Consider the following 144179-nt stretch of genomic DNA (forward strand, 5'->3'; position numbering starts at 1 on the left):
GCTGCTTTGAGTTCACAGGACGGACACAAAAATACAAATAACAACTTGTTATAACATATATGTTATAACAAGTTGTTATTTGTATTTTAGGTATGCAGCAGATGACTCTTATTGTTTCACAGTAAGATCCACCATTGCTTGTCGTTGATAACTGTGAACAAACTCATCTGGAGCTATCACACATGACATGAAAGATGGCTATCGTGTTGCCATCTACTCATTTCTGAAGTCCCATTTTGAAACTTTGAGATGAGCCTTTCCAGCATCACAATCTCAGTATTAAAAAAAGAAGAGGTGATGGGAAATGGAATGGTTCTTATATAGCAAAATAATAAAATAATAAATTGCTATTACACAAAAGCACAAGGCAGCCCTTGTTCAACTTCCAATTTTTTATTCTTTATTTTTTTAGAATAGAAAATTATATTGAAAAAATTAACAGAGAAATTTACAGTGATTACCTTTAAGAAACTCTAATGTTTCAGAACTTGCCTGAGAAAGATTTTGTCAAGTTTTTTTTATTTTTTTATTTCTCTTTTGTATGTAGCTCCCAGGAAGAACAAGTTTACTCACCACCACTTCTGCGCTGGTGAGTAAACTTGTATGCCAGCCACACAGCCTAACCATATCCTGTGACCTCCCGACAGTCTGCATGTTCAAGATGGCCGCTTAAGTGGAGAATTTACACCTCTCCAGTAAAACTAATCCAGCAGCTAGTTGGCCGAACGACTTTTACCGTGGAATTACCCTAAGATACCAGCAACGTTTTCTTATGCGTTACATCTGAAGAGATAATAATTGTTGAGGTTCGACACATGGAGTAAAACATACTGGTAAGAAATTCGTTAACCCCCCCCCCCCCTCTCCATAGTTTGGTAGCCACATTAGCCAGCTAGCCTGTTCAGTAACAACTAACAGGCTAATTTTTAGCAACACCTGGCGTAATCGTGCTAATTTCAGTAGACGTACAACAGGCAATCCAAAGGTGGCTCACCTTTAAACAGTTAGCCAGAGTTAGCTGTAAAAATAGGACTCTAGCTAACTGCTAAGTGGGGTTGTTAATGTGAAATGTAAGTGCTAATGTTACCTGCTAACGTTTCATATATGATGGGTTTGCTAGTTTTGTTTACCTTACTCGCTCTTATACTGCCTTTTTGGTTTGTGAAACTGTTTTAAATGAGAGCAAGAAAAATGTATGTAGTATGTGTTGTTTACGCCACAACCGATATTTGTAACTTCAGCTCTAAACAGCCATAGTGAATGTGTTTGTACTTCTCGTTTCATATTATTTGTCATTGCATTTTGCCAGTCTCATAAGCAATGAGCAGCAGAACGACATGAATTTTAAATGACAGAATACTTATCAAACCTCAGTTCAGAGGGTTGTTGAGACTTAATCCTTCCCTTAAATATTAAACCTTGTGGGAAAGAAAAGATAGTTACTGAATGACAGCAGCAAAAAGAGGCTCTCTAAGTAAGACCGGAAAAAGAAGTTCTTCCCACTTTGTGGGAAGCTTAGTGAAGTGAAATAAATTTTTTCTTTTTTTCTAGCGTTCCAAACGTCAGCTTGTTACTGTAATTACTAGAAAAACATTTACTGAGAAAAAGCTGGTGGAATTCCTTAATTAAACCACGTGTTCAGAAAGCTCCAACGTGAAGAAAAGTGAAATTAGTATCTGCTCCTATCCACCACTGTTTAGTGAAACATCTTCAGCAAAACTACAGAAGATAAAATAAGATATGGAGACATTAGCTTAGTCTGACAATGTTTAAAGCAAGCCATCCCTAGGGCTGGTTGGTTTGGACACTGAATTATTATAAACATTAATTATTTTTGTACTATCATCATGTCTGTTTTCTGCGACAGGAAAGGTTGCATAAAAGCACAGGGCTAAGCATAGTTCTGAGAATGTTGATATGTTTGATTTTCTTCATTGCAGCCACCACATACTCATTTAAAAAGCTTACAGAAACACTCACTGATTTACTAGCATAGTTAAACGTACAGAGGCACATACACAAGAACACACACCTAATCTACCTCACAGAAGATACAGTACTTACAGACCTATTTTCAAACATATAATATAGGGTATATAAATACAGTGAACACGTTTAACTCTTTGGCAGATGTTGTATGAAGTTAAACTATTAAAAGCATTGCTATTTCTTAAAGGGAAACCAATGAGTAGTTCATTTTGAAAGACCAGTATTTTTTCTCTTTTAAGTATTTGTTATTATTTCTTGTCCAATTACTTGGTTAATCAATGGCATAGTCAATTAGTGAAACAATCAATAGCTGCATCCCTATTTATTTCCTTTTCTTTGTTCATGGACCTTTACTTTGAGAACTATGTAGTGATAAGCTTTATGAGTTAAGTTGAGACATTGAAGTTGTGGGAACTGCATTCTAGTACCAGTCTGTACCTTAGCACTACTGTGAATCATTCATACACGTATCCTTCTTGTGGTGTTCCTGTTAAGTTACCCGAGGATTGTATATCACCTAGTTCTCCTTTCATTTATCGCTTCCGTCTGGTAAAACTACAGCTGAACTACTACTACTTCTACTACTACTCTTCAGCTATAGACTATTGCGCTACACAAACGAGACATAGTTGTCATTAAGTAGTGTAAAAACCCACAAATCACAATGAGTAATAGTTGAGTGACATCAGAACTCACATGGTTCATATCATGTGATGGCTGTGAAACTGGTTTGTGTGAGGGTGACAATTCATAGTTGATACGGGTTTGTATACACTCTCAGCTTTTTGAATTCATGTTGGACTAAATTCTAAGTAAGATGGAGGCTTGCTCTGAAAACAATGACTTGTGTACTAAGGCTTGGCGATTGGATGAATATATCAGCTATCGATGATAGGCTTTTTGCTGATTGTTTTTACAAGAGCGATTTATTTATTTGACCATGAATAAGTTTGCTAATAATGTTGGTTGAAGCTAAGAGTCAACAGAAAAAATAATAACACTGTTTTAACAGCACCCTCTTCCAGCTTCCAGCAAATGCACCCTCCTCAGAGTGCGCACAAATGCAGCGATTCATTTACTCCAACTTATAACAGAAAGAAAGAAAGGCAGTAGCCTATGTTCAGAAAAGGAACCCCCACATTTTATTTAAATTAAAAACTCCACAATGCTGGGGAGGGAAACAAAGAGAAATTGGCTTCTTTTTTCCACCAATGGTTACAGGCTGTTCCAGTGTTTATCTGTCTTACACACTTCACCAAACAAAAAATACAAAATTAAACAAAAAGTTAAAAATCTCCGATAAAATGGTAAGTCTTTTGCCAATTTGGTGCATCTCAAGAAAATAAATAAATACATTAATTAATTCATAATCTAAAAAGTAGCTATATTAATACTGAAACAAACAAGAAAAGAAAGTAAAATATTCCCTCCAAAATAACCTTTCTAAATGGGCAAATAAGTTCATGGATGATTGCTCTGCCCATCAAAAAGTCTGTGCCTGCGTGAATATATTGCCTAACGTCGGTTGGAAAATTTTTACATATCTCCCAACCTTATTTTGTTCATAATACAAGATAATTTGGTACAAGATTCAATGATGTACTAATTGATATTAAGATTAATGTCTTTGTCACCAGTGCTGTCTTTACTTCCTCCAGCTGACACTCAGCTCTACACAGTAATGCCCCATAGGGCTGAGCCATATTATACCGTTCACGGTAATACCGGTATAATGTTAGGCAACAATAGGAAAATGAAATATCGCGATAGAATATGAGTAAAACGCGCATGCGCAGTGCCTTTGTTTTCATACGCACATGGCCGATTGTTGAGTGAAACAGATGAACCAGAATTGGTTTGTAAAAATGGTGCAACTTCAGTGATGTGGAACTGGTTTGGTGTTTGTCCGTCAGATACACGACAAAGCACATTTTTTTGCAGAACATGCAAGCGGCCATCGTTATTGTCGTATTTGTCGGACTAAGATGCTCTTAAATCTGGGAGTAATCTGGGTCCTAAACTCCTTATTCTTCAGTTCAAACGAACACTGCAGCATCACTGAGCGTTAAAAACTGTCTAAATTCTTTCATCTTTAATAAAACGATCAGCATTGCTGCTTTACCAGGTGTAACTATGAAGTTTAACTTCCAGGCATCCATTAAAACAAAATTTATTACATTTAACAGAGTTAGAAGTTAGCGGGAAGCTAGCGGAAGTTAGCTCGCTAGTTACCTAAGCATGATATTGCATGTTCTGACTGAGAGATTTCTGAAAAAAATCAAACGTACAGCTCTGCTATCACTTCCAACATAAATGAAGACAGGAAACTAAACAGCAGTGACGTTTGTAGGGTTACTGAAGTTGGGCTAGCTGGTATATAATGATGTGCTACGTAATCGCTAGCGACACAGCTATGTTAGCATAACATAAACAGGGAAGCTGGAGGACGAACACTAACACTTTTCCACTTATAAAAGTTAACGTTAAGGTTCCTCATGGTTAGAGACAAATGCAATCGCATGGCAGGGTGCTGTAAACAGACCAAACTTCAGTCAGGAGAACAACTGAGATAATCCATCCACAATACGAGGTTAGTCATTAATATACTGCAACAACATGGGAATAGAGCAGCTGCCAGAGAATTCAACATTAATGAATCAATGGTACAGAAGTGGAGGAAGCAAGAAGAATGAGTTTAATAAAGTTTGATTTATCTGACTGCTTTGTTTCGCTTGATGTGCGTTATAATCCCGTGCACCTTATGGTCCGAAAAATACGTATTGCACACTGCAGTTTAATTTTGCAAAGCACCTCTTTTTAACTTCAGTGGATATTATATATGGTTATGCTCAGGATATGTCAGCCCATTTCTACTGGAAATGCCTTTTGGTTAAACTTTCAGCAAGGAATTTGTATTTGCACTGTTACATTTTTATAAAGCTTTAATGTACATAAAAACCAGCTTCTTATTTAAGTGAAAATAAATGGAAGGTTTTCTTTTTGCGCTAGTAATGTTGTGGAGTTGTATTTTGTCTCGCATCAATTATATCGTCAGTTATATCGTTATCGCAAATTTTCAAATATATATCGTGATAAATATTTTTGGCCATATCGCCCTGCTCTAATGCCCCATCTCCTCAGTAGTTTGCATTAGGGCTGGGCCATATCATACCGTTCACGGTAATATAATATAATGTTGAGCAATGATAAGAAAATGAAATATCACTAGGGCTGCTCAATTAATCGAATTTTAATCACGATTACGATCTGGGCTTTCAACGATCATTAAAAATGACTGAGCCAATTATTAGCCCCTCCCTCATTTATCCGCGACACCTTAAAGGCTGGTCCGTGAAAATATTGTCGGGCATAAACCGGTCCATGACGCAAAGAAGGTTGGAGACCGCTGATTAAGAGGACCCGAGGGAAGCTCGGAAAGCTAAGCAGAAGTTATTTGGAGAGGAGAGTGACTGCCGTTGGTTGAAAAGAGAGGTAAAAAAAACTTCAGTGGTGTTGCACACTATTTTATATTATTTTTTTTAAAGTCATTGTTAACCCTTTAAAGCCGGTCAGAGCAGCATGCTCCGTTTTGCGTAACTATTTTTAAATCCCTGTAGAACCTGAACCGTGTAAGCTAGCGCAATAATTTGTTTTGCATATGAAACCAGAGGAGTTGTACTTACATCTTATGCCATCAGCTTGTCCTCGGTCACGGTTTCCTTCCACATAAAGCTTTGCAAAAATTGCATAAAAAGCGCTTGCAGGAACAAAAACATAATATTCCAGAAACACGCTTTGCCGATCCGATCAGCTGTTCGTAACACTTCCCACAGTGAAACAGACGTCAGCGCGAACTATCGCATGTCCACCATTTCCTGGCCGAAACCGGAAGTGATGTCATTTTCGCTGAAAATGTACTTTTTTTACTTGTAGGCCTTAAAAGCCTATACTGGTCATGTTTGACTTTTCTGAATAGTTTCTGGGATGCTTAGAACTCAAATTGCACTGCTGGAAATAGTTTATTTTGATGCACCTGCTGTTTTCTTTGCAAATTTGCATCATAGGATTGTTTTTTCGTTTTTCCTGTTGCTGTATCTCCAAAATAAAACTATGAAGACACTCAAACTAAATTTCCTGTTGTTGTAAACTATTTTTTGCAACTTTTTTGTATTTAAAGTTTTGAGGGATAAACCTCTTAAATTTCTCCAAGTAGAAATATATGTAAAAAAAACAAAAACGATTTTCAATTTTTTTGTAGTTTATTGCACTTGTTTGCAATTAATGCAGTTACTATGGACTTAATGCATACATATTATTAAAATATGGGCTATAACAGTTGATGTATAGCAACTTGAAATGCTCTCACAAATGGCACTACAACATGTAAAAAAAAATAATATAAGCTCTGGGGGACTTGGTTCTATGGTAGGTCTTAAAGGGTTAAATAAATAAATATCGTCAAATAATAGTGATCTCAATTTCAGTGAAAATAATCGTGATTATCATTTTTGCCATAATCGAGCAGCCCTACACAAAACTCTACGTCCAGATGAACAGAATCAACTTTTGGAGATTAATTGTTATGGTTTTCCATTGACTGTTTTGTGTTAATCTCTGGGTTGTAAAGCATTGTTCTTTTTCTGTTAGCCACTTCGATTCTTTTTCCTTATTTATACTTGCTTTTCTTTTTTTTATTTGTTACCAGAGGGGATCTCCTAAAGAGGAATATCTAAATTTTCACTGCAACATAATTATGGAATTTTAGTGTTATATGAAACTGTGCTTATTTAACACTAATGGAACACAGTTATTGCTGTGTCTTAAGCTGATAAAGATTATAATGTCAGAGATTTCTGCTTCTTCACCTCCAAACAACAGCATTATCAGCTCATTTTAGCCACTTCACACTATCGTCATGTCACTTTGTGCAGAGTACTGACAATCTGCCACTAAATGGGATGATCCCTGCTAAAGATGTTCATTTGCAGCTCAGCGTCATGTGCATTTGCACTTTTGTTGTCTTTACCGAGGTCCTTGACTGGTGTAGTAAATGTTTACTAAGCTGTGGTTGGCATGTTAAGTGGATTTTTACTCCACCACCCAAACACCAAAGAACCTGAAAAACAATCCAACATTTGAAGTAATCCTTTCTTCACCCAACAGACCTGTTTTTGTTTTTCTTTTCAGAAACTGTAGGGCATAAAAAGCCTCTTTCCTTTAGTGCAGCATGGACAGCTTCTTCAAGGCAGCTGTATGTGATCTGGACAAGCTGCTAGATGACTTTGAACTCAATAGTGGTAAGACCAGTCACACATCACATGGACAGTAACATCTGATAAGGGATAGACATGATTCATTGTTAATGGATTTATTCATTTTATAGTTTATCTCAGTAAAGATATAACAACTGATAACACAAGTAACAAAGAATGTGTATGGAATTATTATATTATACTATTATAAGTCACGTGCGAGAAAAAACATAATCTGAGCAAATAATTTCATTTCACAGGTGCAATTAACTTCCCTGTGTTTAAATTCAATAACTCGCATGCGTAGAACTTAGCAGCCATGCACAGAAAGAAGCCATCGCGAACACAAGAGTGTCTGCTTTGAGGCTGCTGCAGTTTCACACTCTCGTGGGTAGTCCTCGGCAGGATTGGACTGACTTTTGACTGTTTGGAGGCGGAGCCCAAAGGAAGTGCGTGTCCTATTGGTAATTTTGATGCTCAGTTCCGGTTTCGGCATTAAACTGAGTTACACTGTAGCAGCAACAGAAGCATTGTTTAAAACTGTACTTCTTTGCAATATGGAAAATAAACTTTGCCAAATTAATTATCAACAGTTGTTGATTGCTGGGTAGCAATAAAAATACTGACAACTAGGGCTGGGCGATATGACCCAAAATTCATATCTCGATATTTTTTAGCTGGATGGCGATATAAGATATATATCTCGATATATTTTTTTTAAAGCCATAAAGTAAGAACAAAAAGAGAGTTCTTAGTCAAAGCTGTGTCCCAGATGAAAATAAATTATGAGCATTTATTAAATAATTAAATAATAATGCTCCATAAATAAAAGAAAACAATGTTGTTTTTGTGCATAACAAAAAGCTCACAATTGTGCAGTCAAAATGTAAACTAAAAGACGCCGAGCACAATAACAAAGACAGATTTCACAGCTGCTCTGTTCCCAACTTGACTGACAGCCTGGAGTTTGTAATCCGCTTCGCAACCACGTCTCTTAACAGGTGCCATTTATGGTCCTTATACACAGTAGGGTAATACTACGTTGAAGCACAGTACGTATCACTCCGCGAGGCTCAGCCGTAATGCTCCGACAATCCATCAAGCGGTGCTGCTCCGTAGCTTACCAAAGTCGTACTAAAACATTTTTTGACAGATTGCTGAGATTGTTCCACATGAAATCTGTTCGCGGCCATCAAGCACAACCAGAATTCATACATAAGGCGCGCTGTCAACTTTTGAGAAAATGCAAGGATTTTAGTCCGTGCAGCACCTCTGGGCTGCATGGCGTTAGCGTGGTTAGCTCGTTAGCCTGGTTAGCTAGCTAACACGTTGATGCCGTCCAGCCCCACGCACGGGGCGATGCGCAGTAACTCGTTAACGGAGATTTGCCGTGTCCATCTTGTCGCTTCCTGCAGGTGAAGCGATGGGGGAGGAGGGGGAGTTGTGTTCAGTGAAGGAGAGGCGAGGCCGAGTAACGTTGCGTAAAGACGAAAGTGGACGAAAGAGAGGCAAATTTGCGGTTCCACAAGTATAATTATAACGTAACATAGACTATATCGATATAAAGGATATTGTCACATCTTGTATAAAAATATATCGATATTTTTTAAAAACTCGATATATCGCCCAGCTCTACTGACAACTGTCACTGAATTACTTTGATGCTAAAGAAAATCCTTTAAACCAGAGGATTAAGGAACTTTTGAAGCTATGGCAGTGCTGTTGTCCCAATGTGTTGTACAGTACTCCATAGCTTTTATGATTTAAAAAAACAACAGCAAAAAAACCCTAACTCGTAACGAGAACCAGGAAAGGGAGTGAGAAATTAGAACTTTCGCTAAAATACGTACATTTAAAAAAGTTGCTCAATCTGCAGCCAACACATGTAACTGTACATACCATAAGTTGGAGTGTTTCATAATGTGCCCTAGATTTCTGCGGTTTTAGCATTTTTTTTCTCCCCAGTGTTAAAGTGAAGCCAGTGATTTAAAAAGTCAACAAATCCTCAATACAGATGTGTATCAAAGATCAATTCTTTCATACTGATTTTTGATTTATTTAACAACTGATAACACAAGGAACTGATGTTTTTGTTTATCATACAGCAGATTAATGGGACAGCAGTGCAGAGACTTGCATTAGAATCTTCTGCTTTTAAACATTTCTTCAGCATTAAAGTAATTCAGTGACAGTTGTCAGTATTTTCACTGCTAAGAGCAACCAACTAACTTTTGTTTTTGTGAGCACTGCTCAGAAGTGGCAAAACAGTAAATCAGACAATCTTTACATCTTGGGAAACAAGATATTTAAAAGAGATGATGTTAAAAAAACACCACATTTTGTGTAACTTCTTGGTCTGTGTTACAAAACTAGCAACCTTTGTCACACCAAGTTAACATGCATACGTTATACACACACACATCTATATTTACTCACAGACACGCGCATAGATGTACATGCATACGTACACATTTATCAGTGTACCTACAGACAAATATTTTCTCTTATCAGCAACATGTTGATATTTTCATTCTATACAATAGTGCCCAGTGACTTCTTTTTTTGGCCAGGCAGTGCATATAGCAGAATATATATAGCAGAATCTCTGTCAGGTCTGGAAGCCAGGAAGGAAGACTCTCACTCAGGCAAAGCCGTGTCCCATCTGGAGACACCGGATTTTATACTCAAACCTGTGATTCAATGATACTTTGTCAAACATCCAAGGTTTAGCCAAAAATGGTGTTTCTTCTAGAACTAACAACAACTGCAGTGTGTTTGTACTCTTAGCACATTTAAATAAGTTATACACATTTGTCTTTATGAAGACAAATGGCTGTCTTCATTTGTCATGTTACTGGCATGCAGTACCGTATTTTCACGACCATAAGACGCACTGTACTAAAAGGCGCAGTCTCAGTTATGTGTGCCATTACTGTATTTAACACACACATAAGGCGCACTGGATTATAGGGCGCATACAAGTACCGTATGCGTATTTAAAAATAAAGCGGGAGCAAACCTGAGTTCGGTACCTTACTCACATTTCTATTACCGGTAATCGTCATCATCAACAACACACAAGCATACAAGTGTGCGTATTTAAAAATAAAGCAGGAGCAAAACGAAGTTTGGTACTCACATTTTTATCATCAATCAAACCCATTGAAGTCCTCATCCTCTGTGTCTGAATTGAACAGCTGCGCTAAATCTCCATCAAACATGCCAAGTTCACTTTCTTCACTGTCAGAGTCACTTTCCGTGCCGTGCGGCTCCTGGGAAATGATGCCGGCTTTTGCGAAAGCTCGAACAACAGTGCCAGCAGACATGTTAGCCCAAGCATCTACAATCCATTGGCAAATTGTGGCGTAACTCGCCCGGCGCTGCCTTCCACTCTTGGTGAAACTGTGGTCTCCATCGGTCATCCATCGCTCCCAGGCCGCTCGCAGCCTTACTTTGAACGGGCAGTTCACACCGATGTCCAGCGGTTGGAGTTCCTTTGTCAGGCCTCCCGGAATGACAGCAAGCTCACAGTTCATTTGTTTCACTAGTTTTTTCACATTGGCTGTGAGATGGGCACGCATAGAGTCACAGATTAAGAGCGATGGTGATGCGTGGAAAAAACCACCTGGTCTCCTTACATACACCTCCCTCAGCCACTCTTTCATCATTTCCTCATCCATCCAGCCCTTTTCATTTGCCTTAATGATGATTCCTGCTGGAAACTTCTCTTTAGGCAAAGTCTTTCGCTTAAAAATCACCATAGGCGGCAGTTTCTGTCCATTAGCATGGCAGCCAAGCACAACAGCAAAAGAAGACTTTTCATACCCCGTTGTGCGTATCGCTACCGTGCTGGTCCCCTTCTTCTCCACAGTGTGACTCACCGGGATGTCAAAAGTGAGCGGGACCTCGTCCATGTTTGTGATGTGGCTGGGCTGGATGTTTTTGTCGCTGATGTGTTTGCTGCAGTAGGAGCGGAAGATGGCCAGCTTTTCCTTATAATCCGCTGGAAGTTGCTGCGCTACCGTAGTCCTGGTCCGGATGGAAAAATGGCACCGTTTCATAAAACGAAAGCACCAAGACGGACCTCCTTGGAAATGTTCAATGTTCATCTCTTCAGCTAGTGAAACTGCTTTTAGCCGAATGGTGACCGTCGAAACGCTTCTCCCGCTCGTTCTTTGCTCGATGATCCACCGCTCGAGTCTTTCCTCCAACTCGGGCCACCTCGCCTTATGTCCGCGGAAACTCAGCTGCGTTTTCTTGACCTGCCGGAGCTTGTTTTCTAGCTTCCTCCATTTGCGAACCATCGATTCGTTAATCTTAAATTCTCTCGCCGCTGCTCGATTTCCATGTTCCTCCGCATAGCTGATGGCCTTCAGTTTAAACTGTGCTTCATAAGCGTGTCTCTTTGCCATTTTCAGGGTTGTTAAAACAACGATGTTCCACATAATGCACATACCTGTCCTTTTAGACAGGTATGTGCGATTGTCCGGTATATACGATCAACGCCCACACTTCACCCTTTAGCGTTCTCATGGTGTTCTCTACTACGTCATCCTTACAACACACAGGGCGCACTGCGCTATAGGGCGCGCCGTACTTTTTGAAGAAAATCTAAGACTTTTAAGTGCGCCTTATGGTCGTGAAAATACGGTAGTCTGTTTACTGGAGGGTCACAGGATGCCTAAGTAACCAAATTACTTTATTAGAACTTAGCATTTTTTGCAGTTAGTAAATATAACCGTGTATTTGTATTTTAGCACTCATGGTTCGGATAGCAGCACAACTTTGACCCCAGAACCATATTACCAGATTGGGGGGGGGAAAGCACCAAAAAAAATCTAGCAAAACAGAATTGACGGTGCCAGTGTATCAAAAGTACAGCTCAAGTGTAATTGAATTAACTGTTTTCCTTTTTTTGGATTGCAGAGGAACACGAAGGCAGGCCTGTTTCCCTGAAGCCCTCTGTGTACCCCTTCTCCTCACTTGGCCCTCAGTGTTCACCTATAGAGCTGTCCCCAAATCCACCAAGCCTCCCGGACCTTAATTCTCTTCATTATGGATTGACACCCGGCTGTCCTGATGGTTCTGCCAGTCATAACCATAACCGCAGCACTGATAGAGAGGTCAAAGGTCAGCCTCTCACTGGTGTGGACCTTCTGTTGTCTGTGGATCGCAGGTCAGCCAAAAGCTCTACCCCTCCCTGTCCAGACAGAGCTTTGAAACCTGTCTGCGACCTTGTGAATGACACAAGCTCAGCCATTCTGGTCAGGTCCAGTAGCCACGATGCCTTCAGTAAGCTGGACATTGTGGAAAAGCAAATGGAGGAAGAGGAAGCACTGCTTGTGGATTTTAACAGCCCCGAAGTAGGACAAGAGCAAGAGGGTGCATGCCATAGTCGAGACACTCAAAAAGAGCAAACCCTTGTAGGGAAGGGAGAGGTACTGTTGAGTCTAGATTTACATCAGCAGAGTGGTGGATACTCTGCCTCACTCAGTCTGCTTGATGTCATTCTCCCCGCAGCAGTGGAAAGGAGCTGTGATCCCGCAGATCATTCACTATCTTCAATAGATACTGACTTAGCTAATAAAGAGGAGGGGGACAGTGACGGGGGGGATATCTCTGACCAAGTAGTTGAGAACTCTGTGGAACAGAGTGATCTGGATCCTGTTGATGGTGTTAGGAAAACTAGAACAATCAAAGTTAGTAAAGAGAATGAGTCTCATGAAGCCTTGGATGAATGTGAAGCAGAGGGTCTTCCAGGTCAGGAATCCAAAGCCTCACACAGCAAGCCGGTAGCCCTGTCATGTTTACCCATAGCTGTGTCCATGTGCGGCGCTCTTGTGAACCCAAAGACCACAGAAGATGATTCAGGGGAAGCTGAGCTATGCATTGATGCAGATGTGTCTGAGAGCACAGAGGCAGAATCCCTGTCAGGCCTGGAAGCCAAGGAGGAAGAGTCCCACCCGGAGGCACCCGCTTCCCACCCGGAGGCACCCGCTTCCCACCCGGAGGCACCCGCTTCCCACCCGGAGGCACCCACTTCCCACCCGGAGGCACCCGCTTTACCTGCTTTTGTGGTCCAGGAGGTTGCAGAGGGCAGACAGTCTCCAGAGGGGCAACAACAGATTTTTCTTGAAGCTTCTACAGATCTTACCTCCACCAATTGTTCAGAAACCAGCCTAGTAGATCCTCCAGAGTTTGGTTTCCAGTACCTGCCTGAGAGCGACCAGGCTGAGCTGCTGGTTACAGATGAGGAGTTGGATGCTTTCCTGCAAGCACATGCTGAAGCAGAACAGGGTGTTTCTTATCCTGAATCTCTCCCAGAATCAAACAGGGCTCCAGAGGAAGGGCTTGTAAAACAGGACTTAGGTCTACCTTTTCCAGAAAGTGATCAAGCAATATGTGTATCTGCAGAGGGGAGCATTAACCCTGGTGCTCTATCAGTATCAGAGGACTCTTGCAGACCTTGGCAAGACTATTCTTCTGGGGTAAGCTCTCTGACCAGCAACACTTTCCAGTCCCAGCACAGCAGTAGCCCTGATCTACAACCCTCCTATGGAGGTGCAAGACCTAAACAGCTGCACTGCCAAACTGCAAGATCTCCAGCAACAGGAGAAGAGGAAGAGGGGGAGCTGGCTCAGATGTTAAGTGCTTCTACAACAGTGCCAAGTACTGCACAGGATGGAAAACGTTCACCAATAAACCCCAGTATTACAGATGAGCATTCCATCAACTTTAGGGATTCTAACCCTTCATATGCAACTCAGGAGGATCAGGATTACAGTGTGGTGTATGATGAACTGTCAGAACCCCCACCTTACCCTGGGGAGTTTACCATAGACAGTGCCAAGGCAGTGAGCTGCAAAAGGGAGGGAGTGGAGGAGCTAGGGAACAGACAGCCTGCTTGGGTGCCAGACTCTGAAGCTCCCAACTGTATGAAGTGCAATCAGAAGTTCACTTTTACCAAAAGGCGGCATCACTGTCGTGCCTGTGGGAAGGTATGTTAGTCACTGAATAGAATGTATTTTACACTTGAATATTAGATTGTGTCAGCATTATTGTCAGCTGTAAATACAGTGTGGCTGCAATTAATGGTTGTTATGACATGTTGTCAAATGGCTTTTTTCTCTGGCTTCCCGTTAAAAAAAATCCAGTGGCTTTCAGTGAGAAAGAGTCAGATTCATTAATTTAGAGCCACATAAATTTTGTGGGGTGTGTTTTTTTTTTTTTTTTTTTTTTTTGTGGGGTTTTTTTGGCCAACACAAGTCATTCCTTTTTTCCCCGTTAAGGCCCTTGGCCTAATCTGATTTCAGGGTCAACTTTATCCTGTATTATGACACCAGAGTTTTGTTTTAATTATACCAATAACCACAGTCAGCCTTGAGGAGTCCATATTGGTTGATCCCTAATGTATAACCAACTGTTACTTTCCACAATAACAGTGGCTCCATAGTGTTAACGAATAGTTATGTCTATAACTTCAATTCCCTTTCAGTTGATTCACTCGGTACAACACATACAGTTGTGGTCAAAAGTTTACATACACTTGTAAAGAATATAATATAATGGCTCTACCGAGCATCCCGTTATTTCTAAAACTCTGATTTTTCTCTGATAGAGTGATTGGAACAAATACTTCTTTGTCACAAAAAACATTCATGAAGTTTGGTTCTTTAATGACTTTATTATGGGTTAACAGAAAAAGGTGATCACATTTTCTGGGTCAAAAATAATCATACGGCAACATGAATTAGCAATTTTGGTGACTTAGAAAGTTGTCAGTGAACTGAGCTTCATAGCATGGCCTCTTAACTGCTTGTGAGTGATTATGAGTGATGACAGCTGGTGACTTCTCTTAGGCCAGTTAAATAGGGCTCATTGGATACAAACGCTACAATAGGAAAGTCAAAGGAGCTCAGCATGGATCTGAAAAAGCGAATTATTGACTTGAACAAGTCAGGAAAGTCACTTGGGGCCATTTCAAAGCAGCTGCATGTCCCAAGAGCAACAGTGCAAACAATTGTTTGTAAGTATAAAGTACATGGCACTGTTTCGTCACTGCCAAGATCAGGAAGAAAACGCAAGCTATCACCTGCTGCTGAGAGAAAATTGGTCAGGAGGGTGAAGAGTCAACCAAGAATCACCAAAAAGCAGATCTGCCAAGAATTTGAAGCTGCTGGAACACAGGTGTCATTGTCCACAGTCAAACGTGCTTTGCATCTCCATGGACTGAGAGGCTGCCGTGCAAGAAGGAAGCCCTTGCTCTAAAAGCGGCACCTTAAGGCTCGACTGAAGTTTGCTGCTGATCACATGGACGAAGATAAGACTTTCTGGAGGAAAGTTCTGTGGTCAGATGAAACAAAAATCGAGCTTTTTGGCCACAATGCCCAGCAATATGTTTGGAGGAGAAAAGGTGAGGCCTTTAACCCCAAGAACACCATGCCTACAATCAAGCATGGTGGTGGGAGTATTATGCTGTGGGGCTGTTTTGCTGCCAATGGAAATGGTGCTTTACAGAGAGTAAATGGGATAATGAAGAAGGAGGATTATCTTCACATTCTTCAACATAACCTAAAATCATCAGCACACAGGTTGGGTCTTGGGCGCAGTTGGGTGTTCCAACAGGACAATGACCCCAAACACACATCAAAAGTGGTAAAGGAATGGCTAAGTCAGGCTAGAATAAAGGTTTTAGAATGGTCTTCCCAAAGTCCTGACTTAAACCCCATTGAAAACATGTGGACAATGCTGAAGAAACAAGTCCATGTCAGAAAGCCATCAAATTTAACTGAACTGCACCAATTCTGTCAAGAGGAGTGGTCAAAGATTCAACCAGAAGCTTGCCAGAAGCTTGTGGATGGCTACCAAAAGCGCCTAATTGAAGTGAAAATGGCTAAGGGACATGTAACCAAATATTAGCACTGCTGTATGTATATTTCTGACCCAGCAGATGTGATCACTTTTTTCTGTTAACCCATAATAAAGTCATTAAAGAACCAAACTTCATGAATGTTTTTTGTGACAAAGAAGTATTTGTTCCAATCACCCTCAGAGAAAAATCAGTTTTAGAAATAACGGGACGCTCGGTAGAGCCATTATATTATATTCTTTACAAGTGTATGTAAACTTTTGACCACAACTGTAAGTATGGGACATATATATACGCCCCGCAGAGCAGCCACCGAACCGGAATCGGACCACCACCACCTTAGTGAGCGATAGATCCAGCAGAAAGGACAGTATGAGCCACCGAAGGGGCTATAACGTCCAACCGATAAAACCGTACAAAAGTTTTTAAAAACTTTTAAAAGTTTGGCATGAGCCCGCTGGCGGGCTCATGCCAAGCTGAAGCCCGCCAGCGCTCCTGCATGGTTTTGGCTCGTCATCGGCTAACCTGTCAACATGTTCCATGTGGTCAGCCCAGCTAATTGCCCGGACATCGACCGGATAATTCTCGTCTTCGGACTCGGACGAAGCCAGGGCTCCAGACTCGGAAAGGAGAGGTTCATGCCGTGCAACAGCAGAGCGTCCCAGCACTATTTCCACAAACGCCACCGCGTGTTTCCAGGATCGAGCGCCGGAGCTAGCGACAAAACGCACAGGCTTCAGGCTCCGTCAATGCTCTCCTAGCGTGGATGATCCCCAGGCAGACAGGGCAGGCATTGTGCTGGTCGCTGTTGTGCAAAGAGAAACCGCATCCCTGAAGACGGGGGCGAACAGAAGATTTCTGCTTTGCTCGCATCAGTTTGGAGTCCATTCCAAAACGCAAACCCAAACGCTGCACTCCGCGGGCAGCCTACGGACCAACTGCGTGGTGGAGGTTGACACCAACAGGGGCAGTTAAGCTAAGTTCAAGTCCGCAGACAGTGGAGCTAACTAGTAGCAGCTAGCTAGCCCAACTCAGCAGAGGTGTTCTCAGCGAGGTGAAGAGCATAAGAACTGAAGCATGACTGTGATGACAGCGGCTATATGTGCAGGCGGGTCCGTGCGCGTGTCATCACATGTCATCCGCCTTAAAGGCGTGAATAAAGGTTTCTTCAGCCAAGACACGCAAGGGCGTGATATCCCATACTTAGGTGTTGTACCGAGTGAATCAATTGAAAGGGAACACCAGTGCCTAGCATGCGAAGGTATCACTTTATTTATCCAGGTAAATATCTCATTGAGATTAAAAATGAAATTCCTGGATGGGTTGCGTCAGGAAGGGCATTTGGCCTAAAATTTATACAAGTTCAGACATGCAGATCTATTCACTGTGGCAACCCCTTGCAAATAGCAGCTGAAAGAAGTCAACTTCTGCAGTAATAGCAAAGCAAAGTGTAATTAGTCAGCCACTAGCCGCACAGCATTTACCTGACTTCAGTAGCTTTGTTAAATGCAAGTGTTCAGGTAGACAAAGAGTGCTACATAATAAAGCAATACAGCTGTTGTTTCACATAATTATTATTCCTTTATTTATCCAGGTAAATATCTCATTGAGATTAAAAATGTCATTTGTAAGAGAAACTTAAACAGTTTAATGCCGTTAAGCTGGGCATACACTGTGCGTTTTTTTTTCAGTCACGTTATTCAGCTCCTGCTCAAACTGTACAATTAAATCGCAGGGGTTAGAGGTTCGTCGGTCATGATGCAGGGTCTCACACTATATGGCCCGATGCACTGATGTGACCTGAGTGCTCACACTGTGCGTCCATAACATGAAGCTTATAACACTAAATCTGTCTCTTGCTCTCCCTCTCTGTCTTTACTCACACAGACACACACACCACCACCATCAACTTTGCTAAATTGCTTATGAAAAACATTGACCAGGCAGCTGCAGTTGAGCAGCAATGTCCATACAACTCTTTTCATAGTTGGTGCAGTCATGATAAAGTTCTACAAGTTATGCCTCTATCGCTTGTGTCCAGATCACACGCTGCACTTCTGTTTGCGCATGCGCAGTGTGAGAGGCTGCGTTGACAACCTCACAAGGGCCAACAGGATTTCAAATAGGTTTGATTTCCTTGCGAGCATACGATTGATGATCGGGAGCTATTCGTGAGGTGTTAATCGCTTCTCGTTACCCCATGTATACTCCACGATGCACGACACACAATTAAGGTGAAACTTGGGCCGATCCCCAAAACGGTCGCACAACTGAAAAATATGCTCAAAATGGGCCAAAGATCACACAGAGTATGCCCAGCTTTACAATTAAACAGTTAATTGACTCAGAAATGCAGAGTTCACTGTTGAATAATCAGATTTTTCCTGATTACTTTATACAAAAAAAATCTGAAAACTGTGAAAAGCATCCATCATAAAAATCTAGATCCCAAAAGTGATTCTGATAAATAAATCACCATAGAAGTGATTACCTAATGAGCTTCTTATAAATGCCTGTTTTGCATTGCCTGTTTTTTCTTCTTGTGTAATTCAAGGTATTTCTGGAAGTTTTTAGCATGTAAGGGTAAAATTTCTGATGAAGTGAGGACCAAATATAGCACAGTGAATTGATGTAAGCAGAGAGCATGAGTCAGCAGTTCTCTTTTCAGCTTTTCTATAGGTCTGTGCTGAGTCAAGTCCCTCAAAGGCCTCTTATTAAATCAGACATGATTAGGTTCTACTATTGTTTATAGCACAATCTTATGCTCTTTGAAGGACCAGATAGACAAACACGTTTCAACATCCTGTTAATTGTTGTCTTCTTCCAGACGTGAATTTACTGTCCATGCAGATTGCTGTGTAGCGTATCTATGCCGTCAATGTCATCCTCTCTCCTCTGTGGCAGGTTTACTGTGCTGTGTGCTGCAACAGGAAGTGTAAACTGAAGTACCTGGAGAAAGAGGCTCGTGTATGTGTCCTCTGCTTTGACACCATTCACAGAGGTAAGGTTCTTGTTTGGTTTATTTGTATGCCTTTATTAAGATCCCCATGTGTTGTACCATTATAAAATACATGATAATATAGCGAGTCAAACAGGTGGTGGGCGGTGTGTAAGGGGTCACCTGTGATGGCCCTGGTGAGAAATTGAGACAGAAAGAGTTGGCAATAGCCTCCAGGGGTGGCAGAGGGCAGTAAATGATTTAACTGCTCATCCAAACATGAGTGAGTAATGAAATTAAACTGTATTATGAAAATAAAGTAAATAAAATACAATAAATAAAGACAATAAAAATATTATTTGTCCTTTTGTGAGGACCAGTTTCAGCTCATGAGAAAGTTAGAGCATTTGAGCTGGCCTTTATATTTTCCTCACATTTCTTTAAATGCCTGTTTTGGAGTCAAAGCTTTTAGAGTTAAAGTTGAAATCAAGTTTGGACGTACTTAAATCTAACATTGTTTGCATTGTAACAATGGGTTGTGTTTCTTACATTAGTAGAAGGGAAAATGAGTTCTGATGGTTTTGTAGATTTGGTGTGTGTGTTTTTGTGCATGTATGTCTGTGTGTTCAACTATGCTAATGAATGAGTGAGTTTGTCTGTAAACGTTTAAAGGAAGATGTGGTGGCTGCATTGAAGAAAAACAAAGTTTTCCTCTGACAAGAAAGCCTAATTTCTGCTGTTCAGTACTGGAGGAATTTAAACTTTTACAAATTATTGCTTAGCTGTGTCTTTAATAAAACCTCTGTAACTTTGCTCTGCTTTACTTAAGCAGCATCATGTAATGTTCTTATGTTGATTCATGATTATCGATCTACTGCAGTATATTTTTAAGGTGGTTATCTGCTATAAAAATATAGGCCAGGAAAATCTCCTTCATGCTTTGTTTTGTCCTCAGTTACACAAAGGCATCTGTCGTGATCCTTACACCTCTGATGAAGTCTCACAAGTGTCAGCTTTGTTTTTATACATAGATATAAAAATATGGATATATACTGATAAATGATCAGAATTATATTTCTGACTGAGTCAAAATTGAATCGAATCGACCTTGCAAGGGACCTTGTGAATTGGAATTGAATCGATTATAGAAATCAAAATCAATACCCAGCCCCATTTCTATCCTAATGAAAACACATACAAGCTTTCCTTTAGTATTTAGGTAGGAACACAAAGCTGACAGCACAAAGCAAAGATAAGAACCCTAAATTTTGGGCGATGTAAATCAATTTACACATTAACATATTTCTGAAGTTTCTTCGTTACAGTGATTCTACTGTATAAACATGAACAGGTAGAAACAAAGGCTGCAGCCTGACTGCTCATCCATTTGCTACCTGAAGTTTAGGGTCTGGCTGCTAGGCTGGCGTGTGCATTCAACATCATTCTGGGTTCTTGGCTAGCTTAGTGTTATCATGCTGTATAGGCAGGTTCTTGCAATGAGCTGAATAATATGATGAAAGCCTTGAAATAAATATGGTCTAGTACACCTTATGCCCCTCTTTAGATTTACTCCTGCTTGCTCCAAGTATCAGTGCAATAGAGAGTGGTATAGCTGCCACAGTCAGCCTTCAACAGGCTACCTAATTTAAACATCAGACTAAGTTAACAGTTCATTTTTCGCTGTGTAAAACAAACAACGGTGGATTGGAACAGTTACAAAGTTAGCTTTTCCTCATGCCGGAGCTTGGTGATCAGGTAGTTTCGTTTACTTTTTCCAGTAAAAGTTTAATGCTGATTACAGGATTAAGTGATGCTGTTTTGGAGACTGGGAAAAACATTTTCTTTAACTCTCCCTGAGGTCACCATCTTGGTAACAATAAAAGACGTGGAAATAGGCACCTTTTTTTTAGCTGGACTGCAGCAGTGATATGGAGAGAGATGGGAGTTGATTGCAGAGGAAAGTGATAACAGGACACTATTACTTGTCCTTGAGCTTGTGAGTCTATGTAGTACAGGACCACCGAGTGCAGTGGACATGTGATGCTCACATGCTGTCTAAATTAAGGAGGAGATGGTCCACTTTAGTGGCTTTTGGATGCTCGGGCAGTGTGTTGCAATCCTTCTCTTCTCTCCCTCACACAGCTCCTCCTCTCCTCCCCTCTCTTGCTTTCCTCTCCCTCACTGACATCAGTATACGAGGCTTACTGCATACACCTCAGCCTACAGCTAATAGCCTGTTATTATTTACGAGAGGAGCCACTTCAGAAAAGCTGTGAGGACTGGTCTGATGTCAGTTGGCGAGAGAGATTTGTCATAACGTGGATTAATTGTGTTTTAGTTGAGGAGGAGATGATGAGGTAAGATGCTTCTTACTTGTAATGAATAAAATGTTGGAAACTTTGTACTGCTGCTGTGCTGGATTGTTTGAGTTTAGAATGTGTGCATATATTGCAAATCAGTGTTTTGTCTCCATTTTAAGTAATATATTTGGTTATGTTACCGTTGCACTGAAAATGGGGTCAGTAAATAGCCTTAAGCCTTGGTTGACTTTTTTTCTGCCATGTCATCCTTTCGTTGCACAGCAAGGCGAATAACTGTTCTTGCATTGATACTAATTGAATTATTGATACTAATTGAATTACTTAAAAGAAATTATAGAAACAAGGATCTAAATAACAATAATATCTTTGTAATGTTTCAATCTGCTGTGGTTGCATTCCTGTGTTTTTGAAAGCGACATTGTTGTTGCTGTCATTACATACTGGATAAGTAAAGCTATGTGATACATAATCAATATAATACGACATAATTGCTACATAATTGATACATAATTGATCAGCAGCGCTGAGAAAAGCTGCTCTGAAAGCCTCTCCACTATAGCCAGTTTTCCTGAAAGTAATAACTCATCTTATAGCAATGTTGGGGACTAAACCAATATCCAACTGGCACAGCTTTAGAAAAGCTGTTATGCTGATGTACGCTACAGTCCTACACCCCAACACTGAACTTTATGAATACAGAAACTTGAGAACAAGGCAAGAAGGAGTTTCAAATTTATACGTGTGTGTATATATAAGTGTACGTCCTAAAACTTGACCTCATGATCAAGGATAGCGGTTACATTTTGTGAACATCTTGTGAATGTGATAGTTTGAGAACGTAGGATTTTGGAACTGATACCATCGGTGTATCGGCTTAAGGGTACCACTGGCTGCCACCAATTTTATTCTTTTAGTCAGTGAGCTAGAGGAAACATGTAGCGGCACTCTTCTGTATCATTCACCTGCTGCATTAAGAGGGACTCCAACTCCACCATCTTGGACTGCAGCTGGTAATGATAGCTAGAGAGCCACACTTAAGGGAATGTGGAGCAGGTAGAAAGTGGTTCACGTTCCATAACAACACAATCACCGAGGCAGCAATACAGATGGAGGGCTACCAGCTGCAGGCCAGGACAATGGAGTCGATGTCCATCTGTAAGAGAACTAATTTGAGAGGCGTTTTGTTATTTGTCAGGATTTTCTTAATTAAAATTCCTGCAGTGGAAGTCTGTGTGAATATTATATACTTGACAAATTCAATATTTAAACTGCATTTAGACGCATTTAGATATATATCTGTGTTAGTCCATTATTGGTCAGATACTGCTAATATACTGTCCAGCTTTTTTTCAACAGGCTTCTCTGAAGAAACTTACTGATAGAGATGCTTTTTCCTTCTCCAGTGTCCTCACTTATTTTCCAAATCTGTAACAGAACCGCAGAAAGTGGAAGTTCTTTTTAATTAAACCAATGAAATATAGCTATAATAATATGTTGCAGTGCTTTCCTTTGTTCTCCACCATTTGCACTTTCTAAACACAACTTATTAATTACAGGAAAATTATTCACAATCTTGTAGCCATTGCAGTAGACATGCCCCCCCTTTTATCTTCTGTATGCTTTTTTTAAATCTTGTTTTAATTTTTGTAACAACCATTAATTAATTGTAGATTAATTGTAGATTATTTTTTTTTAAAGCAAAAAGAAATATCCTGGTTCTTCGTAGCAGGGGACAAATTTAGGCTGAGTGGGCCTTATAGGCCTCAGTCACACAGACCTGTAAACTGGGCCACTTGGGAAAAATGTATGGATTGCATTCAAAATAAAAGTTGTGCCTTACTACTAAAACCAGCATGTTTCTTCAAAAGGCACAGCCTTTAATTACTTCTCCAGAAATACAATAAACTTTAATAACGAAAAATCATTTGACCACTGAAGTTTAGTTTACTCTAAAGAGGACTTGAAAATCTAAATAAAACCTCAGATTAGATTGCCACCATTTCACAGACATTCAGACATTCATATTCAAGAAACTAGTCTCTACATCTAAATGAGTCGGATAACTAGCTTTTTAGACTCGAGTTAACACCTTTAAAAAAAAATAAAAAAAATGAACATGCTTCTAACAGCATCCTTCTGTTGTAGCCCAGGCTCTGGAACGGATGATGAGTCCTACAGGTCCTAGCCCAAACCCAAATGTCCCATCTGAATACTGCAGCACAATCCCCCCTTTACAGCAGGCCCGTGCTGCTGGTACTCTAAACTCCCCACCACCTACTGTCATGGTGCCTGTGTCTGTTCTTAAACACCCAAGCAATGACGGTAAGGTTATTCTTACACAGTCTGCTTTACCTTTCACTTGTTTTCCTTAACTGTACCCCTGAAGACACTTCCTTTTTCTGTGTTATTAGGTTGTCCTCGTGAGCAAAAGCGCGTGTGGTTTGCTGATGGTATCTTACCCAATGGAGAGGTGGCAGACACCGCCAAGCTGTCTGTGATGAGCCGCAGGAGCTCCCAAGAGTTCAGTGGTGCCACCCCAGATGAGACAACAGTAATGCAATCATCCTCATAGCTCATCTATCAGGATTCCACCTTTTTAGAACTTTATAACCAGGGGTGACCATACAGTAAGTGGTCCGCAGGTGCGCATTCACTGTCAAAATAAAAGATGCGCACCAGACAAGAAGTTGCAACGTGCGTTTGCGTACATATAAAAGGCACTGTTTTTGTCCGCTAGAGTGGGATTTTCATTGCATATTCTGAACCACATCTCTGTGCGTCCATCATTTGTTTGAAGCCAGCTCACCACCTGCAACCACTTTTCCGAGAATACGTGCTTCTTTTGCGGTTTGGACTCCTTTGGACATTTCTTTGGAGATGGAGGAGCACCAATGTAATTGCTTAAAGGAGCTTGCTTCTTCAACATCTTTAAGAGTTCTGAACAAATGTCTGTCCTCCTCCAGAAAATCCTATGTACCCAAACACACGTTGCAACTTCTTATCTGGTGCGCGTCTTTTATTTTGACTGTGAACCCGCACCTGCAGACCACTTACGTACACCCCGGTTTATAACTCAACAAATGGCTCAAATTACTGATCCCTTGTTTTGGTATAAATACATTGTAAATACCTACACTCATTTAATAGCCAGTATTAAAGTCAACATGCCCATCTGTCTTGAAAGTTCAGTCACTACTGACCAACTAGTCCCGGCTAACTTGGGTTTCTCATTCTGTGGTCCCACAGACTCCACTCCTATGGTGTTATTTTTGTGCCACTATTCTGAGTGCACGTAAAAAAAATTTGAGCACAAGTAAAAAAAAGTTTGCAGGTGCAAGTGTTGTATTTTGAGGAGAAATTTATTTTGAGCGAAGAAAAGCTGAATTTGAGCGAACAAAATTCATTGCTGTGTGCAAAAAATGTATTTCAGTGTTTGCTATTATCCATACACACACACACACACACACAATAGCAGCCCCTCTCGCTCAGTTTTTGTATTTGCGCTCGCTCGCAATTTTTTTTTTCTGCTCTTACTCTTGACGAAGGCGGTCGCACTTTTCTCCTCTCCTCCTCTCCCTTAGCTTCCCTGCTTAGCCTCTTATGTCCTAGTCTAGTCTCGTGGTTTTTTGTATTACTTTTCCCTGGAACACTCTCTCACGGTCTGTTCTCTAAAACCTAAAAGAGGAATTATGGATTTGATCAACTGGTCCCTGAATGCAATTGACACCCCTTTCTCAACGAGAAGTTTGGGCTTGGGTGAGCCTGAGTGCTGAAGATATTTACCTATACGGAACCATGGTAACAGGGTTCTTGCTGATCGGAGCTGGCTTGGTCCTGACTTATTGAAGAATTAAGAAAGCGGAACCGGCTGTTCAAACCCCCACAAGGCTGCCCGCTGGGATTGAAACAATGGGAGAGGCGTGAGTTTCTCAAAATGGACTCATTGAGTGCAGCACGGATAAGATCTTGGAAAGGCTTACGGCTGCCGTGAATACTCAGAATAAGATCTCTGAGTGCAGACTGGATTACATCTTAGAACGGCTCGCTCGGAATAACATCTCTGAGCACAAATTGGATGACATCTTGGGGAGGCTCACTGTGGTCGTTAGTTCTCAGAATCGGCTCTTTGAGAACAAGAATGACAACATCACAGAGCGCAAGTTTGATAACATCATGGCAAAGCTCACGGTTCTCCAACAGGAGATTGAGAGACCAGTGTCGGACTGTTAGAACTGCTTTGAAATTCATATGAGCTGTTCGCACTAAAGTAAAAAGCACCATCACTTCATGCGGATACCCTTTCGTCACCAGCTGCGGTCGCAAGGCTGGAGCCGAACAAGAACACCCTGATAACGACTGTGTTTAGTCTGTTCCTTCCCATTCCATGCAAGGCCACCTGGGTTGGCTGGAAGACTGTTTACTTAGCCTAGCAGGGCGAAGGACACTGTCTCAGCTGAACTCTGGACACGCACACACATACATACATATACACCGATATGCACACACTCATCCCCCCTCCCTTTCCAAACGCCTTCGATGTTGTGCTGTGGACATTTATGTGCTTTTTTGTTCTCATGCTGTCCTCCCAGGAGCCCAGCATGAATAGAGGTCTCTTTTTTTCCTCTTGTACTTTCCCATTGTAGTGTATATTTCAGTGTTTTTTTTTTCTGTAACGCTACCGATCTCCGACCTGTATCCCCATGTGATGTCTGTGTTGTGTGTGTAAGGGGGGGGTCCTATTTCACTGCAGGGCAACCTGCACGTGGCGAATAAAGCCTTGATTGATTTGATTGTTGCTCACGCTCTCAACATTTCTGCCCGTGCGCGTTCAACTCTTTGTGTACGCCGTTATATTTGTGCCACAAAACCAGCCAATCACAGACTTGGATGCAAAAATATCTGATTGGCTGTTCTGGTCTCCAATCAGCTCGAAATGATGAAATGCAATATCCCAGAATCCATTTCGTCCAAAACTCAAACGAGGCAGTGGCGGAAGAACACAGAGTGGCGGAGTTTGAAATCATCAAGACATCACATATTTCAATAATGCTCTAACGTTTTTGGAGATGCCTGTTACCCACCAGCTGACCGTGTAGCTGGACTGGCCATTGGGCATACCGGGCATTTGCCCGGTGGGCTGATGGTGTTTTTTCATTTTTATGTTTGTTTATTTTTGTAACGGTATAAACAATGAAAGGTGGTGGATTAGCCAATTGGTCATGATCAACTCTGGGCTGGCCCAATTACAATACATCCGTATTGAGAGGAAAAGGAATGCAATTAGTACCGTACTTCTATGGGCTCAAAATATGGTCATAAATATTTTGTACTTGTAAATCGGTTTTGTACTTGTAAATCAGGATTTGTGTGTGTGTGTGTGTGTGTGTGTGTGTGTGTGTGTGTGTGTGTAAAAAAAAGATTTGTGCGTGCGTAAAAACGATTTGTGCGTGCGCATAAAAGATTTGTGCGTGCGTAAAAAAGATTTGTGCGTGCATAAAAAAGATTTGTGCGTGCGTAAAAAAGATTTGTGCGTGCGTAAAAAAGATTTGCGCGTGCGTAAAAAAGATTTGCGTGTGTGTAAAAAAGATTTGTGTGTGGACTTAGCCAAAAAAAAAACCCTGCAAGTTACAACTACGAATTTTGACCCTATTTTTCTTCCTTTCACATTGGTGAATGTCATGTCAATCACAAATGTAACAATCCAATCAGAGAACAGATGGGTTTGGCTGTCGGAGGGGCGCTTTTTTTTTAACTGCAGGTCTTTGAAGGGAATAAATGCCCTTTTACATGCCAACCCAGCGTTTTCCTTCATCACCACGAAGGACAACAGTCTGTGGTCGTCCGAGTTTGGTGATTTTTGTGTCACAGGACTACGTGTTTAATAGAGGGACTTCCACAGCCTTTTCAACAGCGCTGCGGACGCGGGGGGGGCGGCAGTGTTTTGGAAATGACAGTCTTCATTACAAAGCTTTCTTCGTTATGAATTAGCATACATGTTTTTATTGAACATTTGAAGAACTAGCAAAAAAAAAGCCACAAACTCTTGTAGTTCACATAAAGTCAGAGATAAAAACGACAAGGAACAGGTGCATCTAGTACAGGTAGAGCTGCTGCAAAAACCCACAGAGCCCAGCAGCCAGCGTAACAAATTCTGGATCCTTTGCTTTTAGTTAGCAATTAGCATTAACTAATCCTAAAGTAATAATGGTATTTCTAACCACTGACATACCACAACTTTATCCTTTCAACTGCTGCTGAAAGTAAGGGGACCTAACTGCTATCGGATATTTATATAGAGATTACTCTTCAAGGACCTGCAGTTCAAAAAAATGCCCCTCCGACGGCCAAACCCATCTGTTCTCTGATTGGATTGTTTAATTTGTGATTGACATGACATTGACCAATCAGCTTAAAGGAAGAAAAATAGGGTCAAAATTCGTACTTGTAACTTGCAGGGGTTTTTTTTTTTTGGGCTAAGTCCACACACAAATCTTTTTTACACACGCACAAATCTTTTTTACGCACGCACAAATCTTTTTTACGCACGCACAAATCTTTTTTACAAGTACAAAACCGATTTACAAGTACAAAATATTTATGACCACATTTTGAACCCATAAACTTCAGCTAGAATGAAAAAAGACAAAGCTGGAGTTATTCTGTCTTTACGTTGCACAGCTGCCTCTTCTCCCATCATTCTCTCTCCCTCCCTCTCCTGTGGCTACTTCAATCATAAAACCGATCAATGATCAGCTGTCTCTCTTGTTTGTTTATCTCCCACTTTGCGCCAGAAACAGGAAACCAGCGGATGTTGTGCTAAACAACAACAGCACGTTCAAGCTTGATAAGCTGTTGTTAGAATTTATTTAAAATTAATTTCTAGTATCAGCTGATGTTTGCTGGAGCCACAGCTGTAAAACTGCTGGTCATGGTATCGGTTTGGAAACATGAAGGTGATACAAATCATACATATATACCAACAAGACGGTGTACATCACTGTCACAACAGCGTTTGTTTTAGTTCAAAGGCTTTATGGTTTTTCCTATAATACCTGGTGGTGTAGTCGGCCGATTTTTTTGTCAGTTGAGCTTTACATATTATGTTTAACCCGAGTGACCACCCGGTCAGCTGGTGGGTAACAGGCATCTCCGAAAACGCTAGAGCATTATGGAAATATGTGATGTCTTGATGAATCGAGCAGGTATTTGAAGTTTACACAGCACCATTATCGCATGAAAATATCTTAAAAGTTTATTTCGTGACCCATAAAGAGAAATATTTCAAACTCCGCCACTCTGTGTTCCTCTGCCACTGCCTCGTTTGAGTTTTGGACTAAATGGATTCTGGGATATTGCATTTCGTCATTTCGAGCTGATTGGAGACCAAAACAGTCAATCAGATATTTTTGCATCCAAGTCTATGATTGGCTGGTTTTGTGGCACAAATATAACGGCGTACACAAAGAGTTGAATGCTCACGGGCAGAAATGTTGAGAGCGCGAGCAACACGTTGAGAGCAGTGGATTTCAGTGTTCAGCAAACACTGAAATACATTTTTTGCACGCAGCAATGAATTTTGTTCGCTCAAATTCAGCTTTTCTTCGCTCAAAATAAATTTCTTCTCAAAATGCAACACTTGCACCTGCAAACTTTTTTTCACTTGCGCTCAAATTTTTTTTACATGCGCTCAGAATAGTGGCACAAAAATAACGGCATACACTCCCAGTGTATTGAACTGCAGCTAAGGTCGCTGGCCCTTCTACTCCATATATCCATGTCAATTATCAGGGCCAGAGGTCCTAGAAACTCTTTCATAAATTGAAAACAAGTGCTGCCAGCTGCTGTCCAACATGGACAAGTTGACGTTCATACACATGATGAGAAACTCTTGAGAAGCAGCTGATTTATGTGCTTCTTGGCAACCTGGCATTTTCTAGTACTGCTACACTAAAATAGACAATTAGATAGACAATAAATAGAAATAAAAAAAAAAAATGGACAATAAAAATTAGTCCATTGACGATGGTATTACATGAAATGACATTCTTATTTCAGCCTGGCTTACCTGGGGCAGAGACCGGAGTTAACAGTGCATCTTCCCCTGAGGCTGCTGTGGCAGCAGAGGTAGCTTGCCGCCCAGTGTCTGGACCCTGGGATTTCGCGTTGCTTTGTGGAATTGGTTCTTCAGTGAACAGGTTTCCCAGTCTGCTGCCAGACAATGAAGACGAGCTGCCTCCACTGCTCATTGCCACTGGAGAGGACGAAGGAGGAGGTGTGTTTTAGACATGAATCTCTTGGTTTATTTTTGCACATCTGGACATCTTATGTCTTTCTGTTGTGCTTGGATCAGAGTGAAATGTAAGTCTCACACTGGCTTTTATGCGAAATGCTTTAATAATCGCTCTGCTGTGTTTTCTGTTTAGATGTTTTAGTTGAGGAGAATCCTGCTCCATGTCAGATTCTGCACTTACTAGAAGAAGGCGGACCCCGTCCTCTGACATTCATTCTTAATGCCAACCTGCTAGTCAATGTCAAACTGGTGACATGTAAGTGAAATATGAATGAACAAATATGGAATTATGTAGTACACTAAAAAGTGTGAAATAACTCAAAACATGTTTTATGTTTTAGATTATTCAAAATAGTCATCCTTTGCTTTGATTACTGTTTTGCACAGTCATGGCATTCTCTCCATGAGCTTCATGAGGTAGTCACCTGAAATGGTTTTATGCAGTCTTGGAGTTCCCAGAGATGCTCAGCACTTGCTGGCCCTTTTTTCCCTTCACTCTGTGGTCCATCTCATCCCAAACCATCTCCATTGGGTTCAGATCAGGTGACTGTGGAGGCCAAATGAACCTGACAAGGCACACCTTTGAAGTGAAAACCATTTCAGGTGACTACATCATGAAGCTCATTGAGAGAAGACCAAGGATTGGCAGCGCTATCAACAAAGCAAAGTGTGGCTATTCTCAGGAATGTAAAATATAAAACATATTTAGAGTTATTTATCTTTTTTAAATTATTTTTTTTGCTACATAATTCCAGATATCTTCCGTCATATATTTGATGTCTTTAGTATGTATCTACAATGTAGCAAACAGTAGAAATAAAGAAAAAAACATTAAACAAGAATGTGTGTCCAAACTTTTGACTGGTAGTGTATCTCATATTTCCTCTTTCAAATTTTGTGAATCCTCACATGCCTTCCAATGTATTAACTCTTGTGTGTTTTATCTTCCAGACTCTGGCAGGGAATGCTGGTGTTTTGGCTCTAATGGGCTGCAGGCTCTGGGACAGAAAGAGTTAGTATTTCTGTTGGAGTGTTTGCCTCAAGAAAAAACTCTTCCCAAAGACCTCTTTACCATATATCTCAGCATTTTCCAGGATGCCCAAAAAGGTAATACCTGCCTTCAGCCTGCCTTTGCAACTTTTAATAACTACACCTTTAGCTTATAAAGGATAACATAATCATTATCTTGTGTTACAGGGAGGTTTGTGGAGGAGCTGGATAATGTGACTTTTACAAGTAGTTTCTTGGGCAGTAAGGATCATGCTGGGATGGTATTCTTCTCTCCCACCTGCCAGTCTCTAGACGGCCTCACTCTCCCTTCACAGCCATTCTTGTTTGGCCTGCTCATTCAGAAACTGGAGGTGCCCTGGGCCAAAGTCTTTCCACTGAGACTGCTTTTGCGTCTTGGAGCTGAATACAACTGTATGTAAATCTTTGTTGCTCATGACAACACTGAGTGTTATTTCATATTAAAACATAGTAATCTTAAACTTTGATTTGTTGAAAATGAAAAAAAAAAACCCTGCTCTTCTGAAACCTTATGGTTATTAGTTTATTATTATTATTGTTAAAATGATTAGTTTCAGCAGTTTGCTGAGTAAATAAAAATACCCCAGTTCCACCTTCTCATTTGTAAAGAGCTTATTTTACCAAAAGCAGTCACACTAACACATTTTATATCGTAAGGTAAACCCCTCTACAAGTTAAATTACTAAACCATTGTAAATTACTGTCTGTAAGCATATAGGCTGTTCTAGGAGAAAGACACAGGGACAAGTGATACATATTGTGCTTTTATGGTTTATTTACATATGTTTTTGTTTTTCAGCGTATCCCACCACACTGATAAGTATCCGTTTTCGGCAGTCAGTGTATCGAGAGACAGGACACACCATTATGAATTTATTGGCTGTAAGTAGTGCAAAATAAGATTTTGCAATAAAGAAAATAAGATTTATTTATAATTGAGAAGCTTGGCAAAATTTTGTTAGAGCTAAAACTACACATAATTCTTAACTCCACTCAAGCCACATTTTAAGTAATGCAGATTTCATGGGTGTCTGGCAGAGTAGTTTTTGATTTTGATGATTGACAGTTTAAAATTAATTTGTTTTATACTGGGCTTTTGGTGAAAGGTTTTTGAACATAAATGTTATTAGGACAACAGTCATAGACACTTTTTTGATGCTGATTATTGGCAGACTTGAAAAAAATTGATTAGAACACTTTGATGAGTTCAGATTCTATAAACTGTTCTCATCCAGGATCTAAGGAACTACCAGTATAGCCTGTCAGTGGTGGAGGGCCTGAGGATCCACATGGAGATGGGCCACAGCTACATTGATATTCCCAAAAGTAGCTTCAGTGAGGTAAGAGTTCCTTTAATTTTGTAAAATAAACTTGTTCAGATTCTGGTTAGGATTTAGATAAACATTGATAATGCTTGAATATGTCATTTGTCACAGTTGCAACTAAAAAAAGAATAACTTCTCAGGTGTTTTAGTGCCCAAGCTTCATGTACTTGGTTTCAGTAGATGTTGACTTCTTTATTTACAAGTGCTTTGGGTTAATTTTTTGGTAATCAAACTACAAACAACCCCCAAAATTTCTGTAACTTCTAGAAACATATTGGTTTAGAAATTAGGTTTTTGTGGTCGTCCTCTAACTCCCTTCAAAGGATAACTGAAAAGGGTACAAAGTAGATTAAATCAGTTGAATGATCAGTACAATATGTTTTTCTTTACTTTCTTTCGTAAATTGTCCTGCCACATGTTGAGAAATTGTCTTGTACAAACAAGTCAAAGCTACTTAGTTTCATATAGTTGTATCGTGGTGTTTTAGGGCCATCATTGGCAAATAAAAATACGTTTTGGAGGCTGAATATAGAGGTAGCATTTAGAGAAAAAAAACCCTAATAAACCCTTGATAAATTATCTATTAAAGAATGTGTAGTAAGATCTGTCTTGAATGAACAACCAGAAAATGATTCCCTTGTCGTTTTAAAATTCTCTTTACAACATAAAACCGAAGTCCTCTTATGCGCCCCAGATAGACATATACCCAGTATAATAAATGCTCTTGGTCCTCTTTCAACGTTTGTAAAACCATCTGTCAGGAACTTGGGGATTATCCTTGATCCTGCTCTTACGTTAGATAGTCATGTTAAATCTCTTGTTTGGTCTTGCTTTTATCATTTAAGAAATATTTCTAAATTGAGCTCTATAATATCCTATACCGAACTGGAGATTGTTATTCATGCTTTTATCTCTTCACGACTGGACTATTGCAATTCCCTGTTTACTTGTCTAAACAAAGGTTCTTTGGAGCGTCTGCAGATCGTTCAGAATGCTGCAGCAAGACTTTTGACGAAAGCTTCTAAATATTCACATATAACACCGTTGCTTATGCAGTTACATTGGCTTCCTGTCGAATTTAGAGTCCATTTTAAGATTTTGGTTTTAACTTTTAAGGCTCTTCAACATCAAGCACCACCATATATTATTGAACTTTTACAGCCCTATGCCCTTAGTAGGTCTCTGAGGTCGAGTAGTCAGGGCCTACTTGTCATTCAGTATACGAGATTGAAAACTAGGGGTGATAGAGCTTTTGCTACTGTGGCCGCCAGACTGTGGAATTCCCTTCCTCAGGACTTACGATCCGCTGATTCATTGATTACTTTTAAAAAACAGCTAAAAACACATCTTTTTAAAATTGCTTTTTGCTAACTTTGTTTGTATTTTGTCCTTTTAATCTGTTATATCTTGTAAAGCACTTTGTGATCTCTATCTAGAAATGTGCTATATAAATAAAATTTTACTTACTTACTTACTTACTTAGGCCAAAATCAAACAATGTATGTATGTAAAAATAATAAGTAAATAAAGCAAAAGTTGGCACACAGCAGTGTTGTACAGAAATGTATATTTTTCTGTATTTTTCAGGTGCAGAAGGTGATAAATGCATCCAATGAACATGTCATCAGCATTGGAGCAAGATTCAGCTCGGAGGCCGACTCTCACCTGGTCTGTTACCAGAATGAGGAGGGAAATTACCAAACCCAGGCCAACAGCATGCCTGGGAAGTCTCGGACAGGTGAGTGTCTTTAGAAATGTTCCATACTCCTCTATTTTTGAAAAATAAAACATTAGAGGCAAGCATTTTGTTGTACCATGCATATATGAACTTCTGGGGGTTTGTGTTTTGTTACAGTCACTGGGGCCAGTTTTGTGGTGTTCAATGGAGCACTTAAAGCCTCCTCAGGTTTCATTGCGAAGTCCAGCATTGTAGAAGGTACTGTGACTGGTTGTTGGCTCTGAAATACTTATGTCCATTCTGTTATTGCTGGGCCAGACTAGTCAATTGTTTTGTTTTTACCAGATGGGTTGATGGTGCAAATCCCTCCAGAGACCATGGAATCTCTTCGCTCTGCCCTCAGGGAGCAGACAAACTTCCACATACCCTGTGGCAAGATTAATGATGAGCAGGTCAGAGAGAATGTGACTGTCCGCTGGGTGGAGTGGAATCCACCTGTCAACACAGGGTAACTGCACGCAATGATTTACTCCATGTGTGTATGTGTTTGCCAATGCCAGTATTTGATCATATTTTAACTAAAACACGATGCAGTTTAAATCTCTGGGAAAACAGTACTTTCTACTGTGACCCTGTGAATTTGTATTCCTGCAGCAAAACTAGTGGAGTTGATGGAAGATCCCTAGATGGAGTGTGTAGTGTGAGGATGCAACAAGACACTGAGTTTGAATCAGACAATCGGCTGATTACATGCACTGAGGTAAATTTTCCTTTTTTCACATCAAATTGTTTGCTCCTATCTGACACCTTCTGTGAACTGAATGAGGTTTCCATTCTGAGTTCTAAAGCCATCTAAAAATTGTGATGTGTGCATGACCTGAACTGTATTTCTGTTCAGGTATTCTACCAGCTGAAGTCTCCAGACTGCAACCTGGCATCTGTCTTATCGTCCTGCAGTGTTTTTCAGAAGGAAATAGCGTTGGCAACCTGCAGTGCTCTCACTCCTCACCTCGCCGTTCTCACTTCCAGCGGAATCAACTCACTCTCACTGTGTGTCTCGACACAGGCTGACATGGTAAACAAGCAGTGATTCAGGTTAATATTGTAAAACCTTTTTAAGACGCAGAGTGGTCTTACAAGGTATTTGAAAATGCAGATGCAACAATAGTGATGTATTAATGATGACTGACTGTATTTAAAAATCACACACTAGTATCACCACTCTAATGGTCATTTTTGAATTCTCTTGGTCAGTTATGGTTACAGACTTTCTCACCACCTTCATATGCTTGTGTTTTGAGTTTAACCATATGTGTGTGTGTGTGTGTGTGTGTATATGTATTAGGGGTGCAACGATATTCGTATCGATATTGAACCGCTCGATACAGTGCTTTCGGTTCGGTACGCATATGTATTGAACAATACAAAATTTGTAATTTATTTTATCAACTTTCCTTCTGACAATGGTGTCTGTGTTGAGTGCTCAGTGAATCTGCGTTCGACTACTCCGCCTAGGCTGCACTGTCGAGCGCAGATCCACTGAGCGCTCAACGCAGAGAGCATCTTCAGAAGGAAGAGCGCAGGGCAAGCTAGCGAGAAATGGTAAATGGCCTGTATTTATATAGCGCTTTACTAGTCCCTAAGGACCCCAAAGCGCTTTACATATCCAGTCATCCACCCATTCACGCACACATTCACACACTGGTGATGGCAAGCTACATTGTAACCACAGCCACCCTGGGGCGCACTGACAGAGGCGAGGCTGCCGGACACTGGCGCCACCGGGCCCTCTGACCACCACCAGAGAAAGAAGTTAAGCTCTGGTTGCAAGCTCTGGTTCTCTCCTCCTGCTACCCCCCCAAAAACCCATCTCCATAGAGACTGTGTCAGCTCCCAAACAGACAAAAAACTAACTAAAAACCAGCAACAAACAACTTAAACATAAACAATTACAAAGAAAGAACAATAAAGTATCCACATCTGAACCAAAGAGTAAAACAGTGAAATGTGGATTATTAAATATTAGGTCTCTCTCCTCCAAGTCTCTGTTAGTACATGACTTAATAATTGATCAACAAATTGATTTACTCTGCCTTACAGAAACCTGGTTGCAGCAGGATGATTATGTTAGTTTAAATGAATCAACACCCCCGAGTCATTCTAACTACCAGAAACCTCGAAGCACAGGCTGAGGGGGCGGTGTGGCAGCAATTTTTCACACCAGCCTGTTAATCAACGAAAGACCAAGACAGACTTTTAATTCATTTGAAAGCCTGATGCTTAACATTCTCCACCCCAGCTGTGAAACTCAGAAACCAGTCTTACTTGTTATCATCTATCGTCCACCTGGGCCTTACACAGAGTTTCTGTCTGATTTCTCAGACTTTATATCTAATTTAGTTCTGAGCTCAGATAAAATAATTATTGTGGGTGATGTTAACATCCATGTAGATGCTAAAAATGACAGCCTCAACATGGCATTTAATCTGTTATTAGACTCAATTGGCTTCTCTCAAAATGTAAAAGAACCCACCCACCACTTTAATCACACTCTAGATCTTGTTTTAACATATGGCATAGAAACTGAACATTTAACAGTGTTTCCTAAAAACCCTCTCCTGTCTGATCATTTCCTGATAACATTTACATTTACAATAATTGATTACACAGCGGTGGAGAGTAGACTTTATCAAAGTAGATGTCTTTCTGAAAGCGCTGTAACTAAGTTTAAGAATATAATCCACCCACTGTTATCATCTTCAATGCCCTGTACCAACACAGAGCAGAGCAGCTATCTGAACGCTACCCCAACAGAGGTCGATTATCTTGTTAATAATTTCACCTCCTCACTACGTACGACTCTGGATACTGTAGCTCCTGTGAAAACTAAGGTCTCTAATCAGAAGTACCTGACTCCGTGGTATAATTCTCAAACACGTAGCCTAAAGCAGATGACTCGTAATCTGGAGAGGAAATGGCGTGTCACAAATTTAGAGGATCATCATTTAGCCTGGAGAAAAAGTTTGCTGCTTTATAAGAAAGCCCTCCGCAAAGCCAGAACATCTTACTATTCATCACTGATTGAAGAAAATAAGAACAACCCCAGGTTTCTCTTCAGCACTGTAGCCAGGCTGACAAAAAGTCAGAGCTCTTTTGAGCCAACCATCCCTTTAACGTTAACTAGTAATGACTTCATGAACTTCTTCACAAATAAAATTTTTATCATTAGAGAAAAAATTACCAGTAATCATCCCACAGATGTAATATTATCTACAGCTACTCTTAGTACCATTGATGTTAAGTTAGACTCTTTTTCTCCAATTGATCTTTCTGAGTTAACTTCAATAATTACTTCCTCCAAACCTTCAACGTGTCTTTTAGACCCCATTCCTACAAAACTGCTCAAAGAAGTCCTGCCATTAATTAATTCTTCGATCTTAAATATGATCAACCTATCTCTAATAATCGGCTATGTACCACAGGCCTTCAAGCTGGCTGTAGTTAAACCTTTACTCAAAAAGCCATCTCTAGACCCAGCAGTCTTAGCTAATTATAGGCCAATCTCCAACCTTCCTTTCATATCAAAAATCCTTGAAAGAGTAGTTGTCAAACAGCTAACAGATCATCTGCAGAGGAATGGTTTATTTGAAGAGTTTCAGTCAGGTTTCAGAGCTCATCACAGCACAGAAACAGCTTTAGTGAAGGTTACAAATGATCTTCTTATGGCCTCTGACAGTGGACTCATCTCTGTGCTTGTCCCGCTAGACCTCAGTGCAGCGTTCGATACTGTCGACCATAATATCCTATTAGAGCGATTAGAACATGCTGTAGGTATTACAGGTACTGCACTGCAGTGGTTTGTATCATATCTATCTAATAGACTCCAATTTGTGCATGTAAATGGGGAGTCCTCTTCACACACTGAGGTTAATTATGGAGTTCCACAGGGTTCAGTGCTAGGACCAATTCTGTTTACATTATACATGCTTCCCTTAGGCAGCATCATTAGAAGACATAGCATACATTTTCACTGTTATGCCGATGACACCCAGCTCTATCTGTCCATGAAGCCAGATAGCACACACCAATTAGTTAGACTGCAGGAATGTCTTAAAGACATAAAGACCTGGATGGCCGCTAACTTTCTGCTTCTTAATTCAGATAAAACTGAGGTTATTGTACTCGGCCCTGAAAATCTTAGAAATATGGTATCTAACCAGATTCTTACTCTGGATGGCATTACCTTGGCCTCCAGTAACACTGTGAGGAACCTTGGAGTCATTTTTGACCAGGACATGTCCTTCAACGCACATATTAAACAAATATGTAAGACTGCTTTCTTCCATTTGCGCAACATCTCTAAAATTAGAAATATCCTGTCTCAGAGTGACGCTGAAAAACTAGTTCATGCATTTATTACTTCCAGGCTGGACTACTGTAACTCATTATTATCAGGATGTCCAAAAAACTCGCTGAAAAGCCTTCAACTAATCCAAAATGCTGCAGCAAGAGTACTGACAGGGACTAGAAAGAGAGAGCATATTTCTCCTGTTTTGGCTTCCCTTCATTGGCTTCCTGTTAAATCCAGAATTGAATTCAAAATCCTGCTCCTCACATACAAGGTCTTAAATAATCAGGCCCCATCTTATCTTAATGACCTTGTAGTACCATATCACCCTATTAGAGCACTTCGCTCTCGCTCTGCAGGCCTACTTGTTGTTCCTAGAGTATTTAAAAGTAGAATGGGAGGGAGAGCCTTCAGTTTTCAGGCCCCTCTTCTGTGGAACCAGCTTCCAGTTTGGATTTGGGAGACAGACACTATCTCTACTTTCAAGATTAGGCTTAAAACTTTCCTTTTTGGTAAAGCATATAGTTAGGGCTGGACCAGGTGATCCTGAATCCTCCCTTAGTTATGCTGCAATAGACTTAGGCTGCCGGGGATTCCCATGATGCATTGAGTTTTTCCTTTCCAGTCACCTTTCTCACTCACTATGTATTAATAGACCTCTCTGCATTGAATCATATCTGTTATTAACCTCTGTCTCTCTTCCACAGCATGTCTTTTATCCTGTCTTCCTTCTCTCACCCCAACCGGTCGCAGCAGATGGCCGCCCCTCCCTGAGCCTGGTTCTGCCGGAGGTTTCTTCCTGTTAAAAGGGAGTTTTTCCTTCCCACTGTCGCCAAAGTGCTTGCTCATAGGGGGTCATATGATTGTTGGGTTTTTCTCTGTATCTATGAAGCGCCTTGAGGCGACTTTTGTTGTGATTTGGCGCTATATAAATAAAATTGAATTGAATTGAATTCAACATGGCAAATTGAACCTCCCCCACCCTCATTCAGATCTGGCGTTTGGAATTATTTTGGTTTTCATGTGACATATGACCCTGAAGGTAAGCGCGTCATGGACTAAAGTAAAACAGTATGTTGGATGTGCCACGCAATGCTCAATTACATTGGTGGAACTAGTGTGTTAGCGCAGTTAGCTCGTTAACGTGTTGGCCGTCTAGCCCCATGCACGGGGCGATCAGGGGTAGCTCGTTAACGGAGATTTGCCGTGTTGCGGCGTTAAGGTCATTTCAACGAGATTAACCTGAAAGCACTAGTGGGAACACAACGAATATGACTGCACATTTACTCCGACAGCATCCTAGTGCAAAGACAAGTGGAAGCAGACAAAAACTGCAAGCATGCATGCTACAAACTTTACCCGAGTCATTTAGACAGTCGTTAGCACATGATTCTCCTTATGAGGACCTGATATGTTTAATATGCTGCTGAGAATATAGCCCAGAAGAAGCGTATAGTATAGCTTTCATTTTGGAAAGAGCCATTTCTCTGTAATAAACTCTTTTCCAAAGATGAGTGATTTCTCGATCAGATAGATTAATTTTTTTATTATTATTTCGTTGTTTCAGCAGCATTAAATTTAAAAACTGTACTTTTGAGATAAAATAGATATTTATAATTTTAATAAATGACAAATTAAAAAAGCATGAACATTTTTTTGTTTCGAAAAAAGTATCGAACCGAACCGTGCATTTTGTGTATCGTTGCACCCCTAATAGGTTTTGGGAAGTTTTTTGACCACAGTAATTGTGAAGTGAACATCTGGTATTGTGACAGCCCTATTTTATTGTGTTTAGCACTTAAAGCCTTTTGAATATTTCTTTACTGTTTTTTCTCAGGTGGAGTACCAGGCTGGCTCCAAAGGCAGTCTTCTCCCACAGCGCTACATGAATGAGATGGACAGCGCTCTAATCCCTGTCATCCATGGGGAGAGTGCAAGTGTGCCACAGACTGCCATGGACATGGAGTTCATGTTCTATATCACACATGCCATTGAATGTGCATGTAGACCATGACACACTCAAAGTTTTGGAGGCAAAAAAACAAAAACATAGCTGCAGCTTCAGGCAGGATGCTTGTTCCCAGCTGGAGCAGCAGCCACCCACACAGGAAGAAAAACATTTCCACCCTGAGGTTTGTGATTTAGAGGGATCAATGATTGGATGATGGTCTTCTGTTAAGAAGCCATTGTACTTTTGAGTGTTTCATGTTCACCAAAGCTGCTTTAATACAAGAAGCCAAACACTAAACAAGAAATATGACAACATGACCAAAAGCAACCAAACTATTCAAAGCGCTTTCCTCTGCTCTGCCTTCCAGACTCCCTGCTGGCCTCCGTCAGTGTGGAGTACCTCAGTGAATGTTTCCTACAGACACTATGGAAATGGCTCTCATTATTTTTACATTAAAAGTAGGGACATTAATGAGCGTAGACATGTGATCAGGTGCTACTATAGAGCTACTTGACATACATAGTTGACTTGTTCTAAATGCAGACATCACAGGGCTCACTTTCTCTCAAGGTACTATGCTCTCATTTAACATGATGGTTGTGATGATACTGCACAAGAAAACAATGGGCCTTCTGCAGGAAACCTTTTTGTAACTATGTCCTGGGGCTGGGCTGATGAATGATATTTGATTGAAATTCCAAGTTTGCCTTTTAATGATAATTTATAAAAACTAAACCAAACTTCATTACAGTGCACTGCTCTAAAGGACACCTATCCACGTGCCCAGAGTTTCTCCCGGTTTAACTCAACTCAAGCTAAGAAAAGTAGAGTGTTTGATCAACAAGGTCTATCTACAGGGAGGATTAACAATCGCCAATTGCTCAGGGTCTGTTTTTTTTTTTTTCTTTTTTTTTTTTTCCCTCAATTGAGTCTGCTTTCTGCAACAAGTAACAGTTGGATAGCAGAGGCTTCAGCTCTCTTCCACTCACAATGTAACTGCTATGCAGGTCTCTTGGTGCACACACATCCACTGCTGCTCCCTGCCCCGTTTGCAGCAACAATCTCCCAACCAGCATGGCATGGACCAGTGATGCTAATTTTAGCTTTATGTTAAAAACAACTCCCAATTATTTCCCAGCTGCCTACTAAAACACTCTGGTACTCTCACGACTCTCCCCTTTTTTCATTTATTTATTTGTTTTTCATTTAAATTATATTTGACATATAATTTATATGTTAAATTATATGGCAAATATAATTGACATATAATTGTTAACTGTTAACAATTATTGAGTTTTTACATAATGCTTAAGTGTGTTCATTTTGTGTGACAGAATCACTGGTTTAATTGACATCTAGACCTGTCATGCTTTGTTACTTGTTCTGCTTTATTTATTGTCAGTTAAGTGTTACACAACAACTAATCGTTGATGCACAACAACCTAACAAGCTGACAGTGAATAACGTGTACAAGTTACCAATCTTATATTCGCCAATAAAATGTCAGACTTTAAAGAAAAACGACAGCCATTATGACAAAAAATCCAATGAAGATGTATCCAAGTCAAAGAAACACATTCCAATGTGGATAAAAGCAGAGACTGTGCACTACATTAAACGACAGGTCTAGAATATACATGAATTTCATACGACAAAAGTGCAGGATGCAACTCATTCAGGGGAGGCAGTCTCACCAGTGTAAACGGTTAGCTCAACTGAGCTGCCCAGATGTTTGGCTAGCTCAGTGTCTAGATGACACTTCGTAATACTCTCAGCTGAAAGCATCTGAAAAACATTTCTCTGAGCCCTGATTGTACAACAGCAGCAATAATCAAGGATTTATTTATTCTGTCAATTATAATTCGTAATTATAAGGCCACACTTTCCTTACAGGCAATGAGAGTGATGGAAACAAACCTGTGGGAGTGAGTCTTTCCTGCATGAGGCCCAGTGTGTGTGTCAGTAACATGGCTGAAGTTTGCGTCTGGAACTTTACAAATGTTTTTTTTTATTCCTAAAAAGTGAACATATGACAGGTATATTTTGGCAGGATTAAGAGTGTTGACCTACTGACCTTGATGAAACTACAGAACTATTTGGATAATAGTATTACAACTGGTGGAGGTGAGGGGTTAAAATATTCTCTTGTAGTTGAATATGTCTTTCTTGGTGAGTAGCTGACGTTAAAGCTGCTCATTACTGAGCTTGCAGGTGTAGCTCTTCTCAGAGCTTTAGTTTCTGTTTCCATCATCCTGCTGGCACAAAATTGATCCAATAGTATGTTTGTCTTAAAATCTTTCCGTTATTATTTGATCATCCATCTTCACACTGAGGTTTCATTTCACACTGAGATCTTACAAAAGAAAAGATGATGTCAATCCCGACAGTTTTTATTTCTCAGAAGGAGGTGTAAATTTAACAAAGAGGATGCTATATTAATTGTACACACTCTGCTTCTGGATGAAAATGTCCAGTCAGGGGAGTTAAAACAAAAAAATCCCTCCTGTTTTTCACAGAGATGCTCTTTCAGTGTTGATGACTTCTTGCCAGATCAAACACAAAATACTAATGATTATTTTCTCCTTTAAGATGTTTTACGTTATCTGCTTCAGTCTCAGTTAAATGTTGTTTTTGCACAGCTAATGAGAACTCTTTCATTCAGTTCATCTCACAACTTTTACTAGTTATTTAAAAAAATGAAGATGATTCTTTCAGATGAGAAGATTGATTACACTATTATCAAGTCACGAACACAGATTGTATATAAGCAATGGAATTGGCCATAGTAATGTCACCAGTTATGTGGGACTGAAGGTGCCTGTTTTCATTGTGAGCATTGTAGTGTTTTTGAATTGGATGTGAAGCGTGATGGATGGATCAGACTGAAACTATTGCTATTCAGTCTGGTCGCCTCCTGTTGGCCATTTATAGAAATTCAGAGTTAAAGCTCTTCCACATTGGCTCCACTTTACAAGCCCAGAGGCTACCTCTATCTTTTATATAGTCTATGTTCACGAATTAGCTTAGCTTAGTTCAGTGTGATTGGTAGAAACGGGTGAAACTGTGTAGCCTGGCCTCATTCAGCCTTCAAGAACCATCAAAGCTTACAAATTATTCTGTATATTTTGTTTGATGTTTAGAAAGAAGGATGAAAACCACTGGAGTTAATTGAGTTAATTGGTGGTTGGTTTTTAGGCTGTTTACATGGATAGAGCAGCTAATTGTCTTTACCAGCTAACATCAGACTTAAGGGCTGCCATTGACTGACACATTCAGTGACAGGTAACAATAGCAGTGACACACTCAAAAGTATTGTCACCTTAATTCTGTGCTGACTATAAGATGCTGAAACAACTGGTTATTTTGTTCTAATGAAGACTTTGGTTTCTGTTGCAGAAAAGGCAGAACAATAACATTTTAATTATCAGCCAAATTATTATTTTTAAGTGTTGTTATTGGCCCAACTTTTCAGAGCTAATTCTCTATTGACCATTTCTTTTAAGATAAATAATTCCTATGCTTGGTCTCAATTTCGTTCATAATATTAGTTCACTTCATGTAGTACTAAAACTACTACTACATGCTGACTTGTCTAGTGTGTAAGTTTGGACTGATTAATTCTCAAATGGACATGTCACGTTCTGCTCTTAAATGAAATGACATTCTGAATGTTGGACTCAGGTTGTCCCGCGATTTACTGCATGTTCTAAACTTGTTCTGCCTTTTACCACCCATATGGACAATTTGCTGTCTGCTGCTGTTAGCTAGTAAGCTAGCAAAGCCACTATCATCAGTGCTGATGATTACAGCCTCCTGCTGGCTGAACCTTGTTTGGTGGTCCTTTTCTATCATTCAAGTAGCGAAGAACTGAGACACGACGGTGGTTTCCAGTCTAAATTCAAGTCTCATCTAGCAGCTTTGTGGCTTTAGTTTAAAATTAACACACAAATATAAGAGTGGTATCAATCTTCTCATCCAGGTTTTGTGCAGAAGGACAAAAAAAGCTAATTTCCTCAGTTTATTGATTGGAGTAGGAGCTGTTTTATACTGGGTTCATATTTTAGCATTATTTAATGTCTCTATAACAGCTTTAGGCACTTTATAAATATCAGTGTGCTGATGTGTTAGAAAAAAAAGGTTTGGTTTGACAGATGCCCGAAGGCAATCTGTCAAACCAAACCTTTTTTTTTTTTTTTTGGTAATGATATTTCTGGATCCAAACTGGCAGTTATCTCTTATGAGTCGGAATAATAAATGCTCCTGAAACTCAGAGTACACAGAGGTTATGTCCCTGTAAAATGCATTCACTTTTGTGTCCACTGTTTGTAGCAGTGTTTTGCAGCCTCCATTTGTCTAAAGCTAGGTCTGAGTTTGTTTGTTTTGTTTTGTTTTTTAGGGCAAAGTGCATTGTGTCGCATCTCATCTCACTTTTCAGTTAGGACTTTTTTTCCAAATGTATAGATGATATCCTGTATACATAGAGATTGTATCAAACCTTGTGCATTTTTTAAATATTAAAAGTTATTTTTGAAATGTTGGTATATAAGAAAAAAAAGTTAATATTTTTGATAGAAGGTTGGCTACATTAATTCTGCAGTTTGTGTAGCAAGCTGTTTGAGAGGAGAAACAAATCAAGAAATGAATTAATTGTTAGAAGGTGGAAATATCTAATCTCAAAATACATGAAGCGCTTTCGTTTGACATGAATGTTTTTGGTAAAAATCTGAATACTGAGCTTAGTTATGAACTCTTCTGCAAGTCGTGCTCTAATTCTTAGCAACAACTGCGTTATTATGAATACTCGTGTAAAGACTTGTAAACCTCCAGGTTGATTGCAGTCTTCTAGATGTATGAAGGTTTATACAGTTTTTTTTAATCACTGAAATCTGTGAGTTGTTGATTAACTTCTCCATGTGAGATATGTTTATTAAACACTAGAAAGGTCAACTGCCGTAACTGACTGTGTTGATATTTAGCCATGCATGCAATGACTGAATGTTAAATTGGGAGGCTTTCTAGCTTCAGTAGAAATCTCTCACCCTTTGGAGAGGCCGTGATCTATTGCCTGAAAACTGCATTTATGTACACCTAATCTGCAGATGATATTTTCTGCTAACATAAAAGGTTGTCCAAAGATTTAAATTGGCTATAAATCTGACCTGTAAAAAACCTATGCAAACGAAATGTGTTCAGTGGACTGAATAAGCTGAGTCTGAATCTGTATTTATATTGAATCTGTATTTAAGGTCCTTTACTAAACACCAACCACACTTTAATCAGGAGCTCACAAAGACTTACTATTTTCCACCTAAAGCCGCTTTTGTTCTTTATGGTGGATTATCTAAAGTTGTTATTATTACCATTACCACCATTATCATCATTATTATTATTGTTGTTGTTATTGAGTAGTTTGAAAAAGGAAAAATGTGAGTTTTGATTCTGATGTAGAAAGCGGGTATGAGGGGAAATTGTGCCGTTTATACTGCCGTGCAAACATCTCTGAAACGTACGGCAGTGGTTTATGTAAAACTTATTGAATTTTACAAAGTCCACCTTTTTTCCCCTCCATTACAAAATGGACATGTTCTCCTTCCACAGTCCAAAGCCTAATAGCTTTGGATTTTGGGACGAGAACATGTCCATTTTGAGAAATATTTTGGGAGGGATATTATTCAAATTTCTTTCTCTCTCGTTAAAACAACCTTCCACTGTGTGAAAATGAGAAGTATTGATTGATTTTATGTAAGTTTTTGTAAATCATCCATTTATTCATAAGACCAGCTTTACTTTTTGAGGACCCTGCGGTCTGCATCCTAACCAGTTTCTGAATAGCCTGTGTATTTAAAGAATAAAAGAATTTTATGAAAAAACAAAACTCAACCTGCCTGTTATCTTTCTGAAAGTTAAAAAAAAAATAATAATAAAATATTTAACTGGAGTTTCCACTTGCTTCACAGAGTCAGGCCCACAGACTCGCCACTGTTGTATGCTGCACAGCCAGGCCCTGATCATATGCTGGGGATGTATATATGTAAAAGTTTTCCAATGTACACTGCTGCATGTCTATACAAAGCTCTAAAATTCAAAGCCCCAATATTAAAGTGAACTCCAAAGTTAATGGGGATTTGGTGTAACTTAATTAGCAATGGTGTGATAAGTGAGCACTTGGAAGAGTTGCACTTATGGGCCTTACTGAACTGGCCCAAAAGCAAGGTGAAAGTGAATTAGTTTATCGGGTATTCACCCGACTCTCCCTATTAGTCATTCCATCCCTGCCCACAAATCTGTCAGGGGGAAAAACAATGACTTCTGTTTTAACTTCATTCAGTTGAGAACAAACAAGCAAGTATCAGCTGAAGAGATTCAGATATAACAGAGACCTTTAAGGCCTCAAAACAGAACCTTGAGGTACACCATAGGGAGAAGTGGAAGAGGAGCTTTACTTGGAAGCAGCCACAGAAAAGGGTCATTTAGATAAATAAAACCACCGCAAAAGCCAAACCCCTGTACACACAGTATCTCAGTCGATTGAGCACAATGTGATGGTCAACAAAATCTAAAGCATTTTAGCAAAACTCCCAAATTACACTTATAGATCACATAAAACTACACAGTATAAATGAGACAATACTGTCCGATGACATAACACATGCCAAATAACAACAATAAAAAAGGCAGACTTGGTTAATAGAATAGAAGCGCATTCAGTCTGCACTAGCCTTAAACTGGTGGGGTTTTTTGCACTTTTTCTTGAAGGTAGCTATAGAATAAAAGCATTTTATCTCTGTTACTTTTATTGCATTATAACATATTACATAATTATTACATAATTATACAAACTTAATTATTTAATTAAGTTTGTATAATTTTTAATGATTATCATTAAAAACATGGCGTATTATCAAATTTTATTGATCCCTGGGGGAAATGTACAAGCTACCCAGCAGTGTATGAAGCAAATCAAAGTAGCAACATTAAAAGGATTACACTGGTAAATGGGCATGCCCTGTATAATTAAGTGACAGGATTATTTGGGGGTTGCTCATTGTGCAGTAATGTGAGCCTTTTTGAATGCCTCCCCTGTAATCGGGTTTCACAAGGTGACAAAATATAAACAGATCTTTAAGCTAAAAGATGAAAGTCCACCTATTTGTGTGAGTGTTTGGTGTGTGGGCAGATCTCTGTGTAGGGATGGGTCGGTGTGTGTGTGAGGGGGTGTGGCTTTTTTACTATTCTATCTCAATTTCCCCCAAGTGCTGTTCATTCACATAGGCTGCTTCCATTAAACACACAAGGTCACAGAGATGAGTGGACGAATAGGAGACCTGAGCCCAAAGCAGGCTGAGATTTTAGCCGAGGTAAGACATTTACAATTAACGTTATGCAGATATATATGTTCAGTTGAATGGTTTAATTGTTCTTATCTATCAAATTGTTGTATCTGTGGGCTTGAGGTAGTGTCATATGCAGTAACTCATTGACACTGGTCTTTGGTCTCATCAAAATTGGTTGATATTATGCTGTGAGTTTACTGGGGTGTATCTTTTTTTTTTCCACACAACGAAACACACCACTTTATGTTAATGTCTTGTCTTGTAACATAAATTTAGGGTGGTGGGTTAAGCCTAGAGGAAAGTTTAACTATTCTCTTTTTGAATAAATTGAAACTACAAATAAATTTAAAAAATCATTTTGTAGCTTGAACTGATGAGGCCAAGTTAGTACTTTTTGGGCCATTAACAGTCTTTATTATAAGTTGGGTATCTCCTGGTTGTAGTTTCATATATTTGTATGACCAACATATATTTGATTGCCTGTGATTGCACACTGTTATGTACAGACATGAGAGTGGTATCAAACCTCTCTTACTTTGCAATAAAGCGACCAAGTCTAATTTTGCAAATGTAAAACTGTTCCTTAAATAATAAAATAACTTTGTCTTCTCTCTGGTTCTCTCACTTCCAGTTTCGGGAGAGGATTCAGGACATCCTTCCAAGCTTGCCTGCGCAGCATGATCACTACCTCCTGCGCTGGCTCAGAGGTGAGACTTGCATTTATGTACAATACACACTGAAACCACCTGTTTATAGCAACAATCACCCAAGTCTAGAGTGACTAAAGACGAATGTAAAAAAAACAGAACCAGCTGGAAAAGATGAGTGACAATTAACAACAAAAAATCACGTGGAAAGGAGAGATCTTCGATTCAGTACACTAAATGTATGCCAGTCTCTCTTTTAAAGAGGCTGCCATATGTTTAATAAATCGGTTTTACTTTGACACATATTTCATATATGTTAGTGTTCTGTGTATTTACAAAATATTTCAATGAAAGTGCTTAAATATTGCCACTTACTGTTAATTTATTCTTCTGCCCTACTACAAGAATGACTTTGTCAATCCAATTACTTATCAGACTCCAACCCTGATACGAAGTGTGCATTCTCACTGTTCAGGTGTGTTGAGAAGCTGTAACTATCTTAAGATAAGAAAGATAAGATACTTAACGTTGAGTGAAACACAACAAACATATAACAAAATAAGTGGAAAGGTATGAGGGTCAATAAAAGTTAACAACGAAACGTAAACCAAAGTAAATTGACTCAAATAAAATAAGGATGAAGTCGGATGCAAATATGAAATTATTTATTAAATAACAAAGTAAAATGTTTCAAAAATCAACAAAGGAAAAATCTGATTTCAAACGGCTTAATGAATATAAACAGCACATATCAGATGGCCCAGCGTAACAGAGGCCAGAGCATTGTGTTTGCATCTGTTCTCTGCTGTAACAGTGAGCGAAAAGATGATTCTCTGCTACCCAGACATGTTGTATTGTAAGGACTATTGGGTGACATATTAAAGATTTCCTGTATCAGTACTTGTGGCAGCTAACAGGCATAAAAGCTGTTAAAGACCCTCATATAGAGGCTAAACAACTAATAATGCTATAAATTAGAAGATTTCAGTAACAGGGGATATTTTTGCACAGAATGAAAGCTTGTGGTATACCACGAACTTTTCATGGCTGCCATTATACTCTACAAGTATACTGGCAGCCTTATAATGCCTGAGGCTACCTTCAGTCTCTGGTAAACTCTGATATTTAAAGCAGTTGAGTAGGAATAAACAAACAAACCTGTTCCGAACATGAAACTAAATCCAGTTTCAGTGCAAGAGTGTAGCCATACCAGAGATGGAGGGTTCAGTATCGGCAGAATACTTCTTTCAAGGGACTGATCTCATAAATATAACCTATGCGTTCATGTTGATTATCTATTATTGCCTACAAATTTGAGTTTTTCTTTTCTTTTTTGGGGGGGAGGGAATACTGCATTATATTAAATTTCATGCCTCTAACACAAGAGGGGCAAAACCTTTTACGTAGTAAGTTTATTGTGTCATTTTACTAAACGATCTGAATCTGAAGTGCGTGGTATAAGGACTCCAGACTTTTAATAAGGTGGTTTTAAATCAGTCTTCTTGTTAATTTCCACTGCCAGTGAAATAAAAGTCATTGAGTAATGCATTAAACATGTGAGCTTAGAATGAGGGAGAAGGCCTCCCTTTCTCTGAATAGCATTGGAATTGCTTCTATCTGATGCTGTGTTTAAGGGTCCAGTGAGACCTAAAAAGAAATCAAACCTGACTGGAGATAAAGAAACATAGTATTTTCACATGGGCTTATACTTGGAAGGAAGTTTACCATCCATCCATCCATCCATCTTCATCCGCTTTGTCCGGGGCCGGGTCGCGGGGGCAGCAGCCTAAGCAAAGAGGCCCAGACCTCCCTCTCCCCAGCCACCTCCTCCAGCTTATCTGGGGGAATACCAAGGCGTTCCCAGGCCAGCCGAGAGATATAATCTCTCCAGCGTGTCCTGGGTCTGCCCCGGGGCCTCCTCCCGGTGGGACATGCCTGGAACACCTCACCCAGGAGGCGCCCAGGGGGCATCCTTGTCAGATGCCCGAACCACCTCAGCTGGCTCCTTTCGATGTGGAGCAGCAGCTGCTCTACTCTGAGCCCCTCCCGAATGGCCGAACTTCTCACCCTATCTCTAAGGGAGAGGCCAGCCACCCTTTGGAGGAAGCTCATTTCTGCCGCTTGTATCCGCGATCTCGTTCTTTCGGTCACTACCCATAGCTCGTGGCCATAGGTGAGGGTAGGGACGTAGATTGACCGGTAAATTGAGAGCTTCGCTTTTACACTCAGCTCCCTCTTCACCACGACGGACCGGTGCAGCGTCCGCATTACTGCAGCTGCAGCCCCAATCCGTCTGTCGATCTCCGGCTCCCTTCTCCCATCACTCGCGAACAAGACCCCGAGATACTTGAACTCCTCCACTTGGGGCAGGAACTCATCCCCGACCCGGAGTGGGCACTCCACCCTTTTCCGGCTGAGAACCATGGCCTCAGATTTGGAGGTGCTGATCCTCATTCCCGCTGCTTCACACTCGGCTGCGAACCGTTCCAGTGCGAGCTGGAGGCCCTCACCCGATGAAGCCAACAGAACCACATCATCTGCAAAAATCAGAGATGAGATTCTGAGGCCACCAAAGCGAAAGCCCTCCGCCACTTGGCTGCGCCTAGAAATCCTGTCCATAAAAATTATGAACAGAACCGGAGACAAAGGGCAGCCCTGGGGCAGCCCATCACCCACCGGGAACGAGTCCAACTTATTGCCGGCAATGCGAACCAAGCTCTTGCAACGGTTGTATAGGGATCGAATGGCCCGTAGCAATGGGCCAGACACCCCATATTCCCGCAACACCTCCCACAGGACACCCCGAGGGACACGGTCGAATGCCTTCTCCAAGTCCACAAAACACATGTAGACTGGTTGGGCAAACTCCCATGCACCCTCAAGTATCCTGGAGAGGATAAAGAGCTGGTCCAGTGTTCCGCGACCAGGACGAAAACCGCATTGTTCCTCCTGTATCCGAGGTTCGACTAACGGACGAACTCTCCTTTCCAGCACCCTGGCATAGACTTTCCCAGGGAGGCTGAGGAGTGTGATCCCCCTGTAGTTGGAACACACCCTCCGGTCCCCTTTCTTAAAGATGGGGACCACCACCCCGGTCTGCCACTCCACAGGTACTGCCCCTGATCTCCACGCAACATTGCAGAGGCGTGGCCAAGCGGAATGCGGCACTGTCCGAGCCGCATTCCGCTTGGCATGTCGATACCTGTCGGCTGCCTCCGGAGTCCCACAGGCTAACCAAGCCCGATAGGACTCCTTCTTCAGCCTAGTGGCTCCCTTCACCTCTGGTGTCCACCATTTGGTTCGGGGATTACCACCACAGCAGGCACCAACCACCTTGCGGCCGCAGCTCAATGCAGCAGCTTCGGCAATGGAGACGCTGAACATGGTCCATTCGGACTCAATGTCCCCAGCCTCCCTCGGAATGCTGTTGAAGCTCTGCCGGAGGTGTGCGTTGAAGATCTTGCGGACTGGGGCCTCTGCTAGACGTTCCCAGCACACCCTCACTACGCGTTTAGGTGCACCAGGTCTGTCCAGCGTCTTCCCCCGCCACCTGATCCAACTCACCACCAGGTGGTGATCAGTTGACAGCTCAGCCCCTCTCTTTACCCGAGTGTCCAGAACATATGGTCGCAGATCTGCTGATACGATTACAAAATCGATCATCGACCTACGGCCTAGAGCGTCCTGGTGCCACGTGCACTTATGGACATTCCTATGTTCGAACAGGGTGTTCGTTATGGCCAAACTGTGATTAGCACAGAAGTCCAATAACAGAGCACCGCTCGGGTTCAGATCAGGGAGGCCGTTCCTCCCAATCACGCCCCTCCAGGTCTTGCTGTCGTTACCCACGTGAGCATTGAAGTCTCCCAGCAGGACAACAGAGTCTCCAGGTGGAGCACCCTCCAGCACCCCCCCCCCCCCCCCCCCCCCAGGGACTCTAAGAAGGCTGGGTACTCTGAACTGCCACTCGGCGCATAAGCGCAGATGACAGTCAGGACCCGTTCCCCGACCCTAAGGCGCAGGGAACAAACCCTCTCATCCACCGGGAAAAACCCCAACGTACTGGCAGCAAGCCGAGGGGATATTAGGATACCCACCCCAGCCCGCCGCCTCTCACCAGGGGCAACTCCAGACAGAGACAGAGTCCAGCCCCTCTCCAGGAGACTGGTTCCAGAGCCCAAGCCATGTGTAGAGGTGAGCCCGACTATATCTAGCCGGTACCTCTCAACCTCACGCACTAACTCAGGCTCCTTCCCCACCAGAGAGGTGACATTCCATGTCCCTATTGCCAGTCTTGGCAGCCGGGGGTCAGTCCGCCAGGGCCTCCGCTCCTGGCCGCCACCCAGCACACAATGCACCCGACCCCTATGGCGCCTCCTGCGGGTGGTGGGCCTGCGGGAGGATGGGCCCATGTCTCCTCTTCGGGCTGTGCCCGGCCGGGCCCCATGGACTAAGGCCCGGCCACCAGACGCTCGCCCTCGGGCACCCTCCCCGGGCCTGGCTCCAGGGCGAGGCCCCGGTGACCCTATCCCGGGCAGGGTAAACTGTTCCCTCGGTGTCCTTTTCATAAGGGTCTTATGAATCGCTCTTTGTCTGGTCCCTCACCCAGGGCCAATTTGCCATGGGAGACCCTACCAGGGGGCAAAAGCCCCCAGACAACATAGCCCCTGGGATCCCTAGGGGCTTTACTAACATACAAAAAATAATTAAAGATTTTATATAAAGGAAGTGGAGTAAATGAAGTAAACATAATTTAAATGTGGAAATATACCTACCTCATACAGTACTCGAGTAAATTCAATTATCGCAACTGATTATGTAAAGTGTAATAAATCAGAAATTAGAAGTAACTTCAGTTTTATTATGCTAACTTGTGTTTCCAGTTATTAAGGTTTAATGAATGGTGATGATTTTTATCCCCATCTATTCTTTCCATACAAGCAGAGCAGCTGCAGGAAGAGCTGATATACATCAGAAAACATTGTTGTTGTTGTTGTTTTTAAAAAAAACAAAAAACAACCTTTTCTGGCTGCATTAACTGACTTTCCATTCTTTGGAAAGCCAGTTTATCGAATAACCTGTCAAATTAATATTACTGAATCATGGTTAGTGTTGGCTCAAACAAAAGAGGACCCTTCTATCATAGAAATGTATCAGGATAAATTCTGAATGTATTTATTTGCATGAATAGTCAATGAAAATGTGCCATATGTGCAGTTTTCACATATGGCACATATAATCATTTTAGATTTTTTTGTACATTGCAGTTGATTGGGTCATATTTATTTCAGTCAAACTGTTAATTTTCACATTTTCTGTTTCTACATTTTGAATCTAAATTTCAGATTGATGTAAAAATCAACCTGAAATTTGACCTCATTCACTCTGCATTCACTCTGAAAACTTCTAATCTGACATATTATTCTGTGGTTTGCATGTGACATTAGTTTCTGTTGATGAGTAACTTGTTCCATGTGTTAAACAGCCTGTAGCTCCTGGTACCCAAACACCAAGAAGCACTGCAGAATGAATGTAAACGTTTGTATACTTATAAATACTAAATTAATTAATTATTAAGCATTTACTTCAGTGATAAAGCACAGAGAGGGGGGGTTTACAGAGGGAATTCATTTGTTGTTGAACAAGTGCTCAGATGTTTCATTTTTGGGGAATAAAAAAGAAAGCTTACATGTTCTTTTGCCTACTAATGTTTAGATTAAACAGCTGATAGATGTAGCATATTGTCTGATTTGTAGTTAAATCGGGATTAACTGCATGGCACGTGTAATAAAAGATATTTAAACCTGCTCACATACTCCCAATGGGTATAAACTACCCAAAAAATCAAAATAAGACAGACAAAAAACAAAAAACCTTTTTAACCTACATATTTGAAGCATGGGTTCAGTTTGTATCAAAGACTGAAATGTTTTTTATTTCCTGTAATCTGATGGAAAACATGTATTAAAATGAAGTGCATTTACATGCTGTAGCTACAAATGTCACTCTTTTGTTTACCCTCCATTCCATGCAGCTCAAGAGGGAAAAACTGCCCAGAAAAACAGACATGAAACATGTTGTCCCGAAGACACTTGTGTTTTTAACAGAACTGCATTTTAAATTTCTTGTACTGATAAAAGCTGGAAAAGACTCACTGCTCACTGTTGCACTCTTTAACTGAAACATGATGCTCAAACTTGAAAAGACTTTCCGATAGAACATGTCTCCTCCAGCTTCTTAGCACAGACAGGCTACATGATGTATATAAAATATGGGCATGGATAAACCTGGACTCTTTCTAATGGCCAGCAGTGAGCCATTACTGAGTCAGACTCAAAAAAGTCTAAGCTATTGACTCATCAACTCTTGTGATCTGTGACCTCAGTAAACAGTTTGTGGTTTCAGTGGCTTACTGAACACATCATGATGTTTACTTTTAGTTCAAAGGGAGGATAAAGCACAGTGAAACTGACCATTGGGCTTGCAGTGTCCCTCTGTTTCTCAGTAAGATCCACTCAACTTTAATCATGACTGAGTTTAAACACCAAGATGCTGACAGTGAAAAATCTCAGCCTGAGTTCTCTGCTGCTCAGTTTTCTCCTGTGCTTTTCTCCTGTGCTTTAGTTGGTATTTGATGATGTAAAGACAAGAAATCAGTAATTAACTGTCCTGCTTTTGACTACTTGCATCTGTTCTGTGTCTGCTTCAAAAAGTTAACCATATATTTTATACTTGAACCAGAGCAGGATGATGCATTATGATGCATTCAGGGAAACAGCCCCCCCCCCCCCCCCCCCCCTTGAAAAAAAAACCCTGTGAACTCAGTCATGCCATCTGTTGCCTCTCTTTCCGCTAGGCTAATGACCTACTGGCTGCCATCTTTACATGTGACCTGTTGTCTTATGTAATGTTTTAGCATTTAGTTAGATAAGCTTACCTTCCAAAAAAGTTGTGATATACTATTTTTATGTGAGATATAAAGTGGCATATATGGCATAACACTCTCTACTAAATTGCGGTGTAGTAACAACAATACCCTTTGTTTGTTTGTTTTTAATCAGGTTATTTATGAAAGCCTTAGTCGTCTTTCAGTTAATAATTGATTTCTTACCTATCAGTTTTGTCTGACAGTTTAAAGAGAATGAACATGGAGTCAATGCCATTCTCAGTGTAAATGTTTGTTTTCCACCACCACCACTCACAGAGGCTGAGCAGTTGGCTTCCACATTTGTGATAATGTTGGCAGCATCACATATGATCTTCACAGTGCAGAGAACACAAATTAGCATCCATTACTATAATGAAATAATTTGTTAGTTTGAAATGCTACAGGGAACTATGTACCTGTACATTAATGCTGTGGAAAGACTTCCTGTTCACATAGTCTCCTTCATTTACTGAAGGAGCAATGATTGGAATGTGAGTGCCATCTATACAGCCAATCACGCCTGGGAACCGTGAGAATAAATGTAAAATTTAAGTAGTAGTTCAAGTATCACCACATCATGAATTAAGTTTCGTTCATCCTGATACCTGCAATTTTGTGGAATCCCTCTTTGATAAATCTTGTGGGTCTATGACCGGGGAACACCACAAATGAGTACAGGAGACGTTTCAGTGCAACTGTAACATTCCTGACTGCCCGACAGACGGTAGCCTTGGAAACGTGCTCAGCGTCACCAATATTATACAGAAAGCTCCCGTTTGCAAAAAACCGAAGTGCAATACAAATAATATGTACAGAACTGAGAGAATGTCCGCGATGTGTCACATGAGCAATATTAGGCCTGAGGATGTTATTCAAATGAATTGTAGATTGTGCTGAAAAACGGTAACGTTCACACAGAAAATCATCAGGAAATGATAAAATGTCCAAACGCGCTCTAATCACTCTCTCCCGGCGGAGAGCTCTGCGGAGAATTTGGGCTTCAACATCTACTGGCTCTTCAAGGAAGGAGCACGCCATGTCTGACACTTCCTACTGTCAGGTTTCCGACAAAGAGGCGGAGAAAGTCAGGGTTAGTTGAAGTAAACCTGCTAGGGGGCAGGTTAGCTTCACAGAGTGTGTCGTCATAGTGAATCACTCAGAATTAATCTAAACTCGCTTTGTGAAACCGAAAACCCAGTTTTCGTTAACTCAGGGTATACTTACTCAGAGTTTGCACTAAACCGGCTTCCTGAAATAGGGCCCAGTTCTACAACAACCGCAGTCTGACACTGCATATTACCATCAAGGTCTAAATTCCCTCACTCCACACCACGCATGAATTGATTCCCTGAATCCAGGAGAACATCTGGATCTGAAAGCCTGTGATATGTTCTTGACAACCTCAAGAAAATGTCTCACAATTTTGCTTATTTCAATTTGATATGTATTTCAAAAATGGTAAATAAATCTTTGGTGAATTTGTTGATTAGGATTGCGTCCAAAAGTCACATTGTTACCTTTTTTTATTATAATTTTTAAAATAATCTGACAAAGAAACTAACTAAAAGACACACAACACCAATTAATTTCCCTGTTGAAGCTAATAATACGGTAAAATGTTTGAAAGAAGACACTTTTCTAGCAAAAGTTAGCTCTGACTATTTCAGATCTTTCTGAACAGAGAGCACAAATGCTCAGAAACAGTGTTTTCTTGGTTGGAGATACTGTTACGGCATTTTGAATCAGTGACTTAGGTGATTTATGCTCTGATCAATAATGCAGGGCCCTGTCTGTTCACTCAGCTGTTTAAAGGTCCATAGTTCAGAGGGACTCAGATAAACGGGGTCTCTGTGTCTGCAGTTCAATATTTGTGTTAACCTTGGCCAGTCTCTTTGCTTGAGTAAAAAAAAAAAAAAGTATCATAAGGTTTCTGTTTTATGATCATCAGATATTGTTGATGGTCTTTTAAGTTTACTTTCCTCTTCTGTATGCAATCATGATCAATCTACTTAAAGGGCTAATTATTTGTATTAAAATGTTTAATATTGCTTGGATAGTATCATGGCTAACTTTTTAAGGATTCTTTTTGAAAACATTTTTTTCTTTATCTTTTGGTGGTGATTTGTTGAGATGTTTGAGAAAAAAGGGGAGGGTGAAGAAAGATTTCTTTTCAGGTGTCCTATAGTTTTCCATTTAAAAAGTAATAAACTGGCAACCACAAACCAAATTAAAAAAAAAAAAAAACTATAAAGGAAGAAATGTATTTTCTTTGTTCTTAGTTAAAATAGGTATTTTATTTTCCCAGAAGATGGTGTCTTCTCATAGTGTCTCACAGTAACCTGGCATTTCAGTGTTACAGAAGTGGCGTTGTCAGTTTGATTGTATGTGTCTAATGTGGGATTTTTTTCTTTTCTTTTTTCCAGCCCGTAGCTTCAATGTTCACAAAGCTGAAAGCATGATCAGGAAGGTAAGCTCTGTGTTGTTCAGACGGTGAGAGCCTGTTTGCTCTTCAAGTACCCAACTAACACCCAACACGTATTTCTACCTGGTGCTGCTTTTCAAATCTCTGTACTAAATGTATTAAATCCATTAAAACTGTATTTACCTTTTAGATATTACATAAAATGACGAGTTTATATAACACAGTGCAATGTTAAAGATTAATCCAGTGTTTGATTTGTGGCCCTCTTTCTAGGGAATTTAGTTAGTGACTCTTTTCATGTTCAAGGACAAAGTAATATAGGACAATGTATAGAAAAGTAAATTCATGGAATTAATGGATCAGACTTTATGCCTATAGTTTTAGGGAACCTAGTGCACATATTTCCAGCTGTATATCTTTTCAGAATTCACAGTTTAAAATAATCCTCATTGTGATTGGCTGAGTGATAAAGTGATAAAGGCACAGGTGAGTTGGGCTTATGAAATACACCACCAGAACTGTGTAGTTGAGATGATCATATTAGTGATATCTGCTCTCACTGACATCAAACAAATCCAAGAGTGGAAAAACTTAGTGAAAGCAGAATGTTTAGAACAGTCTGAGGGCAGAGCATTGGGCTCACAGAGGTTACTTAATGGACTCTTTGTCTGAAATTCTAGACATATTTAATATAAGCAGCCAACCATTGTAACAGTATATACTGTGTATATGAAACAGAAAATAAAGTAAAGCATGAAAAAAGCTTCTTCCATTTCAAAACATGAAATCATTTCTAGAATAATAGCTATAGAGTGTCTTTGACAGCTGGAGCATTTGTGGGGAAACACATTACTCTGTGTTTGCCTGTTTTTTGTAAGCTTTAGTCTTTAACTTACCCAGCCTTGTTGTCTTCGACCTCTGCAGCATGTGGTGTTTAGGGAACAGATGAAAGTAGACACCATCCTATCTGACTGGAAACCTCCAGAGGTAACCTACTGCATTTTCTTTTTAGCTAATATTTGTGAAAAAGTAGTCTGAACTGAGGATGAAGGGGACTGTTGTTAAATGAGCAGTCTTTCAGACTCTTTAGTTTTTGAAGGTCACATTTTTTTCTTTATGAATCCATCTCTCAGGTGATTGAGAAGTATGTATCTGGAGGGATGTGTGGCTATGACCGTGAGGGAAGTCCAGTCTGGTACGATGTGATTGGCCCTCTAGATCCTAAAGGTCTGCTGATGTCAGCCACCAAACAGGACTTCCTGAAGACTAAGATCCAAAACACAGAGATGCTACGGCAGGAATGTCAAAAACAGTCTGAAAAGGTCAGCCAGGAGTTCTCTGTTCTTCCCTTTCCACTCCTCTCTGCTCGTCTCTTCTAATGTTACTGTGTCTCTCTCTCAGTTGGGGAAGTACATTGAATCCATCACTCTAATCTATGACTGTGAAGGACTTGGATTGAAGCACATTTGGAAACCTGCTATTGAGACCTATGGAGAGGTTTGTTATCAGCTTTTGTAACAATCACCCACTCATACACACGAAACATCTATGTGTCATTACTGCTTTCGGCCATGTAGATCCTCGCCATGTTTGAAGACAACTATCCTGAAGGCTTGAAGAGGGTGTTTCTCATCAAAGGTACATAAGACCATTTGTCTGCATATTTGATTTCCACGTTCTGTTTCAGAATTTTGGTTGATAATTTGTATCTTTTGCTGCAGCGCCCAAAATGTTTCCTGTGGCCTACAACCTGATCAAACACTTTCTGTGTGAGGAAACACGGCGCAAGATCATTGTTTTAGGAAGTAAGACAACTTTTCTTTATCCCAGTGTTTTCTGAGTCTTTACTTGATCTTGATGCTAACATTAGCATGCTGAAGTAACAAAGTACTTGCAAAAAGCAGAAACGGGATTCTGAGACCACCCATGTGAAAGCCTTCCATTACTTGGCTACGTCTAGAAATTCTGTCCATAAAAATTACAAACAGAATGGATGACAAAGGGCAGCCCTGGCGGAGATCATCATGAACTTATCGCTGGCTATGCGGACCAAGCTCTTGCAATGTTTCTATAAGGACTGAATGACCACAGGTCTGGTGATACAATTATGAAATCGATCATCGACCTACTGCCTAGAGCTTCCTGGTGCCATGTGGACCACCATGTTTTAACTTATGCTAAAACATGGTTTTTGTTTTGGAGAAACTGTGGTTTGCACAGAAATCCAACAATAAAACACAGCTTGGGTTCAGATCCAGGAGGCCATTCCTCCCAATTATGCCTCTCACCCAGGGCAACTCTAGACTAACACAGAGTCCATCCCGGCTCCAGGAGACTGGTTCTAGAGCCCAAGCCGTGCGTTGAGGTGAGCCCAACTATATCTCATGAGGATGAGCTGGGACGAATCTCTGGTGGGCTCCTTCCCCGCCAGAGAGTTGACATCCCATGTCCCAATTTTGGTAGCTGGGGATCGATCCACCAGGGCTTCTGTGCTACCTGGCACACATTGCACCTGACCCCTATGGTCAATATGCAGTCTTTCTTATATTTACTATTTAGAGTTTATAATTTTACTCTTTTCATCTACACGAATGTCAACCTATAAAGGAACTAAGGTCATGAAACAAAGCAGTCTTATTAAACTAAAAAGTTTTAAATTACAATATTGTGTTTACAGGTAACTGGCAAGAAGTGCTACGTGAACATATTGACCCAGATCAGCTTCCAGTGGTGTATGGAGGAACTCTGACTGACCCAGATGGAGACCCCCACTGCAGAACCATGGTGAGAACAGAGGGAAAGACTGATTAAATACAATGCTGTTCCTCTAAAATTGGAGACTAAAGTGATGCGTGTTTTTGTGTATTGTGGTTGCAGATCAATTTTGGTGGTACAGTTCCCAAGTCCTACTATGTGCAGGATTCAGTGAAGGTTCAGTATAACAAAAGTGTGACCATCAGCCGTGGCTCTGTCATCCAGCTGGAGTTTGATGTTCCTGCAGCCAGCAGCCTCCTGAGGTACAGCAGGTTTATTCTGTGTTCTGAGAACAATGAATCACTGACTTGTAGTGTGTGTTTGTGGTGATTTAGTGATATAGACTTTAAAATTAAATTAAATTAAAAAAAAATACTAAAGCTGCCACTCATGATGAATTCATTATTGCTTGTCAGGTGGCAGTTTGCCAGTGATGGAGCAGATATTGGGTTTGGAGTGTACAAGAGGACTAAAGAGGGCAGCCAACAGAAGATAGCTGACATGCAGCAAGTTCTACCCAGCGAGCGCTACAATGCACACTTGGTCCCTGAAGATAGCTGCCTCACCTGTCCTGAGCCCGGAGTCTGTAAGTAACTCACAGCTGTGTGTACAGGTACTTTTGCAGTAATGTCTGCAAAATTAGTCTGTAACAATGAAAATTGCTCATTTCATTTTGCTTCCAATGCGCCAGACTTTCTTGTTATTTTTTCTTTAAGTGGACTTGAGCAACAGTCCTCCAGCTTTCTAAAGATCTTTCAAACTCTATTCAAAGACCGTTTATATAGGAATCCTTTTTGTTTGTTTGTTGAGGCACTTTAACAATTGACATGTGAATCATTTAAGCATATTCAAGGCTCCTAACTCAATGGACATAACGGATAACTTAAATTCAATTTTAAATTGTAACTTTACGTACCTCGTTACTAGCAGCCTGTTGTAAAAACACAAAGCACATAATTTATTCCCTTTTCCTTAGCTAAATGTCAGACTGCCTTTCAAACCACCAAAGATAACAGTTTAATAGGCATACAATAGTACTTTTGCACTAACAAGGTGATTCCCAAAGAGCTATTGGCCAAAAACTTGGCATATCTCAACATTGTATGCAGTGGGTCCTTAGAAAATGTGAGGAAACTGTCAAGTGGAGGACAAAAGAAAATGTGGCAGACCTAAAAAAATTACCTACAGCAGATGAGAAGTTGAGGTATACCAAATTACATAAAAACTGGACTGAAAATCAAGTGCCAATAAATGTTATGTAGTGATGACTCCAGATGTGAAATTTTGGTTTAAATTGTCATTGATATCAGGACAGAGGTACAACAGTGAGTGTCTTACAGTCATAATACAGTGAAGGCTCTCGCTAATCCAGTATGACCTTTATGTGAAAGCAGTGAGGGATCATCTGGACAGAGAATGTAGCAAAAGGCTAGCTCTTCTTTGGATGCTATAGGGTGTTCACATATTCAGAATCAACAAAATTCTTATTAAAACACAACCTGTCACATTTATAGAGTGATTTAGAAGTGTAGCTGTAACGCGGTGATTTCCCTTGTGGGATCAATAAAGTATTTTATGCGTTTACAGGATGATAGCTTTTCTTAGCTGTTAGTGACTGTATCCTTTGCTTTGTGCAGATGTGCTGTGTTTTGATAACAGCTACAGCATCCTTCAGTCCAAGAAAGTGAGATACAAGGTTGAAGTTATTCCACCGGCAGATGTTCTGATGCAATATCCACGCAGCAGTGGTGATGGAAGGCTACAGTGAGGACACCCACAGCTGAGAGGACACAGTTCTGATCTTTGTTACTAGTTAGCTATGTCATCCCATCGGGGCTAAATTACCTCCACTTCTTCCACTGCGTTCAGTATGTATGAATTCATGATACACACATGCATACATTTGTTGTAATTTTATTACGAAGTGACTTAAAACCAGGCTGAATTTGGGAGTCACAGCTGAATCTGCAGCTTTCTTTATCTTTATAGAACTTTTCACTGATTAAAACTTGAAGTTTACCTGACTAATTGCTAAACAACCCATGATAGCTGATTCTACTGGTCACTTTGAATCAGCAAAAAAGATGTTTTTGTATACATCTGATTCATTTTGAGCTCTATTTTTGGCATCTACCCCCTCTCAAGGGAATTATCGCTGGGGGGGGGGGGGGGGGGTTCAGCCCTGTAGTCTGTGAGTTAAGCTTGTGAGGGAAGTTAAACAAAATATCTAAATCATCAATCAATATATATTTCTCAATCAAACGCTAAATCATGAGATCATTTCTGAACATGTATTTACACATACATTTAGGACACTGTACACATTATAATTAAACACTGTTAGGTGTGTTTGGCTTGTAGTTAATGTAACAGATGAGTTACTTTAATTGGAGAGCTTTCCACAGACTTCTGAAGGTTTACTTCAGCATCTTTTAGTGGTAGCTTTAGCTAGTATTGAGTGGTACATACAGTATTATTAAGGGAAATATTAAACAAATTGAGAGAAATAACAGGGTTGGTTTGCCCACGGTGTAATGTAGCCATTGTTTTCCACTGCAAAGAAGAACCATTCAGAACAACAGTAACAAAAAGAAATGTTTACTTTATACAGCATTTCAAACCAGAACCACAATTAACTGTACAAGCTCATCATTTAATACTGAAGGACCACATTTGTAAAGATTTACTGTGTTCTAGTAATTTTTGTAATTAATATGGTAATATATTAGTAAGATGTTCATATATACGTGCTTTGTGAAATATAGTATAATATAAGTGCTTTGTATAAGTGCGTCAGTTTGGGATGGATACAAGAAAAAAAAGCCCTTAAGTTTTAAAAGGCCCACAACATCATGTTTTTGTTGCCATATTTGTCTCTTTATAGTCATCCTGTCTGTGTAGATGTGTTCAGCTCCTTGTGGTAGTTTTGCATCTTGTACATAGTTTCTCTGTCTTAATATTGACATGTTTTGTTTTTGTAATCTGGGCCTGTTCTATGAAGAGAGTTGAACATATCCAGGGTGTCTTTTTGTAATCTGGATTCATCCACTAACCTGGTTATTAGCTGGTTATCAGCTTGTACATTTCATTATTTTTTAAAAGAGAGTTTTAGGTTTTATTCTGCTGCCTGGATTGTTATTAGCTGTTTGAGAGCATGTAAAGAATAAATATAAAAATTGAATTCAAATGAATGCTTAGAGCTGGAATTTGGAACATATCCTGCTCAACAACAGTACAATTTACCATGGCAATATACCCTCATAAGAAGCTAACTACCTTCATGATACAAAACACGCCAGGATTAACCAGTGGAAATATGGTTTAAGAGGTTAAGTAATACAAACTTCCGTGTTAGAGAAAACACACTGTAAAGTAATACAGTATTACAAGTGTGCATTTTAGGCACTTTGGTGGGTAAGATTGGAACAGAGCTACTACATTTAAAAAAAAGTTTAGCCTATTTGAAAGAAAGGTGTCATAAATGTAGACTGTGTAAATTAACCAACTTAGCAATATCACAATTCTATCTTTTAGACATGTGAGAATAATGGATTGTAACTGACTATTTCTTTAAATTTATATTTAAAAGATAGTGTTAATTTTTCACCTATAGACTCAGTTGTGTTTAACAGCCTAAGAGTAAAAAAAGAAAAGAAAAATAACACCAGAACGTAATGGGTAGGCTTAGTTTATGTGCCAATTGCATATAAAGTCCACAAGTACAAATAGTTTTTCTGGTACAAACATGCACAGAGGCAAAACAGTCAAATTACTTTCTGGGGCTATTTATCAAATCAAATTCTGAAGTTTTGTTTGATAAGTGTACCTCCACTCTGCTCAAACTGGATAATAATGGCCTTTAAAATTACTGATTGCTGCACTATAATCTCTTGAAATTAAAGATGTACATAATTATAATTGATCCACAATCTAAAGAAGCATGACGTCATGATGTAAAATGATGCTGGTTTATTTCTTAATCATTGGAAACTCTGTCATTGTGGAATTTTAATAAATAAATTTTTATTCATAAATACAAACCTTTTGTACTGTTTTTTATTACAGTATCCCTTATGTTCAAGCACATGCAAGTGTGGTATTACAGAAACACATAATAATCAGTATGTGACTGCAAACTTTCAGCTTTAATTCTGTTTGTTTAACAAATACTTTAGATTAGACACTGTTGGGGAATTACATACATTTTTTTACATAGTCTCTCATTTTCTGAAGCGTCAGTGACTGCCTGAAGTCTAGAAGCCATAGACATCACCATGAAATCAAACCATGTGAAAGGAACAAACGTTCATTTCGTTTTAAAATTCGCATGCTGTGACTAAAGAAAAATGTCTGTGTCTGTGCACATCGCTTTAAAAGAGGAAATCGGTCAGAATGCTTCGTAATGTGTTCAGTTAGGGTTGTTCCCTGGACCCAGGCATCGGCAATACAAAATAACAACAAATAAACACAAAAAGACTCACATAAAGAGACAAAATAGACAAAATGGCACGGAGACAAGACGATATGATAACCATTGTATTTGTATTAATTTTGGCACGCTCGGCCCCTCAGAAATAATTTTACCTCAGACCTAAGTACAGTTTTGATAAGTGGTGTGGCCACTGGGTGACGCTACAGGAAAGGACTTTTAACGTTATTGGCTTATTACATAACAGCTAATTAGCGAATATTAGGATCTAATAATAAATAAAGATGGCTAATAAACACTGCACTGGGAAAAAAATCCGTGACAATGCAGTGATGCAGTAATGTAATAGTCAACCTCGGAAATTATTAGGCTTTTCCACATCTTAACTGAACTGATACAGACAGCTTATGTAATTATTATCATTATACAAACGGGCTATATCCTGGCTCCACAGAGTTTGTCTCTCAGGAAATAAATAAACGTCCCCTGCATCTAGCATCCCTGGCCGGGCATCGTGCCAGCGGGATGCAGGCTGGTGCAGGATGAGGATGGAGGGCGGGGGGATGTACACAGATGCCATGTGCCTTTACATAACCGCAACTGGCTTTGGATACAATTGGATGAGAAATCGGTGGCCAGGGACAGCAGCAGCAGCGTCCGTCCTGCTGTGTGCCGCAGTGCCCCGAGCCCAGCGGGGAGTAACGTGGCCGGGCACTGAGGCGGGGGGAGTGTGAGTGTTGCTGCAGAAAAATGATAGCGAAGCGTCACCAGGAGCGTGTGTGACCTGCAAGGAGCGTGAGTGTGTTTGTTTATCAGCTCTACATGTCGCTGTCCGGCAGTCGGTGTTAATGTGTGTATGTGTCCGTGTATGAGTGAGCGTATGTGAGAGATAGCGGGAATGGGGGGAGAGGGAGGAGCTGCTTGGACATGAGTAAATGACGTCAGCTCCCAGGTCGCCGAGCACAGAAACAAACATGGCGACAGAATGGAGTGGACAGCAGGGTTACATTCTCACCGTGGTTATCTGTCTGTGGAGCGGTCGGACAGAGTTGGTGGCAGCCGCTGGGCCCGGTGTCAGCGGTGGAAGGGGAGGCGGCGGCGGAGGCGGTGGGAGTCAGGTGCTCGGCATGAGGCTGGAGAGGAGCAACAAGCCGGCCAGCACCACTGACGAGGGTGTCATCCAGGTGACCGAGGAGAGCTCCGTGCAGCTCCGGTTTTACGGGGTCCAGCTTCACTCGGGCGCCTGGTCTGAGATCCAGTTCACAGAGGTCAAGAAGGAGGAGGAGGAGGAGGAGGAGGAGAAGGGGACGGTGGTGGCGGCGGCCCGGGGCGGCAGCGGCATGATGGACGCGCTCGATAAAACTTGTGCGGATTTCACGCAGGACATCACCGTCGGGAACTTCATAAACGTGAGCAGCCGGGGCACGTCGGGACTGCTCAACGTGCACATTAAGCCGCTGCGCAAACGCGACCAGAAGAAAGAATACGCTCTGTGCACGTTGAGCACGGACGGCAGGTGGGTGCAGCTGGGGGACAGCGATGGCCGGATGCTGGTGGTGGAGGAGAAGAAGTCGCTGCTACCCATGTGGCTGCAGGTCATCATGATCTCGTGCCTGCTGGTCCTCTCGGGCATGTTCAGCGGGTTGAACCTGGGGCTCATGGCGCTGGACCCCATGGAGCTGCGGATCGTTCAGAGCTGCGGCACCGACAAGGAGAAGAAATATGCGAGGAAAATCGAACCGATCCGCAGCAAAGGCAACTATCTCCTATGCTCGCTTCTCCTGGGTAACGTTTTGGTGAACACCACCCTCACCATCCTCCTCGATGACCTCATCGGGTCAGGTCTGGGCGCCGTGGTCGCCTCTACAATTGGCATTGTCATATTTGGGGAGATCGTCCCCCAGGCGCTGTGCTCGCGTCACGGGTTGGCTGTGGGAGCAAACACGATCCTGGTCACAAAGTTCTTCATGTTCCTTACCTTTCCTCTGTCCTTTCCCGTCAGCAAGCTGTTGGATTTCCTGCTGGGACAGGAGATCGGCACTGTGTACAACAGAGAGAAGTTGGTGGAGATGCTTAAAGTGACAGAGCCTTATAATGACCTGGTCAAAGAGGAGCTTAACATGATCCAGGGAGCCCTGGAGCTCAGGACCAAAACTGTGGAGGATGTGATGACTCCCATAGCCAACTGCTTTATGATCCAGGCAGATGCTGTGCTGGACTTCAACACTATGTCAGAGATCATGGAGAGCGGATACACGCGCATACCCGTGTATGATGAGGAGCGGTCCAACATCGTGGACATCCTGTATGTGAAGGACTTGGCCTTCGTGGACCCGGACGACTGCACAAACCTAAAGACCATCACCAAGTTCTATAACCACCCTGTGCACTTTGTGTTTCATGACACAAAGCTGGATGCCATGCTGGAGGAGTTCAAGAAAGGTGGGTGTGCATTGACATAATCTAACACCTGATGATGTTTTGTTCTGAAAATCTGCAACCTTCATATCACCAGGGACCTAAACCTGTGTGAGCTCGACAGCCCCCCCTCTCTCTGTTCACCAGCACTATTGATTAGTGGAACACCACAGCCTACACACACACACAAAGCACATTTCATCATCGGGGCACATGTTGTACTACTCTTATAAGGGGTCAGGGTTGAGCTTTTAACCTGCACACACCTGATAAGGCTGTCATGAGGGCAGTGTATGTTTATGCATTCACTTATTAAAGATTGGAGAGCTTTAATTGTCCCATGCACAACAATACAACTAGCATAGCTGCAGTATAAAATTGAAACCCAATATGAAAAGGAATAAAAAGAAACTAGACAAACACTTATTTGGATAAACTGTCATATAAATGACAGTTTATTAAAAAAAATCCATAATATGTTTCTAACATGTGAAATAAGAAGTGCATCTAAGTTAATGTTATCATTGTGTCTGCTGAATATTTCTTTCATTAATCAAGTGATTAAGTCAAACATAAGGCCTAGATTAGTGGCTACGTGGCTGTTGGCCGTTTGGTGCCACTGGCTGATTTTGCAGGGTACAAAAATTAGCAGTAAGGTACATACATACATTTTTCACTGTATGTGGAAAAAAAGTAGTATCAAGAGATAACGAGATTAGCTGTGGTCCACCCACCCAATTTCTGAAATGCTTTTCTAATTCGGTGCACATCTGAATATTTGATAGTTTTCCCTTCATCCTAGTGACCAAAATACTACCCAGAGCTTAAACCACAATAAGATGGTTACAGTCAATGTGCGCTGCTGGTGGTCTGTTTGATATCCTAGCATTTTTTTTGTAATGATGTTAGCCTGGCTCAGTGTGGAAAAAGTTATTGACCACATAAAGCTAATCTGAGAATCTAATTGAGCTTTATGTGGTGAGGGTGACACCCCCAAAGTGTTGGGTCATAAAATTGCTTAGCAATATCTTGAACCCGCAGTTCACACTGATGTAAAGAAATGCAGCAACTTGCAGTTCAGACCTAAGAAAAAGTTATCTTTTCTATTATTTTTGTTTGAAAAACATTAACAATTAATTTCTAGAAAAACTGCTGATCTTGTCCTTTTCAGTGTCAGATAAGAAGTAGGGCAGCATTTACTTTTCTTATCAGTAAATACGCATATTTAGATCATTAATGGCAATTCATTTTTGCCTTCGAATAATTCAGTATACACTCTTCAGCCACTTGGAACACTAGAAATCTAATACACAGCTTATACTTTGTTTTCCAACATTTTAGTTCTTATGTCATATTCAGATATATATCAATACATTTTAATATAAGAAACAACAGTAAAAGGTCATGTTTCTGCTGTTATATTTTTATAACCGATAAATCTGTTCATTCTATATTTTTGCAGAGAACTGACACATCTCTATGCTATAAGAGTGCAGTTTCCTTGATTTCAATTATATCCACCCCTCATTTGTTCCAAGACACCATGATTGTTATGACAAAAATCTTCATTTAAGCCTTCGCAGTGGAACTTAATGACTCCCATGGGTGATGTCATGGTGGCTATCTCCATCTTTTCTGTTCATGAAGAATATGCCAAACTTTAGATGTTCTTAACATTTTATCCATTTTCAGTCATTTTTGGTTATTCTGGTAACATTCTGGCTGTCTGTCAGGGTTATATTGTTGATTGTCATTTATGCTTAGAAATATTTAACCATATATGCTTAGAGGTGTATAATCGATTGTGTAGTGATAGGATGTGTGATCCTTAGTAGTCTGCAAAGACTTTGTGTGCATTCCAGAGTGTTCTGGCATACACACTCACACCCTAGGGTCATGAGAGATCTCGTATCTTCTCTTACTGATATTCTGACCCCACAGTTGGCCATATTATTTTGCAAATTATTACATTAAAATGCTCCAGAAGGGATAGACAGTGCAAAGATAGTGTAGAGGACCAGTTCATTGACTCCAATCAGGTATAACTGATCCCGATCAGTTATACCTGATACCCAAATTAGCCACACCACTCCAGCATCCAAATGGATATATTGGTTTTTTTTTCTTTTTTAATGTCACCCACAGTACATTTGTTATGAAGGAGGAAAGGGTTCATAAAGGACAAAACCATTTTTATGCTAAATAGTAAAAATGCTTTTGATAATGTAAAGTTGGGTATCAACCTCAAGTTACTTCTAGAGGAACTGCAGTTTTTGTCACTTCACATTTACTTCATTTTTCACCCCAAAGTGAACATACTTGAGCTGTGCAAGTTTGCATATAAGCACAGCTCAGTGATAAAGATAAAGCAGAATCCGCACCATTTAAAACAATGTCAGCAAAAGTTAAAAATGAATTTGTGGCAGGGCTGTGATGTTAGATTGCATTGAATCTGCCTAGTAAAGTGGCTTTAAGTGAATGTAAAAGTAATTTTTAAAAAATGGGGAAAAATCAAGAATACAAATGTCACCATCAGAAGCATTTCAGCTTACCAGAAACGACAAACTAAAATATTTATAATTGTGTGCTGCAATGACTTAAACCTAAGTGGCCACAAGTTACTCCTTTAATTAAATCTGGCTGTGGATACCACTGATCATCTCTAGTCAGAGATCATCTCTAGCCTAATCACTCAAATCATCTGATTTGTGCTGTTTGATGGGACGAAAATCGGCACGTTCAGCCGTACAGGAGTAGTGCCAGAAATCCACTGATATACACACCTTGAAAGCTGAGCTTAATATCATAACAGCCTTGGCGCTGCAGCTGATTGTGATGGTCTTGCAACATATCAATGTGGTTTTTTTCCCCAGAGACATTAAAAACATTGCATTTCATTCTTTGACATTACATTTATAAGACTGTAGATATGAAAAGAACTACATTATGAAGCTCAGTCATTGTGGAACTGGCTGCATGCCTCATTTCCACCTGCTGCGAGATCGATCAACTTTAGACCAGACAACAAACTACGGAGGCTCCGGAAAAGTGCAATCAAACGATGAGTTTTATTATCACAGGAGAACAACCAACCATCAGCATACGGAATGGGTTGCTCTGACAAGAATACATTGGGTTCTGGTTTTATAGGATAAAATATCACACCTACGTCAATACAGTTCAAAAATACATGGTGACAGACGGGCAAAAGTTCAACCCGTGCAGACAAGGGTACATCACGTACACTTCTAATAACCATACACTGACATATTACTTCTCTTTTCTACATTACTTGCCTTTTAGGGTAATAACTTCAGGTCTCAGCATCTCTGAGAGCTAATAATGGACCCTCGTCCTTAATCACTAAGTAGAGTCCTTTGCAGCCAGTCTCAAACTGAAGCAGAAGACGCTTAGGCCTTCGCTCAGACCTGCTACTAGATTAATATGTGTATCGTAAGCGTGCATGCAATTAACCTGCTATGTTCTCATCTCCCCTCAGCATGTATCATCTGGACACTCTCACCAGTGAAGCTTAAAACCTTCTAGAATGGAACATCAACTCTAACCAAGCACATTTATGCATTGTGTATAAAATGAACTCAACCTGTAAAAATAGAAAGGTCAATGTGATGACAGACATATTCAATGCAATATAAACCCTGTAGGAAATATTACTGATAAATGATACTGTGAAACATGTTATTAATACATTCTTCATAAGGCAAATTATATGGTAGCAATAAAAGAATCTCTGAATCCCAACACACCCCAAATTGCAAAAGAATTAGTGTAATTTCAGCTGTCATTGCAAATAAGCATCACCTTCAGCTGTGGCTTTTTATAGCATCAAAGCCCAAGTCCTGCATGCATGATGCATAAGCCTAAATAAAGTGCCATTTGTCAAATTACCATGATAATAGCAAAACAGGAAATCAAGGTCTCCATAGTATTTTAGGCAATCTGATGTCAACAATTCAGTTTAAAAAATTGGATTTTTATATTTCAGCCCATTAATCTTCAACAACATGAGCACATTTTTGATGAGAGACACTTTTTGTTTAAGGTTAGAAACTGAACTTGTCTGCTAAAAATGTGCTGCAAGGAGATGGCGTTCAAACCTTCTGTGGGGGGTGGGACTGATGGTGGTAGTAGTGCTGTCTGATGTATGAGTCATGTTTTTGGCTGCTGGCTACCACATTGCTAGGACTGCACACTACAGTGCTAGCAGTCGTGGCTTTGTTTGGTCATGGTAGGCTGTCTTTATGATGGGTCATAAGAGACTAATTCTCACTTTAATAGTTTCATAGTTCCAGGTGAAATATTTTGAGTGGGAGGGAATAATTTATGGGAGCTTGAAGCAAATTAGTGAAGCATCTGTGGTTTTGTGAGTTACCCAGTGGTCTATTTTCCTACCTTTACAAGTGGGTACAAGTGGCAGGAATGAACTTGCTTTGAAGGGTGCCTAGGCTCAGCATTAGAGATCATCAGGAAGGGCTCAGAGTAGAGCTGCTGGTCCTCCACAGTGAAGGGAGTCAGTTGATGTTGTTCAGGCATCTGTCTAGGAAGCCTCCTAGGTAAGGTGTTCCAGGCATGTCCAAGTAGCAGAAGACCCTGTGACAGACCCAGGACATGCTGGATGCGAAAACCTCTGTCTCCCCAGGCGTGGAGGAGGGAAGTGGGCATCTCTGCTTAAACATGTCAGAAGAAAATTGAGGGATAATTTTTTTTTTTTTAATTTTAGAATCATTTCTTAACACAGAACATTTTTTAAAATGTTTTTAAAGCACATGTAGGAAGAAGAAAGCTGTTTGATAGAAATCTTGATGTCAAAGTCATTTTTTTTGCCTCATGGGGCAAATGTTTGAATCTGTTGGCTGAAGCTGCTCACTATTCGAACTACTGATGATATATTGATGCACTGAAAGCACTAAGCCTCAAACAGTGGCTGTTTGAGTACATGAAGAACTATAAATTATATAATATATTTATATGTATGCCGTGAATCATTCAGTCATATTCAGGCTCTTAACACCAGGGATAAACCAGTGTCATGTCTACACGTAATGGACAGCTTGGCAATTAATCAATTTTAAATTAAATTATTAGGCACCTTGTTGCTTGGGGCCTTTTGCAAAAGCACATACGGTAAGTTGTTTCCTTGTATTTACTGAAACTATAAAACTTGTGAAAGATAACAGTTTCACAGGCATGCAATAGTATTTTTGTACCATTAAGATCTCAAAAAGCTATTAGCCCAAAATCTGGCATATCTCAGCATGGCATGCAGAGTGTCCTGACAGAGGACCTGAGAGATACATCAGCCTATGGTGTCAAGGTTGCTGGTGAAAGAGTGGCTTTCAAGAAGCTATACTTAAGGATGGGAAATGGAGAGAAAAAGCTGAGGTATGCCATTACACTAGAAATGGATTGAAATTCAGTGGTAACAGGTTTATGGAGTGATGAATCCAAATTTGAAACTTTTGGTTCAAGTCACACAGAGGAAGTTAGAAAAGAAGTACCACAGTGAGTGTCCACAGACATCTAGAAAACATGATGGAGGTTCTTTCATGGGTTGGGGTTGCATTTCAACAAGTGGTATTGGGAATATGGTCAAAAGTACAGTCCCAATTAAAATAAATTAAAAATTTTGCATGGTGGTAGAGCTTCAACATGCAACAAAAAGAAATGGGAGTGAGACAAAAAAAATTTTGAGCATTTTACAGCTGATCAAAAGTTTAAGATCACATGCCTTTAAAAGGCCAAATCTGTGCAAAAATGTGGATTAATTGTCATTTTCTGTCAGGTAGTCACACTGACATTCTCATTGCAAAGGCAAAAAAAAATTTCCCTTTTTGAATGTGTTCGGTTGTTGAACTGCATAAGCAGTTTCTCTCACAGTGTGCCATCACTGCTGAGGTGGGACGCATTAAGACAGTCATTTGGAATTCCTTAAATGATCCGGAGGATTATGGAACAAGAAAGTCAAGTGGAAGACCCCCAAAAATTTCAGTGCTGGTGTCTTGACAGACAGCCACTGGACGATTCTCGACCCAAATTAAAGCCGTTACTGGTGCAGGCTGCAGCCCAATAACCATCAGATGGCATCTGAGACTGAAGGGCTTCAAAAACAAAAAACGTCTTCAAAGGCCTCGTCTCCTTGAACTCCCACAGAACCGACAGTTTGGACTTTGCAAGAGAGCAACAAACATGGGATATTGGAGGTTGAAGAAAGTTTTATTCTCTGACGATAAAATTTTTTACCTTGATGTTCCTGAATGTTACCCACCCCAGCCCGCCACCTCTCACCATGGGGAAATTCCAGACTGAGACAGAGTCCAGCCCCTCTCCAGGAGGCTGGTTCCAGAGCCCAGGCCATGCGTTAAGGTGAGCCCGACTATATCTACCTCTCAACCTTACACACTAGCTCAGGCTCCTTCCCCACCAGAGAGGTGACATTCCATGTCCCAATAGGTACCGACATGCAAAGCGGAATGCGGCGCGGGTGGTGGCTGAAGCAAAAACTCGGGTCTAGGAGGAGTCCGGAGAGGCCATGGAAAAAGACTTTCAGGCTGCCTCGAAGAGATTCTGGCAAACTGTCAGGCGACTCACTAGGGGAAAGGGGTGTTCTACCTGCACTGTGTATAGTGCGGGTAGAGTGCTGTTGACTTTGACTGAGAAAGTTGTTGGGCGGTGGAAGAAATACTTCGAGAACCTCCGCAATCCCACTGGCTCGTCTTCCGTTGCAGAAGCAGAGTCTGGGGATGAAGGGGATGACCCGCCAATCTCTGGGGGCGAGGTCACTGAGGCAGTTAAACAACTCCTTGGTGGCAGAGCCCCTGGGGTGGACGAGGTCTGCCCAGAGTTCCTGAAGGCTCTGGATGTTGTAGGGCTGTCTTGGTTGACACGTCTCTACAATGTTACGTGGAGATCAGGGGCAGTACCCCTGGACTGGCAGACCAGGGGTAGTGGTCCCCATCTTAAAGAAAGGGGACCGGAGGGTGTGTTCCAACTACAGGGGAATCACACTCCTCAGCCTCCCTGGGAAAGTCTAAGCCAGGGTGCTGGAGAGGAGAGTCCGTCCGTTAGTCGAACCTCGGAAACAGGAGGAACAGTGCGGTTTTCGTCCTGTTCGTGGAACACTGGATCAGCTCTTTATCCTCTTGAGGATGCTTGAGGGTGCATGGGAGTTTGCCCAACCAGTCTACATGTGTTTTGCGGACTTGGAAAAGGCATTTGACCGTGTCCCTCGGGGGTCCTGTGGGGGGTGCTCCAGGAGTATGAGGTGTCTGGCCCATTGCTACGGGCCATTCAGTCCTTATACAACAGTTGCAAGAGCTTGGTCCGCATAGACGGCAATAAGTTGACTCGTTCCTGGTGAGTGATGGGCTCTGCCAGGGCTGCCCTTTGTCACCCATTCTGTTCATAATTTTTATGAAATTATAATTTTTATGAACGGAATGTCTAAGTGTAGCCAAGTGGGAGAAGGCTTTCACTTGGGTGGTCTCAGGATTTCATCTCTGCTTTTTGCAGATGATGTGGCTCTGTTGGCTTCATCAGGTGATGGACAGCTTGCCTTGGAACGGTTCGCAGCTGAGTGTGAAGCAGTGGGAATGAGAAACAGCACCTCCAAATTTGAGGCCTTTGTCCTCAGCCGGAAAAGGGTGGAGTGCCCATTCCGGGTCAGGGACGAGTTCCTGCCCCAAGTGAGGGAGTTTAAGTATCTCGGGGTCTTGTTCACGAGTGATGGGAGAAGAGAGAGGGAGATCAACAGACCAATTGGTGCAGCGGCTGCAGTGATGCGCACACTGTACCTGTCCCATGTGGTGAAAAGAGAGCTGAGTGTAAAAGCGAAGCTCTCAATTTACCAGTCGATCTACGCCCCTACCCTCATCTATGGTCACGAGCTGTGGATAGTGACCGAAAGAACGAGATGGCGAATACAAGTAGCGGGAATAGGGTGGCTGGCGAGAAGTTCGTCCATTCGGGAGGGGCTCAGAGTAGAGCTGCTGCTCCTCCATTTCGAAAGGAGCCAGTTGAGGTGGTTTGGGCATCTAACAAGGATGCCTCCTGGGCGCCTCCTGGGTGAGGTTTTCCGGGCATGTCCCACCGGGAGGAGGCCCCAGGGCAGACCCAGGACACGCTGGAGAGATTATATCTCTTGGCTGGCCTGGGAACGCCTTGGTGTTCCCCCGGACAAGCTGGAGGAGGTGGCTGGGGAGAGGGAGGTCTGGGCTTCTCTGCTTGGGCTGCTGCCAACGCGACCCTGCCGCGGATAAGTGGAAGAAAATGGATGGATGGATGAATGGATGGTCCCGAATGTTTCCAACGTTATTGGCATGACTGGAGGTGTGGAGGTGTGGACCAAAACTTTTAATCAGCTGTATAGCAGCCTGCTTCAGTGTAAGAGTTGTTTTCAACAAATTGCATGCTCAAAAAATGTTTTTTCTCTCTCCCATTTCTCCTTGCTGCATATTGAGGCTCTACTTGGAACCTTGTTAAGATCCAAGCATGCATAATATGCTTTTTTCTTTTTGTTGTTGTCATTTTTCGTGTGGTCTTAATCTTTTGATTTGGGCTGTATCATCAGATTTTAATCTACCATGCAATACGAACTGGAAAGTGTATGATGGGCAACTGCTTTGGTTTTCAGTATGAAAATTATCCAAAAGATATTGTCAATGCAGTAAATGCATAACCTGGACATAAAAACACACAACACTTCAGTAAGTCACTGTGCCTGTTTCCTTGCAAAATATAAAGAAGTAATGGGTTGCTCAAGACCTTTTCAAAGCAGATCAGGTGAAAAAGGCTGGGAATGAAACACTGTTTAAAGGTTCACCACTGGAGTTGATGAAACCTATTGAAACAAAATAAATGTTTTCTTGCTGAAAATGGACGTTTCTGTTTCTTTTACTTCATACAAATCAGTGAGCACCATGGAGGCCAAAAGTAGATAGTGCTTCTGCTTCTGCTGGTGTTTGATGACCATGAACTGTGACAGGTTTCCATCCTGCTGACCTGATAATGTTTTTACTTAACTCTTACTGGCAGCCATTGCTCATCATGTTGTATCAGGTTTAGTTGTTTGCACACAGTGCTGCATGCAGTCGGTGCATGTGGGGAGTGTTGTGAGAACAATGCAGAGTCATGAGTGCAATAATGCTTTGTGTCCTCTTGTTATATACCTCTTTCTACTTAGCTTCGTTCTCCTCCTGCCTCTCTCTCTGTCTCACTTCTCTTTATCTCATTCTGGCAGTCCTTCCAACTCTTTTCTCTTCAAAGCTCTTAGCCTAGTCTGGGCTATATTAAGGCATGAGTCTGCCCTCTCATCAGTCAGGATAAATCCACTGACAGATCGAATAGCAGTGTGACTTTTGTAAAACAAAAAAGGATGTTTTCTTGTAGCAGGAGCTAAATCTGTCTAAAGGCTAGATGCTGAAGTTAAAGACGCAGCAGCTGCACTGAAACTCGCTAACTTCTTCTCCTCTGTCGTGTTTGATGCTGCCCCACTTTCATGTTAAATGATTTCTGGAAACATAGGGAATTTAAAATGATGAGAAAAATGATATGCATGTTCTACAGTGCTCTTGTTTCTCATAACCTTTAGGTGATCTGTGTCCTCACCAGGTAAATCTCATTTGGCCATCGTCCAGAAGGTGAACAATGAGGGGGAGGGAGATCCTTTCTATGAGGTGCTGGGATTAGTCACCTTAGAGGATGTTATCGAGGAGATCATCAAGTCAGAGATCCTGGATGAATCTGACCTCTACAGTGAGTCAGCTCTTGCTAATTGCTGACTGCAGCACTCACATAAATGTTATAACACATAAACACTCACTCACCGACAAAAGCACTGGTACAGTGATACAGCAGCACATGTACACAGGACCTGTACTTAGAGATGATTGCTGTGTTGTCCTACTCATAATATATATAATTGTATATAATTTAAATGTTAAATAAAATCCCCACAGCCTCCCATGTTAAAGTGTCCAACTTTATGATATTTATATTGTTAATGATCACATTAACATGACTAAGGTCTGAAAAGCTCAACCTTTAATAACTCACATGATGGAGTGTTTTTATGTCCCTAATAATTTGACTTGCTGTAAGTTGCAGACCACAAAAGTTGTTCCTTTAGTTTTAATGAGTATATTTTTAATATTTTATTATTCATTTGCCTGACACGTATTGCTTTGCGTTACACCTGTATAGCTTATGAATTCACCTTGGTAAACAAGCTGACTAGCATTACCTTATAACTTCTCAAAGTCAAAGTAAACTTTATTGTCATCTCTGCTATATACAGTACAGTACAGACGAGGCTCCAGTTCCATTCAGTGCAAAAGACAACAATAAATATAAGAAGAGAAATAAATATACGCTTAGGTACGTAAGGTAAAAGGATCAATAACAATTTAAAATTTACAATTTACAGGTTTAATGATTTAAAGTGACCAGTGTAGCAGCTTGTAAACATGAGATTCTTGAGGGTAGAATTGTCCATAGAGCAGCATCTGCATTACAAAGGCAGTGGTATGTGGAGTGCAATAGAGTCAGTTAGTTAACGGTTTGTGTGGGACACCGTAAAAAAACACTGAAATTGCCGGAGTGCTATCAGCTGGTGCCTGCTCGTGCTGCCTCCTCCTCTTTGACTTTCACCTTTCTAAGTTTAAACTTTTTTGAAATTTTAACAGAGCAAAACATGACTTTTCATTTAATTTCATTCATTTTTACTATTATTTAAACTCCTATTTCTTTTCTTTCTTGCCACAGCTGACAACAGGAACAGGAAGAAGGTGGATCCCAACAAAAGCAAACGCGACTTCTCAGCGTTCAAGCAAGAAGGGGACAGTAAGGTGAAGATCTCTCCTCAGCTCCTACTGGCAGCTCATCGTTTCCTGGCCACAGGTGATATTCACTAGGCAATAATCTTACATTTAGCCAGCACACATTTGTTTCAGTGCCACTGACTATTATCCTCTGCTGAATCACAGCCACTGTCTGTACATGCTATCTTTTAGTATGCAAATTAACAGAGCTTAAACTAATCAGCTGATTTTTATTTATTGACTGTAAAATGCTATAAAGTTATCTACTAAAAACCTCTCAGTCAATAATTAGTCCAAGGCCTGTATTTTCTGCTGTTTTAATTTGATCGTTTACAATGCCTTTTTTTCTCTCCCATTAGAGGTGAGCCTGTTCAGCCCATTCCAGATCACAGAGAAAGTCCTACTGAGGATCCTCAAACATCCGGATGTCATCCAGGAACTAAAGTTTAATGAAAATGATAAACGATCGCCACAGCACTTCCTCTATCAGAGAGGCAAACCTGTCGACTACTTTGTTCTCATTCTGCAGGTAAAAACACATTCATATAGTCTGTAGAAATGGTGACATCACCTATATGATTTGGTGGTAATCAGGAGTATGTCTGGGACTTTTGAAATACTGTTTCACTACCAGTTGGTGAGTAATTGGTGAGTGTTTGCAGACAAATTGTCATGTTCCATACAACCTATTGACAATCTCCTGAACACCAAACACCGTTTTTGATGCAGCACCATAAAATTCTTTATGACCAAGTACACTTTGGTCAAGTTCTCACAACTGGCTGTGGAATAGTCATTTTTTCCCCTAGGGCATAGGTGTCAAACTCTGGCCCGCGGGCCAAATTTGGCCCGCAGCCTAATTACATTTGGCCCGCGAAGCCATACCAAATTACTATTAGAGCTGGCCTACTGGTATTATACAGCTAGTATATATATTGTTTAGTATTAAGCTTTGCTTGTTCCATATTCAGTTTTTCAGCAAAACGTGTTTTAGTCCATAAGAAAAGATTCATTCTTATATCTGGAGGAATAAATATATTTCAATAAATATTAACATTAGCCCGCGACTTTGTTCCAGTTTTGAATTTTGGCCCACTGTGTATTTGAGTTTGACACCCCTGCCCTAGGGACTGGTGGTTCCCAGCTAGTCTCTATGAGATTTCTGCCCAAGTATGCTAATAAGTTAAAAACACTAAAGTTGCACACCACTCCAAACCTAGCTGACTAACCAAAGATAAAGTGACTGTCATTGCTAACAGAGTCTGATGGCTTTGAAGCTAGAGATAAAGCCTTGAGTTGCGCATTGGTGAAAATATTGCAAAAATATCATACACTTAGACTGATAAAGATCATTTAAGGGGTGACTACAATAACAGTATGTTTTGTGGTTTTACCACTGCTCATTCATCTTAACATCAGTCAGATAATAGGCAAAAATCTGACTCCATGTGACACTTTCACTCATTGCCTGCTTCATTTATATATCAAAAAATAAATGCACAAAGAAATGTAGAAATAAAAAATCAGAAACAATGCATGTGGAGAATGATACAGGCAGAGAAGTACAAAATCAAATGAATGAATACATAGTGTAAGTGTTCACTTCAATTCAATTGTATTCATTTAGCATCAAATCATAGTTATCTTAACGTGCTCATAGTCTCCTCAAACCACTGAAAATGTGAAAGTTTATACATTTGTAAACCAAATGTCAATTAAATTGACACTAAATAAAAAGTACTCTACATTGTATTTTTGGGATTCATGATTTATTCTTTTTTGAGTCTCTTATTGATTTATCGATTCATTTATCTATTTTCATTTTGGCATAGATTTCAAGGGTCATAATGTAGTCAGACTGGATGACGTAGATTGACCTGCTTAATCTGGTGACCAACAGGTTTATCTCTGGTTGTTAGAGTGGTTGGTGGGTGTGTGTGTGTGTAGGGGTGATTTGCACACATGCAGGCTCTAAACACCTTTCGAGTCTGTACCTGACTTAAGGTACTTACAGTGTACAACAAAAGTGTGCATGCCCTTAGGAGGGTATTTGGAGAATTGAGTACGAATTCTCTATTTAGTGTTTCAAAGCAAGATGCAGATGAATACACATACGATGGCTGTGTCTGCTGTGCTGAGGCGAAACTGTTGTTAGTTTCTGTAGGCTTTGTTGTCAACACCTGAGGTGTGGATAGAGGGACTCTACATGCTCAGTGTGCAACCTGAGCAGAACTGCTCCCATTCCATCACTTGGCTGTGTGTGTGTGTGTGTGTGTGTGTGTGTGTGTGTGTGTGTGTGTGTGTGTGTGTGTGTGTGTGCGCACACGTGTCTGTCTTGGTGAGGACCAGTTTGATCCTTATACCTTGGAAAATGTAGATTTTAGCTTGTCTTTATTGACAGACCTCGTGGCGCTGCATTGAGTTTTAGGTTGGAATCAGATCAGTGCAGCATTTATGTTAAAGGTTAAATTAAGGCAGTGTATTATCGGGAGTCCTGAGAGCAAGGAAAGCACAAACGTCTATGTGTTGATTTGTTTGAGGTAAAGAGACACTGAACCCTACACTGGAGTGCCTGCGGCAGGATGTAATATTTATAGGAGGCTAAGGTGTTTCTCTTACATGCCATAAGACCCGACTCGTGGATTTTTCACTGCAGAGGCTCCAGGTCACACATGTATCACATAGACAGTCTGGTTCCTGCAGGTCCTGGAAAGCCTGAAAACCTTTTGAGGTTTTGATTTACTGCCCTGGAGGACAATCCTGGAAATAAGGGAAATAGTAGAATGTCCTGCAAAACAGGGTGTGAGGAAAGATGTTCAGCAACATGATTAAGGTAATATAGCTGGCTGAGAGTATTACTGGAAATGTGATACATTCAAAAGTGCAAAAACATTTGGGCTTTTGCATTACTAATCATGCCAGTTTGGTAAAGGCAACATGGATCATTAAACAACAACCCAAAACAACAACTAATGAAATGCTATGGAAGTAACTCTATTTTACGCCCTTTTAAATTCAGTAAAAGGACTAGATGTTGTACTCCCTGATAATGCATAGCTTTAAATGGCGAGAATCTTGAGGGATGACTGTTATGAGGAAAGGCAGCCCAGAAACGTTACCAGCAGCACACATCGTTGTGTGCCTCAACTTTTGGTCTTTTACCAAGCTAATCTGCCATTGTTTGGGGGGGGGGGGGATTAGAGATCTGATCTAGGTTATCATATTAAGATTTGGGACACATCATCAGTAATGGACAATCCAAGGAGGTCCTGCCAGGGTTGGTCAGGCCCTGCAGTGTGTCACTGGTTTATGTTAAGTTGTTATTTCTCCTATTCTTTCTTCTGTTTATTTTTGTACAGTTTATTTTCTCCTATCTATTCACTGCAACTGAGAAATAATACTTACCTCTTTAGCATTTATGGAGCTTCACTTCTTCAAAGGGATAGAAAAGGTACAAGATAGGAGAGAGCAGAGAGGAGAGCCGGAAGGGGGGCATCCGATCTGGCTTCCCACAGCTGCCCGCTGGATTGGGCTGTACGCTCTACCTCCCCACCGCCTCCCAGAAAAGGGAAGAAGAGCAGAGGGGAGAAGAGCATAATATTTTCTTTTCTCTCGCGGTTAGCTGACTGCTGTAGCTGCCCAAGTGATGTCAGCCCTTTTTAACCATATCCAGTGACTGGTCCTCTCAGCAGTGTTAGCTAGTTCTCTTATAGCCTGCCGTTGCGCCTGTCCTCTGATCCCAATCTCTCTAAGCAGTTTTGCTGTTGTACTGGCAACAAAGTCCGTGCACTCCACTTCCACCGGGCGCACCTTGATCTTCCAGCCTCTGTCCTCTGCCTCAGCTGCCAAGTTGGCATACCACAGCTTCTTATGCTGAAATGCTTCCTCTAAAAAAACATTTTGGATCTTTCAGACTTTATATATTCATAAAAACAAATTGACCATTTCTCATAAACAGTAGACCAAGCCTAGCGTTGCTGACATATTGAGTCAGGATGTAGTGGTTTTAGATCTTAATGTGGTCTGCATGGTAGAAGTGGAGGCTGTGTGGTTACAGAAGCCAGTAAACAGGCTGATGCTAAAGTTGTGCACAAAATTTTCTGCAGGAGTCAGATGTGGTTTTCAAGGAGATGTCTCTGTTATTGTCTGATGGAAAATCTCTTTTGGTCATTAAATGATAGACATATAGAAGACCTTTCCACAAAGATAGTTTTAGCTTAGCAGCCTGGTCCCCATCTAAGCCTTGTGTTACTGAAAATGTTTGGAACGGTCACTTCTTCATCAAAGATTTCCCTAGTTTGTGTTTGTCTCTGTGTTTGTGTATTTACGTTTGCATTCGTATTTGTATTACAGGGACGGGTGGAGGTTGAAGCCGGAAATGAGAACATGAAGTTTGAAACTGGCCCGTTCTCCTACTATGGAGTCATGGCTCTAAGCACACCAACAATGGGTGAGACACACGTATACCAACACATGTGCATTTACATTTGTACCATTTACTGACCCAAATACAAAATTGAAGCTGTGTTCTTCCTATCCCAGACAAACTTGTCAGTTCAGATAAAACTGAAGTCTCCGTGATAGTCACTGGGTTAGAGTGTTATAAGCTGTTTCTGCCCCTGTTCTTTGTGCCAACTTGGAGGTCTTGATATTCGTGTGTTTCAAATATGAGCATAAATGGCTTTGAACTTGTGCAGCACTTCAGTTTCATGGTCTGTAATGGAACAACCTAAGAATAAATTGGGAATTGATAAGAATTTAGCTATTCTGATTCCATCATCCATATCACTTATGTGTTGGCAGTATAATGCAAGTGTTTCTGTTCTTTACACTTTACCATTGCACTCTTGTAAAAATAAAAGTAATCTCCATATCCACACAGTAGACTGGGCCATTAATTTCCTTCTCCAGCACACAAACTGAAACCAACTGACAGACTAAATATTCCAAGGAATTGAATTTCTGGGTTCTCAATTTCCATCATGGAAGGACCGGCCCCTGCATGTTATGCATCACCGGCAGATGGAAGAAGTGGCTGACATCCAGAAATCCTACCAGGGGCTGGACTGAAAGACAGCACAGGAACAAGCTCTAAGTATAAAATCCATAGAGGCTGGAGTCTACCACACCAGGCAAGACCCCAGTTGCAGGCTGTGTAAAGATGCCCCTGAGACACTCCAGCACATCACAGCAGGATGCAAGGATGTTGGCAGGCAGGGCATACGTGGAACGCCATAAACAAGGCGCCGGCATAGTGTACAGGAACATCTGTGTTGAGTATGGCCAGGAAGTCCTGAGGTCAAAAGGGTGGTCGACAATGAGCCATGCTAAGATCCTTTGGGGCTTCCAGATACAGATGGAAAAAATGGGGGTGGCTAATCAACCAGACATAATAGTGGTGGACAAGCAGAGGAAAACGGCTGTAGTGATACCGAATGACAGCTACATCAAGAAGAAGGAACACGAGAAGTTTGAGAAATACCAAGGCTCAGAGAAGAGCTCGAGAAGATGTGGAGGATGAAGGTAACAGTGGTCCCAGTGTTAATCGGAGCGTGTTATATAGCGCTCACTCCGATGGATGAGCAATTTGGGGTTAGTATCTTGCCCAAGGATATTTGGCATGTAGACTAGGGGAAGCCAGGAATCAAACCACCAACCTTCCGATCAGTGGATGACCTGCTCTACCACCTGAGCTACAGCCACCCCTATATATACCAACTCTTCATGTGAATCAAAAGGAATGCACATTGCAAGAACTAAACACATTTTCTTGGCTCAAAGTTTCTGGGTGATAACTATGCACATAAGAATAATTAGTCACATGTAATTATGTCTGGTACCTTATTTGATAGAGATCTTTATGTTTTCCTGGAGGCTTATGGAAGCTGAAAGTTTAGAATCCCAATTCCCCGATTCCAAAAGAACTTCGATGCTGCTTGAAATATTAAAAAAATAATATTTCCGAAACTCATAAATCTATATTTATGTGTTCGCAAAGATTATGACATGTGGGGAAAAAAGGCAAATGTAAACATGATCCAGATCCTGATTCAAAGCTCATTTAGAATGGATTTAAGCAAAACCAAAAACTGTTTTGCGGTCAATGAATCAAAATGAGAAATTCTTTTGGAAAACATAGATGCAGCATTATTTTGAATTTTGTGCTTCATATGCAGGTAAAACTTTGATTAAATTTGAGTAAAGTTACGCAAGGCTATGTAAAAAATTTCTGAGTTCATGTAAAACTTATTGTCAGATAATGTAAAAGTATAGCAATTAAGGCAAATCTTATTTGGAACTGGCACACAAATCTTTTGAGGAAGTTACGTTACCTTGTTGAAAGGTAATGTTTGCAAGGTAACTCTAAAATGTTGTAGAGTTATGTTAAATTTACCATGAAGTTGTGCAAATACATTCCCATGTACAGATCTCTCACTTGGTTTTGGCTCTCACTTCACTATCTCATTACCTTCTTTTATAACTCATAGTAATGTTTTGTGTAGCTTCATCTGTGTAGATTAATTAATTTCAAACTTTCATATAGTGACTTATTTCATATAGTAACCTATATGGGATTTATCAGAGATGTTCCTATCACATTTATCAGCTGTACATTCTTACTGTTCACCTGTTGTGTCACAGGTAATATGGCCTGCAGTTCTCCAGCTGTAGACTCATCTGTGTGCTTCCATAGTGTTGTCTGTTTGCTACAAAGATTTAAATGCATGATGATATTGCTTGGGTTTGAAGCATATCTATCTGACAGATTCCAGTTTGTGTATGTAAATGGGGAGTCTTCTTCAGCAGGGTTTTGTGCTGGGACCAATACTTTTTACATTATACATGCATTCCTTAGACAATACTATTAGGAAACACTGCATAGGTTTTCATTGTTATGCAAATGATACCCAGCTTTATTTATCCATGAAGCCATATGATACAAATCAGCCTGTAAAACTACAGTCACGTCTTAAAGATATAAAAGCCTGGATTGATCTGTTTTTTTGTTTTTTTTTAACTTTTACATTTCAATAAAACGGAGGTTATTGTACTCAGTCCTAGGAATCTTAGAAACACAATGTCTCACTAAATACTTGAGATGACATTACCGTGGCCCATCACTGTGTCAGAAATATGCTGAAAAGCTAGCTTACATTTATTACATCTAGGCTGGACTGTTGTAATTCAGTATTTTCAGGTTGCTTGAAAAACTCCCTTAAAAGCCCCTCAGTTGATCCAGAATGCTGCAGCGAGGGTACTGACAGGGACTACAAAGAGAGAGAATATTTCTCCTACATTAGTGCTCTTCACTGACTCCTTGTTAAAATCAGAATTGAATTTAAAATAATCTTTAGATTCAAAATCTTGAATAATCAGGCCCTGTCATATCTTAAGGACCTCATAATACTTCAGATATATCATATCATATATCATCCTATGAAAGCACTTTGCTCTCAGACCGCTGGCTACTTGTGGTTCCTAGAGCTTTTAAAAGTAGGTAGAGCTTTTAGCTGTAAGGACCCATTTCCACGGAACCATTTCACAATTTGGATTCAGAAGACAGATACCATTAATATTAAACTTAAAACTTTAATTTTAGATAAAGCATATAGTTAGGGTGGGTCATATGACAACAGGCTGAGGCTGCAGTGGGTGCCCATAATACATTTTTATCACTTTTTACTATCTGTGTTTTTATACACCGCTTCTGTATTTATTAATTAGCAGTTAATTGAATTAAACTCTTGCGCTCTCTCTCTCTCTCTCTCTCTCTCTCACTGTACTTTGCCCTCACCCACAACCTGTTCCGATGAATTGCTGCTCCTTTTCCTTCCAAGTGCTTGCTCATAGGGGGGCTGTGTGATTGTAAGCCTTACTTTGAGGCAACAGTTGTTGTGAATTGGGGCTATTTGAATGGAATTGAATTGAATCTCATGTTCCATCCATCCTATAAATTGCGTCTCCTATTGTATCTGGAACCTACGTAGCTTGAATTGGATCTGTAGGAAATTGTCATTTCTGTCATGAGTGTGTCTGTACCCCTGTTAACAAAGGGTTGACAGGAGACCAACATGTTAGACAAGCTGCCCCTGACTCTGCTTGGAGATCAGTTACAATCTGCATGTTATTATTCAAATACAAAAATATGGAAACAGAAGTAGCATTTGCAAGTAAATTAATCAGTTACTCAGTGACTTGTAATCTTAACACATGAGTTTTCTCACACCAAACATATTGGTTAACTTGTGATGTAGAGGAGTTAGAATGTAGTCTATAGAAGCTTTTAATAACTCTTTCAGCATAATATCTGTTTCTTTCTGTAAAACTCACTGCACTCCATCCTGTGCTAAAGTTGCAAGTTGACGCAAAAGAATTATGTAGTAATACAAGTGTTATTGTAGTAGTTATGCATGTATTGCATGATAATGTCAACGTAGTCCTCAAAAGAATTCTAGAAAACTGTTCTAGCTTTACATTTTTTCAGAACTTGTTGAAAATGTCTAAGAAATGAGAAATGGCCAAAATGAAGGCTCTAAAAAAACCAAAAGAAAAACCAGTAGTCTGGTGGTATTTTCTGTGGCCAGTTTACAGATTAGCTGATTGTTTCTCCTGAGTTGAACCTCCCAGGCTGTTGAGAGGATTTCTGTTATAGAAGGTTAAAAGGTTAATCCAGCAGTTTAGCACTGCACTTGCCCTGCAGTGACATATTCTGTCCATAAGTGTGTGTCCCTATCCACACCTGCTCTTTTATATGCTTTTTGTTGTAAAGTCATGTTACTGCAGCCTAATTAGAGAAAAAAGCACCTTAAGGTTCGCCTTTTTGAGAAGTTTACCTGAACTTGTGTGGATGAAAGAGAGTCCTTAACACTGAAGCCTGTTTTTCATTGTATAAAGGAAGCATCAAATACATTAACACTTAGACCCGAGCTTTAGTCCAATTAAATGGCGTCCCTTCAGTGCTGTATTACAAGTTTTATGAACTAGGTCATGGGTTCACCATCATTGCTATAAAAACAAGGTATTTTTGATCAGTGTATCACAGGGACAACTAACAAATCATTTAATCTCACTTTTATACCTATGGCCAATTTAATATTCCCGCTTAAGATAATCTATGCATGTCTTTGGATGGTAAATGAAGGTTGGAGTGCCTGGAGAGAGCACACTGAAATAATTTCCCCTGTATTTTTGTAGGGTCTCTACCTTGGAATAAGCATCTTGAGGCTACTACTGTTGTAATTCGGTGGTGTATAAATACAGTTGAATTGAAACAATTCAACAATTGAAAGCACGGAGAGAACATGCAAACTTGACGAGTTGACGAGTGAATTTGAACACAGAACCTTCTTGCTCTGAGGCAATAGTGCTAATGACTGTGGTTAGCACTGAAAACAGGTTGACTCAATGACTGCAAGATGCTCAGGTCCTATGGTTGCAAAACAAGTCCAAATCATCACTCCTCCACCATACTTGACAGTTGGTATGAGGTATTCGTGCTGGCATGGTGTGTTTGGTTTTGTCCAAACAGTTCACTGTGCACTATGATCAAACATTCCTACTTTGGTCTCATCTGTCTCAAGAATATTGTTCCACGAGTTTTGTGGTTTCTTTAAGTGCAGCTTTGAAAACTGAAGCCATGTTCTTACTCTACTTACCCTCTTAATTCCTGTGGAAGCAAGTAAGGATGTACTTGGTTTTTCACAGGGCTCCACAGAGTCATGTGAACCAAATAGACCAAGTAGATCATAAGAACAAAGTACTTTTTCACATGACTGTAGGTGACAAAAATAAGGAAGCAAGGGATGTTGCCCTATGGAAAGACACCTACAGACTCAAGCTAAGTTTGCAAGCTGACATTAACATGTATTTCAAAGTTTGCAGTGGTACATAAGCTTTTATTAAACTTTGAAAAAAATCTGCATAAGGAAAATGAGAATGAAAGATTTGTATTTGGAAAAAAAGATTCAACTTGTCCTCCTTTCTGTAGTTTTCCATGCACACTTGAAATATGCCAGCAGAAAATATATCTCATATATCTTACACTTATTATAGTTAATATAATCTATAGAACTGCAGAAGCTACAGACACTGAAGACTGGATCAGTGCCAGCACCTTTTTTTTAGATCAGCAAGTCACAACAGTTTCCTATATAATGGCTATTAAATGTGACAGCTACTGTTTGTCCGACAGAGATGGAAACGGGGAGATGTATTAGCACACTTGAGTTGAAACAAAAGATCCATTTACAGTATGAGTCAGTGCCACCTTACATCCTGATAATATGTCCTGGAAATTTGCCTTGGGGCTCCCACAGAGAGAACAGCTTACCTCCTCATTGTACCACTGTGTGATATTCCAGTGGCATGGGAGGGTGTCATAGGTTTCCCTTAAAAGGAAAGTAAGTCTGGATTGTGGCATCCTCCAGATGTTAATAGCGGCATCCCATCTTGTCCAGGGTCCTTGGTGCCATGGAGGCAATGAGAACCCAATGACATCAAATCGATAAGTGAATCGGAATCACTAAAGTCTTATCAATTCCCATCGTTTGATCTTGTCCCACAGCTCCTTCAAGTGGCTTTCTCATCTGGTGCAGCTTTCCCCCAGTTCTGACAGAGCTGCCGGGTGTCTTTGATAACGTTTTTCTCTCTCTCTCTCTCTCTCTCCCCCTCTGTCCTTGGGGCTGTGGGCTCCATTCAACTAACCTCACCAAACCTCTCTCTGCATACCTTGAAGATGAACTTCCCAACCCTGTCATAATCTGTAATAAATTAGAAACATAGACGTGAAGGTCTTAAAGTGGATATCCTGCAAAGTACTGTTAAAAGTTTGTTGTCAGTGAGAACATATATCCCTAATATGGTCATCTGTAGCTGTGAGCACAGAACCTGCTTTTCAAAGCTTAAGTTTTGTAAGGGGCAGCCAATCAAAAGAAAGTTGGCTGAAAGCTTGAAAAGCTTGTGTCAAATAAAGGATGAACTGATGGGCTCCATCAAGGCCCAGTATGAATACAAATTTATCTTAGACTTATTTTGAGTTGTGAATCATGCAAAGCTACTCTTGTGCAATCCAAGAAAAATAATGTTTTAAAAAATGTTGGTCAGTGCAGTCATGTTTTTTGAAAGACTTTTTTTTTAATTTAATGAATTTCTGTTCAGACAGTCCTTGACTGTCTATAGCAGGTTACACTGTGAACATTTCATCTTTGTGCCACTAGTCACAAAATTCCAGACATTTACATTAAAGATTGAATCAGGTCACAAATATCTAACACTGTCAGTGACTTGTGTCATGGTAATAAGATGTCAAACACTTAAAGGGAGCTGTGATATAGCTACTGTCCCTTCTTCTCTTGTTTCTCTTCCCTGTTGGCCTGTTTCTGTTGCTCTGTCACCACTTGATAAACCGCTGCTTTATGTGCACGTTATCCACCTCAGTGTGTGGGATGTAAATGTCAAACACTTGACCATTTCTAATCCTGAAAACAGAGTAACTTTTATTCCAGTGATGCATTCAGATATCATGTAATCTAGACAGAGAGAGAATTATAAACTTGAACATTCCATTTATGTAGAAATTGTGGTGGGGTTGTTTTTCTGTAGGACATTATCTAATGCTTTGTCTGTTGTTTGTTGAATTTTACAATTCTCCCTTTTTAAGGGCTTTGAGTGTGTGAGAACTCGGATGTTGTGGTGTGTTGCTGAATAAGTTGGAAGTTGAAAAATTCTGAGTCTGAATTTTTTTGTGGAACGCCCCCTCAACTCTGAGGGGGCGTTCCACAAACCCAAAATTAGTAATCCAAGAGGGCAGCACTGAACATAAACAGTAGTCAAATTGTAAACTATTAACTGTCCATTTTCCCCATTTGGGCACAAACCAACAAAATGAGCATCATGTTACATTTAATAGGACTTTAAACTAGCAATTGAGAGAATAAAGCCATTTAGAAAGTGTTGAATTATAGGTCAAGGGAGTAGGAAGAAGAATGAAGAAGACATTCAGAGAATCTCCTACGTTATCCTCAGAGTTCAATGGAACAAACTTCCAAGCTCTATGGTAATAAAAAATGAGTACGTAGAGTGATCCAGTCTAACTAAATCAGGAGAAAAATCATAAATAAATAAATAAACCCGCTCATGTCTCTCTCTGCCCCCTTTCTTTCTCTCTCAGCTGTCACCCCTCCTCTTTCCCCGTCAGTGGCCTCCCCCCCTCCACGACGCCTCTCTCTTAAGAGATTTTCTCTGTTCTCTCGTTTCCCAGGTAAATACTTGCATGGACCTGTGGAGGCAGAGCCCCGGGGGCCTGTATTTAATCAGATTTTCTCACCATCACCCCGCCCCCTTTCTTTTCTTGCATCATGTTCAGAGTCCTGATCCAACAAGTCAATGTTTTAGAACACATGTTTTGTAGGAAGTAAAGGTGTTTTGCTTTTTTTTTTTTTTCATGCTGTCCCTTTTTTCTGGGTTTTTACTATTTCTACCAACAATGATTATATTTCTAAAAGGGTTATAAGGTGTAAGGTTTTTACACTGCTCAACCAAACTCATGCTTTCAAATATTTCAAACTTCTCCAAAGTTTGTGTCTTAAAGCAAGAGCTGGAAGTAAGAAAATCCCAAAAAGGAGTTGGTTAGAAAATTTTAAATCATAAATGAACCTTGGAAAGATTCAAAGGTTACAAAAAGCATGGTAAATTAAACATTTTTGACCTCTGATTTTTTTATTTAGCAGAAGAAGTTAAATGAAAACTGTTTGCTTTCAGCTTTGAAAACTCACAATAGGTATTTGTGATCATTTTCAGACATCTTATAAAGTAAGCTGATAATATAATGTCCTAAAATGTTGACAAACAGCAGCTTATCATGTCTTCTAATTGCTTGTGTTGTCTGATATACAGAGCGAGGATATTTAAAAAAAAAAACATTTAATGGTCTCACAGGAACACTGCAAAATGCGACTGAAAGCTATGATCAGCTTGTAAATGGACCTTTAGTTAATATTTGGTTTTATTGTCCATATTCATTGATAGATAATTGATTATTCTGTAGTAAAATCAGTAGCTGGGTGCTGCTGTATATTTTGAACATGCTGAAGCGCTCACTGCTGATGCTGCATGTGGTCTGTTTGTGTCTTCTTCTGAAGGCAGGTGTGACAGTTAAATGAGCAACTTGTTGGATGGGATTCTTGATGCTGTGACCTCTAATTTCTAACCCTGTCAAAACTAACACCTCCTGCTAACCACTGATCTACGTTCAGATGGTTTTCCATCACTCTTGTGATATTTACCAACAGCTACACTAATCTGACTGCAGAACTCTGGTTAACAAAATAGTTTTGACACTTTGAAGAATGTGCTTATTTGTCTTTCAGAGGGCTGAATGAAATGTGCAAATCTCCTGTGATTTTGCCCATTTCCTCTACAACAGAAATGGGAATAGTATGTATTGTAATGGGAAAGCTTAAGAGCTTTGAACTGGATATCATTAATTTAATGGAAAAGCTCACCTCTCATCCCAGAGACTTTAGCTCTTCTTAATCGAAGAAGCTTCTCAAGCTAATCACACATGCAGTTTTTGCTAAATCCCACTGCAGGTGGTATCTGCCATCTTATGAAAGTGGGAGTTAATTTCTAAGTCTGAATTTCAGTGCCTCTTAGCTGTAATGTTCACATTGCATGAAAGCTTTTGTTCATAATCATCTGTATTTGTGGGTGGAACTTTGTAGAGTCTTTTTTAAGTGGCAGATTCTGTGATTTTTCTACAGAGGTAGGCTAGCTGTTCAACCCTGTTCCTAGTCTTAATTATAAACTAAGCTAAGCTAATTTTTATTACCTAACTCTAAAAGAAAGAAAATCAGCATTTTTTTTTTTTACAGTATCTCCTCACTTACTAAACTTGCTCATCCAATTATGATAGGCCGTCCTCTACCCTAAATCATCTGTAAAACCAATGACAGAAATCTGTTCTCAGAGCTCAGCTGTAAAATGCTCAAATGATGCTCTTTGCATCATCACACAGCATGTTTGGCGCATTCTTTGCGTGACAAACAGTCTCCCCACATTCATGCAGTCATAGCACAAGTATGACATTTATATGTTTTGTGTGTGTTTGTGTGATCTGTTGCACTGTGTACTCATTACACCAGCCCTCACCACCTCATTCACCCAGCTGCCTTCACTTTTTCCTTGCTCATAATTATTTTTGTTTCCATTTTTCATTCATGTCAGCTTTGTTAATTACTTTTCTTTTAGAGACCCCTTGTCGTTTTTTGCTCACTGTTTTCTCTGTTAATCCTTAGAGTTCCGTTCTCCGTCACATGGGGGCAACCTCAACCGCTCGGCATCTCTGAGCTGCACCGAACGGGCTCCAGAGAGTGGCTCCGTCTGTGGAAGCAACACTCAGATCCCAGGCACACCCTTCCAGTACATACCAGATTTCTGTGTTCGAGCGCTTTCAGATCTTCAGTTTGTCAAGGTAACTCCCTGTTTGACTGACAAACATTTTTATATAAGCTGATTTTTAACTTACTATACTTCTGTATAACACAGACACCCATAGGAAATGAATTATTTATAATGGTTCTATTTCAAGTATAAGAAAAAAATATTTAAAAATTGCTTCCCACAATGCAAAATCTAAACATTTCTTCTAAAAGCTACATATTGAACAGTATTTAAATAACACTGAGCAGATGGAAGAAATAAGATTTTGTGGCATTTAAATCAGGCAAGTACAAATAAATGCTTGAAGTAGATGAAATCTTTCAAAATATCAAATTGTGAACCACACAATTTGTCGACACTCTCTCTCTGACATAACTATGTCCTTTTTGTGGATCAGTGAGTCAATGTCTCACTTACTGGCGAATGGTTTGACATCGCTAGTGTTCACTCCACTCCTGAATCTATATATTCGTATCCACTTTTCATGAAGAGGTGAATTAGGGGGTTACATTCACACAAAATGGCATAAGACTGGAATAAAATTTATTCATTAACTGGAAGACTCTATTAAAGAGACCGTGAGTTTACGCACCAACACACAGCAAAGAACCCAACAACCTCTAAAAGCAACTGGCTCCATTTTATACTCTACCTGATTCCGGTGAGCATCTAGAATAGCCCAAGTCTAGAGTTAGCAAACCAAATGAAAACATAAACATCCACATGAGCCATCATCAAACCACAATACAACACATGAAAGACACATTTATATTTTTACCAAGTCCTATAAATAATTAAATAACATATAGACTTCAACCACTTCTTTATAAATTAAACACCTTAACCACACTCCCCTAACTTGGGATATTGGTTTGCTCCAGGAGCTCATAAGCAGGTGATTGAGCTGCTTCTACTCTTTTGCTCCACATCCTGCAAAAGAAACAACCAGGAAAGGTGAGTACTGTTAACACACTTATCTTAATACTTATATAAAGAATTTAGGTTACAGACAAATGATAATGATAAAATGTGAACAGCTCTAACTAAGGTTCTTTTTCCTGACACAGGTCAGATGGCCAGTCCCCCTGTTTCTTCACCTTCCACAAGCGATTCACTTAAATACTAGAAAATGAACCTAATAAAGAATCACTAACCACAAATGTGTTTTCTTTCTTTTATGTAGTTTTTAAATATGTAGTTTTTAAATACAAATCACTAAAATTAATAAAAATACAGGTAAGGGCTTCCAGCACTGTCACTGCCCACAGTGAATTTCATTAGCTTTTGTGTATTTCTGTGTAGGTTCTCAGTTATCCAACTCATACTAGTTTAAGGAGATTAGTAAGAATGTGACTAGATGTCTTTAAGTTTTGTGAAACTTGCAAAAGTCCTGCTACTTTTTTCCTAAGCTCCTTAGAAAAGCTTACTTGTAGTCAGTCCAGGCAGTGCTGAGATTGATATGTCTTGGGGTCCTGATCTACTGCTCTGTCAACCAGGAGCTGGTGCTTTGGTGTTATCTGCCATGCCCTTTTAACTGTGCTGTGTGTTGACTTTTGCCTAGTCAGCTTGGTTGCTATGATAGGAGCTTCCATGTTGTGGCGAGGTAGGTAATTCGCATGTGTCATACCTTTGTGGAAAACCTTAATGATCAGGATAATTCTTCTTGTTCTAGGAAGTTGTTGTTCTCTTAGGTTATTCAGCTACTTTCTCTTAATTATTCTTACAGGATTGGTCAGTGTCACCTCTGGGTGAATCAGTATTGGTCCCTTTCAGCTGAGAGTACACTTTGGATGGCTCTTTGGAGAACATGCTAGTTATTTTCTTGGCTCTTGATTTTCTGGGTATCTCTTCAACATAGACACTATGGACACTTGTTTGGCCTCTGTTATGAACACATTATGGTGTCTGGTATTCATCCTGTTGTTCTGTAGCCTGTCTGTCATGATGGCGTTTTGCACCCTCTGTTAGCTGACTAACGTTCTTCTGGGCTAACAAGTTGAAATGAAAGCAGGTAGAATATCACCCTTAGGATGTTACATGAATAGGAAATTGTATATTTGGTAGTATTTGTGATATAGCACAATATTTTAATAAGGAAAAAAAATCTCAGTTATGTATGTAGCTACATTACGTTGAGCTATAAATTAGGTAGATCTCTAATGGAAACAGTTACATATCTGTTCTATGGGAAGCAGGGAAAGCTGTGATGAGAGGTAAAATAATTTCTTTCTCATCACATAAAAAGAAAGAAGAAAACAAAAATATTCAGGAATTAGAAAAAAACATTAAATCACTAGAAGAAACCTACGCGTCCCACCAAGATCAGGAAACATTGAACAAAATACGCAAAACAAAACTAGAATTAAATGAGATAATTGATAAAAAAAAAACAAAATTCTTAGTACAAAGACTACACTTACAAATTATGAACATGGTAATAAATCCGGTCAATTTCTAGCAAACCAGCTAAAAATAAATAAAGAAAAAACAACTATATGTGCTGTTCAAGATTCATCTGGGAACACAGTATATGACCCGAAACAAATAAACAACATTTTCAGGGATTTCCATAAAAGATTGTATCCACCACAAATAAACCTGTCTAAAAAGGAAATTGATCAGTTTTTAGACAACATAACTCTTCCAAAATTATTAGACACTCAAGCAATGGCACTGGATTCGCCACTGACATCAGGTGAACTCCAGGAAGCCCTGATAAGTATGCCCAATAATAAGGCTCCAGGTCCAGACGGCTTTCCTGCAGAATTCTACAAAGAAAAACGCACAAACCAATATCTCTGGGGTGATTTAATTGATAAACTCTTTTGCAAGAATATCAGATTACTCAATTAACTGGTCAAAATCTACAGTCCTTCCGATTAATTGCTCCTTCCATAATTTTTCTTCTACACCACTGCAATCGGGAAATATAAAATATTTAGGTATTAATGTTTCTCCCACGCTTGCAGTTCTAACTAAATTAAACCATACCCCACTTTTAAAGAAGGTAGAAGGCGATCTGGCTAGATGGAAATGTTTACCCATATCACTCATGGGAAGGGTTGCCGCTATAAAAATGATGGTCTTGCCAAAAATAAATTATTTATTCTCAATGATCCCAACTAAACCTCCACAAGATTGGTTCAGATCTCTAGATTCATACATGTCCAAATTCCTTTGGAAAGATAAACCCCCACGTATAAGCTTAAAAACACTACAAAAGACCAAGGATAAAGGAGGATTAGAACTACCTAACTTTCAGCACTACTTCTTAGTCAACAGGCTTCAGTTTATCTCAGGATGGCTAAAACATACCTTCTTAGATGAACCTTGGCTAGATGTAGAACAAGCACTTTGCAATAATCTAGAGATTTCAGATCTACCATTTATCAGCTCAAACATCCAACGACATGAATGCTTCAAAAGCGTCAACATCAGTTCTTCTCTGACAGCATGGTGGGAGTTTCTAAAATTGACAGTCTTCATTAATCCCATGCAAACATACACCTATCTGGAACAACCCTGACATATTACATAACAATAATATGATAAACTTTTCAGATTGGAGTGGTAAAGGAATCAAATATTTAGAACATATATTAGAAGGAACAGAATTTATTTCATTTGACAGACTAGTTACACAATATGGGATCAACAAGAATTTTCTTTTTAGAATATCAACAAATTAAATCCATAGTAAAAAAAAGAAATTTAAACTGAGTCAAGTTGAACGACAAACACCACCAAGTGTGGTTCAATTTCTTACTCTTAAAACCCCCAAATTACTTTCCAAAATATACAGAATGTTCTCGTTTGGCTCTCAGCGAAGGCGGTCACACTTTTTCTCCTCTCCTCCTTACCCTTATCTTCCCTGCTTAGCCTCTTGTGTCCTTGTCTTGTCTCGTGTGTATTACTTTCCCTCGAACAGTCTCTCACTGTCGTTCTCTAAAACCTAAAAGAGAATTATGGATTTGATCAACTGGTCTCTGAATGCTATTGACACCGTTTTCTCAACGAGAAGTCTGGGCTCGGGAGAGCCCGAGTGCCCTGGAGGGACTTTCCCTGCCGGATACACGATGGACGGGTGGCAGAACTGGAGGGTCATGTGCCTGGCGGGACTGTCGATCGAGGACGCTGAAGATATCTACCTATTCGGAACCATGATAACAGGGTTCTTGCTGATCGGAGCTGGCTTGGCCCTGACTTATCGGAGAAATAAGAGAGTGGAACCAGCTGTTCAAAACCCCCCCCCCCCCCCAAGGCTGACCGCTGGAATTGAAGCGATGGGATGAGGCGCGACCTCTCACAACGAACGCAGCATGGTTAACACCTTGGAGACGCTTACGGCTGCCGTGAAGACTCAACGGTGCCAGCTGCTCAGGCCCAAGGCTGGAGCCAAACAAAAAATCCCTGATAACGACTGTGTGATGACTATTCTTCCCATTCCATGCAAGGCCAACTGGATTGGCTAGCAGACTGTTTACTTAGCCTGATAGGGCGAAGGACACTGTCTCAGCTGAACTATGGACACGCACACACATACACTTACACTGATAAGCACTCACACATCCCCCATCCCCTTCCAACGCCTTCAATGCTTGTTGCCTCCTGGGAACATGAGGCGGGTCTGAGCCCGCGCTGGAGAGTCGGCGCAGTGGCAGGATGGCTGCTGTGTTGCCTGGGAGAACTCCTTATCCCCTACCCAACCCTGTTGCTGGTCACGTGCTCTACAATGTTGTACTGTGGACATTTATGTGCTTTTCTGTGCAGAGGAGTTTTTTTTTGTTTCCTGTTCTCATGCTGTCCTCCTGTAGCCCAGCATGAGTAGAGGTCTCTTTTTTTACTCTTGTACCTTTCCCACTGTAGTGTACATTTCAGTGTTTTTTCTGTAATGCAACCGTTCTCCGACTTGTATACCCATGTGATGTCTGTGTTGTATGTGTAAGGTCGGGGGGCGGGTTCATTCCACTGCAGGGCAACCTGCCACTGCATGTGGCGAATAAACTTTGAACTTGAACTTGAACTTGAGAATGCTTTCTAAAACAGATGAATCAATATCACTTCCTATTGCAAAATGGGAAGCGGATTTATCAGTTAACTTAGACTAAAACTTCTGGTCTCAGATTTGCTTAAAAACCTTTCATCTAATTAGAAATCCCAGTTTTCAATTAATTCAATACAAAATATGCACTATAAAGGTCATCGGATGTTCAAGATGGGCTTTACGTCTACCAACAACTGCTCACACTGCCAAACGAATTCACCGGACAATTATATCCACGCTCTTTGGTTCTGTCCACCAGTTCAGAAGTTTTGGCGCGAGATATGTGAAGACTTATCAAAGTGTCTGAAATGTAACATTCCAACTTCCCCTTTAGTGTTTTTGTTGGGCAGCTTAGATAATGTCACTACAGAAAAGAATATAGCCCATATGGTTTTCACTGCCCTATGCATAGCCAAGAAAACAGTCCTCATGAACTGGAAAAATAAAAATAATCTTAATTCTAACCAATATAGAAATTATCTATTAGATTACATTAGTCTTGATACAGCCTCTGCCACCACATCAGATCAATTGCTCTGGGCTCCTTTGATCAGCTCCATCACTTAGTGGGGGTGGGGGGTCATAGTTTAGTCCCACCTTTGCTGTTGTGATTGGTGTGGGGGTAGGGACAGGCTTAGGGCATCGGGGGGTTCCCCAGGAGCATCTTCTTTGGAGGGCTCAACCCGGGGTAGCGGTCATGGCCTATTAAGGGCTCTGTTGGCTCTTAGGTGACGGTTTCCTCGTGGCTGCGTGCAGCAGGGCTAGGGGAGGGTCTGTGCTGACGGACGTGGGTTACTGACCTGGTAGCCTGGCTGGCTGCCCCTGGGTGGGTCCAGGACGGGCGTGAGGTTCTGGGGGCGCTCCGTCTCTGGGCTGGGGCCCTGGCTGGGCCTCGGGGGCTTGGGTCCTGGTTGGTGTGTTGCCGGGGTTGTGGGCGGGTGGGTGTATGGGGGCCCAGTCCTGGCGCAGGGTGCCGCCAGTGCATCGAGCCACCTGGGAGGCTCTTCTACTGGTGGGGGATGTTGTTACATCTTGCAGGAGCTCTCCTCTCTTCAGGAACTCACTATGCAGGAGGGGGAGATACAGGAGAGGTGGAGGAAGATCTCAGCCTGGGTGTCTATTGTCTTGTGTAGTGTGGAAGATGAGTGGATGACGGGGTGGGTGCAATTTTCTCTGAGGTGGGGTCGGGTGGGCTGTCCCGGGCTCTGTGGGGCCGGGCGGCGCTGCTGTACTGGGCCCCGGTCCAGATGGGCCTGGGCCCCCTTTCCCTGGCGGGTTGCAGAGTATGGGGTGCCTACTGGGGTCAGTGAGGGAGCTGGCCCCAGGGAGGGGTCACTTGCCCCTCCCTTCCTTCCCTCCCCATCTCCAGCTGCCTCCCTCTTTCCGCTCCACCACAATCACCCACATATGCAGGGCCTTGGGGTAAAGATGTGTCACAAGGGTGCAGGGGAGGCATCCGCCCCTCTGTCCCCTTCTGGCTGCCTGTGCCTCAATTTTATCTCACAACTTAAACATTCATATTACTCACACTCTCATAACACATACATGTAGGATCTTGGGGGTGGGCACGCTACACGGACTCCAAAAGACCATCAGGGTGTACAACCTCACCCCTGGCGTCGTTGCCCACCTCTCAATTTTAAATACACGTAGACATTGAGGGCTAGCAGGAGGGGCTATGCGGTTACCTGCTGCTCTCTGGCAGGTAGCTCCATGCCCTCCTGGGTTTTAAAGGCACCTTAGAACACACATGCATCAACACTACATATGAGCGGGCGGAGGGAGGTTTGGAGTCTTCTCTCACCCCCATTCTCTGCGGCCTGCTGGAGCGGGGGGGCTAGGAGGAGAAGTTGGCCGTCCGACTGGGGTCTGGAATGTGGGGCCTCCCTGCTGCTGCGGAGTCGGGGCGGTCTGCTTCTCCCCACCCCAGTGAAAAGGGTAACACCACCTGGGTCTGGGTGCAGTTCCCCCCTCCAGGGGCAAGGTTACCTAGACCCGGGGCTTAGAGTACACTTGGGGAGTGTGATTGTGTGTACAGTGTCTCTCTATGTCTGTCTCCACGTTGGGTGAGTGTTGAGTAATTGCATATGAGAGCATGAGGGTGGGAATGGATGTTTGTATCTGTGTGTGCCTGTTTGTCTGTGTCCATATGTCAGGTCGGGTATCAGACGCCACCTCTCTGGGGACATCCCAGGTCCTCCAAGGTATGGAGGCCTATCTCCCCCACCACTTCCCCTACCAGTGGCAGACACCCTCAGACATCGGTGCGTTGGTGGTTCTTTGTGTCCGGGGATGGGCGTCCAGGTACACACCGGCTCACTCCTTGGTGGCCCGCTTATCAGGGCCTGGAGCCTGGGGCTCGCTCGGGCCACTTCGGGGGTGGGGTGCCCTCGGGCTCTCGGTCTGGGGCTCGGTCACTCTGGCACAGCTGGCTGCCGGCGGAGCTCACGGGCACATCACTGCAACCCCCCCTGGCTTCTGCTCCGCGGCTGCTGAGTGACCCCTCATTTGGGACTCTCGTCAGCTCTTTCTGGGATAGTGGCGCGGCTGCCCCTCTGTTGGTCTTCCTTGGTCTCTTGTGTTCTGAGGGCCTCTGGATGTCTGGAGTTTTGATCTCCTCCATACCTGCTTGATGCCCTGGTGGACGGGGCTGTGGCTCCCCACACCCTCTAGCAGATCATTACATGAAGGAACCTTTTAAAACAAGCACGTTCATGCTCACAGGTGTACACACACACAAACGACACCCTTTTTGGCTCCTACCTCAAAGCACACTGTGCGCTGTCGATCTTACGTGCTGCACAATAATGTTTAATATTTAGTATTTACAGTTATATTCCCATATATGTGATGGTGTTGTTTTTATTATGTTGCTCTTTGTTGATCGTGGTGATCCAGGTGTTTTGTTTGTTTTTCTTTTTTTTCTTCCCCCTTTCTCACCATCTCATCTCCCCTCTATTTTTCTTTCTCTCCCTCTCATTCTTTCATTCTTTCTCCCTGTCCTATCCCCCAGTCATGTCTGTCCCGTCTCTAAAAAACGAAAATAAAATAAATACATAATTATAATAAAGGTCAATCAAATGGACCAATATGGCAAGGCCATGAGGATCCACTTGGTAAAGTAAATCCAATTGGCATCTTTCTTGGCTTTCAGACAGCAATTCTGATGGCTAAAGATCCAAACGGGACAGGCAAAAAAAAAAAAAAAAATCTATTCACCTTTGTTTTGTCTTGCATAGATCACTCGTCCTCAGTACCAGAATGGTCTGCTGGCATCGAGGCTGGACAGCACACCACAGTCTCCAGAGGGCAGTCACACACGCCTGGACACGTCGGTTTCTTTGCCCCCTGTGACGCCACCAGGGCCACACACCCCACTGCCGCTGGCCACACCTCCTGTGAAGCGCCCTGCATCCAATTCTCAGCCTACACCTCTGAGTGACCGTACCACACTGCCCCAAACCACCTCTTCTTCCTCCAGCAGAAGGCCAAGCCATTCTTTGCCCCAGGCCACTCCTTCTCCAAGCAACCACGCCCCTATCTCCCAAACTCCTCCTTCCTCCATGAGCACCGTCCTGTGTGCCCAAAACCCCAATCTAACTCTGAGCTCCACCCTTTCCTCCAAGTCTCCGCTATCTCCGCCCTCTGTCAGCCCAGAGAACGGGCCAGGAGAGACTACTTCTCTGCTCAGTGAGCAGCAGAACTGCATGGGCCCCCACCGGCCCAGCCACCCTCACCCACATGTTCACACAATCAGTCACGCACATACTGAAAGCACCATTTAACTCAAATCCCTCTGGGATTACCAAAACTACCTGTGCACTCACTATCTCACATTACATACCACACGGGCACTAATTCTGGTTCCTGTTTGCTTGCTGTCACCTGACCCTTCCTTTTGACAAGAAGCTGAGGAGATCAACAGTCTGTGAGACCAATAGACTTCCTCCTCTGTACCTTCCTGCATGTTTCCCTACCAACACTGAAAAAAGACCAAGGGGAGAGGAGAGAAAAAGGAACCCTAATGAGTATGGTATTGTATTCTTTACATGTTAAAATAGTATAACAGAGGAAAAAAGAGCAAACAAAGCAAGACAGAAGGAAAACAAAGCAATAATAATTATAAATAAATTGCATGTTCATAAAGGAGTAGGAAGAAGCATAAGCTTATTTAATCCCACTCACTTTCCAATATTTAGTAATTAATAGTCTACACTTTTTTCTGTTTATGCCCTGTCCATCAGAAATTCTTCATTACAATTACTTTACATGTTAAATGTATTTTTTAAATTATACATGTATATATGTATAAGTATATATATTAGTATAGTATATATATATATATATATATATATATATATATATATCTTTTAATTATATATATTTTTCATTTACACAGGGTTGTGTCTGTACATCTTTTGAAGATTACTTCCCTTAAGTTGTATCTGTTATGCATATAGTTGTGGGTTTTCCCTCTCTCCAGGTTTTTGACATTTTTGCTCCCACATTATTATAATAGGGTAAAAAGAATTGGGGCCAGGCAATAAATACAATTTTGTTTTTGCTCATAATTTTGGATTCTAGCAGTTATGGAAGCAGATCAACAAAAATGAGCACTACATGTGTTTTGGAAGAAAATACTAAAAAATCTCTTCAAATAGAACTAAAGCTTTGGCTGTTAACATCATCACATTAATAGAACAGACATCCCTACTATAATCCTTATCCCTACTATGCAGTTTAACATAAGACGTTTTTGCTGTTGTTTTATTTCAGTTGCATGGACGTTTGAGTTTATCTTTATCAAGATTGACATTTCCAAAAGTACTAGAGTTAACAGTTGAGGCTTATTCCATTAGTGATCATTTATTCAGTTTCTTGTTAATGACAGCCTTCTTGACTTGTTTTTTGAAACTGAGGCTGATTCTAAGAAGTCATTGTTGTGACAGATGAACACTTTTATTTTTCTTATTTCAAAAGAACCAGATTCACTGTATTGAACCGCTTCTTCAGTATAAGTATAAGTAAGTATAAGTTGACACATACTGAAAAACTGGTGGTGATGCAAGTTGTAACTTGTTTTAAACCAAATAGACACATTCTATTATGTCTGATCTTTTGGGGGGGAAAGGCTGGACTTTTCCTTATTTCAGGAAGCCTATTTTTTTTTTTTGAAAAAGTCGTTATGTCAGGTAAATCAATCAGCACAAAAATTACTTATGTATTTATTTTATAAAACAAACAAACAAAAAAACCCTGTGGCTTCCTGAAAAAAAGCTCGAAAATTGTAGCTTCAAATTTGTTAATTGGTAATAAAAATCACGAATTAAGGTGTAATTAAGGTGCTAAAACACTGGTACGGTCCTTTAATGCAGTGTCACTAGATCTGTGAAGGTGGGTGTCGGTTTGTGCCTACCTCCTTAATGCATTTTTTAAAATTTATTTAATTTCCAGGAGCAATATTAAAATATTTATTTTGAATAATATCGATCTATGAGTATTTGACATTTAATTTGTTATTTATTTGACTTTTATTTATTTTTTGCTTACTTTTACTTTTGACAAGTTAGAGGACAGGCAGGACAGATAATATTTATCTTGACTGTCTTCCACTTCCAGTACATATCCCTCACTGTGAATATAGTGTCCATCCAAAAGAGGCTGAAAGAACTGGACATCAACTGTTTGCAACACTTTGTGTTCACTGATATGTCTGATCTCTTTGTTATAAATTCTCTACTAAAGCTAAGTTTGATGCTGCTTAAACCTCAACAACATTGAGATGAGGATTTAAATATTCCAGAGCAAGTAGCATGTGTGCTCATGGTTTTTCATAGCAAGTGTATTCACAGCACATTTGGCTGCTTAAAAGAAACATTATCTGTTATCCAAAACTCCCAACCAAAGTCTGTGCTAGCTTCGAATGATCTTAAATAGGACTATAGTTAATTAGAAATATTGGTGCAATTTTTAGAATTAAACATTACATAAGCAGGTTAAAATCTGTTAGCTTTTCAAAAGACTGGAAACTGACTACCTACAAACATCTCTGAAGCCTTTGGAATAAAACAAAAACAGACTAACTGGAATCTACAGTGTATTTTCCTTTAAAACTGTAGTATGTTTATTTGGTTGGTTAACATTGTTTAGTTTTTAGCACCTTTAGCATTTAGGTCTTATAAAAACACAAAAAGGCAGATTTCCATTGTGATTTTTTGGTAATGTTTTCAAATGTAAGTCTTATTTTCACCCGACTACACACTGCACTGTAATCAAGTACATTTGAGACGTAGTACAAAGTACAGTTGTACAGTCAGACACGGTGTAGATCGGTTGTAATCTCGAGGTGTTGAAACACAGTCTCAAACTAGTGCTGCCCCCACTTCGCTGCTCTAGAAAATTGTTGAGTTGCCAGTAAGCACAAGGTTAATAAGCGATGGGCAAAAGTCGGCTTATGACTTGATCTTAGAATGTAGCTTGTTTGAATTTAATGGACAACAAACACTGCATGTCTTCACGGTGATTCACACCAGTAGTTTTAACCTTTCCCTTAAAAATCCTCTCTGTCCTTGTTCAGTATTCTAGACCAGAGATACATTCATATCCTTGATACAATGTGAACTACATTTTAAAGTGTATTTGTAAATAGTACTGTTCAGCCCATGTTAAGAAGAATGACAATGTTAAAGCTGCTAGTATGTAATCTATCTTTTTTTCCATCTGTCTAAAAGACAATTGAACTGACTTTAACGATAACATAAGAGAGACTATTTTTTTGAAGATCTAGTGAAAGATATTTATTTGAAAAAATACCGACGTATAAGCTAGTTTTACAAAAATGCATATGAGTTACATAGCATAAAACTCTAAAAGTAAAAATTCCAAAACATTGGTTTTTTCCCCCCCAGAGGGCTAAAAACTGGGTTCCTCTCCAGGAACCAAAAGGCCACAGATTTACTGTGAGTCAGTTGTTTTGGGTGTGAATTAATTTTTTTATCCTGCGATCTTGTTTTGAAGTGGATTCCATTGTAGTTTAGACCATCTTCTTAGGGCTGTAAGGGTACACAAAACTCACTGTTGGTCATAAGTGCAAACGAATACTTTGTTTAATTTATACTTAAAACTAATAAGTGTTTAACTCACACGATTTCCAAAACCAAGGAAGTCTTATCATGAAATGAACTTTTTATACCCTTACACCCATATTGTCATCATTTCAGTTTTGTACCTCAATGATGCATATTGCAAAACTGATTTTTGAGCATAGAGCAAAACTGTAGCCTTGTAGTATTCCATTATCAGCATACCAGACACTAGGGGAGGTCCGGGCAGCTAATTTTTGCCCAGGGGACAAATATAAGTAAAAACTAGCCATGGAAAATAGCTGCACTATGTGAAAATATAGAGTTTATTTAGCAGGATCTTTCTGACCAGGGCAAAAAACCTGTCTGTTTAAAGCATATATATGTATAGTCAAACTAGCCTTATGTTCTGTTTCAAGAAAATGTCCACTTCTGGTTAATACATGTCATGTAGCAATTAGTTTTACTGGTTTCCAGTAAAGCCACTGGTTGGCTGTTTGACTACCAGTTTGTGTACTGGGAAATGTGAAAACTTACTAAGTAACGTTGTATTTATTGTAAACGTTCTATTTATAATTTGTTTGTTTTTATGTGCACAAGGTATCTGTCAAAATGGGCTTCCGGCTGTAACACACAGCTTTTATTGGGTTACTTTGCCCAGAAACACTGTGTTCATTTCTTCTTATTGTTGCTTGTGTTATATTACTGTAAATATTCTGTACATGAAGAGGTGCTGGGGACACATGGAAAAAAGAGCTTTACTTGTAATGGAAGATGAAACATGATTTTTCCCCTTGTTTTACTAGGAGGGCATTGCATAGCAATAAACAATGCACAAAGTTGGCCTCAAATAATAATTTACTTCTACTGTCTTCTATAGTATTCTTCATAAATGGCATGAAAACCAAAGCTAATTTTCTCTGCCAAAATCTTTCTTTTATTTTCTACTCTCCTCCTACACTTCCTTGTCACTTTTCCTCATGTTTTTTTTTTCCAGCCTGTCTTATTTCTGTTCATCTCCTGCTGGATAAAGCTATTGAAATTCCTTTGGCTACTGGCTTATCAACAACACCTGCTGTGTTGGTTTTAACACTGCATTGGTGCTGGGATTAAACCTACACAAAGCTTAAACGTTTTATGAAGCACAGTGAGGTTTCCTGCACTGTGTATCACTTGAAATTGTTTGAGGTTTCATGCATTGAGGGTGAAATACATTTAGCAAATTCCAACTGCATGTTTGCTGTTTGATTAGTTTTTCTGAGTTGCAGACCAAATGTAAGAAAAGTCAGTGACAAACTGACAAATACAAAACTCCAGGCCCTGAAGGCAAAAAAGTCTGCTTTCCCTTTCCTTCTGTGCCCAGAATACCTGTTTAGCAGGTTTAAGTGTAACGATACATTTTTCTTTTATTGCAAGGGTTGAGCAGAGATGGAGCACTTCCAAATAAGGATTGTGTAATTAAAGCAATGTGTATATATTATTTTCTAACTACTGTAAGGCATAAAAAGCAAAACGAAATCTGAGGTTAATAAAGCTGAGATATATTTCTCTACAGAAAATCTGTCTGACTCTGTGTCTGCAGGAAAATGAGCTTATTTCACATTAACTGTTGTGAGAATTGTTAGAAGACATCTGAGAAAGTCCCGAGGCAAAGTCCAGTCCAAACAGTGGTTGCACACATGAAGCAAAAGAAGATTATTTCCATCTTCCAGTGCCAAGGCCCCAGCACAGAACAGAACAGGCCTCAGTGACAACAGATATGATATTAAGTGTGAGGTAGTACAAAATGAAGATCTGAGGTGGGCTGCAAAGTGGATTGCAAATGTATAGCAACTGTGTGCACACTGAGGCTAAAGCAGCCTAAGTAGCACGTCCTATCTGAGATTTACTGGATGGGTGATTTATTAGTTGTGTAGAAGGTCATAACCGAAGTAATCAGCTATTACTGTCCCCAGCTGGCTCCCTCACACCACCACAGATGCAGGGTCTTGAGGTACAGGTGTGTCACTGAGTTGAAGGGGAGACATTCCTCCTCTGTCCCTTTCTGAGTGTGTTAGTGTGTCTCCATGTTGGGCAAGTGTTGAGTATTTGCATATGTGTGCATAAGGGTGGGATTGCATGTTTGTGTCTGCGTATGACTGTTTGTCTATGTTTATGTGTCAGGTTGGGTCTTAGACTCTACCTCTCTGAGAACATTTCAGGCCCCCCCATATGTAGGGACCTATCTCCCCCCACCACACTCTGGTGATTCCTTCTTGGGCTCTTGTGCTCTGGGGGGCCTCTAGATGTCTGGGGCCTGGATCTCCTCCAGGTCCTGGGGGGCAGGGCTATGGCTCCCCACACCTCAGCTGTTTGTTTGCTGGCATTGAGAGCAGCAGAATTAACTGGGATTGCACCTGAGGTTGATTTTGTGGCCTACCTGAAATACTTCTTTGTTTGATTTACTGCACAAATATAAAAGAAAAGGAGAAAAGGGAGCACACATTGCAGGGAGGCTTTTATTCCTTTATATTAAACAGCATGAGAAATTAGTGAAAAATCAGTGACTTGAAATAAATAAAATTATTAAAAGCTTTACTGAGACACAAAATCATGTCACCAGGGGCGCTGCCTGAAAAATAGAAGATGCTAAAATATTATTTTAGATGATTAGACATTTGTACGGACTTATGTGGTAGGGGTTATCAAGTCTGAAGTCTCGCACTATGTTGAATTCAAAAAGTTCATTAATAATTACGAACCTATAAATGCTGTTGACAAAGCTGATTAGAAATAGGGTTATCTGAAGTTCAGGGTCAGGACCACACATCAAACATTCTCTACCCTATAAGTTTCTGTTGTGTTTTCATGCCATAGCCATTGCAGGGATCTGCAAGAAGCCTTTCCCCCCCCCCCAAATATCTTAAAATGCTTTAACATGTGTGGTGTTGTGGTCCTTATTCATAATTTTCTGATAAGTCTGCTCATGGTAAGTAAAAAAACAGCAGTACAGCCTAACAGGGATGTGAGAGTGTTCACATTCTCTATCACAAGATTAGACCGTTATCACGCCTGACTTTTGCCCTCATCAATCCTGTCTCTCTTTAGGGCTAGTTAATGGTGTAGTTATTAGTGGATAATACTGATACTGAAGTTGAGGCTGCTTTGTTCTTTGCTACATGTAGAGATGCATGAAACACTCTCAGTGCAGTTGCTCAAGACAAAACTAGACCTACAGTCAGTGTTAAAATAAAATTGCTATAGTTTTTATTGTTGAATGGATAATGTGTAGACATACAGTCACAAAGTGTATATATATCTATATCTATCTATCTGGTTTGTTCCATGGTTCATCAGTTCCAAATGTCATTATAATGAGTTTCGTTACTAACGCTGCTCTTTTTAAGCCAAATGTTTTTCATAAATGAGAGAGGTTTTCATACCTTGGCTTGTTTGGAACAGGATTTGTTTGGGCATGTTGAGAGTATGATAGCAAAGGTTGAAAGGTTTTGGCCTGAAGAAAGGCCTTCAGCTGATGTTTGCTGGAGCCACAGCTGTAAAGCTGCTTGTCATGATGTCGGTTTGTATATGTGGTGAGAGGGAAACATGAAGATGAAACTAGGAGATGTCCTTACTGGATCATCAGAGCTGAACAGGTGATGGAGAAACAGGTTTACCTTTTAGGTGACAGGAATGAGTTGAAGGGAAGTCGTGAACTGTTTCTGAGAGACAAATAACACCAGGATCCTTTTCTAAGTAGCTGACAGCTGCTAACTGTGCAGGGGCGGGTCTAGCAAAGTGTTGCCAGGGGTCCATGTAGGGCATTAACGGGGAAAGGGGGGCACAAGGAAATACTTTTCTTTCTTATTCTCATTTAAAATGTCTCGCTTTAAAAAAATTTTTTTATCTGAGTCTTACAACAAACAATTGATAGATTGATACATATATACCATCAGAACAGTGTACATCACTGCCACAACATCACTGCAAACTACACAATAGGCAGCCGCTAAAGCGTTTAAGTTTCAAAATAGAACAAATGAAACAGACTACTAAATTGTCAATTCCACTTAGAAACAAAATATTAATTCTAAAAATAAATCTTAGTTTGTTTTACAGAAGAACAGACAAAATTGACTAACTTTTGTCAATATCAAATAAACTGAGAACTAAAAGGAAATTCTCAATCTCTCCTTGTTGTATAGCTTAGCTTTTCAAACTGTTTTAACAGTTACTTTAGTCTGACAAAAGCCGAATGGCGAATTAGCGCTTCCAGTCAGTGATTGAGCATGCACCGGTTTATTGTATTTCCAGACTTGCTTTTGGCACAATTTACCGTGTGCGCTACTCTGTTTTTTGTCAGACTTGAAATAGCCGAAATACCTTCACACTACGGAACTTCTATGGCTCTTCCGTTCGACAATCTCTCCGGCATTGGAACCATCATCTGTTTTCTCTTCGGTAACCTTCGGTCACGCTCTCGGCACACTCATTTCCTCTCGGTAGATTTTTCTCTAGTCAGCACACTCATTTCCTCCATTACCCAGGCGGCATGGCGGCTGGCTGCTTGCCAAACAAATACACATGTGCGGCTTGGCACTTGTGCTGTACGTAACAAGTCACGTGACGTGACGCTGCGGCTGTGATTGGTTTGGCTCTGCGCTACTTGATTTGGATTGGCTGTTCTTCTTTTTTTTTTTTTAAGAGGACAAGAGAGATGAGGCCTTTTCCATCGAGAAAAAGTTATTTCGCAATACATATCATTATCGTTCTATCGACCAGCTCTACCTCTGATCGAAAAGCAGATTTTTCTCGTTTGCACAAATTAATTCAGATTCACACTAATTCTGTTCACAACAACAGAATGAGGAAGAGGGGGGGAGGAACACAATTAGATTGAGTTACAATTGGATGGAAGTCGAGGACAAGGAGAAGGAAGCTTAGGATGAGGAGGAAGAAAAGCAGCAGGAGCATCTTTAGGGATCTCTATGATGTCATTGAGGTTGGTTTCATTAATATGGTCCTCTCACAAAGAAATATGACTTGTTTTAGTTCACCTACTTCCTGTATTAAATAGTGATGTGCAAAATATTGTGGAAAACCACAGAGCAGGCAGGTATAGGGCATCTGCAGTAGGGCTGGGCTATATCATACCATTCACGATAATACCGGTGTAATTTTGGGCAACGATAGGAAAATGAAATATAGTGATAGAATATGGGTAAAACGCGCATGCGCAGTGCCTATGTTTACATACGCACATGGCGGCGACACAGAATGAGAAGAGCGAAAGTGGATCGTTAAATGAAACGGATGAACCAGAATTGGTTTGTAAAAATGCTGCAACTTCAGTGGTGTGGAACTGGTTTGGCTTTTGTCCGTCAGATACACAACAAAACACTATTTTTGGTAGAGCATGCTAGCGGGCCGTCGTTATTACCGTGTTGTTTGGAAAATACGGCACACTTAAAATCAATCCTTTGATTTTTCTGAAAATCGACAGTGCCCCTTATAATCCCGTGTGCCTTATGTATGAATTCTGGTTGTGTTTACTGACCTCGAAATGATTTTATGTGGTACGCGGCGAAAATCTGTCAAATGTTTCAGTACGACTTTGCTAAGCTACGAACCCGCACCGCTTGATGGATTGTCAGAGCATTACGGCTATCGTAGGCAGGAGCCTCGCAGAGTGATACGTACTGCGCTTCAACATAATATTACCGTATTGTGTGTGTATAACCTCTTTTTAAGTTTTGTGGATATTATACATGGTTATGCTGAGGATATGTCGGCCAATTTCCACTGGAAATGCCTTTTGGTTAAACTGTCAGCAAGGAATTTGCACTGTTACATTTTTATATAACTCTAATGCACATAAAAAACAGCTGCTTGTTTAAGTGAAAATACATTGATGGGGTTTTTTGCACTAATAAAGTTGTGGAGTTGTAAAGTATTTTGTCTAGTGTCATTTATATCGTCAGTTATATCGTTATCGCAAATTTTCAAATGTATATCGTGATAAATATTTCTGGTCATATCGCCCTGCTCTAATCTGCAGGTAAATGAACATCAAATTTCTCAGGCTAAAATCTGTATTATACTTTTAGTCTTAAGAACATATGTTGTATATTTATCACCCTTATGATAAAACCCATGTCAGCCATTGGTTTATGGACTTTGTATTTTGAAGCCTCAACATTTGCTTTATTGCTATGTTGGTTTTTGTGAGCCTTTTGGGACCATATTAGGATGAGGGATCAGAATCTGGAGTCGTGCACACTATTGTTTCATTTAGTGTGTATCTATAAGATTTGTACAGCAGATCCAAGTTGTGCCTTGAAAACAGGAACGCTGTCTGCATAGAAGAGAACTTTAATAGTAGGCTTGTAAAAAGTGAGGCCTTGTGCTCACATTTGCTGCAAACATTCGTTTAATTCTGTCACCCTGTTTTGATGCAGAATTCAGTTGAAATCAAGCAAGAACGGGACTTTCTTTTTTAATGTGTTCTTGTGAATTGATTGTGTATCGCATACATTTGATTTGACTTCCTGCGAGACAGCAGTTGTCCGCTGGCCAAAAAAGTTTTCCAAATACCTCCACGTGATTAAGCCTGGATTTAGAAAAGAATAGCAAAAAAAATCTGCACCTCCTGCTTTACATGCAATTTCTGATTGTGTGTTTAGAGGCGGCGGCGAAAGGGGAGACCTCGGCTCATCCAGCTGGAGAGCCTGACCAGGAGGAGTCGAACATTAACTCAGCTCTTCCAGGGCACCCTGCAGACTCAGCTGCTGGCCTTCGCGAGGGAGTGCGGCCGCCGCTGGGATGACGTGACCGCCAAACAGGAGTCCATCACAGGTCGACTGTAGGTATGCGAGTCAGACCTTCTGAGGAGGGTTTCAGTTTTCTCTCTTCTTTATAATTGACCCTTGTTTTCTCTCTCTCAGCTCCTTGTCTCAGAGTGGGAGGGATTCGAAGCACAAAGGGAGGAGCTTGTCATTTGGTTAGCTGATATGGATGTCCCCCTGAGTGAGGTTGACCACTGACAGGAAACACCTGTGAAAAACTGAAACAACTGCAGGTGTGGGGTTGTTTTGATATAACATATATTTGATATGATACATATATCAGAGACATTGTCCTAAACTGGACTAACAAAGGACCATGAGTCCAACATGAAACTTGCCTTACATAACGCTGAAGTTCATTGATCATTTTAATCAAAAACTTGTTGTTGAAATATTTTTACTGAACATGCAAACATCTGCTGATGAAAATGTGTTGATTTTATTGGTCTGTTATGAAGCTATTGCTATTTCTAATGTGTTTTGTATCACTTTCTGATGTTTTATTAATTAAACAATACATGTATTGTTGTGTTATCTATAGATTATTACTGTTTAAATGACTAATATGTGACATGTATTAGTTGTGATGTTGTGCTGAGGGTTAAAATGCCTTTTTGTCTTTTGGTATACTACGAAATGGCAATAAACCATTAATATATGTCTATGCTGTGCTCGTATTTATTTTACCCTGCTCAAATTCAATTTATGTTAGATTTTATTTTGAAAGATTTAAAATGGTTTAAAATGGTTCATTAAAGAACCATTTCAAAAAGGTTCTTTAAAAAAACATTTTTAATCATTTTTAAAGAACCATTTTTAAAAAGATTCTTTGAAAATGTCATGGTGCTGGCCCAGCGTTTTGTGTTTTATGATTATGTCCCTCTGTTCTAGTTATTCTGTGTCCTCCCCCCTTGTGTCCGGTTTGGGTTCTAGATTTCCTGTTTTGTTCTGAAAGTCTGTGTCTGTTGTCATTGTGTTCAGCTTGTCTCCTCCGGTCCTCATGTGTATTGGGTTCAGCTGTTCTTCCCTCCTGTGTGTGATTACCCGATTACCTTGTGTGTGTATATTTAGTGGGTGTCCGTCTGTGTTCATTGTCGGCTCGTCTGCGTTTATCTGTGTATCTCTGCGTTTTTGGTATCCTCCGTCAGTCTGCGTCTCTCTGCCTTTCACCCCGTGCCCTGAGGATTTCTAGTTGCTCTTTAGTTTTCCCAGTTTAGGTTTCCGTTAGTATGTCTCATGATTCGTTGTCTGTTCCTGCCACTGTCACCTGTAAATAAACTCTTACTCATATCATCAGTCGGCTGCCTGCATTTTGGGTCCTCCTTTTCCTCCACACCACACGGCTCACTCCGCCAGCCATGCCAGAAAAACCATTAAAGGTGCTCCAAAGAACCATTTCTTGATGGTTCTTCAAAGAACCATTGTTTGAAAGGTTCTTTGTGGCACCAAAAAGGTTCTTCTATGGCATCAGTTTAAAGAACCACTTTTGGTTCCAGTTGGCACCTTTATTTTTCTGAGTGCACCCACCCAGCTGTATAGAAACTCCGTCATGCTAGCTAGCACGCAGTACGAGTTATTGTAACTGATGGTAAAAAGTCAGCATAACGGAAATAAATTACACCTAAACTTGGTTTATATCTGACTCAGATACACTGCAGGTCATAACTTCTTACCTGAAGTTCAGTTCACCTGACACTCGGACCGCCTCGGGTCTCTCCTCCTCCTGCCTCACCTTTCCATCATCCACCTGCTGGCCTCCACCACTTGCTAATGTTACTGAATCTGTGGAAGCTCCGCCATAGCCACCACCAAACAACTGAGTTATTTTTACACATCGGCCAGCATCTGGCCAATCCACCACCTTTCATTGTTTATGCCGTTACAACAAAAAAAAATCATAGGCCCATAAAAACGAAAAATCACCATCGGCCCACCAGGCAAGTATGCCTGATGGCCAGTCCAGCTATGCTTGCAACCCTGAACTTATTGTCTAATAAAGGAGACATGGAAATAGCTTTAGTTTGTTGTAGATCAAAGTGGAATTAATTTGATTGATTTAATAGGTATTCTTGGTGGGAATCCTGTATTCTAGTAGATACAGTCCCAGCAGCAGGAGATTGGAATCGAGCATAATGACATTTTCTAAATGATCAAATTAAAATGCAGACATTACCGTAGCACTGCAATGCAGAGTTTGCACTTCAGTGGTTTCAGGTACGGCAAACCTACACACATAAAATCTATCTCCTCAGCGCAGGACTGGTCTGGCACAAATAAATCGGGCCTGGCATTTTTGGTCCAGGCGACCAATCATGATCACTCACAAAAATGCATCAAAAATAAATCTATGTTGATTATGTACATAATTCATTGATATTGAGAGACTTTCTTTGTAATTGGTCCAGTTGTTGGTTGGCTCTTAGTTTCACTGCCCTGCAGCATATGACACTAAAAAGCTACACTTTAACTATTAGGTGTGGCTCATGATCAAAGCATCCATGCATTTTACCTGAATCCTTGAGTCCCTCTATCAATTTGGTTACCACGTTGATTACACCTTCCTCTGTCGCTCTGTGAGGCCTGGTTTCTAGTTGTTACTGGTAATATAGTTCACGATGCAGCAGATATTCTACATGTCGGTTAATTTGACACGTTTTCCTGCATTTATTTTTAGTTTCTATTTCTCTTTCAGCGTTTTAGCTCCACATTTTCGCCACTTCTTCCACACTAAACTCAGTTTTACAAGATGCGTAAGGGCACAGCGAAGGTACGGGAGAGACCAGTTGCCCTGAGAGATTTGATTGGGCAATCCAGTGTCGGTAATGAAAATAAACCAATGGGCTGTGTGTAGCACTGTATGTACTAATATTCTATAAAGCACTAGCACGTTGCTAGTTGCTACGATCAGTAAAACATGGCACTTCCAGACATAACATAATGTAGTCCCAAACGTTTTATTTTTATTCTTCCAGTTGCGGAGTTAATGCTGTTGAATTAAAAAGACGATTACATTTAATAACATAAGCTTAATCTATGTATGATTTTGATTTGTTTGATTTTATAAGTTCAGCAAGGATTCTGTCCTATGTTAGAATATATTGGCGTCTATAGAATAACAATACTGTTGAAAAACTGCTTTCTACAGAAAAAAATCAAGCAGTAAAGCTGCACCTGATGCTCTCTGCATAGTACCATCGAGGAAATACAAAGACTTCAGACACTACTGATCGCTTTGCTTTTCCGGGAGAAGTCCAAGGAATCTTCCAGTGGTCACACCACTTTCTGGAGACCTGATTGGTTAGTAAGTGGTGATTTTATACCTGGTAATCTCTAATCAAATCAAATCAAATCACTTTTATTGTCACATCACATGTGCAGGTACATTGGTACAGTACATGTGAGTGAAATTCTTGTGTGCGAGCTTCACAAGCAACAGAGTTGTGCAAATACAATAACATAAACAAGCAAAATACAAGAATGGCTACATCTGAAACTAATAAATATATGTACAATATATAATAGTATATGCATTCCTGGATGTGTATACTAAATATTTTTCTACGTGTGTGTGTGTGTGTGTGTGTGTACACACATATTTTACAAGTTAAATAGAGTAAACAATAAATAAAATATATAAAAATATACAGAGTTGAGACATGTGCAAAACAGTGGCATTACTGTACAGTATGGAGTGCATAATGTTGAAGTTCCAGTAGTGAAGCTGAGGTGTCTATGAGGTGTTCAGCAGTCTGATGGCCTGATGGAAAAAGCTGTCTCTCAGTTTGCTGGTACGGGACCGGATGCTGCAGAACCTCCTTCCTGATGGAAGTAGTCTGAACAGTTTATGGCTGGGGTGACTGGAGTCCTTGATGATCCACCCCGCTTTCCTCAGGCAGCGCTTCCTGTAGATGTCTTGGAGGGAGGGAAGCTCACCTCCAATTATCCGTTCAGAGCACCGCACTACTCGCTGGAGAGCTTTGCAGTTGTAGGCGGTGCTGTTGCCATACCAGGTGGTGATGCATCCAGTGAGGATGCTCTCAATGGCACAGTGATAGAAGGTCCTGAGGATGCGGGGGCTCATGCCAAATCTTTTCAGTCTCCTGAGAAAGAAGAGGCGCTGCTGCGCCTTCTTCACTGTTTTGTTTGTGTGTACTGACCACGTAAGATCCTCAGTCAGATGTACACCAAGGAACCGGAAGCTGCTCACTCTCTCCACAGCAGCGCCGTTGATGGTGATGGGGGTGTGTACTTCTCTGCACCTCCGGAAGTCCACTATCAACTCCTTTGTCTTGCGACGTTGAGGGTGAGATGGTTGACTTGACACCAGTGGGTCAGGGCGCTGACCTCCTCCCTGTAAGCCGTCTCATCACCATTGGTGATAAGACCCACCACTGTAGTGTCGTCCGCAAACTTCACAATGATGTTGGAGTTGTTAGTGGCTGTGCAGTTGTAGGTGTAGAGTGAGTATAGGAGAGGGCTCAGTACACACCCCTGTGGAGCACCAGTGTTCAGTGTGATGGGGGATGAGGTGATGCTGCCCAGTCTGACCACTTGGCGTCTGTCAGACAGGAAGCTAAGGATCCAGCTGCAGAAGGAGCTGCTCAGTCCTAGATCCTGCAGTTTCCTGTCCAGCTTCGAGGGAACGATGGTATTGAATGCTGAGCTGTAATCTACAAACAGCATTCTCACATACGTGTCTCTCTTCTCCAGGTGTCATTTGATGACATAAGGACAAAAACTATGTTCCACGTCCAGTTACATTTGTTTTTGTGCTTCGTGTTCCCTCCCTAGTCTGCGTCTTTGAGAACTGTCTCATGTTTCCTGATTTACTTTGGTAGTTCTTGTCCTATGCGCGTTACTGCCCAGTAACGTTACTGCCCAGTAACGTTACTGCGTTACTTGTAACGCATTACTGTAATCTGATTACTTTTTTCAGGTAACGAGTAAAGTAAGGGATTACTATTGCAAAAACGGTAATTATATTACTGTTACTTTCCCGTAGGAATGCTGAGTTACTGCGTTACTAAAACCATGATTTTTTTGCGAGAATGTCTCATGACAGTGACATAAGCGAGTGCGACATTCTTGACAACAGCTGTGTGCAGATCAACAATGGATCGAGTGCGGGAGAGAGTATGAGCGTGCAGCGTCTAAAGCGTGGAAGTACTGGCCTTACTTACTGAGTTTGATTACATAAAAAGTGACAAAAACATTAGCGTTCATTGTGCATCGGAAGAAAACTTTTTACAGCGAAAAAACCCCCTAAACTTCCAAGCAAGCACCAGGAGTGCGCTACCACGTAATGGGAAACTCACAGAGAAACTCGCAGATTCTTCAACTGACCGCTGCGGCACACCTGCACCAGGGCAAACCTCCGCCTACGCCACTCCTGCTTTACAGGTGAAAATAGAGCAAAAGGACTGCTAGTCTTTGATTTTATTTATTTTCTGCTGTGTTTTGCACAGCAGAAAATAAATAATAACTCTTTCAAATAATTTTGCATCTACACTGAAAAAAATATGTTGTTGGATTTACTTAATTCAATGGTGGACATTTGTTGCACACAGATGTTTTGCTTTGGCAGCAACTTAAACAATTGAGTTAAATTAACACAATTTATTCATGTTCAATAAACCTGTGCAATTTGTGTTGATAAAATGTGACTTAAACATGTTTTGATGAAGTAATTTGAGCTCTTGAAATATTTTAATCCTTCACAATTTTCTCACTTTATCCCAACACCATTCAATAACTTTTACCCAATACTACTTGGTCACTTAAATACTACATGTTATCTTCAAATTACATTTTGCTATTATATTCTAGTATCAAATACACAATTTTCAAATGGAGGCCTTATAACAGATTATATTGTTCTCTTCCAAGATGGTTGCTGGCATCCACCAGTAACCTTTCAAAACAAAATGTCTAATTTCACTGCATTGACAGTAGGTAAAGAATTAAACTGACATTACTCCACTACTGAATCTATATAAACCAACAGTTAAATAATGTCAGTTCTTCCGTGTTCTCTGGAATCAATCACAGCAAAGAAATTAGACTCTTTCTTTTGAAAAATGTTAGGAAAGAACAATACAAAACATTCTATTTAAGGCCTCTGACGTCAAGATTCAGTTAAACAACAATTATAACTAAACAATTTGAGGTAATGTTAGTTTCCATTAACATTAAATTAGGTTACTGAATTGGCAAACACCTTCCTATTAACATTACCCATTTTACCCCAATAACTAAAGAAATTAGCACTTGCAGGTCAAAACCTTTATTCAAGAGATGCAAAAATAACATTGATACGGTGAGTGACTGTCAAAAATTACGGCACTGATCATACTGTGACATCTTGGTTCAAAACAGCAAGCTTAGAAATATTCAACATTCCTTACTTCAACTGAATGAAACTGAAAATACCATTTCACACGGCCCATATGGGATATTTAGACTGCATAACTGTTCATGCTACATCTCTTCACTAGTAAAAGAAAGAAAAAATACAAAGAGAAATTTAAAAATGCTGCCAAACAGACAGAGAACTTGTACAGAGCAAAAGGAAAAACAAACAACAACAACAACAAAAAAACGGCTCGTCCTCATGGCAGTTGCAGTGTATATAAAAATGAACCCTGCTATCTGTTCCTGGAATTGAGCTTCAAAAATGCAGCAGAACAAGTGTGAGATTTAAATGTCTTCTCACCTAGAGCTGGTCACCTCACATGCATAACAGTGAGCTTCGTTGCAGGAGCAGTTTTGTCTTAGTTGTGAGCTTTTCTTGAGAGCTGAGTTGCTTCCAACTCAATTACCACCCTTTGAATCACCTCAAAAGTGTAGCAGAGTTGTGATGGGTAACTCATATTGAAGGAATAAAAAAGGTCCAAACAGCATGGCTACTGCAAAGGTCACGTTATCCAGATCTTGAAGAACTACTATACCCTCGATGATGATGCCAACGTCAGAAAAGTCATTGCCTGGTGCATCCTCTGGAGACAGATGTTCATTGTGGTTTTCTCAATCTGTGCAGTGGCCTCAGTCAAGTCCTGGTTAAACACAAAACATTTCTTTAAGATTCCTTTTTAAACTCATCTCTTTTGAATCTACCAGTTCTAATGTTAGAGTAATTTAAACCAATGCAAGCAACATAGTAAATAGCTATAGCCAAAGAGTGGCCTGCCATGCTGCCATTCATGGTCTAACAGAGTTTCTAAGAGAGGGTGAAAAACATAATTTCAAATGCTTTACATTAGTTTTTCTTAGAAAGACACCGGCCCATCAGAAATCCAGGTTTTGTCACTCAGAAGATGTTAGAATTTAGACTTTCAGCCCCACAATTTGGTTAGCTGTTGGTCTTTTTTTTTTTTCAAACAAAAGCTAATGTAAATATTGGTGGGATTTTCCTTTGTTCACTAGAATGACAAATTTAAAGTTTTTTCACACTGATGTGACCCCTAATACAGGGGTGGGGCCTCAAGGGCCGGCGGCTGAGTTCACTACCAGGCCTCATGTGAACTTCAAATTATTAAAGAGGACTACTGGTCCTAACTGGTCCAATGAGGATCAAGTGGATAACTAAATGCATTTTAAAATGTTGCAAAGCCACAATCTACTCATAAAACACTCACCATGAACTCCTGCACCAAGATGTTGCAATTGTCTTTCACACAGATGCGGAGCACTTTGATGAGACTCCCTTTGAGCATTAATGTCATCCTAAAGTATTATAACAAAGAAAACAGAGATTTGTGAACTTTTCAGTAGCAGAGAAGAAAATGATCCCAGACCAAAACTTAAACCAGTCAACATGCAACACCAGCATCTACAAAGCAATATCAAAAGTTCCTGTTTGACATCAACTTTATGGATATATAGTTTCCAGAACATTTATTTTTTTAAAAAGATCAATTTTTCTCAGTGGGCCAGTAAATGCATGACGAAAATTATGGCATCCTTTCGGTGGAATCAGTACTCACAGGTAATAGTTGACTGTTTCAATGGATGCAGCATAAAAATCTTTTACTGACCTAATGCAATACATATACACTTTGTAGTTAAAGAATTTTAAAGTTCTTACTGTCATCATGGCAGCTACATCCTTTAGCTTTGTGCCCTGTTCCCCCGATCACTTTGCAAACACTTTCAGCAGACTGTCAGAGAGAAACTCAGCTCCGTCAGAAACCTGTAAAGGCATGGTTGGGATGCACTGGAATGCTGCATTTCATCTGAAATGACATAAAATTATTTTGAAATAACAGCAGGCACTGTGCTTGGTTAATAATCAGTAATGTTTTGTTGAATAAAAACTGTGTTTCCAGATCTTATGGGATTAAAAAAATCCAAAGATGTTTATTTCTGATTTGCAACCCAAGAACCCACAAGTTACAACCTCATTTTAGTTCAAGTGTGCATTAATGTGAGTCCAGTAATCACCTTTCTGACAATACATACAGGTATAAGTCAAACCTATGGCAGATTTTGGATTTCTCAGTTGTATTAATAGGGTGGTCTATTTGAGTATGCATGCACCTAATAATTATAAAAAACCTATTATAATTAAGTTACAGAAACCTTAAGCGAAAATAGAATATACTTTCTTACCATAACACCTTGAACCCACAATCCATCAGCTGACTCCTGGTGAAATGCAGAATAGATGTGGTCTCTCAATGTGCATCAACAAAAACAAAAACAAAAGGACAGCAGGTGAGGGCAGGAGGGGTAGGGATGTAAGCTAGCATAATACCGCTGATGATATTAGCTAAAGCTGTTCAATGTCCAAAATCTCACTAACACCACGGTGCAGTAAATACACAATGTAACTGAAGAGTCAGTTGACAAATCTATTCACACAGAAAACCAAATTATGTTATGAGTGCCTCGTAATTAGGTTTAATGTGATATTACGGCTCTTGTGCCAAAGACAAATTCAAATGAAAAAGCGCCAATTCTTTGATAACAGATAAAACAGCAAATAAGCTAACGGCTCTTTTTTAGCATGTTACATGGCGGCACTTTAGACGTTTAACTACATTTGGCTGAAATATGGTAAATATTAATTCAAAAAATCAAGACATACCAAAAAACGTAGAGTTGGCTGCTCGACTTGACTGAGATGGATGCATTTTTTAAACCACGATCCAAAGCCCGCGAGATGAAATCACGCGTGGTTTCACGAGATTTAACGTTGCTATCTTATTGACTTACTTCACCTGAACATGATATAAACAATTTAATACACCCTTTCTGCATATCATGTAGTTTTTACACTATATAGTTACATTTATCTTTAAAACATGAGGCAATTGTGTTAAATACATGCAAGATGCTTACATAAATCCAAGAGATGGCCAGTCCCTTTTTTTCAGTGTATTTGAAAGAGTGAGTGTAAACACAAAAAAATATATATATATTTTATGTGCTGGAATGTGCAGAAAATAAGTTTAAATGTTAAACAAATTTCTTCCAGTCGGAGAATGTTGCATATAATTATGTTTTTGCTTGATGCATAAAGTTAAAAGGTTAAAACTAATAAAACAAGTTTTAAAAAGAGACTTTTCCATTTGATTACATTTTGTATGATGGATTATGCAGAAAAAGTAGAATTGGGCTGAAAGATCTATTGCTTTATCACCTGTTCAGGTTGTAAATCGTGTTTTTTAAAAGTAACTAAGCAACTAATTACTTTTGGAAATAAGTAATCAGTAAAGTAACGGGATTACTTTTTTGGGGGAAGTAATCGGTAATTAGTTACTGATTACTTTTTTCAAGTAACTTGACCAACACTGGTCCTATGTTAATGTTTTCAGTTTTGCTTCAATTTGGTCTCATCATGGTCGTCCGCCCGCCTAAAAAAAAGTCCAAACAGCCTGTGACATTTTCTCCCAGTACTGACAGCTGTATTAGTTTAACAGCAAGTAAAGAGGCCTAAAGTGATACGTTTTGAATTGTGACAGAAAATGGGAGCCAGAGTCTGTCGCGGTTTTAAATTCACTACCGGATGCACTCGGCTCTTCTTGAAAGGGATGTGACGCAATAAAAAACCGCAACATGTACGACAGATCCACACTCGCGGATGAGGCCTGTGCGCGCGCGTGTGGAACCGTAATGGCCGCCGTGCAGCTCAGTTGCGCTGTTTGTTTTGCTTCATTGGCTCAACCCTCCGGGGGGCGGGGCCGCTGCGGGGCTAAAGTCACGTGATCTAGGCAAAGCCAAACTGACCAATTCCAATATGGTGGCCAGCCTAGCAGGTCTACGGTTCCTGTTGATGGTAGTGTTGTTCTGCGGAATCAGGTACGGCGCCTGCAGCCAGAAAGCTCCGCAGGTTTTGGGGCTGCGGCTGGAAGAACCAGTGGATCCGCTGTGCATGAAGGGTCGTATCATTTCAGCACCAAAAGGAGCCACGTTTAAGCTCCGTGTCTTCGGGTTTAATCTGAATGGAAGCTTGCCATGGGTCGCGTTCGCAGGAGCAGCTGGCGGAGCGGCTGGGGCTGTCGGTGATACACCGGACCCTTGCGAGGAGCAGTTCAACCGCCAGGACTCCAAGTTAAAGGTGACCAATTTAGAACTCGACGATGCGCACAGCGTGCTTCTAACTGTGGAGGTTAGCACCTCTGAGGGGGAAGCTGGCAACGAGCAGACCTACTACCACCTGTGTGTGCGGAGTGGAGAGACATGGACATCTGCGGGCCTGGACAGACTGCGAATAAACACTGACACGGATCTGCCAGCAGACTACATCCCGCCGTGGGGTCTGGCCGTACTGATAGTGCTTGTGCTTATGATCTGCGGATTGCTGAGGACGGTGAACTTGAGCCTTTTGTGGCTGGACCCAGTCGAGCTTTATGTCCTACACAGCTGTGGATCCGAGGAGGAGAAACGAGCCGCCAAACGGCTGGAGCCGATCAGGAGAAGGGGGAACTTCATGGTGAGTTTCTAAAAGCACGTGGGGAAGCCACAGGGAAAGAAAGGTGCAAATGAAGTAGTGTTTTCTAAACGCATGTCTTTTCCACCGCAGGCATGTTCTTTGTTGTTCCTGTGTGCTCTGGGGCATTCTGTCCTCGGTGTGCTCCTGTACCGGGCACTGGGCTCCATCGTCTCTGCTGTGTTCAACAGCGGCTTCCTTATCTTCTTCCTAGCTGAGCTGGCTCCTCACATCTTGTGCTCAGGTTACGGCTTCCAGCTGGCGCCTGGTCTGACCTGGCTGGCCCAGGTTTGCATGGTGCTTACCTGCCCCCTGTCTTGCCCTCTGGGCCTGATTCTGGATCTGGGGCTGAGGAGAGACATCAGTACCTGTGGGATAAGGGAGAGGGCCATGGAGATGGTACGGGCAAACGTGAATGATCCTTACAGGTAAATATAGTGGACTTGGGAGAGTATCACAGAGATCTGACATAGAGGTGCGATGAGTATTGACACTTGGTTTAAAAAAAAAACCCTGATCTGTTTGTTTGTTTGTTTGTTTGTTTGTTTGTTTGTTTGTTTGTTTTTTAAGAAAGAAAAAAACACATGATGCTTCTGAACATACAGAGTAAACAGAACTAGAAAAAAAGATACTATAGGACATAACCAACAAAAAGTGTGTTCTGTCATACTCTACAGTGCATAATTCTTATGGTACATTATGTTAGATTCACTGACATACAGGAACAATTTAGTGTTCCAGACACAGACTCTTTGCTAAGTTTGAGTTTAATATTTGATTAAAATGTCTGACACATTAAGATGCTTTGATTCATGATTAATGCCAGACATCCCAGTTTACTTTAACAGAAGCATTTGGTGTGATTTTGGCCAGTGCTTTCTTGTACTGTTTGCATAACCAATGACTAACAGGAACATCATTCGTAGAAACTTGAAATGTAACTTGAACCCGAAAGACTTGACTTTTAGGAGTTGTCTTTGTTTAGATCTCCAAACACTTGATATTCTAGTTGGATTAGTCCAAAAAAATTTGAGATTATTCTGAGGGTGGACTTCTTTTTAAAGACTTCACAATTGTTATATTCTTCTTAACACTTGCCCATGAAAGACCTGAAACTTGACTCACACGTGATCTGAAAGTCTTGAGAGTATTTTGAAATTTAGATTTGTTTTTTTTTTGTTTTTTTTTAAACAGACTTCACATTTGACCCCATAGTAGCCTTGTAATGATTTGAAACATGACCTGGCCTAACACTGTAAAAATTTGATGCTTGAACCAGATTAAGTCTCAAGACTCAGTTTACCATGTGTGTATTGGTCTAACTGTATTAACACCTTAGACAGATTAAGTATTGAGACTGGACTCAGACTCATTTTCAAAAGATTTAAGACTCGACTTGAACTTGGTTCAATAGACTTTTTAGGACTAATCTGCATTAAATTTGTAGGATTTGAGACCTGACTTGAAGTTGGTTCTTAAAGATTGGCCTAGAAGATTTGATAATTGACTTGATTGTTGACTCAGTTTTCTTCATTATGTTTGTAGTGAGTTTGTAAAGGAGGAGTTCAGTCGTGGGACATTGCGCATTAAGACCGTGGAGGACATCTTGACACCTCTGAAAGACTGCTTCATGCTGCCTAGCTCGGCTGTCCTAGACTTCTCCACTATGTCTGAGATCATGCAGAGTGGTTACACCCGTGTGCCCATTTATGAGGAAGAGAGGTGGGATCAGCAACACAACACTCACTTAATAGCTTAACAAAAACATGGCTTAAAAACTTGACATGGCAGCATTCGCCTCATCTGAACAGAGTATCTGTAGAATTGGCAGCTTTGAATTAGGCTTCTTGGTATAACGTTGAATAAATGTAAATCCTTGGATTCACTCATTTAAAAATGTCTATTCCTTGAAACCACCATGACAAAAAAGACAACAGCACAAGTGTATATTTTCTTATAATCTAGCACATGCAAAATATTCTTAATAATAACCAGAGTATGTGTGTCCAGGCCTTTTATAACTTCAACATTTTTACCAAAGAATGAATATAATGGTAGCCATAAGAGTGCAATGGAAAGGTCTTTGGGAGTTATTCACATATTCATACCAATCATAAGCCTTTGTTTGATTTCCTTCAGGTCTAACATTGTGGAAATCCTTTATGTGAAAGACTTGGCTCTGGTTGATCCAGAAGACTGCACCCCAATGACGACTATCACCAAGTTCTACAATCACCCTCTGCACTTTGTGTTCAATGATACCAAACTAGATGCCATGTTGGAGGAATTCAAAAAAGGTTGGCTGCTGTTTGATTTGTGGGAATGGTTGGAATCATAGAAAATTATAGAGTTGCCATGCTGCAAGCTTTTCACCTTTTTTATTTACATTTATTTTTATTTTGGAGCTTTCATTTTGCTCATATCCTGAATTATTAAAAGTCTCAAGTCTCATGACGCCTGATACATGCTTTGATCAAATCTTTAAAGTATTAGAGAGAGAAACTCGAAACAGTTAGACAGTCCCTTATGAGTTGGCCCCCTTTCAACAACAAGAGACAGAGGCAGAACCAGGCTGACTGCTGTGATCCTGAAGCTAATAAGCCTGGATAGATAAGTATATAATGTCATCCTTTTGAGAAGTGATATAAATAAAGTATATAAATAAAGCCAGAGTAGCCTATATATTTTATATTTTTATTGACCTTTAACAAATGTATACTAAAGTACAATTAATTAGCTGTTGGTAGCTCTTATTGCAAAAGAATATGCTTGTACAGACAATCTTGAGAATAGCAGAGAATGCCAGCTAATCCCACTTCAGATTAGCTGATGATGATGATGATGATGATTCAACTGATTCCGTTTTACACATTTTATTAGTAAATCTCATATAGGGCACTATTTGAGTGGCTTCAGTGTGTCTGTTATGCATCTGTAAACTGCCTTACAACCCATCTCAACCCAAGATCCTGCTTTTTGTACTGTATCTGACTTCATTAATTAAATATTTATCATCATTGACGCCTGCCCTGAACTTTAATTTGATTTTTCTATAGAAGGTAAAGAGGTGCCAGAACTGCTATACTGCCAACTCTAAATTAGTGCAGGCCTGTCCTGACTAATGTAGTCCACACAGAATATCACTGGCATGTTGTGAATTTAATAGATGCTTATTTCTGTGATTTCTAAGAAGTTTGTACTGGAAACGACTTAAACAGTAAGTTTATCACACTGAATCTAAAGAAAATCACTTGTGTGAGTTATGACTTTGTAGCCCTCCTTCCTGTTATGTCTCCTTTATAATTCAGAGTTACTCTTTTTACTCCAAGTACCTTTTTCCTCACTATAATTTGCCATTAACCTTTATCCTTTAATCAGGCAACTCTCACATGGCCATCGTCCAGAAGGTGAACAATGAGGGAGAGGGAGATCCTTTCTATGAGGTGCTGGGTTTGGTCACTTTAGAAGATGTCATAGAGGAGATCATCAAGTCAGAGATCCTGGATGAATCTGATGGCTACTGTGAGTGTCTTTTGGAATATTGGCTTCTTTGCTTCTTTTATTGTTATTTATTGTTATTATTGACTCCCCTTGCAGTAGACAGGAAAGTAAAGCGTCCCCTCACTCCACTGGAGATTCCTCTGGAGCCTCGCAGCACCCATGAGGAGTTTTCTCTTTTCAAGCCTCCTGAAGGAGAACCCAAGATCCGAACTTCACCACAACTCCTGCTAGCCACACACCGCTTCCTGTCCAGAGGTATGTGATTATGTGTGTTTATCTGTAAATCTCTACTGACCGAAGCTAGCACATGAATAAAATAGTCACAGTTTAACACAGCACATGTAATGATTATGCCACGGACCTGGTCAACCAAGCAGTAACTGGTTAAAGGGGAGTTGAGACCAGTCTCTGACTTTGACATTTTCCCTTACAGGAAATGTGTAAATGTATAATGTGTAAAGATGTGTTTGTATTTAAATGTCAGAACAACAAAGTAAAGTTTTAGGTCAAACATCTCAAAGAAAAGGAAAACAGCAACAATAATTTTCTGCACAATGTCTTCAGCATGAATCAACATCAACAACACCAGATTTACTAACAGGGACAAATTCCGCAATTACAAAAATATGCACATGACAGTGAAAGGCTTGCTAATGATATCCTTACTGACTTGGCTACAGCAGTTCATTTTAATAATAACCAGCATTGTACCATAAGGTTGGAGTATGATCTAATAACCAAATGACCACATTGTGTAGGTTGTGTAAAATCTTGTGTTAGGAATTGCTGGAGTCTGTGTGTGGATAAATGTGCGTGATGTCCAGATAAACCGCATAGCGTGAGTGGAGTGTAGGATTCATTTGGATAGGCTGTCCTATTACGAAATATTCCACTGTATAAATCTGAAATATCTTTTTGTCTGTAAAAGGCACAAAGTGTATGTTCTCAACAGCAGGTTTAATGTGTCTTTGTCCAAATTTGTTGACCCAGATTTCGCTTTCTGCAAACTAGTTTCCTTTTTCCAGAGAGTTAACCCTGGATCATTTATCATGCTTATTGACTCAATGAAGCTAATTTGCTTGTTGCCATATTTCTCTCATACTGTACTATGGAGAATAAAATGTAATAGTTTTACATTTGACTGTTTTCTCAATTTTGTAAGACAAAAACCATGGTTCACATTGCCACTTATTCATATTTAAATTTTAAATGGGCCTCTGCTCTTTATTTACCCAAATACTTGTAGGTATCAGTTGATGATGGGGGTTGCCCATTTTTCCCATTTTCCCAAAACATGTTCACCCTTTAAAGGATTTTGCTTCTCAGATTGTATTAACGCAGAGGTTAGGTTACACCATAGTTACACTACACTAGCTTTTTGACATTACAAAAAACAACAACTTTAAGAAGCTTTGGGGCTCCAACTCTATTATTTAGCAATACGTGCAGTATCACAGCTGTCTAGAAAGTGGTGCATAGTCAAGTAATGTCTAACTAATTTTAGAAAGTTTAATGCAGTGACCCCACCAATATACACTGTATTGACAAAAGCATTCACTCGTCTGCCTTCACACCATTATCAACTGTGTGACATCTAGGGCTGCCACAAACGATTATTTTGATAGTCGACTAGTCACCGATTATTTTTGTGATTAGTCGACTAATCAGATCATCATCCATTGGACGTACAGCTTATTGCACCAGCAGCATCTGGTCTTGTATAACTATCATTAGCTTACAGCTTGAAGTGTTTGTGCTAACTAAAAATAAAGACAAGATGGTAGTTTATTAATTTTTAATGAAATTTGCAGATTGTTTCGGTGAAGTTTAATAAACTCCTTGCTTTCTAAAATATAACAGGACACCGGAGTATATTCTCCAGCGTCTCACACTTCTGATAATCAGCTGTATGCTTGACAGTTTTAGCTGTGCAAAAACTATAACTTTAATCTCAGCCAAACCGATTTACTCAGGAACAAATAAAATACTAAAGAAAGCCAAACAATAACATTTTTAAGTTATCTAAGTGACTTATATATATGTTTAACCTGACTAGCAAAAGACGGCGGTGGGTTTGAAAACGATTTGCCGGGAGTCCGGTGTTCTCACGGCTCTAGTTAGCCTTGCCCCCGCCTAGCTAACGAGCTAGTGGGTAACAGACGTCTCCGAAAACGTCGGAGAGCTTTTGAAAATATGTGGTGTCTTGATAAACTGAGCAGATATTTGAGGTTTACACAGCTACATTCTCGCCTGAAAATATGTTAAACGTTTATTTTGTGACCCAGAAAGAATAATAAGAGTAAAGTTAAAACTAACTAGCTGCCGCCATTGTTGACAACTGCGCTGGGCTGCGCTATGAATTCTGGGACACAGCTTCTTCTTCTTCGGGGTTTAACGGCAGCTGGCATCCTTGTACATGCAGTGCTGCCATCTTCTGTTTCAGTCCGTTATTACACTCTTAAATCCTACTACTCATTCCTGCGTCCTTTGTGATCTTACAAAGCTTCAAACGATGCGTCGACTATTAAATTAGTCGTCGACGATTTTAATAGTCGACATAATCGTGACTAGTCGACTAATCGTGGCAGCCCTAGTGACATCCCATTCTAAGCCAGAGGGTTTAAAATGATGTGGGCTCAGCCTTTGCAGCTATAACAGCTTCAAATCCTCAGTCTTCATGGCAGATTCACCAAGGTTTGTAAACATTTTTTAAGAGGTTTTGATTAATGTTGACATGTTACCATTTGATTTGTCCACTGCACATCTGTGATCCTCAAAAGATCTGGTAATTGTGGCAGCTATTTGAGTATGGCCAACTTATCGTCATGGCACCCGCTGTGCTCTTTTCCTGGTGCAGCCCGTCTGCTTGAAAGTTTGATGTGTTGTGCATTCAGACATGCTCTTCTGCATACCTTTGTTCCAGTGAGTGCTTATTTGAGTTACTGTTGTTTTATTATTAACTTGAGGTAGTCTGACCATTTTGCTCTGTCATCAACATGGTCTTATCACCCAAAAAAACGCTTCCATCTGGACATCTCTTGTTTTCGAACAATTCTCTGTGAACCTTAGAGGTGATTGTGAGAGGAAAAACACAGTATAGCTGCAGTTTCTGAAATATCCAGCCCAGCCTATTTGGCACCAACAACTATTCAAAGTCACTTAATTTAGTTTTCTTCTCGATTCGGATGCTCTGTTTTTACTGTACAAGTCATCTTGATCATGTGAACATGCTTAAATGTGTTGAGTTGGTGTAATGTAAAAAGCTGACTAGACATTTGTGTTTAAGTAGCTGAACAGGTGTACCTAATAAAATGTTCAGCCAGTGTACTTAAAGATGCTAGAGGAAACCTTCCAGACTACTTATTTCAGTTATTCAAATAGTGTCAGTTCACAACCAGTCATTTCAAACCACTTTAGATTGTAAGGTCAAGACTACAGTATTATTGAGCAAACACCAACAATCATAGACTATTCCCTGTAAGCGGCTCCTTGAGTTGATGGGAAGGAAGAACTCCCTTTAAACATGAAGCTACGCTGCATATGAGTCATGACTACGTTTAAGTCATAACCCTTCCTCATATTATTATTGCCTTGGTAAGCACAGCAAAAATGATTAGAGTGACCCTAACAACTAATAGTAGATTAATTAGTTCTCACCTTTATCTTTCCTCTGTCTGAAAACAGGCTTGTATATCATGACTCAACTCTGGACCTAAGGTCCAGTATTGATGTCTTTGGCAAAAGCTACTGAAGCATTCAAAGAATTGAGCCTCGACTGGTCACAGCTAGTAACACCACTTTATTGTTGTGTAAAGCACTTTGAGTGCTCAGAGTAGAAAAGCGCTATATAAGAACCAGTCCATTTACAGCCAATATTCAACAAATTTCATTGCGTCCAGTGGTAGAGAAAAGTGTTCAGATCCTATACTTAAGTAAAAGTACAAACACCATACAGAAAAAAGTACTTGGGGTAAAAGCTCTGGGGCCCCTTTAGGTAAGTGTCCACCTGACAGGTCATTTCAAATTATCCATTGACTTTCTATGGGAGGTGCGGTTGCAGTCACTGTAGGTCCCATGATGTGAAAGAATAGAATCTATTGTTAACCCAAAATATGACATGGTTAAAACGATATTTCCATCTATTAATAAACATTACGTGGAAGGCACAAGGAAGAAATCACACACTTCCTCGTAAATGCTGCCTCATCATAGGACCGATTCATAATCAACAACAAATATGACACATTTTGAGTCAGTCCAGTATGACAGAGAGGAGCTGAGGTGGATATGGGTTGCAAAGTTTGCAGATAGCCTGCCTAAAGCTGCAGGATAACTTTAAAGCAATACCTGTCATTAGGTTTACCATCTAAATCCATAGATGGTGAGGCATGACTTTAAAATCAAGTGATTTGTCCTAGCTTGACTTTGTGGCATGCTTGAGCTAATGTACTGCTTGATTTGGTAAAACAGAAAAAACTGTAAACTGCAAAATGGTAAAGGTAGAAGGAAAACGGAAATCGTCAAGTGCCTTAAACTTGTGTAAATGCATTTATTGTCCAGACAATGAGTTCACTTGTCCTATTTGACCTTTGGCCTCTGTAGAAGTGGAACACTTCAGCCCAGCACGTGTATCTGAGAAGGTCCTGTTCCACCTGCTCCGTCACCCCAGTGTCAACCAGGAAGTGCACTTTGACCCTAACAACCGTCTGAGCCCAGCACACTATCTTTACACCCGCAACCACCCAGTGGACTATTTCATCCTTCTGCTGCAGGTATTTGCTCATATACCCACACTTTTAAAAACTTTTAGCAAAACCAAATTTTGTCTGACAGGAACAAATATATGCTTGAACGTTTATACCACAGAAGATTCAACTTCAAAGTTAAACTGGTAGCTTAAGTCAGTCTGTAAAGTGAATTCAAAGAATAGCTTAATATCTTTATTTTTTTGCTTTCTTGCTTGAAGTAGAGAGAAGATTGACACCAGTTTTACACATGTACATCTATTGCCCTGTACTAAATGTGAGGATTCAGTATAACAGTTTAAAACTGGGGAACCAAGAGATCGTTTCCACATTTTACCAAAATACTTCTTATAATATCATGCATATTTTTCTTGTTTCCTTTGGATATAATTATTATTACCTTTTAGAACATTTTAGACCATGTTTGTCATTTATTTATTTATGTGTGTGTGTGTGTGTGTGTGTGTATAGATATATATGTATGTATAGATATATATAGATATAGTCAATCCTTCAAGCTCGGGTCCTCTACCAGAGGCCTGGGAGCTTGAGGGTCCTGTGCAGTATCTTAGCTGTTCCTAGGACTGCGCTCTTCTGGACAGAGATCTCCGCTATTGTTCCCGGGATCTGCTGGAGCCACTCACCTAGCTTGGGAGTCACTGCACCTAGTGCTCCGATTACCACTGGGACCACCATGACCTTCACCCTCCACATGTTCTCGAGCTCTTGAACCGTTCGATACAGTGCTTTCGGTTCGGTACGCATATGTATCGAACAATACAAAATTTTTAATTTATTTTATCAACTTTCCTTCTGACGATGCTGTCTGTGTTGAGCGCTCAGTGGATCTGCGCTCGAAGGTGCAGCCTAGGCGGAGTAGTCGAACGCAGATTCACTGAGTGCAGGGCAAGCTAGCGAGACAGAAGTTAAGCTCTGGTTGCAACATGGCAAATTGAACCTCCCCCACCCTCATTCAGATGTGGCGTTTGGAACTATTTTGGTTTTCATGTGACGTATGACCCTGAAGGTAAGCGCGTCATGGACTAAGGTAAAACAGTATGTTGGATGTGCCACGCAATGCTCAATTACATGGGTGGGAACTAGTGTGTTAACGCAGTTAGCTCGTTAATGTGTTGACGCCGTCCAGCCCCACGCATGGGGCGATCAGCGGTAGCTCGTTAACGGAGATTTGCCGTGTTGTGGCGTTAACGTCATTTCAACGAGATTAACGCTGACAGCACTAGTGGGAACACAACGAATATGACTGCACATTTACTCCGACAGCATCCTAGTGCAAAGACAAGTGGAAGTAGACAAAAACAACAAGCACGCATGCTACAAACTTTACCCGAGTCATTTAGACAGCCGTTAGCACATGATTCTCCTTATGGGGACCTGATATGTTTAATATGCTGCTGAGAATATAGCCCAGAAGAAGCATATAGTATAGCTTTTATTTTGGAAAGAGCCATTTCTCTGTAATAAACTCTTTTCCAAAGATGAGTGATTTCTCGATCAGATAGATTTATTATTTTATCCCTTTGTTTCAGCAACATTACATTTAAAAACTGTACTTTTGAGTTAAAATATATATTTATAATTTTAATAAATGACAAATGAAAAAGGCATGAACATTTTTTTTTTGTATCGAAAAAATATCGAACCGTGAATTTTGTGTATTGTTGCACCCCGTGTGTGTGTGTGTGTGTGTGTGTGTGTGTGTGTGTGTGTGTGTGTGTGTGTGTGTGTGTGTGTGAGAGAGAGAGAATCAATCTCTCGAACCGGCAACCTTCCCAACTCTTGAGCCACGATCACCCCCATATACACACACGCATACGCACACGTGTGTGTGTATATGTGACTATGTATAGTTTCTATTATGTATTACAGGTACAACTTATATTGACTGTGCCAGGCATTGCACTAAAAAAAGTAGGAAGATGGCCGCACACTAGAGGCGCTCCTAAAGCCTGTTGATTAATGTTCTGAACCTGGAAACATACACTCCAGCTGTAGTCATAAATTGGACACCCTTTGTTGACTTTGAAGTTTTTCAAGAATTACCGTCTTTGGAAAATGGCAGGTAATAACAAAGCAAACTTTTTTTTAAGGGAGCTACCACGAGGAAGAAGCAAGCTAGCATTAGCCTCGCTCCGGAACCGCCCGAAAATACACCTGCATCTGAGGCCGCCTCTCCAGCAGTAGTTGAGGAAGGTATAGGGAGCGAGAGCAAAAAGGATGTTTTTGAGGAAATTAAGAAAATGAACGCTACTCTTCAGGTCGTAGCAAAAGATGTCACCACTATTAAAGAAGCCACTAAAGAACTGAAAGATTCGGTGGAAGATATAAAAGTGAGGTTAGGAGAGGCGGAACAACGTACCTCAGACATGAAAGATGCCAGCGTGCTTACCGAGGCAAAAGTGGACAAAAGTGGAGGACCTTGAAAACCGTAGCAGGAGGAACAATGTACGGATTATTGGACTTAAAGAAGGTGTGGAGACACCCGGGAACGTGGACAAATATGTGACGGAGATTCTGGCCAAAGCACTTAAGCTTTCTGGAAGTGAATTTGAAATTGAACGTGCCCATTGTTCCCCTGTACCAATGCCGGAATCTAACGAGCCTCCCAGGGTGATACATGTCCGCTTTCTACGTTCATCTGCTGGGGAGAAAGTACTACGGGTGGCCAGAGAGAAGCGTGGAGTCGATTGGCAAGGCGCCAAGCTTTCCTTCTTTGAAGATGTTACAAGGGAGCTGGCGGAGAAGAGGAAGGCATTCAACCCGGTCAAGAAGCGTCTCCGAGAGCTACAAGTGAAGCATAGGCTGATGTATCCTGCAACACTCATTTTTACGTGGAACGGACAAAAGAAAGCATTCAAAGACGGAAAGGAGGCCGAGAAATTTCTGCAGGAGTCGACTTAGAGGAGTGCGGGACATGATGTAACAGATCGGAGAAGTGTATGTGAATTTTAAAATAAGGTAACAAATAAAAAAATGGGCACAACGGGGCCGCGGCGGCGGTGCTGCTATCGGACGATTAGCGTGTCTCACGGACCACGGACAGTTTGGTGTCTCAAGCTAAAGTTAGTTAGGCTTGGGTAGGAGGGGAGGGAGGGGGCGCTTAGCAACGTTGTTTTGGTTTGTTTGGGTTTTGTAATATTGAGTGCCTATGCCTATATATTTGTGTTGTGTTGTAAAGCGCACAAGGTGTGCCTTAACCCATTTCTATTAGAAAGCGATGAACAGGTATACTAAAATAATATCGTGGAACATAAACGGATGTGGGGACCCAATTAAGAGGAAGAAGGTTCTAGCATACTTAAAATCTAAAAATACAGATATAGCGTTTATTCAGGAATCCCACATTGCTGGGGAAGAAGAGGCAAAAAAGTTTAAACGAGACTGGGTGGGCTCCGTTTTTCATAGTTCATATTCGAGTAAACGAAATGGTGTTTTGATCCTTATTAATAAAAAATTAAGCTTCGTGTTGCTGAAGAAATATAATGATAAAGAAGGGCGCATTATCTGCTTGGAGGCCTTAATTAATGGGGTTTGAACAGTTTTGTGTAATATTTATGCACCTAATAAAGCAGAGCCAGATTTTTTTTTTTTTTTTTTTTTCACTAAATTAACAAGATAATAGGGGATCATGAGGGGCAGGTAATATTGGCTGGGGATTTCAACCAGGTGATGGATGGGATAATTGATAAGAGCAAACCCAGGGGTACGTCTACACCCAGGGACAGAGAGGCTGTTCATTTACTGACAGAGGATCTTTGCCTAGTGGACATTTGGAGGTTAGTTAATCCCAGTTCAAGGGAATATACATTTTACTCCAATTGTCATAAAACATATTCGAGGATAGATTTCGCCTTAATATCAAAGTCTCTGGTCGATTCAGTCGTCGACTGTGAGATTGGTGCCATTGTCATTAGTGATCATGCCACAGTAGAGTTGCAAATTGATTTAAACACAGATAGAACGAAGAGGGGTCGCTGGAGGCTTAACATGATGTTGTTGCAGAACAAATGTTTTAGTGAGGAGTTAACAAAGGATCTTAAAATTTTCTTCGAAATCAATATGGGTTCCACAGATAAAGTAGCCACAGTTTGGAAGCATCTAAAGCATATATAAGAGGAAAGATAATTGCATACGCAACAAAAGTTAGGAAAAGTGATCTAGAACGGGGAAAAAACCTTAGATAAAGAAATACGAGAATTGTAGAAGGATTTAGCGAGACAATACTCAAATTATAAATACCAGACTATATGTAAATTAAAATACCAGCTGAATGACATTTATAACAAAAAGGCATAATATGCCTTATTTAGGCTTAAAACAAAATTTTATGAAGGTGGCGAAAGGAATGGAAGACTATTGGCAAGGCAACTGAAGCAGCAAGATAATTTAAATAATATATCTATGATTAAGAAAGACGGCCAAGTGGTAACCTCATCGAAAGAAATAAATTCAATTTTCCAATCATTTTATCAAGATTTGTATACGTCTGCTGGTGCACTTAATGAGGGGGAGGTGAAGACATTTTTTTCAGGTCTACAATTACCTACTCTTTCTGGGGAACAGAAAAAAAGACTGGATGAGCCTATAACTGAAGAAGAGGTCAGAGCTGCGATCTCATCAATGAAGAATGGGAAATCGCCAGGCTTGGATGGCTTCCCGATTGAGTATTATAAGAAATATATTGATATTTTAGCTCCAGTCCTACATAAAGTTTACCTTGAGGCATTAGTAATAGGTTCCTTGCCAAGTACGTTTAATGAAGCACTGATCTCCCTTATTCCTAAAAAGGATAGGGATCTATCGGACCCAGCAAATTACCGGCCAGTAAGCCTTTTGGGCGTCGATTGCAAAATTTTGACAAAGGTTTTGGCCTCCCGCCTGGATCAAATATTACCAGATATCATCAATGGTGATCAGGTTGGCTTTATTAAAAATAGGTCCGGGACCCGGCAGGGGTGCTCTTTGTCCCCGCTGCTTTTTACAATATTTCTGGAACCGCTGGCCTTGGCTATTCGAGCTAACAGGGATGTCAGAGGTGTTCATGCAGGGGGTATGGAGCACAAGTTATTTCTATATGCTGATGACATCTTAGCAGTATTAACGGATCCCATGCAGTCTCTACCAGCGCTACTCACATGTGTTGAGTCATTTTCAGGGTTGTCAGGTTATAAGATAAACTGGGACAAATCGGAAGGCATGCCATTATCAGCATCATGTCATTCTAGATGCGTTACTCCATTCAATTCTAAGTACTTACCTTCAGGTATGAAGTATTTAGGAATAGTATTAAAACCCAAACTGGAGGATATTATGCTTTCAAATATGGAACCTCTCCTCCTAAAGATAAAAACAAATCTGGATAAATGGGGTAAATTGAATCTTACACTATGGGGTAAAATTTATGTGATTAAAATGATGGTGGCCCCACAGTTCAATTATGTTTCCATGATGTTACCTGTACGAATTCCTTTACACATATTTAGTCAATTTGAGAAGTTAATTAAAGATTTTTTGTGGAATAACAAGAAGCCGAGAGTGAATATAAAGAAAATGTGGGCCTCTAAAGACATTGGGGGAATGGCCCTCCCAAATGTGAAGTTGTATAATTTAGCTTTTGAAATGTCAAGACTGGCCAAACACTGGACAGGATCGGACTCTGAGCTGAGCTGGATGAAGATCGAACAGGAACTAGTGAGCCCTTTTACACCCTTGGATGTTCTCTCACAGGGCTCGGCAACTAATGGACAAGACTTTCATAATAACCCAGTGCTCGGGTATTCCAAAGCTGTCTGGGTAGAGGTGCACAAGATGTGTGGAGCATCTCATTTAAGACAACCTTATACCTCGCTATGGAACAACACTGCTGTACAGATTGGGCGAAAAACTGTGCTTTGGAAGGAATGGCTTGTCAAAGGCAAACACAGGATAAGTGATCTTTACTCAGGGGGAGTGTTTATGTCATTCGTTGAAATAACCCAAAAATATGGTTTGATAAGAGAAAATAATTTTTGGAAATATTTACAAATAAGGGATTGTATTACCAAAGGGAAATTTACTCAAAGCTCAAATATGGTGGTGGAGTTTTTAGAATTGTCCAGTACGGCACATAGGGCAGCTGTTTTCTACAAACTGTTTAACAATCCAAAAAAAGAGATGTGTGAAAACTTAAGGATTATATGGCAGAGAGATCTGGGTTGTGCAATTTCTAAAGAAGACTGGCGCAGAATTTTGTCATTCTCTGATAAATATATAAGAGAGGTCAGGGGTAAATTTACTCAGTATAAATTAATACACAGATGGTACTTCACTCCGTCCAAACTTTATAGAATGGGAATCAGTCCCAGTAATGTATGCTGGAAATGTAGTTCAGATCCAGGGACCTTTATGCATGCTATTTGGGAATGTGGGAAAGTTTATCCCTTTTGGCAAAAAGTATTGGATAAAATAGGAAGGTGGATTGGTTTGATGATACCCCTGTCACCAAGACTGTGCTTATTAGGGGATCAGTCGGTGTTACCTGGGGTTTCAAAATATGACTTTGTGGTTATAAAGGTGGGGGTGATCGCAGCGGCTCGAGTTATTCTCAGTGTATGGAAGGAACCATCTCCTCCAGAATATAATAGGTGGAAAGAAAATATGCTGAAAATGGTGTCGTATGAAAAATTCTTTGCTAGGATTAATGATAATAGGGAGGGTTTTGACAAATCATGGGGACATGTTTTTGGCTGAGATGGCTGGAATTTATTTGGTCAGGGCAATTATCTTTAGTTAAATTTTATGCTTGCTGCATTGTATGTTTGTGTAGGCACTCAGTAATGGAACGACTTAAGAATTAGATTTTATTGTCCTTTTTTTTTTTTTTTTTTACGGGTGTACCGATAGTTAGTAGGTATTGAAAATAGACCCAAAATATAAAGGTGAATTAACCATGGGATTGGAAGCTCTTTTCTTTTCTTTATTGTTTCTTTTCTCTTGTTGTTTCGTTTGTTACTTTGTTTGTTTTCATGTTGTTAAATGTTAAAAACAAATAAAGACTTCAATTACAAAAAAAACCGCACTTATTAGTAAAAGTACAAATTTAAGACTGTAAAATACAGCCTTTTAGCCTGACGTAACCTGAAAATCACTGACAGTGGAAAACATTATCCAGAAATAAGGATATAAGTAACACAAGCAAAGCAGTAGAAGTTGCATGTGTGAATAATTTTTTTTAATACTTTCTCTTTATTGATTTTCATCTTATTTTACATACAGAACTAAAGAGGGCAAGGGAAACCAACACAGTCACATATGTTCGCATATTCCAAAATACACAACGCCTTGTTTTACTTACACATATTACATATTACACAGGTGCATGTCCCATTCAAACAAATTCGCAGCTGTCCCTCTGCATCACAGAGGTATCAGTTTCTAGTCTCTTGACATATAACGATCCCATCGTTCCCAAAGTCTCTCTCCTTTCTCCTTCTGTAGCCGCAGTGAGAGGGTAATCAGTTCCATATGATGAATTGTGTTAATAATGTCTATGACCAGCTTCCGTGTGGGGGGGCTTGTCTGTAACCAACACTTAGTAATTGCCTTTTTGCATGCAACCATAATTATTTTCAGTAAGTATGAGTCTCTGTTATTTATATCCTCAGGGATATTCCCAAGGTACATGGTACTAAAGGAGAAGTCCAGTATTACTTCCAGCACATCCATCACCATTTGTTTAATCTCCTCCCAAAAGGTCTTCAGTTTAGGGCATGACCAGAAGACATGGAAGCAACCTGCAGTGACCTCCCCGCACTCCCTCCAGCATGAAGCGCCTGAACCACTTATTTTGGATTTCTGCTTTGGTGTGATGAAGAATCTAATTAAATTCTTCCATCCAAAATCTCGCCATGTTAAAGAATTTGTGGTAGACAACACATTCTTCCACATCCGCAACCAATCTTCCTCTGAGATAGTTATACCTGCTTCTTTTTCCCATCGATGACTGACATATCTTGTTGAGGTCTTTTTCATGGCTGTAAAACTTCTGTATATTTTGCCTATAGTACCTCTTATAATGTTCTCACCATAAGCATCCATAAATATTTGGATCACCCCACTAGCATCTGCGTCAAGCATTCTAATTTCCTTCCGGAAGAAGCTCCGAACCTGCAGGTAACGATAAAAATCTTCCCTGCCGATCTCGTAAATCTGACACGTCCTCAAATTTGATCAGCTCCCCATGCTTAACTATCTTACAGATCGCAGTGATTCCATGCCTGGACCACTCCCTGAATTTATGGTCTAACAATGCTGGAAGAAAGCGTGGGAGATGCGCTGGCCATCCCAGCAACCCTATTTCCCTATTAAGACCAAAAATTTTAATCACATCTGCCCATTTTTTCAGGGAAAAACTTACACATAAATTTTGCATCTGATATGCCTGTGGCAAACTCTCAAGAGACCCCAGAACAGACTGTATTGGGAAATCCATCAAAGAAAGCTCAATGTCCTTCCATTTTGCCTCAAACTTAGAGTTACACCAGCACACTAGAGGTCTGATCTGGGCTGCCAGATAGTAATCCTCAAAGCACGGTAGAGCCATGCCCCCCCACTCACCAGGCAGCTGCATTGTTGCATATTTCACTCTCGGCCTTTTATTTCCCCATATGAATCTTGAGCAATGCATATCCCACTCCCTAAATTGTTTTGCTGGGACCTCAACTGGAAGTGCTGCAAACAAATATAGCAGCTTTGGGAGGATATTTATCTTTATCGCTCTAACTCTGCTGCCCAGATCGAGGGGGAGCAGACTCCACCTCTCCAGATCTTCATATATCTTCTTGTTCACCCGATTATAATTAACTTCATATAACAATGCAGGGTCTTTTGTCAGCAGGATCCCCAAATACTCCATTTGAGATTGATGCCATCCGAATCTATATCTTGCTACCAATTGTCTTGAGGGGTTAAAGAAGAATGTCAAGATTTGAGTTTTTTGAATGTTCAGTCTATAACCAGACAGTCTGCCATATTCTTCCAGTATTTCCATAAGCAGAGGAATTCCCTCTTCCGGGTTTCCTAGCGCTACCAGCACATCGTCTGCATACAAGCAAATTTTATTTTCCACATTCCCCGTTGTAACCCCCTCCAATCGAGTATCTTCCCTGATACATTGAGCCAATGGCTCAATGAAAAGGTTGAAGAGCAGTGGGCTCAACGGGCAGCCCTGCCTGCAGCCACGTTGTAGCGTTATCCGATTTGAGAGGCTTCCATTAACTTTGATCCTCGCTGTTGGAGACATATAAATCATTCTTATACACTGAATAAACCTGTCACATAGCCCAAATCTCTTCAACACATGAAACAGAAATTCCCACCCGACTGTATCGTATGCCTTTTCCGCATCAAGCCCAATGAGAACTGTTCCAGTTTTCCCTTTAAGTATCCGGTCAATAGTATGAATGGCCCTTCTGATATTATCGTGTGTTTGTCTGTTACCAATGAAGCCTGTTTGATCCTCCTCTATCAGCGTGGGCATCAATGTACTCAACCTCCTAGCCAAAATCGCGGCAAATAGTTTATAGTCTATATTTAACACGCTAATAGGTCTATAACCTCTGGGGTCAGTTTTATCCTTCCCTGCTTTTGGTATGACAGAGATATACGCCTCCTGCCACGATGGTGGGAGCGCCCCCCCACTCAGAGAGTAATTAAAAGAGGCCTTTAGTAGCGGGATTAAGGGTTCCCTCATCTGCCTATACCTCTCTGGTGGAAATCCATCACATCCTGGGGCTTTAAAAGTCTTGAGTTTTGAGATCCCAATGTTAATCTCTTCTGCTGATATTTCTCTGACGAGTTTTTCATTCTGCTGCTTACCTATAAATGGTAGATCTAGGCTGGATAAGAAATTCTGAATCTTATGCTCATCTGCTTTGTCCGGTTGTGTGTATAGCTCAGTGTAATATTCTTCAAATGCTCTCTGAATTTCTTCAAGTTTATTAGTTATCTTATTTGTTTTTAAATTTCGAACTTTATGAATAGTGTTCTCCTGTTGTTGCCTCCTGAGTCTCCATGATAATAGCCTAGCAGCTTTGGGTCCTGCCTCAGACCACCGTTGTCTATTATATTTTAATTTTTTTTTCAATTTCCTCACTTAAAATTTTGTGGATCTCCTGTTTAACCAGCCTCATCTGCTCCAATACCTGGGGGCACCTTGTAACGGTGTGCAATTGTTCCAATTTTCCCAAATTTTCCTGCAAATCTGACAGCTTTTTTGCTCTGACCTTCTTTAGGACTGCACATTTTGCAATAATTTTACCCCTAAGGTATGCCTTAGCCGCATCCCATAAAATCGTAGGATTAACTGTTCCATTGTCATTGAGTTCTAAATATGTTTTTAACTCCTGTCCCATTTCTCTTTTAAACAAGTCATTATTTAACAGACCTGTGTTAAGCCTCCATAAGGTGTTTTTGGGGCTAGCTTTAAACCCAATCTTCATAGTTAGTCCCGAATGATCAGATAAATCTCTTTGTCCTATTATACAATCCTTCACTCTGTGGAGATCTTTACTAAAAGTAAAGAAATAATCAATCCTCGAGTACATATCATGTCTCGCTGAATAAAATGTAAATTTGCGTTCATGTTTGTGTAAATATCTCCATATATCTATAAGCCCCAACTCAGACAACATTGTTTTTACTTGTTTCTCTAATTTAGTTCCCCTCCGGTCTCGGCTAGTTGTATCCCATTTTGGATGGAGAAGTAAATTAAAATCTCCTGCACATATACATGTACCAACACTTTCTGCGGCAATAAGACTGAATATCTCCTTAAAGAACCCTGTACTACTACCAGGGGGTGCATATATATTACACAGCGTGACGTCTTCCTGTTCCATTTTCCCTTTCACCAACACAAATCTTCCCTCTTTATCTTTATGTTCTCCAGTAAACTCAAAACCAACCTTGTTCGGTATCAGAATGGCCACTCCTCTTTTTTTGCCAGATCTATGTGAGGCATAATAGATATTTTTGAATCCCATTCTCTTCCACTTCTCATGTTCTTCCTTTGAGAGATGCGTTTCTTGTAGAAATGCAATATCAATTTTTTCCCTTTTTAGCTTTGAAACTATCTTACTCCTCTTAATGGGATTCTTTATACCATTTACATTCAAAGACAATACCTTATAATACCGCATATGTTCTATATATTTCCAACTTATTTTCCTGCACCAACATAACAATACTCCCAGCCCTCAGAACACATAATAAACACACATGAACAAAGACAGAACTTGTCTTAACCAAATAAACCAGGTCTTCCATAAGAGAGGTTTTTTCTCTCCTCTCAGTCTGGGGGAAATGCCACAGTGTGGGGCCCCTCTCGTTTCCTATTTTAAAAGAAAAAGGGAAACTAAAAAACAAAAACAAAAAACATGTGAGTCACCTGCATCGGACCCTCACCACTCTATGATCAAAGGGGTATCGACGTGCCATATTCCATCACGGCCAGGGGAGGAGGCCATCCAACCATATATCCCCCTGTATTGATCAGCAGCCCGGCGCACCTGTTTTTCCGTTGGTCTTATGTTCATCTTAACAGCGAAACGGGGCGGGCGGGGCGCAGGTGTTACTCCTCCGTACCTTCAGCTTTTCCCGTGCGCTCCCGCGTAGATCAGCTGTATTCCCGGTGCGTCGCGGCCCAACCACGCTCGTCGGTAGGATACTGCTGATCATCTCCGCCGTAATGCCTTTGGGCTTTCTTGTGGCCACCGGTCCCACCGTGTATCCGCGTCTTCTTAGATCCGCCGCAGCTTCCTCCGCGTTATTGTATAGGACCATTCCCGAGTCAAAATGAACCCGCATTTTAGCAAGCGGGGTCTGGAACCGGATGGCGTTTTCTTTAAGTACTTTTTTAACCGGGCCATACTCTTTTCTCTTCATTTGTATGTTTTCGGCATAGTCGTGATCAAAGAAAATCCGTTTCTCCTTTATATATACAGGCTTCTTCCATGCAGCGCGTAGGATTTGTTCTTTAATATTGAACTTTAAGAAGCGCACCACCGTTGATCGAGGGGGCGCCCCCGGCGGCGGCCGCACTCCCAGCGCCCGGTGAGCTCTCTCTATCCCTAGGTTCTTCTCGCTGCCCAAGTCCACACCGTCCCCCAACTCCGATATCATCATGCTTTCCACATACCTTAGCATGGAGGTGCCTTCTATGTTCTCAGGGATGCCATATATCCGTATGTTATTACGGCGTGAGCGCCCCTCCAAATCCGTAACCTTCTCTTGGAGCTGCCTCTGGCAGCAGCTGAACAATGGCATCCCTCACTCCAATGTCCCATTTCTCCTTCCCTACCATGTTTCTTTCCATTTCTTCCAGATGTTTCCCCACCTCCTCGATCCTGCTTGTGGCGGCGGTAACCTGTTGATTTATCTCGTGTGTTAACTCGCTCATTTTCAAAGTCAAAGTCAAAGTCAACTTTATTTGTCGATTCTGCCACATGTACAGGACATACGGAGAATAGAAATTGCGTTACTCTCAATCCCTAGATAAATAGCAAATGAACATTTAAATATATTTAAATATAAAAGTGATTAAAAATGCAAGTAAAATAATTAAAAAGTAAAAATTTAAATAAATACAATTTTACATATAACAAGAAAGCTATATAATATACAATATAATGGGTAAGTGACATTGAGTGTAAACCAGGCAGAGTAGTGCAAATAGGCAAATAGTGCAAATGGAGATTTAGTAGTGTACGGTAAGAGAAAGTGTAACAACAAAGTCTTATGAGGTAATGGCAGTCCAATGCTCCACAAAGTGACTGGTAACTGGTGCAGGCCAGTGAGTGAGTCAGAGAGTGTGTGTGTTTGTGTGTGTGTGACAGAGTTCAGTGAGACCGTGGAGGAGAGAGGGGAGAGGGGGCAGAATCGGGAGGGAGTTAAGCTTCCTGACAGCCTGATGGATGAAGCTGTCCTTCAGCCTGCTGGTCCTGGCCTGGAGACTCCGCAGTCTCCTCCCCGACGGCAGCAGCTTGAAGAAGCTTTGCATTGGGTGTGTGGGATCAGCCGCTATGCAAAGGGCTTTTTTAGTGAGACGGGTGCTGTAAATGTCCTGGAGGGAGGGGAGAGAGACACCAATGATCCTCTCTGCAGCTCTCACTATGCGTTGGAGGGTTCTATGACAGGACGCATTGCAGGCTCCAAACCACACAGTGATGCAGCTCGACAGGATGCTCTCGATGGTGCCTCTGTAGAAAGTGTACATGATGGGGGCTGGTGCTCCTGCTCTTCTTAGTTTGCGGAGAAAGAAGAGACGCTGCTGTGATTTCTTGGCCAGTGCTGTGGTGTTGTACGTCCAGGAGAGATCCTCTGTGATGTGCACACCCAAGAACTTGGTGCTGCTCACTCTCTCCACAGACGCTCCGTCAATGGTCAGAGGAGCATGTTGGGTGTGCATTCTCCTGAAGTCCACAACAATCTCCTTCGTCTTCTCCACATTCAGAGAGAGATTGTTGTCAGCACACCACGTGGCCAGGCGTCTCACCTCACTTCTGTAGTCGGTCTCATCCCTGTTGCTAATGAGACCCACCACCGTTGTGTCATCCGCAAACTTGATGAAGAGGTTGGAGCTATATGATGGAGTGCAGTCATGGGTCAGCAGAGTGAAGAGGAGGGGGCTCAGCACACATCCCTGCGGGGCCCCCGTGTTTAAAATGATGGTGCTGGATGTATTTGGGCTTTCATGTCCTCTTTCAAACTTGTTCTCACGAGCGATAGCTCCTTCTTCATCTCTGCCTTAAGGTCTTGCATGCCCTCCGCCACTACTTCACCCACCACTTGTCTGAGAGG

General features: G+C 40.7%; 4 protein-coding genes and 1 long non-coding RNA gene across 19 annotated transcripts in view; 4 read left to right on the plus strand and 1 right to left on the minus strand.

Moving 5' to 3' along the window:
* Positions 1-602: 602 nt before the first annotated feature.
* Positions 603-44937, plus strand: zfyve16 (zinc finger, FYVE domain containing 16). Of its 4 annotated transcripts, XR_015130446.1 has the most exons (19): positions 613-833; positions 7177-7286; positions 12168-14239; positions 19015-19111; positions 23515-23691; positions 23781-23920; positions 29425-29641; positions 29793-29915; positions 30611-30766; positions 30857-31081; positions 31488-31570; positions 31924-32028; positions 33601-33751; positions 33869-33949; positions 34037-34199; positions 34346-34451; positions 34590-34766; positions 39877-40171; positions 40358-44937. XR_015130446.1 is itself a non-coding variant. In XM_086301566.1 (18 exons), exons 2-18 carry the CDS (start codon positions 7217-7219, stop codon positions 40051-40053), a joined length of 4320 nt encoding a protein of 1439 aa, XP_086157692.1. In that variant the 5' UTR covers positions 613-833; positions 7177-7216; the 3' UTR covers positions 40054-44937. The 4 variants fall into 4 exon arrangements, 3 of the variants coding, with proteins under 3 accessions (XP_086157694.1, XP_086157693.1, XP_086157692.1); XM_086301566.1 differs by having other exon boundaries at positions 39877-44937; XM_086301567.1 differs by lacking the exon at positions 23515-23691 and having other exon boundaries at positions 609-833; positions 39877-44937.
* A 2268-nt stretch (positions 44938-47205) lies between these two features.
* Positions 47206-64115, plus strand: LOC147326363 (SEC14-like protein 2). Its single transcript, XM_086301569.1, has 12 exons — positions 47206-47348; positions 47956-48031; positions 57323-57366; positions 58246-58308; positions 58455-58643; positions 58723-58818; positions 58899-58959; positions 59043-59126; positions 59999-60105; positions 60199-60338; positions 60492-60661; positions 61713-64115. The coding sequence occupies exons 1-12, from the start codon at positions 47295-47297 to the stop codon at positions 61841-61843; spliced, it is 1215 nt and encodes a 404-aa protein (XP_086157695.1). The 5' UTR covers positions 47206-47294; the 3' UTR covers positions 61844-64115.
* Positions 64116-65066: 951 nt separating this feature from the next.
* On the plus strand, positions 65067-111719 carry LOC147326364 (metal transporter CNNM4-like). 6 transcript variants are annotated; one of them, XM_086301573.1, is made up of 9 exons: positions 65067-66946; positions 76550-76693; positions 77702-77836; positions 78117-78286; positions 82111-82207; positions 89927-90016; positions 92052-92227; positions 110985-111167; positions 111246-111719. In XM_086301573.1, the coding sequence occupies exons 1-8, from the start codon at positions 65440-65442 to the stop codon at positions 111165-111167; spliced, it is 2502 nt and encodes an 833-aa protein (XP_086157699.1). In that variant the 5' UTR covers positions 65067-65439; the 3' UTR covers positions 111246-111719. The 6 variants fall into 6 exon arrangements, 5 of the variants coding, with proteins under 5 accessions (XP_086157699.1, XP_086157700.1, XP_086157697.1 ...); XM_086301574.1 differs by lacking the exons at positions 110985-111167; positions 111246-111719 and adding exons at positions 93136-93150; positions 93264-97213 and having other exon boundaries at positions 65068-66946; XR_015130447.1 differs by lacking the exons at positions 110985-111167; positions 111246-111719 and adding exons at positions 93078-93150; positions 93264-97213 and having other exon boundaries at positions 65070-66946.
* Positions 111720-117240: 5521 nt separating this feature from the next.
* LOC147326365 (uncharacterized) lies at positions 117241-120514 on the minus strand. 3 transcript variants are annotated; one of them, XR_015130450.1, is made up of 5 exons: positions 120232-120514; positions 119754-119789; positions 119230-119377; positions 118781-118868; positions 117241-118198 (listed from the first exon to the last, which is right to left on the minus strand). It is a non-coding gene; the product is annotated as an uncharacterized LOC147326365 (long non-coding RNA). The 3 variants fall into 3 exon arrangements; XR_015130449.1 differs by having other exon boundaries at positions 119754-119817; XR_015130448.1 differs by having other exon boundaries at positions 119754-120514.
* An 832-nt stretch (positions 120515-121346) lies between these two features.
* Positions 121347-144179, plus strand: part of cnnm3 (cyclin and CBS domain divalent metal cation transport mediator 3) — a 35869-nt gene continuing 13036 nt past the window's right edge. For 3 of the 5 annotated variants that reach the window (XM_086301579.1, XM_086301580.1, XM_086301576.1), the window contains exons 1-7: positions 121348-122079; positions 122170-122504; positions 123622-123798; positions 124216-124373; positions 125455-125598; positions 125674-125832; positions 130180-130349. In XM_086301579.1, coding sequence (XP_086157705.1) covers positions 121384-122079; positions 122170-122504; positions 123622-123798; positions 124216-124373; positions 125455-125598; positions 125674-125832; positions 130180-130349 — 1839 coding nt within the window. In that variant the 5' untranslated portion in view covers positions 121348-121383. Of the gene's footprint in view, positions 122080-122169; positions 122505-123621; positions 123799-124215; positions 124374-125454; positions 125599-125673; positions 125833-130179; positions 130350-130793; positions 131951-144179 lie in introns of those variants that run through there. The other 2 variants (XM_086301581.1, XM_086301577.1) reach the window with 2 other exon arrangements.

This window comes from Aulonocara sp. 'chitande type north' Nkhata Bay, linkage group LG7 (genome assembly GCF_057382095.1).
Source record: "Aulonocara sp. 'chitande type north' Nkhata Bay isolate Kocher_YH1m ecotype deep benthic linkage group LG7, A_spYH_male_GT1.1, whole genome shotgun sequence".
NCBI lineage: Eukaryota > Metazoa > Chordata > Actinopteri > Cichliformes > Cichlidae > Aulonocara > Aulonocara sp. 'chitande type north' Nkhata Bay.

Bases quoted from the DNA above. Each gene is read 5' to 3' on its own strand.
- zfyve16 (XM_086301566.1), top strand. From the start codon at position 7,217: ATGGACAGCTTCTTCAAGGCAGCTGTATGTGATCTGGACAAGCTGCTA. The intron at 23,921-29,424 runs GTAATGCAATCA...TTCTTATTTCAG, and splicing joins CCACCCCAGATGAGACAACA to CCTGGCTTACCTGGGGCAGA. The intron at 29,642-29,792 runs GTGTGTTTTAGA...TTTTCTGTTTAG, and splicing joins TGGAGAGGACGAAGGAGGAG to ATGTTTTAGTTGAGGAGAAT.
- LOC147326363 (XM_086301569.1), top strand. From the start codon at position 47,295: ATGAGTGGACGAATAGGAGACCTGAGCCCAAAGCAGGCTGAGATTTTA. The intron at 47,349-47,955 runs GTAAGACATTTA...TCTCACTTCCAG, and splicing joins AGGCTGAGATTTTAGCCGAG to TTTCGGGAGAGGATTCAGGA. The intron at 60,339-60,491 runs GTACAGCAGGTT...ATTGCTTGTCAG, and splicing joins GCAGCCAGCAGCCTCCTGAG to GTGGCAGTTTGCCAGTGATG.
- LOC147326364 (XM_086301571.1), top strand. From the start codon at position 65,440: ATGACGTCAGCTCCCAGGTCGCCGAGCACAGAAACAAACATGGCGACA. The intron at 66,947-76,549 runs GTGGGTGTGCAT...TGTCCTCACCAG, and splicing joins GCTGGAGGAGTTCAAGAAAG to GTAAATCTCATTTGGCCATC. The intron at 90,017-92,051 runs GTAAATACTTGC...GTTAATCCTTAG, and splicing joins TCTGTTCTCTCGTTTCCCAG to AGTTCCGTTCTCCGTCACAT.